General features: G+C 48.1%; 3 protein-coding genes across 3 annotated transcripts in view; 1 reads left to right on the top strand and 2 right to left on the bottom strand.

Annotated features, from left to right (window-relative positions):
- Positions 1-8,459, bottom strand: part of LOC144129998 (solute carrier organic anion transporter family member 4A1-like) — a 27,949-nt gene extending 19,490 nt beyond the window's left edge. Inside the window, exon 1 of the mRNA XM_077664047.1 lies at positions 8,374-8,459. The gene's annotated coding sequence lies outside the window, so the exon portion shown is untranslated. The remainder of the gene's footprint in view (positions 1-8,373) is intronic.
- Positions 8,460-79,493: 71,034 nt separating this feature from the next.
- Positions 79,494-137,378, bottom strand: LOC144129224 (uncharacterized). The gene is made up of 21 exons (XM_077663218.1): positions 135,646-137,378; positions 125,302-125,670; positions 124,437-124,679; positions 123,522-123,764; positions 121,948-122,254; positions 118,946-119,409; positions 117,405-117,530; positions 116,839-117,012; positions 114,096-114,245; positions 112,805-113,059; positions 109,590-109,862; positions 105,377-105,538; positions 103,153-103,542; positions 101,743-101,910; positions 99,390-99,656; positions 93,178-93,477; positions 90,004-90,089; positions 88,557-88,848; positions 84,775-84,913; positions 82,809-82,969; positions 79,494-80,290 (listed from the first exon to the last, which is right to left on the bottom strand). The coding sequence occupies exons 1-21, from the start codon at positions 137,215-137,217 to the stop codon at positions 80,114-80,116; spliced, it is 6,318 nt and encodes a 2,105-aa protein (XP_077519344.1). The 5' UTR covers positions 137,218-137,378; the 3' UTR covers positions 79,494-80,113.
- A 4,273-nt stretch (positions 137,379-141,651) lies between these two features.
- Positions 141,652-142,678, top strand: LOC144129223 (alpha-aspartyl dipeptidase). The gene has a single exon (XM_077663217.1). The coding sequence runs from the start codon at positions 141,843-141,845 to the stop codon at positions 142,599-142,601; it is 759 nt and encodes a 252-aa protein (XP_077519343.1). The 5' UTR covers positions 141,652-141,842; the 3' UTR covers positions 142,602-142,678.
- The last annotated feature ends 1,501 nt before the right edge of the window (positions 142,679-144,179 follow it).

Raw genomic sequence — 144,179 nt, 5'->3', positions numbered from 1 at the left:
GCCGTTACATCCGGATCAAGAATAAATCGGTCGAAACAATACATCGCTAAGTTATGCGCATTTCTCGAGGCCCGAGATTAATCGTTACGCGCGGTAAGCACTTTCGCTGCCTAAGGGCAAAGCTTGATAGATCAATTTCCTCTATTACTACGTGCCTGTCTTGGCGTGGAGGCGGCCAGAGGAATTGTCGGTGGCCACAATTTGCATGTAATGCGACGCCATCTCTGCGTGTCCCCTAAAAACCGACCGGCTACAAGGATAAAGAATAATTGCAGAAACGAAAGCAGTGACGGGTGAAGCGAATCGCGAGAATGAATAAAAATGCTCCAAATTACAATCTCTCGATCAACAGGGATTTCGGGCGAACACTGCAACGAAGGCAACGCAGATTCACGCTAGCTGTAGGCGTTAAGCCACAGAGTAAACGATGTAATGAAAGCCGCCCGCTCCGTTCGGCAGTAATCCATAGGATTTATCTTGCCGCGTCAGCGGAAGAGGAAAATGGGAAAAAAACTGCCGAGGGTAGTCACAGATAAAGTATATTTGCCCCCCCCCCCCTTCCCTCTTCCTCAGCGTGCCAGCCACAGCGCGGACGCCAAGAGAGATTGTTCCAGAGGATTACCAGCAACACAAAAAGATGGTGATATAAAAAAAAAGAAAATCAGTGCGCAGGGATGACACACTTGCCCCCTTCGCATGCCTTCGGCAAACTGTCTCCATGACAGCGATGTAGCGATGTAGAAGCTATGCGGACATGCACGCATCCACCGCCCCCCACCGCCGCTCCGCAAAACCTGTTTACACGTGACCAAGCCACAACGCGGGGGATTAACTCTGGCTTAAGCATGCCCCGTATAATAGATGTGGGACGCCTCGTGAAGATAAAAACACTGAACGGTAATGAACGATGTTTCCGTCAAGCACCCGCAGGTAGTATTTATCGTTCACGTCAAGTTCGCACCGGCCGCGAATATACTCAGGGCAACGAAGTAAGCTGCTCCGCTGCTCCGCGAGCTACTGAGGCAAAGCCTTCTTTAAAGGCAGACCCAAATTTTAAAGCATTTATTCTATAAGATCTCGCCTAGTCGCTCTTGGTCAGGGACATCTCCGTTTGAATGCTTGACGAAGAACATCGAATCAGACCGGAAATACGTCAAGCTTGGGCAGCAACAAAGACTAATAGCTGCTCCTGACGTCTGGAAGTTAAAGGTCAGCAAACTGAGGAGCGGAAACGGTTGTTGACAGAGCGCATCCGACAACCTATCCGGCCTTACACATTCCTCTCTTAAGAGGCGAGTTACCCTCACTACATCAATTTCAGAGAAACTTCAACAGCCGTCAAGCGGCACTCCTAACTTGCAGAGGTGGGCATTTGGCCTCAAAAATCTGGACCGCACCTCAACCTCGAAAAGAATTTGCCGACCTCACTCAACCTCAGTTGAGGTCTCCTTAGACGCCCTCACCACACTTTCCTGAGGCCACTGCTGTCCTCACTCACTCTCACCTCAACCTCAAATTGTGAAACGAAAAACAAAACAAAAAGCGATTAAGAAGTTTTTCAATTAAAAACACTTCTGAGCATCCTGTGAGACAGGAAAGCCAAAATGATGATTGTATTATTTAATAAGGTTTGTACAGAGACTATTGATGTTGCTCGCAATAGGAGAAGCTTATAATATGGGATGAACTCTCAGAGAGTATATGGCCTGCGGGAAGGGGTGTCCAATACGCGGTTACCACCAGTACGTCGGTAAGTACTTTAAATGTGTCAATATTTGGCCACCTGCTTCGTGCATAATTGTTCGTATTTGAAGCCTCCCGCTAATTCACGCACGAACCGGCAATTGACAAACACAGCCCTTCTACGCCATCTACCAGAAAATGGGAGGAGGGGGGAGGTATTCACGATGCTCTTTTCAGGCTTTAGAATAGTTACCGAATATAAAGAAACTGGTCGTCGATGTACTTCCCAATGCGACAGTTATGCAGACGCATATATTTCGATTTTCTAGGCCTATCCGTCATAGCGAGAATGCTCTTTTAAGTCCTCTGTATGTTGCCTTCGAAATCACTTAACAAGTTGCGACTGCAGTACACCAACAGAGGCACGTTGTATTTATGTCTGTGTAGACGCGAGCGGCTTCTTTTATTAATGCAAAAGCATTAGATGGCTCACTTTCAAGGTCATATCCGAAAAAGTGTCTGCAAGAAACGGTGCCATGTGACTTCACGAGCCGACGAGTCACGCGACGAAGATGATGACGTCACACAATCAATTAATGCTGATTAATATAATTAAGTAACGTTAAGACTAATCAGTATAATTAGCTATGGCACCATGTGAGTGTGACGTCATACCAGGTCACGTGACAGCGATGTATTGTGCCATCAAACCTAGTCACGTGACGACGCTGTAATATGACATCACACCCGCTCACGTGACAACGATTTAATTTCTCGTCATACCAAACCCCCATCCACCCCCTTCCACCCCCTTTCAAGATCCATACGGATCCCACAATACTACACATGTGCGCATGACGCATTACAAAGAGTGCCCACAGCCCGAACCACATTATGACATTTCGATTGTCCAGCATGTAAACGCACCAGATCTTATGTATGACATACTGCAATGATCACGCAATGACAGATGCCTTTGACTCTCGAGATGATGGCGATGATGACGATGCTAATAGTGTATCCTTATGAGCCTGGGGAAGTCTGATATACCACTACCAAATTAAAAGTTGCCAGAATATTGATTAAATATTGTACATTGCCCAGCAACCGAAGACAATTATTGTGCCGGAAAATAGGAATACCTGCAGCTAATAATTAAGGATGATGATGTTGATGTACCTGGGAGGTGTAGAGCTTCCCCCGTTTCCGCCACTTCCCTCCAGGTGGCGATGGTAATGGCTTCGAAATCCTGGGAATTCTCTGATGACTCGGAGAACCCGCGGCATTTTGAAAGAAAGGGCTAGATTACGTCTCCGAACACTGTGACAACTATTAAAATCACACGGGTCAGAACAACTGCCCTAGAGTGGGCAGCGTGAACGGCTATTTCTGTCAAGAGCACCATAACTCTCCGCTCAAATTTCCCCGCAGCGAAATCTTTTTCCGAGCCCACCACATCCCGGAGAAAAAATAAAAAAACCGCCTAAGTACTCATACGCCTCAACAGAATTCTGGGCACCATTTCGTCAACCAGCCTGAGACAAGCTGCTTGAAGTCAGTCACTTGTTTTCCTTCAAAACTGAACTAATCAATGGTACGCCAGCATTCTCGACGTTTTTTACCCACGAGCACCGCACGAGAATTCTGCGAAGCCGTTTAAGGTGAACGATGGGTCCCTGCAAAATAGTTAAAGGACAGATAACGTGTAGTGCCTGGTCGTCTGCAAGGCAGGCCGCCAACCTAACTGATCCCATACGAGAAAAGAAAAAAAAAACAGAGAATGATTAGAAACATGCAAACAAAAATCGCACACTAGAACAGAAGCGAACGAGAGTGTGCCGCATTAAACGTCATATTAGAAGGTTTGAAACAGCGACTCAATAGCACAGCGCGAGCACGCAATCAGTTGTGTTCACACATCTTCATTAAAAAAAAGGAAAACGAGTCAGCTACCACATCACCATACATTCATTATAGTTATGCATATTTTACCGCTGTAACACCGCTATGCTGGTGCTTTCGCCTCATGTTACGCGGTGTTTCGGCATAATAAGCGAATTCCCGAGAAGGAACAAGGAATCGGAGACCAAAAGAAAGGTTATTGGTAAGGATAAAGAAGTGAAATTATATTTGCATCTGCTTGCATTACGGAACGGGAATATGCAGAATTAGTGCGAGATTCGAAAGGGGAAGTCACCGATGAAAAATTTCGACGGTGTTATACAGGTTTTTCTGGCTTCGTGCTTTTTAATCAAATCACCAGGTGTCCTTGTAGGAACCACTTGAATCACATTCTGTCGCCTGTGTCGACTGCTCCAGTTTCTGTTAAGTCAGCTTGTAACGTACAGCAGGATCCCTTTTCTTCGACTGCAAGGCAAGAGCCATGACGTCAGCGCCGGCAACGAACACGAACACGAAGCACTCTTGCTTGGGGCCATCCGCGCTGCGACGAATTTATTGCGTGCTTGTTGGACTGAACTTATTTGTTTGCGGCATCAAACAAAGCTACCGCGGGTCAACGTGAGTTACGTGCTTCGCGCGCTCCCGGGAGTTTGAGCCGACCGGCAGGCAGCCGTGTGCTACGCCAGCGGGGCAAGGGGGAGGGAGAGTGGCGTGCTGTGACAGTAACACCATTTCCGGGAAGACCAGAGGGGGTGCGTCTTCCTGTAGGCTCGGACTTTAACGGACATTACGGCGCAGCACCGGAAGCTAAGAGGGAACTGTGGCATCCGGTTGTCCAAACAGGGGAAACCGAACACCAAGCGTCATTGCACGAACACTGCGGTGATGCGCTGCAACTCCGCTACGGAAGCGGCACTCGTCGGAGTAAGACGTGGAAACTGCAAAAAATCTCGACCTCAAAATTTCTACCTCACTGAATGACGACCGCACTCAACCTCAAACTCACGCGTGAGGTTGAGGTCTGATTTCCTGACCTCACTCACAAAATTTCGAGCCGTCGCCGACCTCACCTCAACCTCACCTTACGATGTGAGGTTGAGGTCATTTCGTGGTTGAGGTCGACCTCATGAGGTCGAAACCTCGTAAGGTAGCCCAGCTCTGCTCCTAAGTGCTCCACTCAAACGGCCAAAAACTTGCCTGGAAACAATTTCATTCTTCTTAAGACGCAGCATGCAAAACGCAGGAGAAAATGAACGAAACATACTTCAGTTAGCAACACAACGATATGAACGCAACAGATCGATTTCCAAGCGAAGCTCAGTGGCGAACAAAAAATCTTTGAAATGTGTTTACAGTCATGCTTCCGGCGACTAATGACGAACCGAAACATCCCGGGTTCGAAACCGACCGCGGCGGCTGCGTTTTTATGGAGGAAAAACGCTAAGGCGCCCGTGTGCTGTGCGATGTCAGTGCACGTGAAAGATCCCCAGATGGTCAAAATTATTCCGGAGCCCTCCACTACGGCACCTCTTTCTTCCTTTCTTCTTTCACTCCCTCCTTTATCCCTTCCCTTACGGCGCGGTTCAGGTGTCCAAAGATATATGAGACAGATACTGCGCCATTTCCTTTCCCCAAAAACCAATTATTATAAACATCTTACTAGTTTTTAAATGATGCGCTTCTCGCGCACCATTCCTGTCCTAATTTCAAGCGCTGTCAAACACACCCGACAAAGGGCAGTGACACGATGGGGCTTGCAGCTAACTGCCTAAGTCCAGCTGCCACCAAGCAACATCGCGGACCGTTGAAGCGTTCGCGAGTCGTCGATCTAACGGCAATCTATTATTTTATCTATAGCATCAAGGTTAACTCTAGAAGAATGACAGTATCGCTCTAGTCGTCAAACTTGAGGGCTGTGTTCTGCGATGATGGGTTGTTGATTGCCAGCGAAAGGCTCTCGGCCAGCGCCTTCATATATGGCCGCCCAGTCATTGCCGCTTTGTATAGCGGCTGCCACGTATGAGTTGCGCGCCACGTTTCTCCGAACAGCTGCGACGTGAGAAATCAACTGGGAAGAAGTCATAAGGCCGGACGCTTTTGTTCATTCCGCATCACTTGCTCTCTCACTTGCCCGAGAAACCAAGTGAAGCAAGCTTTTTTCTCTCTCTTTCTTACCCTCGCCCGTGTGCACGTGTGGGACCGTTTTCAATCGATTCGAGCCAGGGAGGGGAAAGTCTCTTTCTGGCAACAGTGAAGATGGGATATTGCATCCATTTATCAGCGCCACTGACTTTCCGCAGTCGCTAGCGCTGCAGAAAAAAAAAAGCTGGCAGGGTCGATAGCTTCCCATCTGTTGCCGCCGCCAGTTTTGTCTTAGGGCTTCTCTGAGAAACTGGGACGCCGTCAGAGTTTGTTCTGCTTTCAGGACTGTGTGTTTATGGCTGGATATTTTCCCGAAAGAAAGGTTGCCAGTGAAAAGACGCAGAAAGCTACCGCCGGGCAGGGCAAGCCAATGGTTCGATGCCAACCCGTCTTGGAAGCCACCGACCAGCCTGCGTGCCTACTTGCTCAGAGAACGGGGCATGAACAGTGGAGTTCTTTCAGGCCTCTGACCTCGTGAAAATAAACAAGCGCCCCGATAATTTTTTTTCCTGGAGTAAACAGCGCCATGTTGCACTAGCGCGACTTATGAACCTGCGAGACGAGAAAAAATAAACGAAAGTACATTGGAAGTTGAGAATCAACGTTAAAGCAAACCGAAGAGAATTTCATGTTCGCCAATTTAACCTTGTCAAAGAGAGTACCACTCAATGTTTTTTTTTTCTTCTTGATATAAAGCCAGTTAATTAGGCTGAGCCTCTCATAAGCCCTTTCGCCAAAAGTGCCTTTGTGTACAGTGCAGTTTGCCTGACAAGGAGCCACAGCAGCGCGACCGCACGCAATGGTTAGCAAGTAGCAAGTGCTGCTCGGTGAGTATGGTCAGCGGAAGACTACCCGTGCAGGAGATTCCCCCAAGGTCAGGACATACGAAAGTGAAGAATACTTGGAAAATAAAGCCGCATATGATTCATTAACGTAGCGAACAGCATAAGGTGCAGCCCTTTCACCTCGCTCAAAAATACATTTCGTAAACTGACTGCGCCGGAGGTCTTCCAGTGTCACACGATTGTCTTCAAGTAGTCCACTCTTTTCTTTTGAAGCGAAACGCTTCACTACGCTAGGTAAAGCAGTCATCGGATAGGCAGCACGAAGACTTTGAACAAACTTCAGCCCAACCAAGGATAGCCGTGTATGAACATATATGTTACAGTTATGGTGTCTAATCCCTGATCCTTGACCTTGACCCATGTCCTTTAGTTGACCTTTGAAATTCGGTGGAATCTTGGCTGACCTTTGACCTTAAAGCATCCGGTGGGGTGATGTGAAGCCAGGTGATGACATCCGATGGGGTTGTAAGACCATGTGATACCACGTCACAGCCACGTGGTCGTGTGGGTATATATAGAACGGCTGTCGCGAGCATGTAGCGGAGCTGCCATGGACGAGCCTCAGACGCCTAGCAATCGTGCGTGCTTTTCGCTCAATTCCAAGGTTGACCAAGTTAATCCACTGCCATTTTTTTTCTTAATAGAAAACCAGACTTGGCGTTACTAAAGACCTTTCTTCTCACTGCTTCCCAAGGCCGCCATTAAGGAAAGCTCTGTGAGGTGAGGTCATCCCACGGCCTGGGACAACAGATAGCGCCCTATACTCTCGCAGACACTACACCAGCGTCTGCAAGAAGAGGACCCAAAGGGGCCCGATTGGCCCCGACGGGTCTGTCAAGGATGCTCGGTCCGGATATACAGCAGCTCCAATAGCGAGCGACGAATGGGTTCCGCAGTCAGCAAGAATGTGGAGGACCCTTTCCTCCAGCCACGCTTTTGCAGTGAACTCTGGGGGAGGGGTAGCACGAAGCAGTCACAAGCTGGAAAAAAAAAAGCGATCGTCTATCTCCTTGCACTTTTCCGCACGTGCGTTCCTGCAGACAGAGCTTTCCCATCTTTCCTGCACGTGCGCCCATAAAAAAGCCCGTTAGCAGCCGCTGAAAGACGCTCGCTGAAAGATGCTCGCTGAAGGCGCTTCCTGCCAGGGGCGCCACTGTTATGTTTAGCAGTCGGCAGGAGGCAGACCCCAATTGGAGTGATAAAAATCGTGCTCGTGTCTAGAGCCAGTCGGGAAGGGAGTTGGTCTCTCAAACAGCACGCTAAAACGATCTGTACTCAAGCGCGTTTCTCTCTCCCTCTCTGTCTATCTAGCACGACGGACTTTACTTCGGCAACGTGATTTGATGACAGCATCTGGACAATGAGGGATGGAAAATCTGAAATATATTGCCTTACGGCGAGAGCTGTTAATGGGAGACCACGCTGAGTTGTGTAACTGAAGCCCGTCGTAGTAGTTCTCCCTTGGCTTGGCTTGGCGCCGAACCGCTTGGGCGCCAAGCCAAGGCAAGCCAAGAGAAAAGAACAGAAAGGCGAAGAAAAGAAGAACAGACAAAGAAAAACAGGATAAAATGGAAAGACACAGACTTTGCGAGACAAATGAAAACCATTAAGAGAAGAGAAAAAGAGAGAGAGGCATGGAATTACTGACTAAACAGCGTTAGGGCTTAGGCTGTCACTTGAGGTTCAAGCTAAGCCGAAGCCTAGTTTAAGTGTTTATTGTGGCGTTTTGCTCCTATGTTGCGAGGAATTTCTGACAGACGCTCAGGATATGATATCCTATTATTGCCGTACGAGCGATTACCTGGCATTCGAAGGCTAAAAAGCCCAAACCCCATACAGGCAGGTAATGAAAGCAGAGTAGGTGTTCTGGTCAAAGGTCCACCTTGAACTTGAAAAAAAAAATGATGAGGCGATCAGGTTCCTGGCGGTAAAATTAATGTAACCAAAATCAGGCGAACGGAACCACGAGGTTACACCTAGAGAATATAGTTAGAAACTCGAGAGAATGTTTCAAACGTTTAAACATAACGCGTAGAAGCAGTATCAGCGTAATGCACGCAACTTTTATCGAGACTATGAAGCGGCCATATCATGGCTCTATTGAGAAGCCCAGCCGTTGCACTGCGGCAAAAAAGTTCCTCTGCGCATTTGCGGCAGACCACTGACGTGAAAAAACCAGCCTGGCTTGGGCATGGTTCCAAACAACGATATGCTATAATCATGAAAAGACGACAAAGTCCCTGCTTTCATTTTTTTCCAGTCAATATTCCATCGCTATAGATACTTTTTAGGGGAAAGTCGGCCGTTCCTTCTGTGTGGGAATCAACGTCCGCTAGATCGATACAGAGCTGAATGTAGGTGATACACATTAAATGTCCATGGGAAAGGGTTCTCTGGAAGTGTAAACATGACCATCCAGTAATAATCACAATGAAAGGTAGTTTTTTCTTAATTTTATTCTGCTAGCAAGAAAAGAAGGTAAAAACAATAAATTTCCGCAAAAACTGCACGTTCCACAATTCTTTACAGATTCTTAAACGAAGAGCGAAGGAGACGGAGGAATAATTGAAAAGTTAAAAAAAAATACTTGAAATTTGATTCGGTTAGAGTTAGTTTCACGGCACTATTTTATTTGGCGAGGTAGACAATATCTCGAACGTAGCCTAGTCATAAGCACTGTGTTATGTCGCTGGTCATTTTGTACGCAAACACGCTCAGCAAACACGCTCAATGAAACGCTCAACATTCTTTGCGCTGTGAAGTGTAATTTTACGGTTTGAATGCAGCTACAGGAATAATACACTGGTGAACAATGAAGTGCGCTACGTAACAATACTTCCTACGCCACGCGATAAAGGAGGCAGATAAATGCAAGCATACTTCACGCCCTCGACACGTTCCGTCCGTTTTTACTGCCTCTCTCCCACAGGACTTCACATCACCTGATCCTTGCTTTCCCAATACAAAAAATGATTGCTTCTGTTTAGCCCAAGATTGCAGGAATTCCCCAGAACTTTTATCTCTAGTCGCTGGCAAGACAATACTGCCCCAAGGAATTGCAATGCCGACATGTAAGCGCCAGAAACGTAAACACACTCGAGATATCAACGCGGTACGATAAGCGCACGGCTGTTTGCGCGGCGGCGCCCTGCGCATGAACCCTTCGTTGTACCGTGTTGAAATGGCGGCGCACCTTTCCCTTATCGGCATTGTCCACGACTGATAAGATCGAAAACGGGCCACGGGGCCAAAAATTGGTCGAAATACCGTCATGATTAATTCCTCGAAAACTGACGAAGGTTACACTGCGGGATGAAATTATTGGAAAAGAGTCTAAATTCCAGTCACCCGCAAGCAGTGTCATAGTCTGAGTCGCTGACCCGAACAGACAATGAACGCCGTCGGAAGGCAAGGGTTAACATTAGATTGTGCATACTATCGTCGGCAGATCTCCAGCCAACGAACTTCTCAGATATACTAGAATGCGATAAGGTGAGCCGTGAGTCCGGCCGCTGTTTGGTATCTTCAACGCCCACTTCGGTAATAAAGTGGCTGTGAAATTTGGGAGATTTAACACACCTAACGCCTCCTGCGCACGCCTAGTGGCAGGACGACCAAGTGGGCGGTAATCTGAATTACCGTCAGGTCGTCTCCACTATGCTATAAATCTCTTTATTAATTGCGCAGCTGCACACGCTGTCACAGCTTCGATGGCCTACCGTAACGGCCAGATTTCCACGGAGGCAAAATATAATGGGCGATGTCAGTGCACGTTAAAGATCCCCAGGTGGTCGAAATTATTCCGGAGCCCTCCACTACGGCCCCTATCTCTTCCTTTCTTCTTTCACTCCCTCCTTTATCCCTTCCCTTACGGCGCGGTTCAGGTGTCCAAAGATATATGAGACAGATACTGCGCCATTTCCTTTCCCCCAAAAAGCCAATTATTATTATCAAAACATAATGGGGAAACACCCAACCACAGGGCGCACGTTAAGGAATATGGAGGCCTCCACCACGGTTTCCTTCATATTACAGACAGTGGTAGTTCGGGGGAATTACCATAGCTGTCCTTTTCTTTCTTTTTTTTTTGTTTTTCACCGTCTGGAAGGCAGGACGACAGGAATAATTTGCAATGCAATAGCAACAGTCTGAACTCTGAAGACCTAGTTTGTGGCGCCAAACCAGGCCTGGTAACTAAATTGTCAAAGAGGTTGTCAAGAGTGGACGGCACAACTTTTTTCTTCTCGCTAGATGAAAGATTTTCGCTATGGAATACGTACAGAATGATGTTGAGCTGTGCATTTCAGAAACGACAGCATCGATCTCCTTTGTTTCCGTGCCCGGTTCCAAAGGCAACCTGTTCATGCGCTAGCATCGCACACACAGGAGGCGCCACTGCTTTTTCTGCAACTTGCTTGAACGCGCCACTTCCTTCAGACCACCGGATGCTGAAGGAACGCCTCCCCGCACCACGTCAGAAACGAGGCGGGCGACAGAAGGTGAGGGCGGGGGTACAGGAGCCCGGTTAGTGCTGCCCCGGGAGCGCACGCGAACAATATCCCATCCAATCAACCTAAGCAATCTACGGGGGAACCATGTGGGCCCCGAGATCTCATTACGGTAAAATTGAAGGCGCTGGTCCACAGGGGGAAATATCCGCAGGGATGGAGCGAGAATGCGTGCCACGTAGATATCCGGCTATTTCCTATTTACGCGCGAAAGGTTGAGTAGATTTTGCGTTTTGCAAACGCAACGTCGTTTATGTATTTATTTTTTTCATGGCAAATTTCCTGCTTCGCAGTTGTCGATATTTGTATCAGGGGAAGAATGTCGTACAAAGCTTCAGTGATACCTCTGCGCGGAATTGCTGCCGGGCTTGAGGCGCAGATGGAATTTCTGCGAAACACGGCTTGTGTTATATAACATATGAGCCAGGCATTGTACTTACGCAATATAGCCAACCAATCTGCCCCACAACCCCCACCCCCCTCAAAAAAAAAAATAAAATAAAGGCAGGTGCTGATACGAGAGACGAAAAAAAAAGTTCAATACGGTTAGCTGCTTTTTGACGGCGACGACCTCATGCGAGCAAACTCATGGGACAACCGCGATGTGAGAGAAATTTCACTACGAAAGCAGCCCGGCCCACCACCCTGCCCTTTATTCGAGCCGCTGTCGGGATAGAGAGCTCAGCAGCTGTCTGCAGGGGACATATAATCACATCTCATAGCGACGATGTTTTTGCTGTTTTGTCAACAACGCTGTACAACCCGTTGCGAAGAGGTGTGCATGCGTATGACGCCACACCCCGCTGAGACAAAGCCATCAGTCCCTTCCACCCATTTGATATAGGATGTCGCCCCAGTGAAGCTTTCCGTCCCTGCCTCAGGACCACACAGCGATTATCCGGTACCGGTATTTTCTCGGAATCATCATCGGCCAGCAAAATAAAGCCGCACGCAAAGCGCTCCTGGTAGACACGCGTGCCTACAAACAGCGCTTGGAGATACAACAGATCACGGAGACTCCATCACATTCTCTTACCCTCACAACACGAGGCTTTGAATGGTAAAGAGGCGTCAGTGCGGAGAAGCAATCATATCCTTGGGTTTGATTAGACGCCGGGACGGTAGCGCCGGCAGCAGCTGGTTCAGGAGTTGGGAAGAAGACCGAACGGTGGGATGCACTGGTACACCCAAACAACCTCAAGTCGTCGGCCCCGGTCAGACTGGGTCAACAACCCCTCTTTTCTGGGCCCTTCCCCGCGACCGCCTACACTGCAGATATAAATTAACACGGGACACTCGGCGGCATCCGAACGCTACGACCCCACACCTTTCGCGTTATTCTCTCTCCAGGCAGCCGCTAATGCGGCTGCGAAAGACTAAAGAACACGAGCTCTGGCTCGTAAAATGAATACCACGGCAACAAAGTTTCCCGCCGTACCAATGTTTTACAATGCGACTCACGTAGAGACTATTAAGAGCTCTTCGATATTTTATCTCCTGTATAACGGCAGGTAAGGCGGAGCCGCTTTGTGCGACTTGGAACGTGCCGTAGAAATAAACCGAGGGCGTGTCACATGACTTTGCCTCGAGATAACGCAGTCACCGCCGAATTCTTGCTGCCGCATGGAGGCTAGACACAATTAATTACAGAGACACTTCTGAAACGAAGACGGGCGAGTTTGTAATGAAGGCTGATTTTTCCGCTGATAAGACATGCGACGATCGTAATGAGGTTGTCTAACCGGAGTGCTATATATCGCAACGAAAAAGAAAAAAAGACGGTAACTGAAGAACCCCCCAGAATGTGGCTTAAATGAGTCTTTGACGGGACACTGCAGCACATCTTTGTGATCAGCATGCACTGGACGCGACGCGGTATCTTATCTTTCAAACTTCGCCGCCACATTTCCGCAAACTCCGCTGCGTGACTTCCATATCTGGAATGGCGCTCTCCAACTCGTAGCGTGCGCCCGCTAGGATTGAAAGCCGGCCAAGATGCACTATATCTTCAGTGCCCGCTCAAAGCAAATGCACGGCGCAAGAAAGGCCCGAGCGCTTTCACTTAAATGGAACACCCCGTAGACCAACACCACCACTCAGACTGAAGGTCACGAACTTCCGTAAGCGACAAACCGGCTTCGCTATAAACCGGAATTGCTTCGGCGAGCCGATGCTCGCTTACGCCAATACCCCGCGACCGATGCCAGCTCCCTCCCGCAACGGCGCGTCGAGGTCTTTGTTCGCGAATGGAAAGTCGGGGAGGAATTCCTTTGGGACAACTAACACTGCGTGGCGGTCTGTTCGTGACAGCTGAAGGGACCAGCGGACCGCCTCTCACGGGTGCCCTCCCCGAAATACCGTGGAAAGTACTGAATAAGCAACAAAACCAACGGGATGAGATCGGTGAGGCTTTTTAAACATCCCATGTTGCGGGTGGTCACCTCCGCATAGACATTCTTACGCAGTTCTACTGCACGGTTTTGGTCAGAGCCTTCTCGCGGATTAAGTTGGATAAACCAGCACTGCGGACAAGCAAAACAGGAAAAATAGCCTTGAAAGTGCGCCGTAGCTTGTTAGTGTAGTTAGCGCATTTATGAAATAGTCCTCGGGAGGATAACGACAAGATCGTTTCAAGCCCATGCATCTGGAGCTCTGTGACTGTCTCACTGCGACGTGCAAAATACGCGCAGTATGTGCCAGAGTGCAGGAGTACTTCTATAGCACCGTTACGCTTGCTATTTTATTTCCGTATGCTAGCACATGCATTATGAATAGCGGGTTCAGGCTTGAACCAGGTCCAGACTTTCTGAACTCTGCGGAATGAGCATTTCTGTATACAAGGCACGTTTCAGTTTCGTTGAACCCTATATGATGCTTTCAAATTAAGCCAGAATAGCGAAAAGATCGCATTCGATAATAACACGCCAAGGCGTCTCCTGTGTCCGCGAGGATAGCAGATCGCATTCCCTGGCTTGAACGAAGAATAAAACGGCTCAGCTAGTGACAGGGCTACATACCTCGTGAATCCTCGGATAATACTGTGCACGCGTAGCAGTGGAGGTGCAACAGAGAACTAGATCATGCTTGCCTTCCAGAACCGGTTGCCTCCGTGGATATATTACTGCTTCGCGTGTTCCGAAAGCCCTCCACTACGGCACCTCTTTCTTCCTTTCTCCTTTCACTCCCTCCTTTATCCCTTCCCTTACGGCGCGGTTCAGGTGTCCAACGATATATGAGACAGATACTGCGCCATTTCCTTTCCCCAAAAAAACCAATTAATAATAAAAGTTCCGAAACCCTCCTGTGGCGGCGCCATGCAACATGCCAACGTCAAACTGTTCGCATTTGTTCGCGTTAATTTAAGCGCGCAAATTCCGTGTATACACGTACAAGACTGCGACCGATAACGGCCTGCGTTATACTGAGCCTAGAAATCGTTGATTTCTACGAACTCAGCCGATTTCGATCGCCGTGAGATCACTGCAAGCACTGCTGCATGAAGTATTTCGTGCTTGTACGATTATTCTGTTTGACAACTGTTTAGAATTCAGCCTCTCTTGTTCCTTCGACAGCCAACCTAAGTTGAGGCTTTTGCCATTTTCAAACAAGTGTAAATCGTTTCACACTGAGTCTATTTTTTACGCTTTTTGAAGCGCAGTAAGTTTCCGTCTCCTCCGAGTTCAATTAGCAATAAAACGATATAACATGTGCGAACACTCAGGGAGAGCAATATGGTTTATGGGGGTTTAACATTCCAATGCGACTCTGGCTATGAGGGACGCCGTAGTGAAGGGTTCTGGAAATTTCGACCACTTGTGGTTCTTTAGCGTGCACTGACATGACACAGTACACGGGCCTCTAGAATTTCGCCTCCATCGATATTCGACCGCCACGGCCGGGATCGAACCCGCGTCTTTCAGATTAGCAGCCCAGCGCCATAACCACTGAGCCACTGCGGCAGGAGAGAAAGAAAGAGGCAGTGATAAAATGCCTTATAATGCCACAATCAAGATTACGAGGTTAAAGGATCGACCAGCTCTCCCAGCGTAGAACACAGTTGTGGTGCGACGGCTCGCTTAGGCACCCCGATCCCGTTTAATTCACTCATTCCCTCATTTCGCACATAGCCTTAGAGCAGGAGTAGTGATGAAGTTATAGGAAGCAGTAATCAGTATTAAAAAAATACCAAGAGCAAAACACCGATCGTAACCAAGCTTGAACGACATACAGTAACAGTCTGGGTACGAGCACTCCATAATATACTGTTTGTCGCTTGAACCAACTCCACAACACATCTCAAAACTATGTGTTACAGGAGCTATAAATGAATGCCGTGAAGAAAAATCGTTTCAGTTAATCGCGGTGTGCGCAGCACAAAGGAATCAGTTTTAGAGATTCATGAAAATACAAACTTATTCGACATCAGACAACTGACGTCTGCGTGCCAAACAAAAAAAACAAACAAACTGATCATTGTTTAACATTTAATAACCAAAAATGACCACCCAACGTTACGCAGCTCGCGCTGCAGAGTTCAACGTACAGTTAGCCTTTTTCAAATTTCTTCCCCTATGTTATTACTAGATAGTACAATATTTTAGGCCATCTACACCATCGATAATATTTCCCATTTGTAAACATTCTGCACGAAACTTATTCTATACCTTTAGCCTGGCGCATGATGGCCTTAGCTGCCTATGTGCCATAAAACCCAACACAACACAACACAGCGCAGAGTTCAACGCGCTATAAATTAGAGGGTCGCACGCTGCACCTTGTTTTCGTAAAGTGTGTTAACCCGCTTTCCTTGCATTTTCTTTCCGCTCCTGTTTGACAGCTACCCCGCGCGCTCCTACCCCCGCTTCCAATAGTGTTACTTTTGCGCAGTCTCGGCACGTGCGGTGCGCCAACAGACGCAAAGTGGAGGGCGGGCAATAAAAATAATTTCCTCCTCCCGTCGCCGGAAGTCTCCTGCCGTATATAAAATAAATAGAGGAGAAGGGAGAGCACGTGGAAGAGAAACGCTTTCATTCTGAGCGCCCTACCGCGCGTAGCGCTGCTCAGAAGCCATCGGCCTAATGGACCGACCGCCCTGGCCCCCGGTTGACTCAGGCTATGTAGGCAAAGGCGGGGGGGGGGGGGGGGGGGACACTACCTCCCTCGCTCCCTGCCTTCCACTTCCCTCTCTACCAATCCGGAGACCGGAAGAAAAATAAAGCCGTGAGACACACGGTGACAATCTGGGTCTTTTCGCGCCACGATTCCGCTGTCGCCTGTAGCTCCCTGAGCGTCATGCGTATACGGTGGAAGGCTGCGCCATCCCCAATTCAGTTTCCAGTCGGTTGGTCCCGCCGCTCTCCCAGGGTTCTCGTAAACATTTGTCAAAAGCTCAGTATTTATGTTCTGTGCGCAGTGTTGAGGAAACGGTGAAACTACCCGTGTCGCCACCAGGTGGCTTTTCGGAAGCGTGGCTGAGTAAACGCTTACAGCATGAAGCAAAGAATGCGCAGTAAATAAGTAAAGGACGAGTATTACTTCCAGTGGAAGATGTACGTCATCAAAAGGAGATCTCAGACAGTTGGATATAAACGGGCATCTCCTATTTTTACGTATTTTGCACGTAACTTTCTAAGCCACAACCTGCAAAAGAAGGGTAAAACATAGCAGTCTAGAACGCTTATTTGTCTCAAAGGAACCCTATAATGATGTCTCCTGCGTAACGCAGACGGCATGGAATTATTTTGACTTACAGATGGTACACTGTGCTCAGGCTAAGGCGAAGTGTCAATGGCGGTGGTTATAGCGGAACATCCTAAGGACTGAGCGTGTTCATAAAAGCACTGATTTCACAACAGAACACCGGCAGGTCAAGCGAATTTTAATTTGAACGCACAGACCGATCAGCTAACGAAACATCTCCGATGGAAAGACTTGTAAATTTTGACCTGCGCCCAATGTACATTGTCGATGCGCCGTGTGACTGCACGGTTTTCCTGGTATGCTTGGTGTCACTTAGGTTTATGTTTTATAAGTTGTAAATGGCAGCCAAAGAAGAAACTAAAACGATCAAACCAAAGCGATACCATGATGGCTAACACGGCACTAGTCGCGCCGTATCGTCATACGTAAATAAGCTGTCAAGAAACCGATACCATGCGCTGAGGCAAAGGGTCAACATTTCAGATCACTAGGCTTCAGGTTGCATACGCCGAATTGGCTTCGTACAGTCAGTGCTATAGGACACATCTACAGAAACCCTTTGCCATGAATAATTGAGATTTCTTGTAACACTGCAGTTGTGAGCAATAAAAAAAGGGAACAAAGCTTGGACATTCAATTATTGATTACTCCAGAATTATGTGTGAAAAGCACAGTTTCTTTGTTTAGAGATATTTTTCCGTTTGTTGCATAATATACAAAAGGTATTCTCAGATTCAGTCGAGTGAGAAGCAGAAAATTCGCAATTTTGTGAAAAACGTTTCTTCCTTCTCATATTGCTCAAGACTGTATCACAGTGTACTCTAACGCAAACGCAGGTTTAGCAAGAGCTACGCAAGCTTCTAGCCGAGTACATAGTCGGAGACCTCCCTTCCATTTTTACACTCGTCTGATATTTTTACTGAATGAATGAAAAAAAATATTTTAGAGGAGAATAGACCGTGTCGGGTTTATGAAAAGCAGTGGGTTAGGGACTCGGGAGGAGGATCCTTGTTTGCACCTCCTCACAGACGCGATCAGCAAGAAGAGGTTGAACGCAAGCAATGTTTTGATTGATGCACTCGAATTTGCTCGCATCGGTCGCAGAAGAATCGCGTGCACGAGATTGGTTACGAGACTTTCTTGCGCATGACGTCAGCTATGATGAGCAGCTTGATTTCTTTCTTTTATGGTAACGGTAGTGAACGAGCATGCCAAGCTTATATATAAAGGCAAAAGAACTGCTGAGATGGAGCTCAGTTGGCGCAAGCGTAGCTCTTTTCATTGCTGTCTACAGTGCACGCAGCAACCGGTGCCGCCACCGTAGCCCGGCCTACATTTATTGAACAATTATTACAGCAGGTTAAAATGCAAGCCGGTAATATAAATAGAGTGTACGCACTGAAAGAAAAAAGTACGATTTTATCAGCTAACCAAAAAAAAAAAAGAATTCCGCACAATACATTTCGTCCACTAGGGCAAAACTCAAGACATACATACAGTACAAGTAACCAGGAATATGCCAAGCTGCCAAAGAATCATTACGTGGCTACGAAAAGGGACAGGAAACTCTTCATTCCGAGGTACCACACAAGGGAGGACACAAATGACCAAAACCTGAACAGTACGGAGCAGCAGTTGACGCGCGTTCCACCAGGACCCACGCGCTCCCGACCAATATTTCGCCACTATCATCGGTCACGACGCCACCGCGTCAGCGCAGCTTTCGAGTTTAGCGTCTCTCCGGATTTTTGAGCCAATAGGAGATCGCCCGCTGTCACTGTTGATAAACGAAAGTAAATAAAGCACCGCCTCCCACTCTGCCACTCACTTTGATGACCAAAAAAGGAAGCGAAGGTGAAAGGCGCACGCGGCAAACTTCAACCCTCCCTCCATCCCTCTCCTAACTGGGGGAGTTAAAAGAAGCTAGACACTATATACCTGAACACTACAGCCATATACTGCTCTCTCTCTCTCTCTGTCGTGCATGCAGGCGGGCTGCGTAGAGAATGAAAAAAGTGAGAATGAAAAGAAAAGGCAACGAAATTGAATGGAGGAGGAGGAGGAGGAGGAGGAGGAGGAAGGGACAGTGATGGATCAGCCGGGCTCCCGCGCAACCGAGTCATCCCGCCGCGAACGGTCCCGCAGGAATTCAGAGCGCGTACCGTCGGAAATAAACAAACGGAGGCTACCAAGGGTGAGAGGGAGGCATCGGGGAGGGGGTGGAGGGGAGGGGGCCGCCTCAAGGTGTCGGCGGCGATGCCAAGCGCGCGCCAGCATCGGTTTCATTGCCCGGATACGGCGCTGCTACCGCTCCTGGTTGCTACTGGTGGAAGCAGAGTAGTACATGCCCAGCATCCGACCCAAAGAATTAGAGGAAAGAAAAAAAATAGGAGGGAAATAAAAGGACAGCAGGATACGCACCGTGTATGCGCGCGTCCAGTCGTGGATACCCGCTGTTACGACCGCGAGAGATTGAAAGATAAGAAAGGGAAGTCGGCTACCGTGAAGGAGGAGCGTGTAAGATGTGGGAGGGCGGTCAGAAGTGTACCGCATTTGACGGCGCATAACTTGCATGCAGGGCAAAGTGACACGACGGTTTACGAGTTCGCGTTCTTTTTTTTTCTTTAACGCGAGAAAATATTGAGGATTCAGAAGTATCCTCGAGGAAACACCTGTCCCCAAGCAATAACACTGACAACGTCGTTTCCATTGGATGATGCAGGGTTTTCACACCCAGTGTTAGCAGTCATCAGGGAACAAACAGCCGAAGGCTTTAGCTTACTTAGGACCTGACCTTCACTTACTCTATCGTGGTGTTACTGTGAGGCGATGACGAAGATGCATCCAAGCAGAAAAAAAGAGAATTCATTGACGTCATCACATGTCATTACTTTCGCTTCACATTCCAGTCATTATATTCCTTTCAGAGAACGTCACAGAGATACGCTTATCGGCCACAAGACAAAGGCACGCAGCTGATTGAGACGAACACACAGAGCCAACGGTTGTTGTCACCGCACTCGGCCGCTGGATCACGCCGGTCATGATAAAAAAAATCTGTCAGCCAACGGCTTCGAAACACTAGTCCACGCTGGGGAGGAATAAGCGATCAAGAACAGAACATGAAAGCTGCGCAGCTTAAACCGCGGAGATTACGGTACAGACACCGGAGGGTCCACATCGCTCACCCTCCGTGGTCGGTTTCGGTGCCATAGGAGACACTCACGCACACACACATTGACGTTGGCATTTATTTGCGCCGGAACCCATGGCGTGGAATCCCGGAGCAACAACAGATGCGAGGAGATATATATCTGGCAGAGAGTCCCGCAACGATGTACGTGACTTCCGAAAAGATAGCAAGGACAGCACGAAGAGCGAGAAAAGAAAAAAAAGAAATAAAACTAAAGAATAAGCGCAAGAAGAAGGAACAAACCCGGACAGGGGAAACGGAGCTGCCGCGGTCACGTAAGGGCGTATCCGGACGATTTAGCGGCGGTTTCCGAGACAACGACACGCCGTGCGAAGGAAGGCGCGGGAGAACACCGACCAGCCTGAGGAGTGCTGCTATGCGAGTGCTTCAGCGCGAATCACGGAGGCTACACTGTACACATGGGGTGTCCCCACACGCTGGCTGCCCAATGGAAAGAGCGGTTTCCTCGTGTCACTTCGCCCGGACCAAAATAACGTCTGCGAAGACGTACGCGACTTTTCCTGGAGTTCTTCGTCTGCAATTGATCATTGCATGTACATACTCGTGCACGTCACGTAATACAAGCAAAAAAGTGGTAGGCTTTTGAGGTAGTTAACCCGAGTACACGTGTGAAAGCGAGGGACACTTAAGCTTTACTGGGTTAATGCCCATATATGCGGGACTGGTCATTATCGACTTAATATTCACAGATCGCGCGAAGTCCTCGTACCGCTACCAGCGCAGTGGCGCAACGGTTAAGCGATGCGCCAATGCAAAGGCAGGTGGCTGTTTCTATCACTGCCACTGGTAGGGATTGTGCCACCCATGTTGTTCTTCCTGAGAAACTTCTTGCGACCAAACATTAATTTAACTGCCGACTGCCACCTGCTTCGCATTGGCTGCAGCTGGCGCGACGCTCCTCCGAACTCACCGAGCTTACCCGAGTAACTTGGGTAAGCTGGGGTTAGTTCGGAGCACAAGGCAAGATTCATGCCCGGGATTAGTACGTCTGCAATTGTGCTCTCGTCCTAAAACTCAGAAGTTGTTCGATACGAAAAGAGAGGGAGTAAACGATGCCTTCCACGCGTGATTCACCTGCTTCTTTCGAAGGTTCGTCGTTTGAGAGAATTGTTGCGACAAGGCAAGGAGAGCCACACGGCGTTTGGCGCGTTTGGCAGCCTTAACTGTCCGAGTTCAGGTCCTTCCAGGTTAGAACCACGGAATCGACGGCAATGAAAAATATTTAAAAATTGACGGGATATGATTCAAATTGATGCGACCAAGCTGCGTTAGAAGTAGGGTAGAGGTGGGTGGCGCTTCTGAGGGTGGACGGTGGAGGGTTCCAACGACTGCACCGACGTTTCGGCAGAATAACGCGATACTACTGCTGTTTCAGCGAAATAATTTTAACACAACTACCAAGTTTAGAGCGAGACGCAATAGCAGGGATACCCAGGTTCGGCTTGCGGCACTTTGGGAGCGACCAATTAGCGCCCTTATTGGAGAGGATTACATAAACTGGGACCAGGGTTGCTTGGGTTTCTTCCTTGCAACACGGTTCTCGCACGAAAATAACCTGTCTTCGAAGCTCCTGCTTGGATGTATAGTTTGTTGTGCGGTTTCAAGAACACAGCTGTGTTTTACTGCGTTTTTAAAAGTAACAGGAAAGCTTATAGCAACGTTATTCAGAGCCGAAAAAATTTAAACAGCACAAAAAATAATTATTAGGTGCGAAGACAAAGATGCGCCTTCCCCACTGAGCATCCACTTGAAATGAAATTGAAGTGCCTCGCAGACGATGTCAGGTAGCATAATATCATAATAAAGTAACAGCCGAAAGTAATGAAGCTTAAAAGCAGCGCAGTACGGCAACACTAAAAAAAAGGTAAACGTAGTCCCGCCTAACTCTCTGCTGGATGTTAATGATAACGCCTTCCTGGTTTGCATTACATTAAAAACCGACGTTAGATAGCGGGCGCGTGCAAGATTTAGGCGCTCAAAAATCAGCTGACGATGTTTCGCTTGCCGCGCCCACGGCCCAGATAAAGCCACAAGTCTCTAGAGGCGCTATCATGATCTCGCACTAACCACAGCTGAACCGAAAACTGCCGTCGAGTGTCGTTAAGCGCCATTTCGAAACAGAAAGCACCGCGACAAACTGAGCCGAAAAATGAATAAGCGATCGACACACACAGCGCTGAAAGCGTGCAGCTAACAGCTCCGCGTTTCGTATTTTTGCGCTGCTAATTCGAAATAGACCAAAACAAAATAGCTCAACCCTCCATCCTGTTAATATCCGCAATGCTATCATATTCATTTAAACCTGTCTGCTTAAGACAAGCATTGCCTTCTCACCCGTGAAAATCATTAGGGCTCATTCGCCTCTACAGCGAGCGAGTCTAGCATTCCTGTCAGTCTCAGAGCTATGCCTACGGGTACTGATACTGCTACCGATGTGGATTAAGCCCATACCAGTGCAAAAAAAACAAAAAAAAGCTAGACTCTGCGTACAGTTGCAATCCACACTTGGCACCTTAGCTTTTCGCACCACTCGCCTGAGAAAAGGTGAATTTTCACGGGCGGTTCCTGGCTCTTCGCGAATTTCGCAAACAGTTGTAGCACTCCACAACACAACAGTAATAAGACAAATTCGAGGACCTCAGGCCCATCTCGCTTACTAACTGCGTAGGCAAACTGTTCGAACACATCGTGCTCCACCACCAGCAACCGCACCTCGAGTCTGCGGGGTTTTTCACACCCCGACCCATTTCGGCTTCCGACCGCACCTCTCGGCGCAGGACGTCCTCCACACGCACAAACCCACGACCAACACCCAGCTATGCTTGCACTGTACGAGCACAACGCCAGGCACGGTCACATCTTCCGCACACTCGCCAGCTCCGGATGTGGAACGCTGATCTGGAACTATGCGAAAGCTCTTCTCACAGACAGTCGTCGGAGCGGTGTCCACCCCGATGTTCTCACTTGCAAACAGAGGGATCTCGCATGGAGGTGTACTGTCTCGTTCACTCTTCAGCGTAGCCATATATGCGCTGGCCGGAATTTCTGACCAGCATCATAAAGTGTACACGGAAGATATTACAGTATGGACCACAAGAGGGTCTATCGGGCCGGCACAGGACACTCTTAGAATCGCGGTGAAGAAGGTCGAGGGGCTCACGGGCGAGATAAACCTCGCTTGCCCGCCCCAACAAATCAGAACTCCTCGAGATCCAGCTGCGAGGACACGATCACCGCGTCGACGTCACTGTCAACGGCCAACGTTCCCGTGCCCTCGGTACAACGCCTCCGCGTGCTTGGCCTCCACATACTGGGCGTTTACATGAGCTCGACAAAGTCGGGTCGAGTAGGCCTGTCGGGCTGAAAACCGTATGGCTTACGTTTAATTAGTTAGAGGGTCGGCTGAGTCTGCCCGACTGCTAAGGATAGGCTGACTCGGATAAAGCCGTTTGGAAGGAACATGTATACGCGCTGCCGCGTCAATCCGGAACCTCCTCTCTTGCCTCTTCTGGTCGAGCTGGTGCTGCTCAGGCAACCGAGAACTGTTCGTCTGGGCGTTTTTCCATCTCCTCTTCTAGCGTCTGCGTGTGGCTTCCTTGAGCGACACTATATAGCGGCGATCTCGGCCCGACTAAGGTGCCTGGATGCCCGCTTGATCATAGGCTATGAGGGGCGCCGTTGTGGAGGGCTCCGGATTAATTTAGACTACAGAGGCTCCTTTAAAGTGAGCTGACGTCGAGCAGCACACAGGCGTTTTCGTATTTCGCCTCCATCGAAAACAGCCGCTGCAGCAAGGATCGAAACGCGACCTTAGAATCAGCAGCCGAACGCCGGAGCCACTTAGCCACCGCGGCGGATACACTAGGGAATCAGCTATTCCATTAACTGACATCGAGATGTCGCCATGCTGGACTTAGGACTTGACCACATGGATTCCTTTAGCTACCATAAAAATGTCAGCGACAAAATTTTTATTTCCGCCTGCATCTACATGCGATTCAGAAGGCCGCAGCGGAGCCTCCGGAGTGGCTCTCAAGACTAGAGCCACTCTGTACACTGCGTGAATTTTAAGGTGACGAAGCCAGACTCATGCTGGCTGACTTCGAGTCGGGTGTACATAGCGTTTGTCTTTTGTTGATTGTTTGTTATGTGCAATTTTCTGTGTCAAAGCCAGGCAATAAAGAAAAAAAAATCGCCGCAGGCGCGTGGGGTCCTCGTGTTTAGCCCCATGCAGAACGCCATGGTTGCTAAACCACTGAGGCAAATAAAAGTTTCCACAAAAATATTGCATTCTTCAGTTTATATCCCAACCGGCGCGCCTCTACGGTTTAGGCCTAAGGCTGGCCCCAGCGGCTCCCAAAGTGTCCGCATTTCTTCTTTTCACTTCGAAAGTAACTACCGGAAGCCAAGGCGTGCTTTGCAACCCGTCCTGAAAGCCCGTCAGCCAAGCTTACGGCGGTCAAGTTGCGTGCAAATTGATGGAGCAGCCGTCCCCACTTACGGGACTCGCCTCTGACGGCCGATGAATGGCCGACAGGCAAAAGCCAAGGCAGGCAGGGAACGAACGCCAGAGCGGTTTCTCAATTTCAACGTCAGCGGTGCGTGCAGAAAGCGAGAACTTCATGAGCGCCGCACTTTGCGCGCTTGGCGTGGCATTTGCAATTCAAAGCAGCCCCTGATAAATCGCAGGGATCAGATGGAGGGTCTTGGAATATATCACCCCGGAAACCGCGTCACAGCCCGGGCACCGCCACGAGTAAACAACGGAGGAAGCTTACAGCAGAGGCACCGAGTTTTAAAACGACTTTAGCCTTAACAATCATCTGGCTCAGTTTATTATAGCGTGCGGTAAAGGCCGCTTATAAGTGACTCGTTGAGGTAAAGGCCGTACATTACGCTATGAAGTGGCTGCAAAGCGTCAAATGTCCCTTAAAAGGGTTCAGCAATAAGATAAGAGATGCGTAAGATAGGAAGAAAAAGACTTTGTAAAGAAGACAACCAATGGTGTTAAACCTTGGCCATTCACCCTTCGTGAGTATGCGTAATTTCAACACACGCAAACAACAAATTATATACCGTGCCGCTGGCGGGTTTTTCAATTCGACTGTAGAACAGCTGCAAAAAAAAAAAGAAACTAGAATATTAACAAGCAATGAAAAAGGGCACACATCATTGCAGTGAAGCTTGACGGCAAACTGCAGACCATTCGCGGTGGTCGTTGGATGAGTATTAAATTAGTTTGTAATGAAACTCCCAGTAGGGTCATCTCTGCGTTCCCCGCACATCTAGCCCGCACTCCTCCACCCCAACGTTAGCAGAGGAATTGCAGCAAGGAAGGCACTTGCTATATTGCTCCGGTGGCGTGATCGATTAAGCTATCATTTATCATCTCTGTCAAGCCATTTAATAAATTAACGGCGACTAAGGTATGGCTTGAAATTTATTCGGTGAAAAACTGCCTCCAAGATTTCCAATAAAGAGCACTTCTGTCAAAAAGGGCATGGTCCACAAGAAAACCGCGAAAATATACTAGCTAGCTAAGCACAGCGCCTTTCCTGTTAATCATAAGCTGGTAGAGGTATCGGAAAGCCAAGCATGCGATTTTTTTTTTTTTTGCACAGATGAAAATACGGACAGCTTGACTGAGTGGGTATGCGACATTGTGGACCTTCTTCGCTCGCAAGATACGTTGAGGCACCGAATTCAGACTCCTCGTAAAGATTTTGTAGACTGGTTTGCCCTCCTGCCCCATAGAGGGTTTGACTAATATAACACGATAAAAGCGGGGTGATAGTCTTCACGATAGTGCTTGTATGTCACTGAACAAGCTGAACAACAGCGTTTGACTGGCTGTCTCATTGCCAAGGACGGACTACTTAATTCGGAGCACGGTCACACGAAAAAAGCCTACATGGGACGCGCGCAGGGAAGAAAAAGCATAACCCTAATTAATTTTTCTTAAGTCCCTCGGCTGTGCAGCCACATAAAAGCCCACATATGCATCGCCAGCGCTGCTACATTCGTCAAGAAAACCAACAGACGTGAGCGGTGCGTGTAGCGTGATGGCGTGAACGAACATGAGACAGCCGCGCAGCTGCACAGAGGAAGGTGGTTCGTGGGGCGGCGTCTCCTTTGGTGTATACGACGCTTTACTCAGAGAAGCGCACGTCGGATGCATTCCGTGGCCGCACAAGTTTCCTTAATGGTGGAACCAGCGAGACAGACGCAGGGTCAGAACAAAGAGGCGCACACACAACACCGCTGTTTCCACCATTGCGCATTATGAACCAACTATCTCAGCAATTTACTCTATTGAAATCCCCCCATATTTTACTCCTGCACTGCGCGCCGCGAAGCAAAGGCCGCAAAAAGCGGCGAGGATATAACGACACCTCGTACAGTATATAATAATAATAATAATAATAATAATAATAATAATAATAATAATAATAATAATAATAATAATAATAATAATAATAATAATAATAATAATAATAATAATAATAATAATAATAATAATAATAATATTAATAATAATAATAATAATAATAATAATAATAATTGGTTTTGGAGGGAAAGGAAATGGCGCAGTATCTGTCTCATATCGTTGGACACCTGAACCACGCCGTAAGGGAAGGGTAAAGGAGGGAGTGAAAGAAGAAAGGAAGAGAGAGATGCCGTAGTGGAGGGCTCCGGAATAATTTCGACCACCTGGGGATCTTTAATGTGCACTGACATCGCACAGCACACGGGCGCCTTAGCGTTTTTCCTCCATAAAAACAGTATATACAGTATATAGGAATGATGTGTGCGAGACACGTACTACTGTATTAAGAAACATGGCCCGCAGGCACTACTCTGCGAGATGTCCGGAAAATGAAATCTAAAAAATAAATGCGCATGTCCTCAGCTGAGCGAATTTATTGTAGGCGTTGTCGTAAGAATAAATTCAGCGGGAAAATTTTCCGCACTCGTACACTTAGTGGGGAGAGAGGATGGCTAAGCGTTGGTTGCCTGTTGTCCGCCTAGCGGAGGAACATCATTCGATTCTTGACTTCCCCATCGGTAAAGTCTCCTTTTTCTCACTCCCGAGGTTACAATCAGAAAGCATTGAGGACAAAGAAAAATCACTTACTTCGTGTCGTGTCAACTGCATATGATTGGCAACTAACAATTAGCGCATGAGCGACCGGCAGGCACAAATGAGCTATTCTGTGCCAGCTGCCAATGGGAGACACACACAATATAACTTGTGAGAACTACAACAACAGCGTTGACGACAAAGAGGCCACATTCGCATAAAGGCATTCGAAACACACGGCAGCGAAGTAGCTCCTAGGAGCTGTTTCATTTCGTTTTTATTCTTCTCCAGAAGCGTTCCTTGCAGAAGGATCAGGAAAAGCAATCGCAAAATAAAGGCATAGAGGCTCACTCCTTGCTGTCACCTTTATCTTTTCTGAGATACCGTTTCCAACTCTCTCGAACGCGAGAAGAGGGAGCGCTGACGGGTGCGCGTTTATAAATATTAGACGTCCCCGGGCAGCTGTTGCAAAGGAAATTCCGGCAGACGGGCACACACAAAATGAACTGAAGCTAGGGGGACCTCGAGAGAAGGGTGGCACGAGTGGCTACACACTCAAGGGTGGGGCTGTAGGGAGAACGAACCCTTCCGACGTTGTCGGCACCCCGAGCGAATTGCGCGGGAGAGCTTTCTCGGCTTTCAGCGGCGCGCACTAGCCAATGACGAAGGCTTCTTCCCGTCTTCCACTTTTACTTGGGTACAGTGCTGCACAACCTGGATGAGACGTGAAAGAAAGCCATGCACGTGCACAAGAGAGAACAAATTTGTTACGCGTGTGTATGTGCATGATGGACATTTGCAAAGGCTAACTGATGTGCATCTTGCGTTGATCGTCGCTTCCTATAATCATCTTGCTCCCTCTACCCCCTCCCCCTCCCTCGCAATGTGGAGTGTAGAAGGCTATAGGAAAATGCTGCGCCGACTAACCTCGTCAACTTTTTCGATATTAAAGATTTCTGCGCCCTGTTTTTGCGAAGGATTCATTATTTTTGCCTCCATCAACACTCTTGGGCTTAATTACATGGCGGTACTAATTCTTTCGTATCGTTGTTGTGCACTAATCGCACTATGGCACAGTGTCGCGAGCGTCATTCGGGTGACACGAGCCACTCAATCAAAGTCCTCCAGATATTTACGATGTGAAGTTTTGCTCAGTTTCAGAAATCCTGCGCCCTGTTTCTGCCCCAGTGCTCGCATCAATCGATTCAGGTACAAAGGCGCTTCACCATACGCGTTTGCTTCGACGGTGCAGTGTATAAAGCATGCGAAACAGTACGCTGCCTCAGCTAACAGTCGTGGTCCACAGACTGGTTTGATTTCCCCTTCGAAGGGCACCAGACAGGTACGCGTAATGGAAACGTGGACTCAGTTAACGATTCCTTCCTAACGCCACAACAAATACGAAGGTACAGATACAAAGAACATTCTTGACAGAGATCCAGAAGTTAGCAGTTCGGAATCTTCTTTCGACTTTATTGTTGGGGTTGAAACCGCTAAGTTTGGAGACAGGATACGTGAGGCTTATGGTATACTGCTTGTAGGCATTTCTCGCGTTCAGTGACCTTTCGAACAGCCGCACGGCTAACGCTGTTCGCTTTCTTCGGGGCCCGACACCAAGCTCTCGTGGCGCTGCACCAAAACACCAGGACGAAATACGCAGAGAGGGGGTGAGTGCATGAGGGTTGAAGCAGTTGGTGCACTCAGAGCGGCGCACCATTCAAACCGCGTGCACTCAAGGTACCCCGACGACCACGTCTTCTAAGCGTGCTCGAGAAGCAACAGGGATTTAAAAGCTCGAGTGCCTCAAGAAGAAGGGTCTGGGCAACCGCCCGTTCTTGTGCAAAGATCCGAGAGACCTCTTCGCGCTTGGTCCTTCAGTCACCGTCAGTGAGCGGGGTGCGCTTTCTTTTTGTTCCTCGCACCAGACAGGCGACGCATTGCCAGCTCTATATAGCGCTTAAACGCCCTTCTCCACTTTGCAGGGCCCGCTGTGCTGTGTCTCTATTGCTGCGCGTGCGCAACACAGCCCGACACTTAAGAGCTGCGCAAATAGAGTGACGCGGAAGGAGTGCTTGGACCTCCCCTACCTTTGCTTTTTGAAGAAGCCGGCGGCACTGTCTGTTTGCTTTTCTTTACTCCGAAAACAATCAGAAAAGGAACTATTTTTCACTCTTTCCAAGGACCCGGCCATTCTGCTTTTCAGTTGCTACAAAAAAAAAAAAACATCGTACAGTACGGGCAAAAAGAGGAAAGAACGAATTGCAAGGACCCGCTTAATAGCATAGCTATGTTTGCAGTCAACTTGGCGCGAGCAAAACGTTTTTCACGTCATAAGAATAGCTTAAGGCTGTGAGCAGGAAATACCCTGCAAGCAGACAATGCAAGACGTCTCGGAACACCTTAGCACAGCCAAGTGACAAAACATAGTGCGCTTCGGAGATTTTACAATTTACCGCAGGCCTCGGCGATCTTATGTGCCTACATCCGATAGGCATCGAGAAACCGATAACATGGCGAAAAACAATCTTGGAGATGACGGTATGTCCTCGGAACGTCCAATCGCTGCTCGCTACATGAAAGCGACCGGTCTTGACAGCCGTGTCAGTGCTGCGAGAGGCTTGTCCACTCCCTTCAGGTTGGCAAACGTGACATGAAGTGCTCGCTCAATGCCAGCCCGCACGAGCACATACAGAATGCGGCGAGGGAAAGGACTGCTTGAACATGTATGCTGTTCTCAGGCAAAAAAAAATACAAAACAAGGAAGCGACTATCATTGGAGAGCAGGCCAAAGGTCTTGGAGAGGCAACCCGACCTTCCATACAAGGATGCAGCGGGACTTGTGTCTGCAAACTCGACTAAGCGTTTTCGAACGAGCACTCAACCCGATAAACACATGTACACAAGCCGAGAACAGGAGCAGACACGCCGTATTTGCGCGGCGAGCCCAAATCAGTAGGGTTTATCTTGTACTGTCATGAAGTCGTGAAGATATGGGGCACAGCAGCAGCTCCGCGGGAGGCAGTACACACGACTGGCTCTTGTTTGGCTTGTAATGCTTAAAGACATTTGGTTTTGGTTTACGTTTTGTCAGACGGATATATCTAGCGCAGTATCTATATATGTATCTAGCAGATATATCTACGTGAGTAAAGCAGCCTAGGGCAGTATGAGGCCAGGCTTTTTACATTTGGACATAAGCCACCAACCACATAAAACTACAAATATATGTCCGTTACTCGATCTCTTCATCAAGTTTCCAACAACAAGCTAAGCAAGAGAATACCAAAAAGACGACCCCACATGACCATCACTGAAATTTGTTTGTTTTGACAAATTGTTTTATCCGCACTTTTTTTTTTCCTTTCACGTAGACATGCTCTTCTATTGCAGCTCACAAAAACTACATCGTGCACAGAACGCCTACAGCACGACGAAACAAATATGCAATGAGCGGAAGCTCGCATTTGCTTGAACCTATACCATTGCTTCAAAACCGTCCGCGACTCTCGGTGGCCGCTTCCCTGCCAGCGCCATAGCTCTGCGTTAACGACCCGGCTTAGAAATGCAGTGAGGAAGCAAACAGGCTTACGAAAGTACTTCTTCCGCGAGTGCACATTATGCGGTTCACTGCCCCAGAAAATTTTTTTGACCGTGGCCGCCATTCCAGTTGGTGTCTTCCTTTTACTCCCGGCAAGGTCACAAGTCAGCATTTTCTGCGTGCGCAAAACTTACAACAGGAGAATACCCTGAAGCGTGAGCCTCACGTTCGAACTTGGCTTCTGCAACAAGTGCAGCACGCATGATGCAATAGGTGAAGCCTTAACAAGCGCGGCGTTTGCATAGCGATAATAAGACATCACTTGAATTCTACATGCGAACCTGTAGAGGCCTCTGTAACTTACACAAGCGCACTTGGTCGTCACTTGCTCTCTCAGCGTAGATAGCGATTCGTTCAGCGATAGCTTCAAGTGGAATACTACGACAATTGCGGACGTAGCTTCGAGAGGCGTGAGAGTACTGGGTTCGTGTAGCTTGTCTGCAAACGCACGCTCGATGCATATAAGGAACGCGAGCGCACTACACCTGATAAAAAGAGCGAGAAGTTGATTCTGCCTTGCGAAGAAAGCGACCGCACAAGAGGACGGAAACTGCTCGGAGTAGATGGCCGTAGTTTATGACGCAATGCGACCGAACCTAGTAATGTACGACAATACCTCACTGCCGGGCAAGGTCATCTACGTAGAATTCAGCTCATGGTTACAAACGGCAGACGCCCACGTTCGGCCGCGAAATCCGTTATCAGCCTGTCGACTAAAGCTTAATGGAGCAGCCTTGCATTGACTTCAGGAGAAAATCAACTTGGTCGTCTCTACTAGGAGCTCATTAAATATGAAGCCTTCTGGCATGCTCAAGTTTAGCCTTCTCGGGCAAAAAAAAAATTGAAAAATTAGAAAACTGTAAGACATTGTTATGAAAATATTGAAGGTAATGGTGAATTATTCTGATATGTTGCAAACTCTTTCTTTTCAAGTGTTTACAGCGATCACATCGAACAGTTGAGACTGCCATAGAAAACCAATGGGGAACTCTTTTGACGATAGTAAAAACGTGAATAGAAAAAAAATACCAGACTGCCATCGGGTGATCTGCGAATATATTGAATGTTATAGTGACATCTTACATTACGAGAAGAAATTGCATTCATAAACGGTTTCATGCTCAAATATGCTTTTGTCCAGATTTGCTGGGTATGTTCAATCCTCCAGAAAAATAGCTTTTACGAAAATGCAACAACCCACATGCAAGACACCCCCATTCACTGCGTGCACTGAGTGCTATTTGCGTAGCGGAAAGTCGTGTGCAATGAGAGAGAAAACAACTCGTAGATGACGTTTTAAGGCCACCTAACGGACATACACTGTATAGAGTTTTTACTTGTTCGTTTGGCAAAACACCCAAGCGACAGGGGCGAATAGTAACCAAACTACTGTTACTGCCTACCTCTAAAAAGTAAGAGTAGTTTATGTCGGCTTAAATAAGCCAACAAAAAAGCACAGGCCTTTTTAAACAACTAAATAATAAGAGACAGCAGGTGCAGTTGTTTAAGTAGGTGGTTTTGAAGCGAAAATCTTCCCTACGCTAGGTAAAGCAGTCGTCGCGTAGGCCGGAGAATGACCTTGAACGACCTTCAGCCCAACCACGTTAGGAGTGTATGACCATATGTTGTACAGCTATGGTGTCGAACCCTTGACTCCTAACCTTTACCCATGACCTTTAGTTGACCTTTAACCTTTTGACATTGGGTGGCCTTTGCGTTGACCTTTGACCCTAAGAACCACCGATGAGGTGATGTGAAGCCACGCGATGACATCCGATGGGGGTGTTGTAAGATCATGTGATACCGCGTCATAGCAACGTGGCCATGTGGGTATATATCGAACGGCTGTCGCAAGCGTGTAGCAGAGCTGCCATGGACGAGCCTCAGACGCTTAGCAAACGTCCTTGTCTTTCTCTGAATTCTAGGGTTAGCCAAGTTAAGCCACTGCCAATCTAATTCATTTTTCTTTCAGCAACACAAAACACGTTGAATATATGTCCATTTTAATTGTCTTCCAGCATGCTTAAATCTGCTCTGCGCTGTGTCTCCCTCTCTCTTTTCTCCCTAGGAAAAAAAAGCGTGTGCGAATTAGCGGGAAACGGGCAGCACTGATAAGTGGGAGCAGTGAGGGCCAGCTGCGGGCAAATGGAAAGGGGTTTGTCCGACAGTGCAATGACCGCGCGGGCAAAGTTGACACCGCCGCAGGCTTCCCGGTCAGAGATTAGATGTTGCAGTCGTGCCAGTGAAGCGGGGTTCCTCCGTACACACGCGCTCACGTTGCGCAAGCCAAGCATAAATCGCGCGTACGCACCAGGCCGGGAGAAAAACAGACACGATATCCGGCTCCCACTTGGCGCGAAACTATGGACGATAGCGTTGCTTCGGCCGTCGTACCGCATTCTAAGGGGGCAACCAACCTCTCCCTCAGAGCTTCGTAATCGGAACACATTCACGCCTGACTTTGTATGGAAGGAGTGACGGAGGCTGTGTAGGCGCGCACACTTTGTCATCGTTAGGAAGAGACGAGGCGATGAAAGCAGAGCTCCGAACGTTGAGAAAGGACACAGACTGCGTGGCTGTGAGCTGTCTAGAGAAGTGTCTGCCACGGTCACTGAGCTAAGGTTCAATGCTTTAAAGAAGAGGGAGCCAAGGCTTATACAATTGCAGCGGATGGTTCTTATACAATGCCTCATGCAATATATCTCATGCGTGGCGTTGAAACTTGTTTTCAAATAAGTGATATACTAAGGAATCATTGAAAGCGTCTACACAAGCGCCTATCAATGACATTAAAAAACCACAAAAGCTGCTTAAAATTGCCGCTTTCGGTTGAGGAACTTGCCTGATATCGAAATTGACTGTCGTGAGCATTATTTTTGCACCAAGGTACGGAAGCAAGCCCTGTGACTTTCGAAACTTGCCATGAAGGCGAAGCGGCAGCTCGTGAGGATTATTTCCCCCAAGCTCCACCATGAATGGCCACGCTCAACGATCGTCTCCAAGAAACAACATACAAGAGTGCCGCCAAGAAAGGTATTCTCACAGCCCTTTCCCTTAAGCTCCATCTCTGGGCAGTCGCAGAAGCGCACGCGGAAGACAGGTCTTTCAGGGCCCACGCGCGCCGGTGCGGAAGTGAATGACGTGTTGAGCGCTTCGAGAGATTGCTCCCAGAAGCAGCAGCTGCTAGGAGGAGAACGCACGCGGAGCAATCACGGCGTTCCGCTACGCGCCAAAGAGAAAGAGATAGCTTGTCCCGCGGGCGGCTTCTCAGGCCAGACACACACACGCGGGGCGGACGCGTGCGTGGCCCCCTTTGCCGAGTCATTCATTAGCGCCGCGTCCTTTCTTCGCCCAAAGCCAGCGTGCGAGCCATCACACCGAAAGTGAGCGGCTCCTCACGGGCAGCAGAGGTGAACGAACTCGGCACCGACCGAGGGCCACGCGAGGATTCCTTCCGACGCCCGCTCTTCCCCGCGTGACAGGCAGCCGGAACGGTACGTGTCTCGGCGCGTGCGACTCGCGGGGCTTCCTGACGGTAAAAGGGATCCACCCGCTAACGGAGGCCGCGACAGCAGAAGCTCCAGCTCGCGTTCCAAGCTTCACGAAGCCCGCAGAGACGACCCTTGCCCGCGCGCCGGATAAGCCCGCGCGAGAATGAATGGCCCTATCAGGCGGCGCGGCGGGGGATTTGTTCCACGCAGGGATCACGGAACACTGCACCGCGCGAAACAGTACGGGGAGAGGAGGGTCTCTGTTGCAGCGTATGAGTTTCGCGCCACAGCTGAAGGTGGATTTAGAGGGTGTACCACGTCGTCCATCTTCTTTCTTTTGCCCCCCGCTCCCCCTTCTCTTCATGGCTTCCGTGAGTTCGGACCAGTGTGCGTCAGTTGAAGCATTGCTAAGCCCTCTCGGGTTCCGTGAGCTGTAAGGAGTGTACGGACGAAAGCACGCCGGAAGTGAACAAGGCCTGGATGAAAGAAGGTCGGTGGTGAAGCGAACAGAAGCGCCGGGATTCCGGTCCAGTTTTGATCCCTGCCGTTATAAAGGGAAGCTTACGCTATTTCTTTTTTGCGCACCGATAGAATGGCATAAACGTCTTCGCTGGCCGTATTCTAAGACGGCTGGAAAGACAGTTCTCTGTGCACGTTAAGCCACAGGTGCCCGCGACAAGGGATTTAAACCTAACGCCCTTTTGATTAACGGCGTACCGAAGGCTTAAAGCTCGGCAGCGCGACACTGCGCAGTGTGGGAGTTGGAGCTAACGTCGTCATTGTACTTTTTCCAAGAAGAAGCAACACGGCGAAATAAGGAACGCACCATAGCTAGCCTTAAGCTTTTCAGCATCAAAAGAAGAAAGAAAGTACTGAGCTAAGCACTTGAGCGTTAGAAGGAGAGGGAAAAACAGTGAGAAGAAAACCAAGAAACTCCTGCTGAAAACGGACACAGCGACTAACAAATGTTAGGTACAGTCGGCGTAACTAATAACCGACGACTCATACCAACTATTGCTGCCAGATGATGATAGCGTCTGTGCAGCCCTTTTCACTGTGCGCAATTTCAGAGCTATTCTGCTCGCAACGAGAAAAGAATAAGCGGTTGGGAAAACCCTTCAGGAGCTAAATCTTGGTAACCGATTGGGGGTGGCGAGGTTTGAACGAGTTCTTTTAACGGGTCCAGGGTCATGTAAACGAACCTTTGGTGTAGGTGCACTGATTATTTTGCGAAAAATATTGTTTTGTAGTATAACGACATTGGTTCTCACGAAAGCTGCCACTGTTTCAGTGTTTGGTTTTATGAAAATTAACGTCTCAAAGCGACTCAGGCTATGACGGACGCCGTATAGGAGAGTTCCGGAAAATTTCGACCACCTGGCGCTCTTTAACGTGCACTGACATCGCACAGTACTCTGGCCTCTAGCATTTCGCCTCCATCAAAATTTGACCGCCGCGGCCGGGATTGAACTGTTTCAATGTTGTGTTTTGTGCCGACGCAGAGGCTAGAACAAAGCGTAACAATGATACCTTGCTAATTCCACCTTTCCGAATCGCCAACTTTCTAAACAATGTTGCCAAATCCCATGGCCAGAAGTAGCTAGACTGCAAAGAAAAAGGCGCTAAACTGTAGCTAAAACGGCAAGAAAGTTTGTATCGATATGCAGCAGTAGTGTTGAGGTTTGATTAGTGATGACGCGTTGGGCCTCAGGAACGGCAGAAATGAAGATGTGCGTCAATCCGCTTTAAATATTTTATCGCAGCACTGCCTCTCCGTCTGCGGCGTAAGAAGATAGTACACAAAATGTCCATGTCGCTTTTGTGCACGGAACGCGGCCGCTTTCACGGCTCCGTCGTCTGCTGCGAGCGCATGCGACCTAACAGTAGGCGAGAAATAAGGCTGTAATAAATAAATTATCATTCAAACCCACTACAACACATCGCCTCCAGTGCTGTCGTTTCTAAGTGTACGTAATGATGAAAAAGAGAAACGCTCCCGACGTCTAGGAATACTGCGAAGATGCGTGTGGTCAAGCTGCCACCTGTATGGTGGTTGATTCCAGCGTCTCCGCTGTCTGGACCCAGCACCTGCAACAGAGGTCTTCCGTACACTTTAAGTTGTTCAAGAACTGGTTTTGCAGTTAGGGACATACCCACCGCGGTGGCTCAGTGGTTAGGCCGCTCGGCTACTGATCCGGAGATCCCGGGTTCGAACCCGACCGCGGCGGCTGCGTTTTTTTGGAGGCAAAACGCTAAGGCGCTCGTGTGCTGTGCGATGTCAGTGCACGTAAAAGATCCCCAGGTGGTCGAAATTATTCCGGAGACCTCCACTACGGCACCTCTTTCTTCCTTTCTTATTTCACTCCCTCCTTTATCCATTCCCTTACGGCGCGGTTCAGGTGTCCAACGGTATATGAGACAGATACTGCGCAATTTCCATTCCCCAAAAACCAATTATAGTTATGTATAGTTAGGGACAGGAAGGTGGATTTCAGCGCTGACCGACGAACGCATGCTAGCGACCGACGGCTCCAAAACGGGGACGTTATGTTTCTGCGGCTTCCAAAGTAACAATAATCATGAAAGAACGAAGCTGATAAAGAAACTTGAGAAGACAAACTAGAATAAACAAGACTAGCTAAATCTGCAGCTAGATTTTGGCAGAAAGAATCAAATTATCCCTTCGGAGCTAAAGGAAATTTTTGATAGCTAATTTCTTCCAAAAGTAGCTAGATTTAGCTGTCAAAATACCTAAAGTGGTCGGCTACTGATCCAGAGTTCCCGGGTTCGAACCCGACCGCGGCTGCTGCGTTTTTGTGGAGGCAAAACGCTAAGGCGCCCGTGTGCTGTGCGATGTCAGTGCCCGTTAAAGATCCCCAGGTGGTCGAAATTATTCCGGAGACCTCCACTACGGCACCTCTTTCTTCCTTTCTTATTTCACTCCCTCCTTTATCCATTCCCTTACGGCGCGGTTCAGGTGTCCAACGGTATATGAGACAGATACTGCGCAATTTCCATTCCCCAAAAACCAATTATAGTTATGTATAGTTAGGGACAGGAAGGTGGATTTCAGCGCTGACCGACGAACGCATGCTAGCGACCGACGGCTCCAAAACGGGGACGTTATGTTTCTGCGGCTTCCAAAGTAACAATAATCATGAAAGAACGAAGCTGATAAAGAAACTTGAGAAGACAAACTAGAATAAACAAGACTAGCTAAATCTGCAGCTAGATTTTGGCAGAAAGAATCAAATTATCCCTTCGGAGCTAAAGGAAATTTTTGATAGCTAATTTCTTCCAAAAGTAGCTAGATTTAGCTGTCAAAGTACCTAAAGTGGTCGGCTACTGATCCAGAGTTCCCGGGTTCGAACCCGACCGCGGCTGCTGCGTTTTTGTGGAGGCAAAACGCTAAGGCGCCCGTGTGCTGTGCGATGTCAGTGCCCGTTAAAGATCCCCAGGTGGTCGAAATTATTCCGGAGCCCTCCACTACGGCACCCCCAGTTTGTTCCTTTCTTCTCTTAGTCCGCCCCGCCGCGGTGGCTCAGTGGTTAGGGCGCTCGACTACTGATCCGGAGTTCCCGGGTTCGAACCCGACCGCGGCGGCTGCGTTTTTATGGAGGAAAAACGCTAAGGCGCCCGTGTGCTGTGCGATGTCAGTGCACGTTAAAGATCCCCAGGTGGTCGAAATTATTCCGGAGCCCTCCACTGCGGCACCTCTCTCTTCCTTTCTTCTTTCACTCCCTCCTTTATCCCTTCCCTTACGGCGCGGTTCAGGTGTCCAAAGATATATGAGACAGATACTGCGCCATTTCCTTTCCCCAAAAAAACCAATTATTATTATTATTATTATTCTCTTAGTCCGCCCTTTATCCCTTCCCTTACTGTCCGGTTCAGGTGTCCGCCGGTATGTGAGAGAGATACTGCGCCATTTCCTTTCCCCCAAAACAAATTTTCAATTTCATTTCAAATCTGCTTCTGAACATTGTTTTCCAGAACATGATTTCGGCTTCGCTCGAGAACATTCCGATACGATAAAGGAAAAGTAACACAAACAAGTAAAAGTCCAAATTTGGAGCCGTATGTTCACAGCGAGAAACACATTTTTACCTCAGCGTACGCTTAATTCGAACAAAGCTTGCACCACCGCTTGTGCCATAGAAATCAAGGAAAGAGGAAGCCATAAACAGACAGAACAAAAATGAATGCGGCGTTGCAGACAACGCCGAAACAGGTGCAGCCGGCAACGCATATAGTTTCGCCAAGCTTCACGCACGGGCGTCAACTCTGATAAGCGCAAAAGCGGTCGTCTTACGCGCAGAGCTGTAAGGTCCGCTATGTATAGCACTACACGGGATCATTTCTCGCCGGCGGCGTTTGTGGTGAGACAACTGGAAAAGCGCATAGCTCGCGCAGGCTTGCGTGGCGGCAGCAGCAAGCTGCCAGAATCCTGGCCAGATAGCGCGCCGAACTCGTGGCGGCGGGCACTACGCCAGCACAATGGGTCCGCATCTGCAGCCGGCGGTCAACGAACCTCTTGTCTCGCAGCCACCACCGCCACGCAGGGCGAGCGATAAATGCAAGCTTGTTCGGTTGTTTTCATTTCCTCTGGCGCCGTAAAATGAAAGAAGCGAGCGCGAAGGGAAGAAGAAAGACTCGAGCCCCTCGGCGACGAGACCTCGCTAAGTTCTTTCGATTAAGCTAACGAGGCGGGCGGCTCCCTTGCGCGCAAACAACCGCCACCGCGTTCTCCTGGGATGCGTGTAAGGCTTAATGCATACCTGGCTTGCGCGTGCCCGTTGCGCACGGGTCCCGAGAAGCGAGGCGGCGGGCGAGCTTCGTACGCGCATTTAAATCTCGGGGCCCGCGATTTTAGCGTTTAGGTTGTTTGATCTCGCAGCGGCGCGGTTGCGATGCGGTGGTATAAAGATAACAGCGGATTACCCGGCTGTTATCAGCTGGAACAAGACTCGAAGAGTTCTGGAGGTAGAAGTTGCGGCGATGGGCGCTCATTTATTGTTGCCTGTATACACGAGTGGTGCATTCCCCTGCAGTAGCTGCGGGCGGTCTTTTATTGGCACGGCCAATCTAACACTAGTAGCGTTTCTGCTTTGATTCAATTTAGCCTTTGGGATTCACCGCTTGGACTCCAGTATATTTCAGGGAATCCCATTCGACTAAATTACACGGGGTTCCGCGGACGTTATACCCAGTTCTGCCTGACGAGCAATTCCGCCTGAGCGACAGAAGTACTGTGGGAAAGATAAAAGAAAGGCTTGTACTTCTAACATATTCTAACACATTAGCATACAGGCGCCCGCGGACTACCTTCGCAGTCGCGAAAGACCAAAACAGTAACGACAGAATCTCCGCAACGCCCTGTGGAAGTTCCTGTTTGTTTTTTCTTGTTTCTACGAGCTGCAGTAAGCGCAGAAGAAGGCTTCCCTTCAAGACCACCAGGCATACAAGGAGCATTCTAAGTCTTCACGGTCCCGGCTTGAGGCGTAAAAACAGAAGGCGGTTTCCAAATGAGTACGGAGGAAGCCAAACCGACGTTACAATCTTACTTTCTTGGTGCTGCCACTACACTTTGAACATGCAACTTACGAAAAAAAATTTTTCTCTCTCTGATGATTTGTCATCCGCAAGCGGTAAGACATCCATCAGACCTTAAGCTAGGGAAAGGTCGAGCACAACATCAGCAAGAAAGCAACGCACTCCGCGGCTCGTCAACGCCCTGCTACAAGGCGGCGGCAAAAGCAACGACAGCCCAGGCAGTGTGGAAGCAGAAACAAGAGCGATTTCCGGTGGCAGCAAAGCGACCGCCAGCGCTGCCTGAGAAGTGCCGATAGCGAGCGTGTAGCAGCAGGTTTAGCATCGGCTCATTAGCCTCGGTCGTCCGTGTCGCCTCCGGCACGCCGGTCACGCTTTTAGCATGCGGCCGAGTAACAGTTGGGCTGCGGTGGGCCTCTGTTGCCTGTTATGCATGTGCGACGCCATCTTTTTACTCGCTCCACGCGTTAACCCCCCCCCCCCCCCTTTTCTCCTGGTTCTTTTCATTCCCGTATGGCGTCAGCTGCGTAAGGCAAATTTAGAGGGGGAGTCTACTATACACAGCTGGACGGGACTGATAGCTAAGCATCTTGCTGCTTACTACTTGTTTTTTTTTATTTCTCAACATAGCAATATGCCCCCCCCCCCCCCCCCCCCGCTAAGGAACATCGGAAGTGTTCAACATAAATATGCTGTAACACTAAAGAAAACTAAAAAAGTAAACTAAACCCTAGCCTGCACATAAATTGCCTCGCTAACTTTCTTTGTAATCAAAAAGGAGATTGCTCTCGGTGCTTAGGTGTGCCTCAATGAATCGTGAGGTCGACAAGAAGGGCTCGACAGCATTTAAACAGTCACCCGGGAGACAGAGCTCAGAAAAGATTATTACGCATAGCGGCTGCCCACGGAAGTCAGACATAGAACATGTACCAGAAGAGTCTGCACGAGACTGTTTGAAACTGCGAACAAAGCCACTGTAGGATTTGTAATGATGCACTGGAGAATGTAAAATATCTTGTGTGAAGGCCCCTGTAGAGGAGAATGTCGCTCTTCTCTTCAAGGCTGAACAAAAATCGCAAACGAGAAAGCAACAAAGATACGAAGCTGCTCGAATTAAGCCTGCGTTTAGAGTTTCTTTGCCTGTAACTGTAGCCCCAAGGCCGCAGACAGTAAAAAAAAAAACAAGTTTCCGTCTATGAAAACATTCAGTTTCAGTGTACAGTAGCGTATACGACACCTTACAGATCAAGGAGCGTATGACACCTGATATATCAGACACAACACTGCATTTATTATATTAACAGTAGCATATGCCTAAAACACTGCACTCTGCATTGTTTTGCCAACCAAAGACGTCACGATCGCTTAGCTCGCCGTGGAGACAGGGTCTCGGGGCCGTCGCAACTCAAGCCTACACCAACAGTGCCTAGCGCGCCTCTGATCCCAAAGAAAAATACTGCCCAGATGGCTCTGCACCCCTGCAGCGACGACGCCGGGACGGGCGCCCGGCAGACGCGACAAAACGTCTGCGCATTCGTATATATATAAAGGCAAAAATAAGAAAGCCGCAGACTCCGCTCCGCAGCAAGGGAGACCGCCGGAAACACGATCGCTCAACGGGTTCGCCTTCAGGCGGCCGTTGAAGCCCATCCAAAGGACGGGCCCGCGCAAGGACTTCAGGACACGCCGCCTCTCAGATTGAGGCAAAGATTAGCAGCTTGTTCCTACGTACCAACGCACCGCTCTCGCGTGCGCCACGGGAGATGAAGCCATGGATGCCCCGCCTGTCATTCTTGGGTGTATGCTTCTCAGGAGTATATATAAGGGCTGTCAGTCATTCGCCGCGAGAGCATGTAAACGCTGCCTTCTTGGGGAAAGAGCCAACGATATAGACCTGCAGTCACCGCGAGTTTTGCACCCTTGTCATTGGTCGCCCAATGAGCGCACGTGCTCGTTCTCTCTGTCTCTCTTTAGCGTGCAGGGCATGGCAACTGCGCTTTACAGCCCTTTATCAACAGCTTCTTCACCGCCTTCCTTTAACCTCATTTGCGGACAAAAATAAAAACGAATCAACTCAACGAGATACAGACAGAGGTGCACGTTAGCGCCTGCTCGTACCTATAATTAGGCTATGTGGCAGTAGGCAGCGAGAGATGTACAGGAATTTCGCGCTGTTTCCTGCAGGTTGGCACAGCCGAAGAGCTTCCTTCCTATCTGAATCCAGGTACGTATGCGAACCTACACATAATTAGCAAGATTCACGCCCGAAGTACAACGTATCTGTTACATGATATCACACGGGCGTGCCAACAAACAGTGGTAGCGCCAAAGATGGACAACCCAGTAAAGAGCTGCGGGATGCTGCGATGTCAAGGACAAGCCTGGAAGACCAACTCAAGCTGATCAACCGCCCCCGTCGCGGTGGCTCAGTGGTTAGGGCGCTCGACTACTGATCCGGAGTTCCCGGGTTCGAACCCGACCGCGGCGGCTGCGTTTTTATGGAGGAAAAACGCTAAGGCGCCCGTGTGCTGTGCGATGTCAGTGCACGTTAAAGATCTCCAGGTGGTCGAAATTATTCCGGAGCCCTCCACTACGGCACCTATTCTTCCTTTCTTCTTTCACTCCCTCCTTTATCCCTTCCCTTAAGGCGCGGTTCAGGTGACCAAAGATATATGAGACAGATACTGCGCCATTTCCTTTCCCCCAAAACCAATTATTATTATTATTATGATCAACCGGGCTCCCTGGACAGCTGAGACCTCTGGAGCACTGGACCAGAGGCCCCAACCCACTAGACCTCGAGATGTAGCACTCCGAAGTTTTTCTTTACTTATCTCCCCTCTCCCCCCTCACCCGTTCTCTAAGTCGGTGACTGGAGCATTCTCAGATATTGCTAACTATAGCCTTAACTTCGCAAGGCGGCTCTAGACACTTGAATCTGGCAAACGATAACGATGAAAGAAATGTAAAAATGTGCACACACAAACGCTGAAAGTTCGGATCTCCCTTGTGTGAATATCATGTAGAGAAGCCAGACAGTCCGTACAATATGCAGAACAATATTAAAGAAAAATGGCAATCTAACTTTTAGAACACTTAAATTTAAATGTCGCTGCCTAGCAAGCATCTACGTAGTTTACTTGAACATGGATGACGGGAACTGAAAATTACCAACGCAGGAGTCTTCAGAAATTGTTTAATCTTTTTGTTTTGCATTAATCGCAGAGACAACCATTTTTCTTTTTTCTTTTCTTCTCGGTGTTAATCTGCTCAAGCAGGCGGATGACACCACTGTTATCATTATCATATCTTGTAGCGCTTTTTTGTACTTTCTTCACCATGTATGCTCACTCCTGCCAAAGGCCTTCTGCGAAGGCTGGCAGTACCTCTGAAATAAAAAAATAAATAAATTAGTGGTGAATAAAGTTATGGCCAGACAGTTCGTATAAGATGCCGAGCAATATTACAGAAAAATTGGAATATAACTTTTAGAGCACTTAAATTTCAATGTCACTGCCTAGCAAGCATCTACGTAGTTTACTTGAACATGGATGACGGGAACTGAAAATTACCAACGCACGAGTCCGTGAAACTGTTTATTTTTTATTTGTTTTGCATTAATTAAAAAGTGACTACCACTCGTGGTGAATAAAGTTAACACTTCGAAATTAAAGGTTAATTGGTATCCGTCATATTTCGGCGAAGACCAATGCTTATTGCAAGGATTCGGACCATTGTAAAATATGCTTTTTTTTACACTCCATTATCGTAAAATGGTTCCTAACCGCAGTTATGTTACCGGGAGTGAGCGTTAAATGGATTCAGTAAGTTTCAGGCGTTAAAAGGAAGACATAGCACGGGAAGGTTTAGCAAGTCTCAGGCGTTAAAAGGAAGGCATAGCATGGGCGCTAAATGGGTTCATCAAGTTTCAGGCGTTAGAAGGAAGGCATAGGATGGGTCCTAAATGGGTTCAGAAAGTTTCAGGCGTTAAAAGGAAGGCATAGGATGGGTGCTAAATGGTCTCAAGTTTCAGGCGTTAAAAGGAAGGCATAGCATAGGCGCAAAATGGGTTCATCAAGTTTTAGGCGTTAAAAGGAAGGCTAAGCATGGACGCTAAATAGGTTCATCAAGTTTCAGGCGTTAAAAGGAAGTCATATGATGGGTCCTAAATGGGTTCAGAAAGTTTCAGGCGTTAAAAGGAAGGCATAGGATGGGTGCTAAATAGGTTCATCAAGTTTCAGGCGTTAAAAATAAGGCATAGGATCGGTGCTAAATGGGTTCAGAAAGTTCAGGCGTTAAAAGGAAGACATAGCATGGCAAGGTTTAGAAAGTCTCGGGCGTTAAAAGGAAGGCAAAGCATGGTTGTCGACACGATTTAAAGCGAAGATACCCGCAGGGCGCGCGACTGTATTGTGCGGCCTAAGCTGGAAGACAGACGGCAACTGCGGGGTCACTGAGTAGCGGAGCGTTTCGCAAGGCAACTTCTACATCGCGAAACATGACCAGATGGCGCGGTTTCGAGTTACCCTTCTCAAAACAAATCTGGGCGACAGCCGCGACTGCAATAAGCGCGCTTTCGCCCCCGAGTCTCGCGAGGCACGAGACAGCCAATGTTTTTGCAGCCTTTACACATGAACCCTTAGGTGCAGATGTGCATTACTTTGCCCTCAAGAAGCAACGGTAACGAAGACGGGTAGCAGACGACGCACAGTGGGAAGCGAAAGTTTACGGGCCCGGGTCGCATGTGCCCCGGAACAAATCTGCTGTAAAGGTGTCTCGTGACCCCTCTGTCGCATTGTAGTGATAGCACTGGATGCAGCACGCATATGTTCCGTAATGCTAGGGGTACTTCAAGGAACTGGCCTGAGTAAAGAGCATCCCGAAAACAATTTTTTTTCTGCATGCCCCCCCCCCCCTTTTTTTTTCAATTTTTGATGACCTTATTTTTTTACCCGTGGAAAAAATCATTCATACCTAGATCCGTTTGTGTCCTGGGAAACGCAAAAAAAAGAAAACTTTCAGATCATTTGCTGCCATGGTGTGCAGTTTGTCGCGAATGTCAAGGGCAAAAATATACATCTATTCAGTAACTTTCGTTTGCTACAGTGTTCTTTTTACTTGGATGAGACGCATCTTACTCCATGCGGAAACTTGCGATGCAGTTGTCATTAATACATAAATGACGCTTGCATTTCGCAAAAAAAAAAATGAGTCCTGCATGAACTTCGCATCGTGTCATCTTGAAGCCCTGCCTTTACTCATTTATGGACGGCTAGTGGCCACTATCCTTGCTATGTGTTCCTCAGCACTGAAGGCCTGGGCAAAGTGCCCGAGCAGCCTTCGGCAACTTTTCTCCACCTCTCAACAATTGATTTGGTTTATGGCGGTTTAGCGTCCCACAACGACTTTTGGGGCCCGTCTGGAAACCTAAACAAATTGCTTGTTGCTAATATAGAGCGATTTTTTGGTGAATGATAAATCAGACAGGAAAAAAAAAGAAAACTGCCTCTAAAGGATTCTTTGTAACCTGTTAATGCGAAAACACGAGATGCCGTTTGCAACTTAACTTAGCGGCGGGTGATACAAGAGCGTTTTCTTTTCCAAACGGAGCTGTTACATATACACGAATGAACTGAAACTTTTTTTTTTTTGCAACTCATCAGCATCTCCTCGATGACGATGAGAGTGATGAAAAACAAGCGGGGCTCCTGTAGTGTTTCTTCCTTGCAAACAGCGGCGTATAGACCTTAGTCTATGAGGCGTCAGATGAAGGTTCACTGTTTTATGGTGGCCGGACAGCTTCAAGCATTGTCTGGTACCGAAGTATTGTTCGACAATTCCAGCTGAACTCAGGAGCTCAAAACGGTTTGTCGCGAGTTCGCGACGCTGGACCACGAGAGGGTAAATATTTGTTGGCGATTGTGCGTGAGACATATTAACGCCAAAAAATGAAACATCAGAATTTTCGCGTGCGTATTAGAAATACATGAAATGATAAACAAGGCGTTGAGACCAGAAACTTCCTTTATGAAATGTGAACAATTTGAATACTTTTGACCAGAAGATACTAAACAAGCGCTTGTTGCAGTCTTTCTTGAGCCAGTATACCGCACTAAGGCAGTTACAAGACAGGTTCTTGCTTATAAAGTGAAATAACGGGCCTACTCAAATTAAGACATTTTGTTTAGGCAATGCTGACAACTGGGCGAGTTGGTACTAGCATAGTCGTACTAGTTACTACCCACAGCGGAAAAGCGCGAAAGGAACGCTGACACAATACAAGTATTTTGTTTTCTTTCGCTGCAGCCATAACTACTAAGCAAAAACGTGTAGCAACGGCGCTCCTGCACAGCTGATGCCAGCGACACAGGTCCCCGGCAACCCTTCGTTCCTTAAATACAATTTACTTGTTCTTCGCGACATGAGTTGCTAATATTGCTCGCGACAGCGAGCACGTGCTACGTCAGCAGTGACTCAGCGTTTACGCTACCGCTTCTTTACTTTCAGCCGCGATCTTCCCCCGAAGCAGCAGCATTCCGTCATGGCCTCTGCCCCGATTTACGGCTTGCCGAGGGGCAAACAGAGCGACCACCCAGGAACGCGCGCGTGCACGGGGGGAGGAGGGCGGGGTCATTTGCGTTTCCTCCTCGCCTTTCTTGCCGCACGAGAAAAAAACGCCAGTTCACAAAGGGAAACTAAAATGCAGTGCACGTGCGCGCATCTTCCATGGAGAGCTACTCCCTCCATGGGGGGGGCAGTGAGCCCTGCCTGCACTGTCCCACCCGGGGAAGCCGGGACCCCATGGAGAGAAGGTGTGGGGGGAGGGAGGTGGAAAGAGCGGGAAGGTAAACAGCGAGGCGTGCTATCGACACCTGTCTCCAGGCGCCCAGAAATGTGCTGCTGCTGCCGCCCTAAGAAAAGACAGCAAACAGGCCCGACGCGGTACCCCGGCGGCGTGACCGAACACTGCCCGCGGGGGGACTCGCCCGGCCAGGAATGCGACCCTCGCACACTCTCGGCGTTCGGCGCGGGACACCCCGGCTCCGCTGCGCACAATGCGATAAGGAGATCCCGCTGGAAACGTGGGCAGTCAGCGACGCTCCCCGTAGGACCGGTATCGGGAGACAAGCGGGCAGTCTCTTGTCTTCCGGAAAATAGCTGATCGCTTGCACGTACCGTTGCACGTTCAGAATTGCAATATGGCTGTCTAGCGGAACTGCGATGGGTTTTACACCAGTTGCGTTTACATGAATGCGACAGAAGTCGATTACAGTCCCCTTTTTGAGGGAAAGAGCATGTTTTGAGAAGGAAAGGCTTGACTCGTCCTCTACTCTCTTGCTCGACGTTTTCGCCCTTTCCCTCAAAAAGGGGCCTGGAGTCGACTTCTGTCGCACTCATGTAAACGCGGCTAGCGATGCGACGACGCACGGACAGAAATGGACAAACAAGGCGCTGGTCACTGATTATTCGTCTATTTATGTTCGACCGTCGTCTCAGCGCTGTTCAAACTACACATTCAGGATATTCCTTGTAAGTACAGTACGTCTCACTGGGACCTACTGGACAGAGATATTGGAGGGAAAAGGTCGGAGGCATCTGGTAGCAATATGGAATGAAAATACACAACCCCGGGAGGAAAGTTAAAAGCGCGAGTCGAGTTCGGTTGAAGGGCATTCTGGCAATGCGAAACTCTGATTCAGCGTGCTACGCTTTCTTTACGTACAGTAAATAACTACTTACACACTACAGCCGACACGCGGTCCAGCATGTGTGGAAGACAGCTTGCTGCGCCTTCCACGCGAGTTGCTGAGCGGCGAAATGTTGGTACTACCGGCAAGAGCTTGACGGCGAAAATGGACGCTATTATTTATTCGGCCTGTAAGTTAGCCCTAACTCATGAGCTCAAGGGCAAAATTTGCCAGTCCTCGTTTTTCTTACTGCCACATCAAACTTGCGAAACTAATCGAGGGGCAAGTTGTGGTAACTCTTACCACCGCGTCAATCATGTATTAGAGAGACCGCAAACAAAATAAGAAAGGAACGAGAACCTATTTCAAATCGCTGCGTCACCAGAGTGCGTTTACGTCACCCCCAGTTCTTGGTAAGCGTGGAAGGGAGCGCCAGGCACTAGTGTGGGCGGACGATCGTTGAGGTAGGCGAAGAAATGAGTCGGCAGGGTTGGCAGCCTGCTCACCGTCACTCACTCTAACCACGACCGACCTTACTGCGTCTGAAAGACCCGTGAAGACATTTCCTTGAGGCCATGCATACGAGAGCACACAGACGAGGACAGGTAAAGACGTACTATCGTGTGCACAGAAGTTAGCGGGGCGTGAGTCCTTGGAAAAAACGTTTATTGTAGCTCCACCTCGCTATATACCCAATCGCCTGATATTGTATGAAGGCATTGAAGGCCTAGATGCTCCTTCCTCTCTTCACAATATCAAGCGACTGGGCCGCGAGGTGGAGCTTCAAATAAACGTTTTCTTCCTAGAACTCGCGTCCCGCAAACTTCTGCGTACACGATAGTACGACACAAGCGTCGTCACATGTTTGCACGTGGGTGGGAGCACACCTTCCGGAGAAAGTATACGCGTTCTTCGTTGTAAGCCGGTATAAAATCAACACTCAAAATCCCAAATACCGAGGAATGAAGTTTACCGTAAGCTGCTAATGACGGCATCAAAACAACCACACTGCTACCATACAACAGCCAGGAAATCTTGCGCGAATGCATCAGCGTCCAGTAGCACAAACCAACAAGAACGGTTTGAACGGTCTCGCACAGTTAACAGATATTCGTGGGTAAGTCTGCTAATGGGCTTAGTTGGTTTCCCGTGCCTGACTTCGTTATTGCGTTACTCTGGGCACGAAACAGCAGGGGACAAAAGAAAGCGCAGACAGACACATTGCCAAACACGCAGACTGTGTTTTTCCTCCCTCGTGCACAGTGTAGCAGAGTAACAAAGTCAAGGTATTCGCGATAAAATTAACTGACTAAAATGTTTGAACCATCTTCACCGGTATAGTTTTCTTGAAATATTTTTGCTTGCAGCTAGTCGCAACGGCTACTGTCCACCTTGCTGTACTTTGTACAACGCGGAACGGGCTGTGTTATTCGGATCCCTCAAGAAGGCAGGAGTTCCTCACAGTTCTCTTCAGGACATTGTTTTCCCGCGCGGGAGCCAGTCGAGTAGAAGGGATGCTTCTCGCCTTCTTCTACTTTACCTGCAGGACACGGATTTGGCCTCCACATGGTGACCTCAGGAGTGTCTATTTGGGTTTTTGCGGACAGTGTTTCTGTGATTTGTATTTAAGTGTCGCTACGGTGGAGCAATTGCCGGCAGCAACTGCAAGGCTAATCCCACCGGTAGTTTACAACCACTCCACTCAACTCAACTTGGGATCGGGCAGGAAACCTGGGGCAAGCAGCCCTGTGTAGACGCCAGTGATTTACTCAAGAAAGAACCGGAGATCTATCAACTGTACCAACCATTCGAGACTCCCAGAAAACCAGTTTCTCACCGAACGGCACGATAGTGGAAAACAGGGAACGAAACGGCGCCGGCTATATTATTATTATGAGTTCAACTGGCCAGGGTAGTCGGCTATATGATGGGACTCGTAACGAGTGAAGATACCCGTGGCCAAGGGAGCACGGTTATTTCTGCAGGGCTATGCCCCACGGCTACCACACTTGGACAGAGCAAATTCACGGTTCGGGGGTGCCGAGACCGGAACCACGCCGAGTGCCCGCTCCACTGCGATTTCCTGCGCTCTGTAGCCGCCCCGTCCAAAGTCACGTCTTCGTGAACACCGCCGGCCAAGCGTTCAGGGGAAGAGCTCAGCCCTATAGCGCTGAACAGCACCGGAATCCTTCCTTCCACGACGGAGGCTGGGCGACGGCGGAGCTGGCCCAACAGTTTTAACGACGTGTCGGCCTTTCCAAAGTGTGCTGCTAACCGCAACATGAGATAAAAGAACCAAGTTTACGTCTACCGATGCATTTAACTTGAAAAAGTTAGTAAAGTGATCGTGCGCAAAGTAAAAGAAAAACTGCCGGAAAAAAGAAAAACGCTTCTCACTCAGGAGGAAGAAGTAATGTTACGAGAACTACAAACTAATACATACCCACACCTCAGCCTTCTGCATAGGATACATCCCACACTATATACAGATAAATGTCCATTTTGTGAGGAATACTCGAATATATTTCATACGGTGTGGGCATGCCAAAAAAAAAACAAAAAAAAAACCAGGAGCTAGCGGTCATCAGAAACCCCACAATTGAGCAATTGGAGGGGATGCTGACCAGCTCACGCCTGGAGGACCAGAAAGCACTGGTGCAAAGGGCGAAACAGGCGGCCATTTCCAATGGGGTTCTCACTCACTATTTTTTTTCCTGATAAATAGATTTTTATTCACTCATTCATTCTCACTCAGCTTCGGGGTAATCGTCAACTGCATAATAATAAGAAGTTCCCACTGGTACTGGCTGTGATTGTACTTATTTCCTTGATGTCTCCACGAAGACAGGTATGAACGCGCAGGAATGCTGGGATTTGTGTAGAAGCGAAGTTGAAGCGTATTCTTAGCGCTCCTAACAAGCAATTGCAGAGAAAAAAAAAATGGATGCATGACTGCCTACTCAGCTCCCAAAGCTATGTGATTTACTTCCTTGCCTTTACTGAGAATGTAAATTAAGTGGTCAGTTTTCTGTAGCACACGTACAGTCGTTAGGGCGGACAACAAAAAAAAGGAAAAAAAATGAAGAGTCTACTGGTATATTGTCGCCGCACAAAGTGGATTTTAAACCAAGTCTTACCAGAAAACGAACAAGGAGGAAAAAAAGAATGTTTTTAGTTCAACGTGTGCTTCGGGAAGCCTGCCGAAAACGAGTGCCGAGCTAAAGAAAGGGAACTGACCGCAAAAAGTCGCAAGAAAAAAACCGCAAGTACCTCTACATAACGTTAATGACCCGATGCGTATACAGCGGCTCACACGCAGGCCCCAAGCAGGAACTAACCGCGTGGTGTCGTTCCTTTAGTTACATTAACTTTCTAATAAGGGCTGCACGTAACGTGCCAATGGCACCGAGTGCTATAAGCGCGAACACGTTTGTACATACGCGCCATCACAAACGTTGGTAGGCCGATCGAAGGAGTTAGAAATACGCTCTTCAGGCTAGGGCAACCTCCAGGCTAAACGATGCAGTGCGTGTGTTTCCTATGAAAAACGTACTCTAAGCGCTGCTGCCCTTCCCGTTAATAAAGAAAGGAAAAAAAAAAACCAGCACAGACCCGGCTATACGCTTAACGAGGTTCATGATTTTCGTCCTCCTTTCTTCAGCGGCAAGCTGCAAAGAAAGCATTAAGTTCTGCAAACGTGTGTTCCGACCTACAGCGTGTACTAGACGTAACCCGATTAACCTTCAAGCCTAAGCTGTCCTTGTTTTCGCAACAATCGACATTCAGGGAGCAACAATGTCTCAAAGTATGCGTCGCGAACAGATGCTAGAGTAGAGGGGCAGACTGAAATTCACTAATCTGTGGACCTTGAAGCTTACGCGTCTGCCCTGCATGGAGATATTTAGGGGCTCGCACGAAAGGAGCTCTCTGCGCTGGAGTTGCTCCTCTCAGCGCGCCCGGAATGCGGACGCCGAGGGTGAGGGCAGGGGATCGAACCCACGGCCTTGTGATCTGTAGCTTCCGGGGACCGTTCGACGCACTGCCGGTCGGGAGGTCAAGGCCAGGTCGGCGGAAAGGCACGATGGCGCTGCCAAAGAGGCGTCGCGCGAAGCGCACAGCCATATACTCAGGATGCGCCTGAAACGAGCCTCTCCTCGCGTTGCTCAAGAGAAGGGCGCAGCATTCCCTCCCAGTCTGTTGCTTCCGGTTGCACAACCACACAGCCCGAAGAATGAAGAGGAGAGAGGAAAAATATATGGCCTGATTATACGTTATTCGCTGCAGTTAAAAAAAAAAAGCGGAAGTTGCTGCGCGCTCGGAATGTTTTCTCTCCATTGAAAGCGCCGTCCTTCTTTCCTCATTCACAAACAAGCGAAAGAAACTGTCGTAGTTGGCCAAGGCTGTAAACCGACAGGCCTAAAGATAAGTTTCACGCATTTGGATGCAGATAACGAGCGTCCAAGCGAGAACCTTTGCTCGGATTGTCCAGATTTCAAATGCGAATGACGATAATAGCGCCGGTCTGTTGTGTGACAAGAATACACAAACGGATAAAACTGAAAACAGTCATTAGAATTACATGCATCTTCTTCCCTCCTTACTGTTCTTGAACTTTCAACACATCAGCAACACGGGTATTATGTATCAATGTGACAAGAACCTATAAAAACGTGCTCATTATACTATATGCCGTGTGCGTTATTCAGCTCTTCTTATTCAGCTCTTGTTCAGTTATTCAGAAGCATGAGGTCTTGTTACCTCGTTTTCGTGTGTACTGTATCTCTAAAAATGGTACAATCTGTTCCGCATCTCCCTTTTTGGTATGGAAATAAATTAGCCAGTCGAGTCAGCTTTCACTTGCAAAGTGTGCCCTTAACTTGTTAACCTCCCTCCCTTTCCTTCCCTTCATTACGTTTCTCTCACATGTGCACCAATGTATAAACAACGCGCTGGTTACCACTAGTCAAAAAAAAAAAAACTGCCGCACGAAATTAACCCGCCTGGATAGGGCATGCGTAGAGCAGTGAAGCAAAGAGAGCCGTCGTTAACGCTGACGAGATTAATCACACGCAAACCGCACAGGCACGCTAATGGCACTGCAGACAAAAAAAGCACAGTTGCAAGAAAAAAAAAAAGACGAGAAGGTACGAGCGAAACCTAAGGGAACAACAACAACAAAATTCTAATGACCTGAAGAAGCCGAGAGGTGTGCGGAGTAGGCCGTGAGTATATTCTCTGAATAACCCAGGCCCCTTCATAAAGCCGTTCCCGAAGACACGATCAACTTACAAAGCTTAAAAGAGGGCGCTCAGGGTGCGCGAAACTCTGCGTCGTTGCAGCGATAAATAAAGAAAAAGAAAGGAGTCCACCAAACAAAAGCCAGTCGGTTAGCGCACGGGCTGTACACGCAGAGGACGCCAACCACAGGCCGGCCAGACCGCGGCACAGGCGTGCTTTAATAAACGTGCGCAGAATACGCTACGCTTCTCGGCACCACGGTGCACGCGTGCATCTTGTCCGCAGGGATCCGGCGTGCTACAGGAAACAGAACTGCACCCCCCTCTGACTTCGCTAATGACGTACCTGGCCAGCAACGCTACACGGGTGAAAGCGCGCGCAAGAGAAACCGGTTTTCTTTTGTGAAGGCAAAAAGAAAAACAGAAAAGGAAGCGGCGAGACAAGTTGCGCAAAGCTGCTATAGCGAGCGGCGTGGAACGACAACGCTAAAAGTACGGCGATAAAAACGAGCAAAAAGTAGCGACAAGAGGCGGAGGAGTACGGCGCTCTGTGTTTTACGATCTTTTCGCTGCATAATCATTTATTGCGGACGCCAAGGGAAGTAAAACAAACGAGGAAATCAAGGAAGAAAGCGCAGAGACGTATAGGGGGAATGCGACGACAGGATGTTTGCTCGAGGAGTAACCGAGGGAAGAAATATGGCTGTTTTTCGCACCCGAATACTTACGGCGACCTTCGTTGCAAATTGCTGCTTCTATCGAGCAAGCAGAGGATTAACGACACCCCACCCAGTAAAGCTGACGGTTTAATGAAAACTGAATATGCTAAACACTTTGCCCTTCATGCATCCTGCCGTACGTAACGAAATTGATCTATTCTATAAAATTAAACAAAAGAGGCTGCTTCATACTTACACATTTCAAGCCGTCTGTCTTACATACCATGCGACCAGTTACGCTTCACATTAATAACAGAACTCTTTGCCTCATTGTAGAGACACGACAATCGTCACACATGCATGGACTTGTTTGTTTATGGGGTTTAACCAACACCCTCTTGGTTTAACGTCTATGAGGGAGGCCGTAGTGGAGGGCTCCGGATACTTCCGACCACCTGAGGTTCTTTAACGCGCACCGGCATCGCACAATGCACGAACCTCTAGAATTTTGCCTCCACCGAAACGCGACCGCAGGGGTCGGAATAGAACGCGCGTCTTTCGGTTTAGTAGCCAAGCACCATAACTACTGAGCCACCGACGCGGCTTCTGTGTGGACTTCTTAGTGCAATTGGCGTTAAATTGAATTTAATTGAAAGAGATCCTTAATTTATCTAGCAGCATACGTTCTTGAGCGGAGACACCGAAATATGCTGCGGTACGCAGCTTGGATGCCCGTAATTGTGCCCACAGTTCCCACAGAACACAAGAACGAGGCACACACACAAGATTCAACAGTGAGAACAAATTAAACAAGCAGTACGTATGATCATGATGTCACAGTTGATTTGATTGTTGAAGAAAATTAACAAATGAAATTAGGGATTTCCTGGAAGTGTTTTCGAGCATAAAATTTTTCTCCTCGAGGGCATTAGGAGTACTGTTAATTTACAGGATATTGATTATTTTAATTAGTGAAAAAAATGGTAACGACGAAGAAGTGTGCTGCTGTACGTAAAAAGAAAGAATACAGATGATAACGTGAAGCATTTGAAGAACAATAGCGTTTGTACGAGAGCTTTTTCATGCATGCATAATAGTCGAAATGCGTACAATGGCATAGGCTTCATAACACCAAAACTGAAAAAAGATTATGTGTGAGTACCATGCCCCATTCATTAGCTAGTAGTCTTATTGCCTGCTTTTGCGCGACTTTTTTTTTTTACAATATTGGTTATAGTACCACAAATAATAAAACAATATGGGATAGGTGGAAGTACAGAAAGGCGTCGTATATTAGGAGCTTACGATGTTTCGTCAATTCAGCTTACTGCCACATATGAAGCCATTTAATTTGTTGATTTTGTTTCTAACACTATTAGTCTACGGATCCCAATTTAAAGAGTCGGAGAAAATAACGCCCCAGACACTTTATAGTGGAGACGACTTCAATTTTGCTTACATCAAGTAATTGATCTTCATCACGTTAAATATGCTTATTTTTAGCGTCGCAAGGTGGGGTCCGAAGCCCATTTCCCAAGCATTTGACCCCAGATAAGCCGAGCACCAGGCTAGGTGAAAGCTTGCACCCTTTGTATCACTCGTGGGCACCCGGCGACACTGGGGATCGAACACAGCCCCTTCGTAAACTGCGTCTAATGACAGTTTACGAAAGTGCTGAAAATTCTGCAAGTCTGTAGCCCTTCAATGTCATTTGTCGCTATCGCTTCTACCTGTACTTCCTCTACCTATCATCTCACTGTCCCTTTAATTTCCGCCGGCAGCAGCCCAGGTGGTTAAGGCACCATCTTTTCCTTTCGGTTTTATTTTTAATTTGCTGTAAACTACTACTAATAATAATGCTACAACACAGCTTGGTTTCATTGGGGACGTAAGCAGATCAACTTTTTAACGCAAACCATGCCACAGTAACACCGTAATTGCCAGGATTTTTTTTTTTTATCGGAGGGAGGCGGCAAGGTAATATTTTGCATCGGCAGCAACGGAGGGGGAGGAGGGGTCGGTACAAGTCCAACATGTCCAAACCTTGAATACGCGCTTTAGTAGACTTCGTGCAAGTGCCATCTTGACAGCAGTTATGTACACGTGAGCGCCTAGAATTCGCGTGCTGGCGGCGCATTCTAACACGGACGCCACAAACCAATTGACTATCGGGGACACAAGTCTCCAGACCGCTGGAATAGCAGTGTAGGCGTATTGGTGAAATGTTTGCCGACGATCTCCTAATTTCCCTAGCACACTTAAGGGAAGCCAATTCAAACTTAAATCCCCACAAGTGTAGTCTCAAACAACCGGCAGGTAACAGATATGTCCATTGGTCGCCGCTGACTCGTCCCGGAGACTTTTGTCCCTGACAGTACATCCGCATGTGCAATGCGTGTCAGGCATGCAATGCGCATGTGCTCTGGTCTTTTGCGGTTCGTTAGGGAGCACTGATAGTAGTAGTGACAAAGATAGTACGAGCACAGCGTCCTTTCCGTAGGACACACAGCTGCTCGCCCGTCCAACCTGACGTGGCTGCATGCGCCACGTCATCGCCGCTCCCTCTTCTTTCCGTGTTGCGCGCAGAACCTCACGCGACGCGTCGCGAGACAGCATCGCGGGCAAGGACAATCGTCCTCGAACGTCCGAGGCTTTCCTAAAAACAGCCGCAGGCAGAGAAAGAAAGGGAAAGGCAGAGAGAGGGCCTCTCTTCGCGGTGTATCAGATTGCGCGCGGCGCGTCTGCCGTTACGGAAGCTGTTCGGCAGAGCTCGCCTTCGGCCGTGCTCCCAACGCGAGGCGTGATTTATTGCGACGCGGCAAGTGGCGCTGTTGCCGAGGTCGTTCGCTGCTTCTGAATGACCGCGGCTGCTGCTGCCATCCGACCCTCGGCGTACCCCAAGACAGGAGTCCCAAACTTCGGACGCCTTTGGTTCATTCAGCCGCATGCAGCCCGCTAGCCCTAAACATTTCAGTCTTTGGCCCTGAAGCGCGCTGTCAGAGACATCTAAACTTGTTTTATGTGCGCGCAGCATCCCTTCATCTCTGTCAACGGGTCGACTCTAGCCGGTTCCTCATCATGTCTCACTTCTATAGAAGTTTTTTGTGGTGACCGGGTGTATTCACAATTCAATAAGTTTCGCTATGGCCAAGGCGGCAAATATTTCAAGTTTTCAGAAGCAGCATAAGCAGCAGTGCTTTACCCCTTTTCTCCCCCTTCCCTTTAAACGGTTACTGACCCGCGGGAGACAAAAGTTTGCCAATGCTGCCCTTTTGGATATATGTGTCAGACATATGCATGTGCTCTGTTGAATAGCATGTGCTAACAGGACGAACACAATAAACTTGGAGAAGACGACACCGTCTTCTCCATGGAGTGCAAAGCAAAACAGCACTGCGCCCGCCACACACATGTAGGCACAAAAACAAAGCATTGACTGATTCTTACGCGCCAAAGCAACGTTGCAGGCAGTTACAGCAGTTAAAGGACCTACAGTGGGTTCTTTACGTGCTTTGGTACCGCACATGCGTATTTTGCGTTACGCCTTCATCGCAATACAGCCGCCACGACAGTGGTTCGATACCGCCACCATTGGGTCGGTCGAACGCCACAGTCAGTGCTGTGGGTGGAAGATAAAAAAGGTCAACAGTTACGGACCCAGAACAAAGATCGTGCTACACATTGGAGGTGCACAGCGCTTAACACACTGTCGTATTTCCGGCGACGGCGAGAGCTGCAGCGGCCAAGAAGAAAGACCGAAGGGCACTAGCGGCTCGAAAGCGGACTTCTGGTGACCTCACAGTGAAACTACAGAGGTGAAACGACGCAACTGTCAAGCTGCAGATCGACATATAATTTAGCGACGTCTGCAGTGCGCGCATGCAAATACATCTCCAATGCGCCGGCAGCTTCAATGCGTTGTTATCGTTGTCTCCTGGTGCGTATCGTCATTTAAACCACAGAGTAAGCGTGCCTTACCTCAACGGAGGTACACTACAAGCGAAATATGCTGTCGTTTCCGGCGATGTCCCGCGTACAGACGTACTCGGCAGTGCTTTAAAAACAATCTCTCGAGACATTTCACCTCCATGGCACCCGCAGACCAATTTCTTGCACCAAAGAGTTTTACAGCAGCTATAAGGAGGAACCAACACGATCCGTCGATAGAACTGGATTTCATGCGGCTTGTGATGAATATAGGTACCCTTGTACAATGCCCGCTTACATAGCAGTAACTGGTTTGCAGAACGAGGCGTGTGTTATGCTAAATGCTTCGAAATACGTTGGGTTAAAAGCGGAACTCTTTGTGTACTTGCCTCGATCGAACCAAAATATCGCTGCGAAAACGGTCGTAGTTACGTTAAGCCTCATTACAAGGCGGCGGCCCGAAATCTTTTCCCTTGATAGCGGCTCGTCTATGGAGACCAACTGTTAGTAGCTTCTTACTGTGCGTCATCGCCACTAAAAGGGATTGCCCGCTCGAAAAAAAAAAAAAACCTATGAAGCTCGTCTTCCAGTATTCCATCTGTGCAAAACCGACAATGCTCAGTGCAAACATCATTAATGATGACAGAAGGGCAGCACCGCGGATGTAGCGTGTCAGGTCAGAAGCCGTGCGGCAGACGGCGCCTATTGATCAAAGAAGAACGAAAGACAGAAAACAAGAGAGGAATGATTCACAGATCCACGAAATGGACACGCCGATTGACCTCACGACCTATGATGGCACTCGCTCATTTGGTGCGTCACACGGCAAACCATCACGAATGCGCGTTCACGAACGAAGCCGCAAAGCGCGCGAGAACAATCAACACGACGAACACGTTGCGCCGCGATTACGTCACGCGAATCGAAGACGCGCGGTCCGTCACTGGACGCTGGGAAACCCGCGCGTATACGTTACGCTGGCGAACTCGCCGCGGCTCGCTCACGTGGCACGGTGTGAATGCGCAACACGGCGCTGGCGAAGCAGGTCGTCGTCAGCGTGGAGAGGAATAATCAATGCCGCGGTCGCCAGGCCCGGGGTCCCCTTGCCGGGCCACACCCCTCATCGACCCCCCACCGCCCCACTCAGGCGGCCGTCCCGCGTGACTCGGCGGCGGGGTTGCACAGACACGCGTACGTAAGTGCCGCGCGTTTGTTTCCGGTCGCTGAAGCGTGCGGCTTCAACGCTTGTCTTTCTGACGAGGCTGAGAGAAGACGAAGCTTTGTCTCCAGTACCGTCTATCTCTCTTTCTGGACATCGCCATCATCATCAGCCTGACTGCACCCACAGCAGGGCAAATGCCTCTCCCATGTCTGTCCAATTAACGCTGTCCTCTTCCTTTCTATGTCCTTTCTGGACAGTGGGACGCTAACGATAAACCAGGAAAATAAGTGCTCGTTTTTTTTTTTTTTGCATCCGTGAAAATTTAGGTGACAGCTGTTAGGACTTTCATTCAGCTGTAGTACATATACGGTCTCTGTAAGCATAAAACGGAGGGCCGGGCGACTTAGCAATTGTTGTAGGCAAAAGCGTCTTACTGAAATGAACGCTGAAGAAACAATTATCGTTATTAGTGAAAATCCATTTTATGGCTCTTGCAGGATAAGTTGATGTTCGTCCATCAGACAACGATGCATTTATTGCTGGGAAAAATTAGATTTAAAATGCTTCCCATCGCTTTATTCAGACTCCTGACGTCAGTAGAGAATAGGACTCCGTGATCCCAAAAGGAATGTGAATGGCGGAGTTGCATAGCCTCAGTGATCAGGGCCACAAAGGATTTGAGAGGCATTGGTATGGTTTATGGGGGTTTAACGTCCCAAAGCGACTCAGGCTATGAGAGACGTCGTAGTGAAGGCCTCCGCGAATTTCGACCACCCGGGGTTCTTTAACGTGCCCTGACATCGCACAGTACACGGGGCCGGCCTCTAGAATTTCGCCTCCATCGAAATTCGACCGCCGCGGCCGGAATCGAACCCGCATCTTTCGGGCGAGCAGCCGAGCGCCATAACCACTCAGCCACCGCGGCGGCTCATGAGAGGCATTACAGCTTGCTTGAAAAACAGCCGGTGAAGTTGACAGCTGTATTTCATTTCTTGGTGCCTTCCAGCTTAAGACAGCTCCCGTTTTCAACTAAACAAGCCTCTTTGTCATTAGAAGGCGGAAAACAATGGATACAGGCCAAATTAAACTCGTCCTGTGTATCCCTTTAAGGCAGCAGCAAATCCACGACTGCTAACCGCTCTCACAACGACTTGGCCGCATCGGCGTAACTGCTTGTGAACGCAAAACAACGTGATTATATATATATATATATATATATATATATATATATATATATATATATATATATATATATATATATATATATATATATATATATATATATATATATATATATATGCACAAACAACAGGACTGGCGCTGACTAACGACTTTGTGTCCTCCTCTTCTGTCCCTGTTTTTTTTTGCGCTGCGCTACTCTTACTTAAGGTAACTGATGGCAGTGAAGAGAAAATGAATTAGAGCGGCGAGGACGTCAGGAACTGCCTCGTCTACGAAAAAAATCAAGAGCGGAGGCAATAGCCTGTGCCCGGCTGGAAGTCATCTTCCTCGCCAGACCGTAAGAACCGTAGAAAAGAGAACGATGTTCAGGTGCATAAACCAATGTCGCAGGAGGCATACCAACAAGCCGGACTGTTCCACAAAACATCGAGAGCACGCCTCAGAAAGAGGGGAAGGAAGAAGAAAAGGGAAAGGAGCATGGAAGAAGAGAGTAAGAAAGGCAGGAAACAAATAAAATAAAGAAGAAAACTAGACCGACGGCACCAGCGCACTGCGCCGCTTCCAGTTAGCTCAAAAAAGGTGGAGCCAAAAGGTCCGGTTCGTTCCCCTCTGAATCGCACGGAACTACCGACCCCTCCGGGTCTCCTCACCAGAGGAATAGTAAAAGCAGGACAAAGTGCCAGCACGTCTACCGCTGTGCACTAAGGCACCTCCGGCGCATAACATTAAAATAAAAGAAAAGGGTTGCGGATTCTCAACAATATATCTCAAGGGCTCTGCAGAACGGGCTGCAATCGGTTCAGCAAGTGGCTGCCTGACGCCGCCAGGTTGCTATCGCTAGCGGGTTATCGTTAGGACGAGACAAAGTCCTGTTGAGATCATATCAGCTCACTTTGTCCGCGAGAGTGGCCACAATGCCAAGATACTTATTCCAAGGAAAGCGACGTCTTTTGAACAAGCTGTAGTCCGGTAACACCTAGGTAGGAAGATTTTGGGTGGCGCTCCTTTAATACGCAATGCGAACTTAAGACAAGCCCAAAGTGAACTCAAAGAAGCGTTCGTTATTCTATGCGCGCAACAGGTGAACAATATAAAATTTGACTATGCAGACATGCAGTTTTTGTTAAATTTTAACCACATCAGTAAAAGGAACTTGTTTCTTTCGGTGTGACTGAAAAGACATGGCGGACAGAAGTCAACACGCAAGCTCCCCCCCCCCCCCCTTTCTCCCCTCGAGCGTTCGAGAAACTGCTCCTCACGGCAGTCACGCGACTCGTGAAAAGCGCTGCCACCGACCAACGAAACATATTTACACTAGCAGAGAGGTGTTCAGCAGGTACCTTCGGACAGTGACGTATCTTCTCACAGTGTGCAAGATGCGCTAGGCCCTTTCCTCCTGATAGAAATAATTTTGATTTTGCACCTATTTAAATTTATTTTTCCTTCATTTTGTTCTACAGTGGATCGCATTCGCTTTGTGTCTCGGGGCAATGGGTCATTTTTAGCGAAATAAACATTTTCCCATCCCACTAAGCGTCAAAATACAACTTCACAGCAGTGCTTGGTGAATGAGCACGAAAATCGACGTAATTTATTCCAGGAAGTTCCCAAAAATCTGGTACGTACACTAAACAAGAAAATGCGCCAGGGTCAGAACTGGCGCGTTTAAGATGTTTACAAATTTGTATTTTTTCCTCGATTTCAACCCACCAGAGCTGCCTACAGCATTCAAAAGATAATGGTTGCGTAAATGTCAGCCTAAAAAAAATACAGTGCTGCACTCCTTCATTTATTTAGAGTTTACATTTACTTTTAAGAGAATTTATCATTTAAGGACGCTGCTGCTATAATACTATGCCTCCTGGCATCGCAAGCATTTCTAAGGCATTACGAAAAACACCTCCAAGAAAGAGATCTCCAGCTGTAGAAAGAAGCCCAGTATCTCACAAAATATGCGAGGCCGATAGGCGAACACGCAGACGTCTTGACCTGAAATCATTACCGCGTGTTGCAGAACACTCAGCGTCTCGAGAAAGTGGCGCCTATCGAGGAGAATTCAACTGTGCTTGCAGGTCGTATCTTTCAGCCCGAGATAAGACGAGAAAGGCAGCGTATTGAGTACTGCTCTCCAAGATCCGCTGCCACACCCTCCCTCCTCCCCTTATTCTACCCCCTCCCAGGCACACGTGGCGTCGGAATTTACGAGATGGGCCTTGAGAAGATTTCGGCTGTAATAGAGAATCGTGCGTTAAGAAACGGCATCCCGGCGCGCACTAAGACCCAGAATCACGTATGTCGCGGAGATGTTTCTAGGATAAGACCTTTGCACATCCGACGCTACCCGACAGTAAAACACAGGAGGCACAATTTCCCCTCGTCTTAAATTGGGTTGTACGCTCTGAATGATTTCAGCCAGTGGTGTACTGCTACGGGAAAGGGTCGCTAGACGCCCACTGACACTGACCAGCTCACAGCAAGATGTAAATCTGAGTAGGTGTAAGGAGGGAAAATTTAAGAAGCCAAAATATTTGTTTCAGAAACACACAAACGGCTTAACTTGTTTGCGCGCAAAAAAGCCTGTTTTCGTACCAACCAAACACATAGATCCCTCCTCCACAGCAGTGTAGCGGTATAGGAAAAATAACGGGGCAGCATACGATATACAAGTCCCAACTTTTATGGGCACACAGGAAACCTACATGTCTTCCATACACGCAGCGGTCACGTGTTTTCTCCGACATTATGTAGAAAAAACGGAAGTTATGTAGCTACCAGCGCTGCGAGATTAAAACACTCAGGAGTGGACGTCTGTAAGCCAGTAGGTAAGACACCCAAAAATTCTCCCCAACAATGCAGGACGAGCAAAGGGGACAACAATATCGTACGAACAAGAAAACATTTATTCAACACCGAAGGGGCTTTTATAAATCCCGTGCACGTGGGTACTCGAAGTTAATCACGAGGCGAGGTTTTCATGCCTGCAGGAAGACGCAGTGTAAAGGCACAACAGTGAGGTACAGAGTTGGTAAAAAGTTTCTAGACCAAAGGGCCTGCTATTGTTAGGTATATCCTGTAACTTCAGATGCCGATAAAGCTATCAAGATTGTAAGGGGTTAGAACGGTGGTTCTTTTACCCTCTACTTGCATTTTGAACTCCCTGAGCATACTGCCCAAAAACAGACCCTACGGCCTAGGAACTTTTGAGCGACACTGTATCTCGTCGTTGCGTCTACTCTCATCACTTGTTGCGGTTCGTCGGGTCGTTAAATCCTTCGTCGTCACTTTACCTACACTAAGTTCGCCAGCACGGCATTCGTCATGCTGTCACTGTTTATCACAACATTAATTCAGGACACTCGCACACTTCGACAACTGCGAGAACACCAGCGACATCACTGTGTAGTGTATATAGCATGCTTCCTATTAACCGCTTTAGTTCTCGACGTACAGTGACCATCTCATTGTATACTACTCACCTATCGCGACATGGCTTCCCCGATAGTACTATTCTGTTACAATGCGCAACTTTGAAACTTCGCGATATCAAGGGGGGGGGGGGGGGGATTTCCCTCATTCTGGCTGGAACTAGGCGATAGTATGGAGATAAAACTTAGTTGCAGCGCTTCTGCAGGCCAGAAGAAAACGGGGACCATTATAGCCTATACTTAACGTTACTGGCATTATGCCCCCGTCGCGAATAAGAGGGAACAATGGGCTACATGAACAATAAGCTACGTTACATGCATACCAGAAACGCGAGACCCAAAGAATTCAGGTTACAAGGACAATGCATTTCCGTGGACCAAAGACGCCGCACAGAGTTGTGTCATGTTTCGCTACGGCATGCACCTGTTACACAGTATTCCCGCTGACGTGCGCTGATGCTGCATGCCTTCGATGTGAAAGCAAGCGACAAGACACTGCTGCGGAATAACAATCGCTTCAGCGCCCTCTTTTACAAGGACACTAACGCCGGTAATAATTTTTTCCCGCGACCTTAGGATGAGCAGGAGAATGCCGAAGCCACTGAGTCACCGTGGCGGGAAATAGATAACGATGGACAGTTAGATCAAAACGCGTATAAATGAAAGCCCGAAAGCAGAGGTTAGTTTCGTGTTTGAATAAAGCTAGGAATGAAAACTGCAAGACATAAGACATCTTTGGCTACCTTGTACTGTCTTAGACAAGCTAATCTGAGATGACGGAAGGACCGTAAACTAACGACGGTAACATGCGGCTATCGAGAACACTAACCTCTAACCAGATGAACAATGGCGCGAAAGTGTACACAACCGCGGCTGAAGCAGTATAATCGGCGCTCGACGACTCCGCGAGGTGTGTCTAGCACGCGCCTTATTATATAACTTTTTACGCTATGACTGAGAACATTCTCCTATCGCATTTTTTTTAAATTTTGTTTCGCCTCTGTTGCCTAGTTTCACAAATGTGCTTTCAGAGGCCCAACACCTAAGGATTATTCCATTCGAAATTAGAAGTTGGCACTACTATCACGCCTTTGCTTATCTGGTTGTTAATTTATGGTTTAGGTTTAGGTTTATAGGGGTTTAACGTCCCAAAGCAACTCAGGCTATGAGAGACGCCGTAGTGAAGGGCTCCGGAAATTTCGACTACCTGGCGTTCTTTAACGTGCACTGACATCGCACAGTACACGGGTCGCTAGAATTTCGCCTCCATCGAAATTCGACCGCCGCGGCCGGGATCGAACCCGCGTCCTTCTGGCCGGCAGCCCAGCGCCATAGCCACTCAGCCACCGCGGCGGCTAGGTTGTTAATTTATGCTCGCGTGATTGCACACCTAACAAACATTTCGTTAGACTGCAGTCTGTAGTCAGTCCATAGACTTCTCTCTAAAATTTATGGACTCTATATATACAAACCCTAGAGAACAATCCATAGGAAATACTAATCTTATAGACAGTCTACCGACATATCTATAAATTTATGGCCATACAATTTTAGTAGACTTTTGTCTACAGACAGTCTATAGACTGAACAAACAAAAAGAAATATCTATAGGAAGACAATAAAGTCTATAAGAAGTATATAGACCATTTTTGTAAGGGATGTACGGAGCCGCCGGTCGTATTTCGTCCTCACCGCGTCATTTCAAGATATTGTTTTTTAACGACTATATATACATTTCATCCTCACAGCTCCCACGAAGAACTATTTGGTCACCTTACATACCACACAACAGAATGGAGAGAGTAAGACCTCCAGGCGATGACATCGACTACGCAAGACCACTTCGCCATTGTGGAAGCCGAGACTCAGCGATCGGAAACTCACCGCCATGCCACGCCCGACGGGAAGCGGCTCACTTCCTTTTCCCGTTCTTGCTCACGCGATCCTATCTAGGGTGACGTCGTCCTTTACGCGATCAGTTCGGCTGCTAGTGCACCACTTTATACAAACGGACAATGGGGCGCTCTACTATAAGGAGTAGAAAACGCATGTTTGTTTTTCCATGGGCGCCTCCATTCGCTTGCTTCCGGTTCAGTGACGGTACTCGGAAGGGAATTGCTTTTCCAAACGCTTTCGCGTTTACACAAGTACCTCACGGTGCCTCTTCTGTGAAGTCAACGCGAAGACAGAAGCGCACAAGGCCAGCAAAAGACAGGCCAGTAGAAGCAAGGTCAGAGGTTAGACTGTGTTGCCTTTTCTTTTGTACCATTTCTTGCGTTCTGCTTCCCGGAAGTGCAACGATCATCCACTGTTGGCTCTCAGTGGGCACTCAGACCACGTCCAAATCAACTGGACACTTAATGATGACCACAACAGGGATGGTATCGCCCAGGGTTTTTTGGAAGCACTTCGACAAGGCAACGGATTGTGTACGCACAAATATGCACAGAACGCGTTACGGAAACGCGTCAGAATGGCTGTGTGCAATCGCGCGTGCTCTATGTGCGTGCTGTGCGTCAGTTCATTCGCTGTTTAGAACGGTGCTATCATTTTCGGACGCGGAAAATATTATGGCAACCTCTTTAGCTTTTTGCTGATATCTGCGTCGCTGGCTGCCCAGCCGTCGCCTATCGGACAGTGAACTCTTTCATACAATAGTGACGGAAATTCGCAGATACGCCATTTCCCTTACCTAGAACAGACGGTCGGAATAGCTGGTATAATGGTATGCAGTTGAACCTCGTTATAACGAAGCTTAAGGGGTCCGGCAATTCCTTCGCTATAACCGCAGCTTCGCGTTGACCGTGCTTCCAAGGGAAATCGTCAAAACTTCGTTATATCCATTATTGCGTTATAGACCGTTTCGTTATAACGAGGTTCGACTCTACCACGAGTTACCCGGCAGCCCACATCACCGTAGCACTAGCCAATGAGCGCTCGCTTTTTCTGTCACTGCATTCTCGAGGCGTTTTTGCGAATTTACGCGCGTGTGGCTCGTGCGAGCTGCCAATGTGGCGACCTCTTGTCGAGACATCTGTAAAACCCTATCTCACACACAATGGCCTCTTCGGCGTTTGAACGAAGGACATGCAGAACAGCGGCTATGCCCAGCAGCTGGACACTCGACGCACAACAGACGAGCACTGTATACGCCTGCGCTCGAAGCCGATGAGTTTGTCTGTAGAATTCTGCTATACACGCAAAAGGTTGTCCTGTAACATTTAATTTTTATTAGAATCTCAGTTCACTTTTAACGCATCTCCGTAACATTTTGGTGCAGACTGGGCCAGATGAATAACAATTGCGAAATTTGGAATGCCTCCAACATCAAAGTATATGTGCCAGACGTCGCAAAGTAATGTCCGCAGTGTACAAAGAACCTTGCAACGCGACCGAAAGATTCCGCGAAGAACGAGGCGGATATAAAACGAAGAAAAAGCGGTAAAGCAGTCGCTGCCACAGGTGAAAGCAAGGTAGCGACGACGCAGGTAATGGCATACGTATGATAGAGTTTGCACATCGCTGGCTGCGCAAACTCCACCGCCACTGCCATCAAACACGAGGCTCTGTGCCCTTCACTTCGCCATCAAGGCAGGCAGTTTGCAAGCAAGAACGTCGAGGTTCCATAGCATAAGGGCTGCTTGCCCACTGTCCTTGTAGCCGTTGGCCAAGTGCGCGAGCGCTCTGAGGCCCCTTACTAGCGCGAACTTGGAGTGATATACGATAGACAGCGATAATTTCTCCGGCGTAGTTTACAGGCTGTTTATTCTCACTTTATGATATACACTGGCAAGGCCCTTACAAAGACGTTCGTTGGCATTTCAAGCGTGCACTTCTAGCTCGAACTGACTTTTTCTGCGAGCGCCGACTGCCCATCAACATAAAGTATACTGCATAGGAAAAAGGTTTCTGTGGAAAAGGTTAATCAGCACAAACGCTGCACTGTCGTGAAATTGGGAGTGTAACCGATTCCTGTCTGGCCGTGGGGGCACATTTGAAACAAAAACAGAGACGCCGACCAGTGATAAATATCTTTGATGTTCCGGCTTCAGGCTGGATGCCTTCTTCACAATGAAAGCATCACCACAAGAGGGTCGGTTTTAAATAGGCTTTAATATTCGCCGCAATGAGCGTCGGTGTATATCGGGTTTACGTTTCCCGCGTTTCGGTTCAACGTGTTTGAAGTGGTCTGCATGATTTGAGATCCCAGGTGCAGCCGTGGTTCTGTCAAATTTTTGGTTGCGAAAAATTGTCGTCCATTGTTATCCGTGTTCAATCACAAAGCGCACTTCCAGGACACGCCTGTGAGCAATTAGTAACGCTCACACCATAAGTGGAACAACGTTCTTATCATGTAGGGGAATAAAGGATCCTATCATATCGCCTTCTCCTCCCAACCCTAGTTCTCAAGACGGCGGTGTCATTAACAATGCAAATGAGAACAAAATTTACGACCGATAACTTCTTAAATTGTGAAGATGTGAAGGAACGACATCTTTGCATCCGGTTCGGCATGAGCAAGGTGCCTGTAACAGCTCCGAAACGTATTTCTAACATTATTTTACTCGATCCATGACGTAAACTTCACTTGACTAAAGACGACCAAGCCAATGCATTGCGTTAAGCAATTTCTGCCCGCTTGACGAACCCGACACTGCTACGCCCAGATGTCCTATCGGCTAAGAATGGGGTCGATTCCCTCTCAGAGAGCGCACAGCTACACGCCCCTATCGCGCTTTTCGCACTTGGCCACTCGGGAGACTGTCGCTTATCGCGAGAGGCACAGTCACTTTATCTCTGAGAGTTTTGTTACGCAGACAATCTTTCCGAGTACCTCCTTTATGTGAGCCGGATGCGTACACAAACCGCCAGCGGGAAAGCCATTGCACTGACGGCCCCAGCTTTCGTGTCACACTGACGGTCGTTTGTTCGGGAAATATAACCCCGACTTGCGAGCGTAAGCTCTGCAGAATAACTTTTAGTTAATAGAGTCCACAGGCGTTTACTCAGTGCCATGTAGGGCACCAAACTTTATTTTTTGCGCCGATACCAGCGTCCTGAGTGACGGAAAATAATTGTGCCCCTGACAATGAACATCGCAATAATGAGTGGAGGAGAAAAAATTCGCCCACCCAGCCGCATCCACTGCAGGAAAAATTCAATTAACCCCGTACCGCACTATCTGCTGTTACTTTATACACTCGCTAACTTCCAATACTCATCCGCCCGCCCAACTCGCATCGTCTCTTACGCTAGGAAAATCTTGTAGGCTTAAAAAGTGGAGCACGAAGCAATGTGACAGTATGCATACCGCTGCACGCAGAAAATTAAGCGCTTCCTAGCGGCGTAAGGCATTCCTAGGACGCATACACTTCGAAGGTGACGTTGCCGATCGCCAGAGCGTCGTGCGGTCGCGGACATCTGCCTGTTACAATAGGCTCGCTCTGCTGATGGCGCGTCGCGACATCACGTGACTCGTATACCGCCCGGAAAGCATCGAACATTCTTCTGAGGTCATTTCGCTTTGCTGGAAGGATGTCCGTATGCATACTGGAGCGAACTTTTTCTGCTTGCAAAAGGGCAGTGACCATTCAAAAGAAGGCACTCTTGTAAGGAATCGAGACAGATCGCAAGTGCCTTCTCTAATTCTTAAATTGCCGTCTTTAAATGCTGTAACGCGCAGATTTCGCTCCCTGATTTCGGTGCCGCGTTTCAGAGAATCTACGTCAGTCAGCCTTGAATTAGACGCAAATTCTGCTGTCATGTTGTTTCCTGGAAGGAATGCAAACAAGCGCCAGATGCTCGACGGGCATGATTTTATCTGCACGCGTTGCCTTCTATACACCACGATGCTGCTGAGATTGTGTCGACATCACTGGGGAGCGGTAAAAAGACAGCCGGTGACGACAGTATAATAAATGTTCTTAGGAGGCACACTAATGAGTCTCTGAATATTCTCAGAATATCGAGTCATTAAAGCAGAGTAAGTGTTGTGGACGGCGGGCGCGAAATTACTCCGACACGCCTGCACGTTGGAGTAGTTAGGCGCTGACTTAACGCCCACTCAACTATAGGAGCACCTGTTTGCGGGATGCGTTTGCATTCGTAGAGCATGCATGGCTGCGCAATCGCGTTGGTATCGCTGTATCGGAAATTGCAAGGACAAGAATTATCGCCCAGCAGATTGCAAACTTGGTCGAAACTATAATTTGAAATGTTAGTTAAAGGATCAACTAAGAAACAGAGGGGACAGAAAAATGAACGGAAAAGATGATTTATCTGGCAGTAGCAAGAGGACGAATTATTCAGACCGTTCGGGTTTAAGTGCATCTTGGCTACGGCAGAAAAGTGCGATCCTTGAAATGCATCCACATACTGTTTGTGGGCATGCGAACAATCTTGGACTGTGTCGCGTAACGCTAAAACAAGGTTAACTGACATTCGACTGACCGATCATTTCAGACTGATTTCTGCGCGGCGTAGGACGAAGGATCCCGAGACGCATACGAACTTGCCTTCTTTCGAGAATACGCAACGGGCTAGTGCTGCTGAGATTATTACAGCTATCGTGCAGGTTAACGCAAATATCAGACGGTAAGAACTGGTCACAGCTGATGAAGCTTCTCCGAGTAGTTGCACATACTGCCAATTTATGACTCTAAATGGCGGATGCCGGAATGCCCAGCCGACAAACAAGTCACACCGCTGCTTTCGAAAGCGCAGAACGCCGCGCGAGGATTGATTGCTCTCCCAGCGAGAAACGTTTGACGTAGCCTACGCTAAAAAATGCAAGAAGAAAGGGAAAACCATCGTTAACACCTTCCTCAAAGTTGTACGGGCGGTTCATTTTCCTCCGGGGTGAGCTAAACACAGAAGGGGCCATCAGCATTTTGTCTACGATGTCAATTCTAAACGAAGGCGACGAAACTGTCAATATCGTCGCCACACAGCAGTGTCAGTTTGGCAGAACTTGAAGACATTTGTCGCTCCCATTCTGTTCCCGAATAAAATATTAAAAAAAAGGAAGGCGAAAGTAATCCTCAAGTGACGCGCAACTACAGAGAGCGCGTAGTGACAGCCCATTGAAGAGCGAAGCTTAGGCGCGCGCTGTAGGACGTGACTCTCGTCACACGGCAAAAGCGAGTGTAGAAAATGAAGTCCGCCGACACCACTCACATGATCGGCTGCCAGAGGCTGTTGTTACTGGAACGTCTCCCCTATCCAGGTCAGTCCGCGGCCGCCGTTGTTGCATCGCCGCAGACGCCGGCGAAGACCGTCAGTTTCGCCGGCCGGCTTTTTCCTCCTGCGCCGCGAACACGTGGCTCGCCGCGCTACGTCGACGGCGGGGATCACGCGGGCGCTCACGAGACGCTTGCGAATTAATTTCACTATCAAAAATCGATGACAAGAAGCAGAAAAAAAGGAGAATAACGAGCGATTAAACGCTCGCTGATAGCACTTCGCTGGGGTGCAGCAACCGGTGTTTGTTTTTCCTGTTTTCCTCGTCACACGAGGGCGCCGAACTCGGCAGGCAGCGCTCCACAAACTCGCTCGCTTTGCAAGCTTCTCGGTGCACAGATGTCTCCGGGAGTAGGCGCTATTGTAGCGCTTTCCTGGGCTCCACTCGTCGCCGCTGCGTCGGCGCCCGGTTTCACCTGTTGCCTCCGCTAACGTCGCCGCGGTCACTGGAGAAGTTGGAAAGGCGGGGATGCGTCAGCTAGGATTGCCGTTTCTCGGCACGGTAGATGTCCTTCGGTGGTCCTGTGGCCTCGGTGATGACGAAGAGAGTCAGTCTTGGTGCAACAAGGCACCGCCGCCACCAACACCTACAACACCGCAGCGGCCGCGCCGCACTAACCCACGCGAGGAAAAAAGCGATTCTGAAGTTGGCTCCGTCCGCGTGCGCGGCTTGGCGGAGAGGGTGAATGTGGGGAGAGCGTATACGTCGACGACGCAGCCGCCGCCGCCCGATCGGATTGAGAGCGGCGCTGAAGCACGGCTTCGGTCGGGACGGCTGGGAAGAGAAAAAGAGAGGAGGTGTGCACCTCCTCTCCGCGTGTTTCTTCGCGTGCGCTCGCGTTTTCTCCTGCTGTCTGCTTCATATTTTTCGTCATAGCCCAGCTCCTCCCTCTCTCCCGCCGCGTTTTCCTTTGATAATCTGTGCAACGCCGGGCAGGTCTTTCCCGGCACCCCACGACGTCGCCGTTCTCCGACGTACCGAAAAAAGAAGCAGAGAAGAGTGGAGCTCACGGGGCGCAAGAGAACGAAAGCCGGGAGCGGAAAGCTGCACGGGGCGTTTTGTTTAGAACAGGGCCCGACGGTCGGAGAGGTGTATCTCGTCGTCGTTGCAATGACGTCGCCTGTCACGTGGCGCGAGGCTATTCTCAAGAGGCGGCGGGGTGAGCTACGATCTGGCAGTGAGGGGGAGCGGCCTTTTGGGCTGGGACGCGTCCCGCAAGGCTCTCACGCTGGCAGACAGGCGACATTGGAGAGTGCGGCGGAGAGAGAGAGAGGAAAAAATATGTCACGATTTGGAACCTGTCCCATAACTTCCGCGTGTGGGCTGCTTGGTGGTGTGATTCAGTCTGCCGAGATTGCTTAAGCTTGAGGCCTGAAGAGTGGAACCGACAGAGCGGGGTCTGTTCCTGCTCATCCGATGCCTCTTTGGCTCACAAATCGCTGGCACGGATAACCGAGCTCTGGAGTAGTATCGATAATCATGAAGGGCATTGGCTTCGGCTCGTTATGCATGCAATGTCATTATCGACGGCATCGGAATGGCAAATTCATTGTAGTAGCCGTGTTAGTTTCACAAGGAACCAATTCTTGTCGCAGATGTCGCAGACAGAAAAAAAAAAAAAGCCACGCTAGGTTGTATGCAGTTTTGTTAGCCATTTACACTTCCCCTCGTCTCTGCGAAGGTCAAACCAATGCTTGCGTATCATCAGCCGCATATGACCGAGCATCTAACCGAGGCATTCACATTGGCGCTTAGAACGTGCAGACACTGTGTGACGTGCATTGATATTATACTGTTCGGATCTTAGGATGAAAACATGCTTTTGTTTTTTTGCTGACGAAGGCAGTAATAAAGCCTTTACTGATATTCGCGTCTGCCTGGTATGTAGCCATACCTATGTATAATGTGGAATCTGTTCGTTTGTCGCAACGGTGCCAGATGAGCTGAAAAACGTGGGCTGGTGATCGATCCTAACGCGGCGACTCTTTAAGGGTCAAAGACAGCCTTCGGCCAACTCACTAGCAGTGTTGTCAAGCAGGCACAAATTTATGCAACCCAACACACGACGAGGGCCGCAGCCCTAAACTCAACCCGCTTATTGGGGACGGTGTATAAAAAAAAATAGAAAAACCCCAAACTCAGCACACAACTATTCAAAAGACCTTCGCCCTACTTCCATGACCGGCATCACCCCGCCAACCTGCCCTGAAAAAAAGAAGAGAACAGTGCGCCTGCGTGTGAGGACGTGGAGGGAGACGGTTGGTGACAAAAGCAGGGGTGCTTACCGCTGCTTTAATACGCTATTTAGAAGCGAAAAGCTTCACTGCACTAGGAAAACCAGTCGTCGTGTAGGCCGGAGAATGACCTTGAACGACTTTCAGCCAAACCACATTAGCCGTGTATGACTAAATGTGGTACAGTTATGGTGTCGAACCCTTGGCCCATGACCTTTAGTTGACCTCTGAGCCTTTGCCTCGGATCTTTGACATTGGGTGACCTTTGGGTTGACGTTAGACCTTAAGAAGATCCGATGGGGTGATGTGAAGCCACGCCATATCCGACGAAGGTGTTGTAAGACAATGTGATGCACTTCATCAGGCCCTCATCAGGCGTACTTAACACCCTAGAAGCTACTCAGAACCGCGCAGCACGTTACATAACCTCAAATTATGACAGATACTACAGCATCACCAGGATTAAATCAACACTCAATCTGCTACCACTTGAGAACCGTCGAAAAATCTCACGACTTTGCCTTCTTCATAAATTGTATTACAACTTTCCTTACCTCCGTGACTCATTACTCCTACTTCCCATCCGAACATCGCGTCGCCTCTTCAATTCCCTGAGTGTTCAGCGTTTACATGGTTCTACAATATCCTTCAATAAATCATTTCTACCTACAGCAATAGAAAATTGGAACCAGTTACCTGATCACATCGTAAACAAGCGTGACGCTAGTAAATTTAGAGACGCACTAATCGAACATTACATCAAATGAAAAAAACAACCTCATGCTTTGATTTTTACCATTTATTTTTTCTTGTGACTATTCCCTATTTAGCCTATCCGCCACCATGTATTGATTAGAACTGCATTTTAACATTTCACAGTGTATTCCAGATCCTTTTTGCATTGTGTTGTATTTTACTGTATTAACATTGTTATTCTCGTTACTTTGTATTTCAACTGTCCCCCCCCCCCCCCCCTTATGTAATGCCCGAAAAGGGCCTTTAAGGGTACAATGAATGAATGAATGAATGAATGAATGAATGAATGAATGAATGAATGAATGAATGAATGAATGAATGAATAGCCACATGATCGTGTGGGTATACCACATAGAACGGCTGTCGCGAGCGTGTAGCGGAGCTGCCATGGACGAGCCTCAGACGCTTAGCAAGCGTGCTTGCTTTTCGCTGAATTCCAGGGTTAGCCTAGCTAAGCCACTGCCAATATTTTTGGTTTCCTGATGCGGGAAAAAATAAAAAAGAATAATTAAAATTAAATATTTAACACATGGTTAGGTTCGCGTTAACATGGCATGTTTTCCAACAAGCCGCTGTGAGGAACGAGGCTGGCAGTATGAGCCAGCAAAGTCAGCCAGAAATAATACGCACTATATGCAGGACAGGCTGCAGGTGGCATCGCTGGCGTGCAGCAGTTTTCGCTCATAGAGATGAAACGAAGTCACAAACAGCACGTGTACAACGAAGGCCTTCAAAATAAAGCAAAAAAGTTGCTATGCCGCCTGCCTAATTATCAACGTCGTACCGCGGTGGGCAGCAATATAGAAACGTTGATTGACAACTGGATCGCTCCACAAGGAGTGAAACAAAACACGACACGAAAGTTCTATACTCCGTTAAGAGGGCGTCTTTCCAGCTCGCAATCAGGTAACGGCATTGACTGATATTAAATGTCCGAGTCGAGCACGAAATGTGGTACGTGTGCATGCGTGGAAGGATCACTAAGAAATATAAAATAATGATTGCAAAACCGTGCCGCTTATAAATTTATAACAAGCTATTTCGTTTCTTATTTTCCTTTTTTTTGTCGGTTTTTTTTTTATATGGGGCGCGCAATTCTCTGTATTGCTATGTCAGGTGTACGTGAATCCAAGCCACCTAAAAGCGAACAGCAGGCACTGCATACGCGGTGGCATAGATAGAGTATCTAATGCCAATTTAAAAACAATAAATACAGATCTTAAAAGTTTTATTGGCAGTAAGGAAATACACGTATGTGTATCCTGCATATGCCACTGCAATTCCCGAAAACTAAGCGCTGCTCTTCGCAACTGTAGACTGCTTAGGCAAACAAGATAAGTGCAGAAAAAGACAATGCGCTCAAAACAACCGCCTTCTACTCGCGTACATGGTTACTTTCATTTCTGCTGTAAAGGCGAGTTTAGTCCTTGAATAATATATAGCGTCTTTGTGTAAAAACCGAGCGCATATGCCTACCGAGTACATGTCGTTGGGGTGTGCTCTTTGCGCACGTGATGGAGTAATTAAGAACGTCAGGAAAAGGGCGAACATTTCCAGGTAGAAACTCAAACGGCGAAAGCTGCAGATAAAGAGTTTTTCGGATGTTCTCACATGGCCTTTGATTTTGCCTAGCGTCCTGCGGTGCATGCACTTCGTTTACTACCTCCCAACGAATACGAAGGCGGCGCTGATTTTACTGACAAATCTGCTCTCGCGCGTTGAACCGCAAGAAAGAAATGAGAAATGGCACACACACACATTTTCCGGCCGATAACGACTCTTTCATAGCAGACAGGACGATACCACCTTTTAAACGAATGAAATCATGTGTGTTTCCATTCATTCACTCGCGTTCTTTTACTCAATAGACCCGTTCGACTACGACTGCGCGATATCAAACGCACCACAAAGAGGTGCCAACCGTTCTCGCATTCCGCGCACGAAGCGAAGGGACAGCTACAGCTGTCTGCTTCCAGGGGAAGGGGGAGGGGGGGGCGATAAGCAAGCGTGCATTGAAGCTGTAACACAGTGTGAGGCATCACAGCCTGCTCAACGCCTCGGATTCCTTGATCACACTTGACCAAGAAAACAAAGTATATACATCCACCGAAACGGGAGAGACCGAAGCGAGCAGTATAGACGGCGGCGGAAGGCGGCGACAAACGTGGGGAGAAAGCGCATTCAGAAATCTTTAAACGAGTGTTCGTGCCGGGAATAAACGGAGCTAGCGGGCGGCCTGGCGTCTCCTAGTCCTTTAAATGAAGAAGAAAAGAAGGGGAAAAGAATGAAGGGGGAAGGAAGAGGGGTGAAACTGATTTGACACTGGCCTTTCATTGTGAGGACAGGAAACTCAATTCCGGGCACATCGCACCCAGCGCCAACACTCCTCTTCTTCTGTGGCCTTTCGCGGCCTCTGCCTTCGCTGTGGCCTCCGTTCTCATTTATACCGGCTGGGCGAAGGAGGACTCTCTGCTCCGCCGTTGCAGTGAAGGGAGAAAAACCATTACACCTTTATTTATAAGACCACGCACGATTGGGCAGGGAAAAAGAAAGAGGGATGTCCGGAAACAGCGGGGAAATTTCCTTTCACTTTCCTCTCTTTTTTTCCCTAGCTTCCCGCAACTGGAGTCGCGGCTGTGGAGGGAGGGCGGTAAGGCGTGTGAAGGTGGGGGAAGAACGGCTTGACACGAAGCGGGTGAACATATAGTGGGAAGGGGGGGGGGGGGGGGGGGGGGCACACGTTTACCCCGGCGCACCCAGGCAGCCGGCCGGCCTACGCGGAGGTCACGTAATCGCCTCCGAAGTGCGAGGAAATGGGATGAACTGGGAGAAGCCGAAATTAAATCTCGACCGAACCATTTGCGAGGAGATTCGCACCGATGCTTTCACGCGCGCTTTCCTGTCCCTTTTTACCGCGTCGTGTAAAGACCTTAAGTCAGGGAATGGAAAAACAGGAATGCAGAGAGGAAGATGGAGCGCATAGGGCCAGAGTGAAGAGACAAAGTGGTGCATGCGCAGTTGCGCCTTCACGCTGAAAGGAATAAGAAATCAAGATCGCTTGAGTTGCGCAGCTCAACCGGGGAAGTAAACAAGACGTTTCCTGCACGGACTGCGGTGAAATATTGAAGCTGCTTGCACAAGGACTCACGCGCAAAGGCGCTTGTCCGCGTAGCAGCGGAAAACCGATAACAGATACGATAAACAAAGAGAGGCCCTTTCCTTTATCTTCCTCCTTCGATGACAAGTGCCTTCGCTGTCGCCCCCCCCCCCCTTTTTTTTTGCCGGGTTTCTCATTTGGTCAACAGACCCATCATGTGGCCATCGTTCGATGAAGCTTCCACTCAGAGACGTGCGGAATGCACAAGCCACGGACCCTATACACGAACGGCGATTGTAGAATATAGCTAAAAGCTGTTGAAAGTTTTTGTTTTTAATACCATTTTAGCCAGTCCAGCAAAAAAAAAAAGCTCGTCGCCTGCTCGTTTGTAGCAGCGAGCATTTTTTTCGAATATATGACGCAGCACTCTGCCCACCGAGACGGTACGCTTGGTGGAACAAGGAAAACATGGCACGGAGCTGATGGAGGTTGCATCAAATATGGACATTGGACCATGCCATTCGAAGACGCCCATTTACAGTCGAAGTCCCAGTGCCCATTGCTGGAAGACCCAAAAGTGAAGAATGGAATTGTGTCACAGGAGAGTACAGGACAAATGAAAAGGAGGGAAGCAGAAGAAGATATCAGTGGCGCCACCTGTCTTTTGGCCGGAAAGGTTCTGATGGCAGCATTGTTTCGACTTTTTTTCAAGCGCCAGTGCGGTCGTAAGAGAGAGCACGTCCATTTTCGATCGCAGCATGCTTGCATGAAGGAAGCCAGTTTCATAGAGGCGCGCTGACAAGGTCATAACCAGTTTAACGTCATGCTATAAGTCCAGTTTGTCTTCGGATGTGAGTGAAATTACGCAGACATCTTAATTTTAATTGTGACTGGCCTGGTCACTATAGCCGGATACGACTATATGTAGTCGGGTATAGTCGAATACAGTGGCGTCGACTGACCCTCATGACCTCGCGGTAACCCTCACTTCAAGGAGGCACACGCCAGTCGTCTGCAATGTGACGCTAGGGGATTAACAGCGACGTCATGGCGATCGGTCGACGACTTTGGCAGGGTGGCCTCCTTTAAAGGGAATTCGCCACTGAGTTCTTGAGTTGAATCCGACTATAGTTGAGCATGCGGGAATACGAAATAGCCAAAGTACTTGATTTAGGTCAGCTGAATTCGTATTGCTGAACTAACTAAATTCGGGCTTTACTATTACGGAACTGAACTGCTTAACAATTGGGTTGAGAACACACTGAAGTGGCAACAGGTGTTAAAAATTATTCCTGCTTTATGGCCTACTCGTAGACTGTGTACTCGGCGCATAATTTTCTCACGCCTTTGATCGCACACTTTAGCTGAATTTATTTTGTTATGCAATTCGAACACACACGTCTTTAGTGCAACTAACGAGCCAGGCAAAGTCCACTGTAAATTATTTTGTTCTTCATATTTCTCTGAAAACTGCAAGGCCAAACAGAAAACCACATGCATTGAGAACGTCGAGAGTTCCTCTTCCCGTTACAATTCAATTTAGTCCAACTAGAGCCCCATAAGTGTCCTAATTCACTACATGCATTCGGCAGCGCACATTGTGTTTCGAGGCAGACGACCAGCTGAAACCGAAAAAATGCAGCGCACCTCGGTTTTCAATGAACATTGGGGTTTAAGTCTGAGTCATCAGCAGGGTACGTACGAGAGCGTAAAAGAAAAAAAAAGTACAAGGGGGGAGATAGAGAGTACGGCACCGCTGGGACGCCCTGATCGATATGACGAGCGCGAAAGCCAGGGAAAGCGGAAAAACAACTCGCTCACGCGACTAACTTTAGCAACTCACAGCTGCGACGAAGCGCGGCTCGCGACGTCAGCGAGGCTCGCACGGAACAGGTTTGCATGCAGGAGTGTAGCGGGTGCACTTTCAGAAGAATACAGTTAGTAGTTGCAGGCGGCTAGTGCTGTACACAAGGCCTACGGGGGGAAGGGTCTCATTCTTGGTGGTCACCTGAACCGCGCCGTGAAGGAAGGAAGGACTTGAAAGAAGGGAGCACTTAGAAAGAAGTGCAGGTAAGGGTTGCGCAAGGTGTAGGGCGTGCTTCGCGCGAAGTTAGTTGCTGTTCCGAATCGAATAAGCTGAGTCTATTGCTTCCAGCAGTAGCCACTGCTCGAAGCACTCGGCAGCAGTTAGAAACGTAAATAAATGACAACAGGAAGCTCGGTGACTTACGCTAGAGCTGGAAGGCAGGGTGATGTAAGTACAGTCCTGTTCCTGTGTGTTCATTATGACGTGTACTAGTAAGGCGCACTACCACTGCATAGACTAGGTCTTATACTCCTGATGTTTTCGCTGTGCACGTGTAGAACCGTGGTTTGTAGCGTATAGGGGGGATAGACTGTATACGACTCGAGATAAACACGATAGATACATTTAGTATAGGGGGACCCTATGGCTCAGGGGGACAGGTAACATCGGTGCACCAGTGCGCAGGCGCAGGACAATAATTCCACATGGGTTATTGTTTTGCGCGTGCTCACTGTCGCCCTGTTATTCCCCTATCGCCCTAATCGCTAGGGTCCGCCTATCCCAAAGCCTTTGTTATAGCGTGCAGCACTGTTTGTTATGGTACTGGCCACGAGTTCGACTTTTACTTCGGTATCAATATTTCGCCGCACACTTTGTTTGCCTGAAAAGAAATATTCTATTATGCGCGGATGAAGCCACGTGCGGCGACCAAATTGAGGCAGCGAGCGGGGAGGCTTATATAAGCTTGTTTTGCGGCCAGCATGAGAGCGGATTATGCAAGGAAGACTCGAACGTGGGCATGCAAGTCCGATAAAGAGGTTTTAAGGTGTGCACTTACTCTGGTCATGAAGTCCACGTTTATTTCATCAGTTGCTACAAATTAATGTTAGGATTCAAATTCCCCGCTGAACACCATCGATAAAATCAGTTGCTTTATTCGACACGTAACTAACATGAGGGATGAGCCAAAAACGAGAGACCAGAACTACTAAAGAAAACGCACTGTGTTTCACCACAAATGCAGCCAGGCAAAAAGCACCTTCTGAGCCTATACAAGCCGATGAATGCCTTTCATACGTTGCATAAAGTAACACCGCCCCTTTTTTCTCGCTAAACTACGAATCCATAGATAAAAAAATAGGAATGAAATAGAAACTTCGAGGGGTTCAACATCAGTGAGGAGCTCCGATAGACACGGCGGAGCCGCCCCTAACCGACACCAGGTGGCGGTGAAGGTCAGAGCTAAAGAGCCTCATGGCATGACGCCACTTAGTTTGACACCCGGCCTACATACTAAGACGAAATCAGAGGCTAACGGCTCCGCATAGCATCATTCGCCTTTAGATCAGACTCAAGTCTTAAACTTGCCGTTCCCGTATCCCACAAAAAATGTGCAAGCAAAAGGCAAAGCTCAGTAAGAAGAAATGAAACAAAACAACAAGGAACCAAAGGCTCTATTTCACCCCGAATCAAGCACACTTTCATCTTTCTTGCAGCATTTGCCCCAGCAACCAAGAACAAACAGAACGAAGGAAACGAGGAAGGACAATGGGTCATAAGGAACACCACAATGAGTGACACATATGAGAGATTCGGAAATGTATAAACATGCCAACGTCTTTCTTTCTTCCTTTTCCTCTTCTTTTTTTACACACACACACACAAATAGGAAAGATTCGTTACAGGGCTGAGAATGTGGAAAACGGGTTTTGTTTTTGTTCGTTAGTTGACGTTGCAGCGACGCTGCGGGAACAGCGGTAGTGTCATCAAACGGGCGTCTCGTTCGGGAAGGAGCCCTTGCGGCCTTTGACCGGCGTGGCGGGCGGTTTGGAGTTTGGTGATTCCGGGGGCGTGGTCTTGGCCGGGCTCTCCTTGGAGGTGAAGCGTCCCAGGAGTGACTTCTTGCTTCCTTTGTCCTTCTTGGCCGACAGGGAGTTCGAACGCTACGTTTGAGAAGAGCGCGTCACATTTTATGCAGTTATTCTTATGGCGTTGTGTTTTATTTTTGCAGACAACACTTGGCACAAAGGACATGTTGCCAGAATGTGCATGCCTCCAGCCGATATTTTACGAGCACGCCAGATTCCGCCACTGAGAGTTATGTACGTCGGATTAAGTTAGCGCTACTCAAGGCAAACACAAGAAAGGATCACAGAACAAATAGCTGGCTTTTCTGATGTTTGTCATTTTGTGCTAACTTCATCATACTGAGAAGCGCACCTACTAGCGCTGCAGGAAGGCCTACCGATTATTTACATCTGTTTGAACTGGGGATAGTTGCTAGACAACATGCCTTCAATTATAACACCCCATCTTACTGGCCCTCGCTTACCGGTTCATAGTGTCCGCTTGAGAAACGACCAGTTGCGAATACAAGAACGTGCTCTTTAGCACAATCGCCGGTGATCACTGCCCACCCGCTGTGACAAAAAGTAGTGTGTTGGTGCCCCTAAATAATTCGCAGGACCAATGCATGTCCCCACGTTTACAACACTAATGTTACGTCCGTGACCGAAATTGTCCGGAAGCTTTCAGCTTCAAGCAAGGAATTACAACTCCCGTAGAAATCCGGCTACACAAAAACAGCTGTGTCATTGCTTGTTCGCGCAACAGCTCATACAAAATAAAAAGCAAATCCTAACGTTTTCTGGCTCTGTCGTAAGTTCAAAATAAAGATACAGATTGCCAGTTATTTTAACAGCTTGCATACCTCAGAAGTGCGACACCTACCCACGCGGTAAGTGCTGCGAATGAACACGTATCGCTGTGACGCATCTTGAGTAAGTACAGAACCGGAGAGTCTCGGAAACAAAGCAAATGTTAGGCATCTTGATAGTTGTACCCCACATTACTTTAAGCATAAACTGTAAATAAATTTGTCGTTCTGAATAACACATTGAAACGTGAAACTCAGAATCTTGAGCGTTTGTAAACTATAAACAAGCGCGATAGCGGCCACATCAACGCTAAACGATGAAAGAGAGAAGATGAGAGTGCTTGTCGTCTTGCACTTCTTAGTTTTTGTCTTTTCGCACTTCTGTTTGCAATGTAGCCAACTTTTGAAAACTAGCCTGCGTTTCCTTTTAGCTGAGGCGACCATACCGGCACTGCTCGGCACCAAATATTTATCCAGAAAATGATTACATAACCAGTTAACGCTAACAAGAGCGTCTTTCCTTCGCCACCCACACCGTCTTCTTTTTTTAGTTTTTTAATTAATTTGATAGCATTAGAGTTGCCATCACACCAAATACCATGGATGTCCGAGACGAAATTCGCTGATCAGTCAAGAGAGATCATGTCCCCTTGTGGCGCCATCACAGCTTGCCCACAGCGGCAGGTGGCAATTGATGATTAGTCTAGAGGGGTCTCGTGAACGTGTGACGTCATCACGATGAGGCTGTGAGCAAACTAGTTTCTATACAGCAACCCAGATAGAGAATCAAATTTAAAAAAAAATGCAGGAAAAAAATGGGATGCATGCAAATGTGACCAGGTTCACAGCATAGCAGTCCGAATATGACGGTTGATGGACCGACGATTACAAAGAAACTAACACAAAAACACACAGATGTTGCAACAGACACTGCGACAAATGTGAAACATAACGTTATATCGCATTCCACTCTTAAGGCAACTTAAAGGGCGATGGCATAGGTTTTAGAACTCTACGAGCTTAAAGGAGTCGAATGCGTGCAACTTGCAGGTAAAGCATGCGTATCCTTTCGGGCTGGCATTTGATATGGTGACGTAATCGCCGACTGAAATCGAGACGGCCATCAAGCTTCTCCGCAGCGCATAGCTCCAGAATTGGGGCGCATCATGACGTCATCCAAGGTACCAGTACATTTCCAACGCCTAAACGCTTCCTTTCAAGGGGAAAAAAAAAGCAACGCCATCGAAGGCAAATGCTTCCGAGCGTTGTTTGACAGCATCCAACTAGACATGGCAGGGTGTGGTTGGCGACTGCAGAAATTTGGAGTCTTACCTTAGCGTTTTTCCTCCATAAAAACGCGGCGGCTGCGTTTTTATGGAGGAAAAACGCTAAGGCGCCCGTGTGCTGTGCGATGTCAGTGCACGTTAAGATCCCCAGGTGGTCGAAATTATTCCGGAGCCCTCCACTACGGCACCTTTCTTCTTTCACTCCCTCCCTTATCCCTTCCCATACAGCGCGGTTCAGGTGTCCAGCGATATATGAGACAGATACTGTGCCATTTCCTTTCCCCCCAAAACCAATTATATACCTTCCGTCATTTCACACAGAGTTTTCCGCACTCTTCCGTTGCTGTGAGCAGAAGCCTAAAATCTAATCGCCGATTACGTCACTATTTTAAATGCTAGCGCAAAAACACTTGGCATGCTTTACCTGTAGCCTATTTAGATTTGAATCCTTCAAAAGCGCGGAATTCTCAAAAAGTGGTGCAGTTGCCTTTTAAAAGCGTCCCCGCAGTTTTCGCTCACCTCGACGCGCGCCCGTTCCTGGACTGGCTCCAGCTTCTGCTGCGCCAGCACGGGCCTCCTTTCAGACGCACTCGGCGATGGGGTGTCGATTTTCTCCTTGCTGCTGGAGCGGAACGCCTTCGACAGCTTGGATCTGAGAGTTCCAGACTTTTCTTCTTTGTCTGGGAAAGGAAACGAGGAGCGTGCACTCGCACTGGAGAACGCAGATGTCGCGCTTATTTCCTCTGTGAACTGCTGCAGTGTGGTCGGAGGCACAAGGCCTCTGATTTACGCGGAATAAAGCTTCTTTACTTTTACCCGGGACATCACAATATTAGCGGGTGATAAGTAATGTAGCGCCATTACCTACACGTTGTGCTTGGTCTGGCGCGGTAACGCAGTAATGTTTATCGAAGTTTACATTTTATAGCGAGGCGAAAAAAGTCAAATCAGAAAGGGTTTTTATTGAATAACGAATAACAGCGTTAAATAACTTTGAACTGCCATTGCGCCTGCTACAGTTTCCGGAGGACCTTCTTTGTATCTCTCTCCGAATATCTAGTGGCCCTGAATGTAATAAAAATGCTTGCAGTAACCGCTCTTAAGTAATGTACAGTTTTGTCGTGCTGAGACAGCAGCAGCCTTTCAGAGGTTTCCCGTTGTTTGAGACAACCGTGTTTCAATTTGTAGTGTAATGCTTTGGTTTCACAACAAGCAACCTTAGCTAAAGGTTGTTCCTTAGATCAGTAACGTCTACAGAATGCATTGTCCCAATACGAATACTAAAAAAGTGTTCTCCGCGCGAGACTACTGCCGGCAACAGCCTTGATGTTTTGGCCCCCAACCCGCCACCAATTCATTTTTCATTTCAAATTTGACACCTGTTGTCTAGAACATGTCGCATATATATTATGTTACAAACCCTGTTTTTTTTCCTCAGTTTTCATCCTAAATGACCTGTGCAGCGCTTGTAGAGGCTTCACTGTAAGTGTCCTATCCTTGAAATCAGAATTGCATACGGAAAAGTCAGTGCAGTTGGCGGGCTACAGCCAGGAGGATGGCTGGGGAGCAACGGTGCGGTTTCCCATCTAGGCGCGACGAATGACTTTTGTATCATTTCTGCGGAGGTCGCACCCGTCCATAAGCAACAACCAATACGACTTCATTCTCATGCAGTGCCTTTGTTTCTTTTTAATTGCGACAGCGTGCTGCAGGCAAAACGTGCCAGCGCCCTGCCGCCTTCGCATACATGTAGGCGATTGACTGTAGCCCCTTCCTCTCTATCCCGTTATCCCGTTCTTAATTAATTAAATTTTTTTGCCCTGCAGACTTTTCCTTCATTATTTTGTGCACTGAGGGATAAAAGTACTTCACGTGTTCAGCCTTCGAGCGCCATCACAGCTTCGCCGTAGAGACGCCACGCTTTTATATCGACTTTGGTTGGGTGTTGCCTTTACTAAAGCCTATGCCTTCCGCATAGGGATGACCGACACCCCAACCTGTGACCACTGCGGCCATGAAGAATCAATTGGCCATATATTGTGCTCCTGCCCGCAGTACAGTCCACAGAGGGCATGCCTTAGCCACGAACTTGACCCACTGGACGACCAACCACTATCCGAAAAAAGAATTCTACAACATCGAAAGGACCTACCGTCGCAGAAGAAGGCCGTGCAAGCGCTTTTGCGCTTCTTACAATCTACCGGCCTGTGTGAAAGACTTTAACTGGAACGCCTTGTGTGTGTGTGTGTGTGTCTCCATGTGTGCACGTTCCTTTTTTTTGCGTTTTCCTCTCTGTCATCTTTCTAACCCCTATCCCCCATCCCCAGTGTAGGGTAGCAAACCGGAGACTCACATCTGGTTAACCACCCTGCGTTTCCTTTACACTCTCTCTCTCTCTCACGTGTTCAGCAGTTTCGGCGGGAATTCACCCAGAAAAAAAAAAAAGAAAACGGCGTATCATGCCAATAAAGAAAAGATATCCTACCTGAATCATGCTTTGGTTCTGGGGTTGACGGCTTCTTGAGCAGCTTTAGGCGCTCCTTGAGAGTCTTGCGGTGCTTCGTCGTCTTGGTGACGTCTTCGGTGCTTCCCGGATTGCTGGAGTCGTTCTCTGAGTCAACCCGCTGCAACGAGAATTTCAAATCGTGACGTTTTGCTGCGACCAAGTGGCGTAAGCGGATTTGATGATCAACAGCAGCAGAGCAAAGGGTGGTCAACAAACGCTTTTCTTGTCTTCGCACTTCTGATCACAGAATTTTGCCACGATGAAGAAACTAATTACAGCGATTCCTACAAGGTTATGATTCGAGGAGGCAGCGCTGACAAAGAGCTTGTAATCAGCCTTAGAAAGGAAGTACTGATTTTAATTTCTTGTTTCCTTATCAGGATAGTGTCACGTGTATCGGGCGGCAGCCCGTCACGGGCATAGCTTAAAGACGGCAGACAGAGGACTGGTGAGGAGCCGAAAACTGCTTATTGGGCGATATTGTTCCCGGAAAATTTAAAAAAAGGCATCGGCGAGGGTGATAGCAGCAAGCGCGCCCACATGGTCGTCGGGTCAGGAGGTGTCGTTGTTATCGGTCACACTCAATTTAAAGCTAAGGATGAACTTTGAGATAAGGCGCCTGTAACACATATGAAAATTTGGAAAAATGTAAACACCTATGCGCCACTACAGTCATTCCCGGGAAATTGTGTCGCCTCTGACATGGCAGACGAAATGATAAGGCCGTGTGCGAACGGCTTTGAACAAAGAACATGAAAAAACAAAGGTTACAAAGCTCTGCAATCACAGTGTGGAATGCAGTCTATTTTTTAGAAGCACTCACGCAGTACGGGTTAAAATTATTTTGGTATGTCCAATCTAGACAATTGTGGTGACTCGAGCAAGGACATTGCCCTACACGCTCAGTTATGCTCCTGCAGCACAAAGCAACTTCATTTGCGATTTGATATGCAGGAATTGTCTATTCATTTGGGAGTGATACCCAATAACACAGACTCTTTTCTCTTAAACAAGCTCTTATTGTTGGAGACAAAATAAATTACATGAAGTATGAATGTTTCAAGCCCAACGGCCTCCACATCTTACTATGCAGTTCAACTGAGCTCCTATTTAGGAAACGCCGATTAAAAAACTGGCGGTGGCTTAGCTCTGGTTAAACCTGGAGTGACGCAACAGCTACAGCTGGTCGAGTGGAACTTGCTCAGTTGAATTGCAAAGTCAGTCTTTCGCCACTTAATTTCGCTGGGCGTTCCTTCATCTTCGTCCCACTTGACACGGCGCATGCGCACAGCTGTGGCAGCTCGGTTTCGCTAGCGGGCCGCGCCACCGGCAGCAGCAGCTGCTCCGCACCACGTGACAAACCACGTGACAGCGTGGCGGCGCCGCCACCGCCACGGCGCCGCCATGCTGAAGGCTCGAAATGCTACCGTAATGAAGCTATCGCTACAAAACAGTTGAAGAAAACTATAAAGCCTCCGAACTCTAAAACTCCAAAGAGTTGAAAACTGCAGGTCTCAGGTTTAATTGCCTACGCATCGCATAAATATCCTAGTAGGCACATTAAATGCCTCAATTTCTCATATTTTCTGGTGTAGTCTGTTCGATAAAGAGGACGAAGGCTGTCCTTCACGGCTTTTAGTGCGGTGGCACTACTTCGCTAGCAATCCTGCAAAAAGAGATGTTTGTCTGAAGCTTCTCAGATACCTGCATAAATGAAATAAATATTGCCGCGACTGGGTTTCGAACCCGCGGCGCCACGAACAGATCAGCTTCGCGGGCCACTGCACGAGAGCATCTATGCTATCACCGCAGCAGATCACGCCTCGTGTTGTTGTTGGCACATACCAACGGTGGGGGGATTGGCAAGGGTTTGGTGCAGATCCAAACACAAGAAAAAGTCATCCAGACTTATATCAAGCGGCTTATAAATAAAAATTCAGGATTCTGGGATAACAAATAACGAATTTTTATGATTTTGAGAAAATTGGAGTGAAATTCGAGGAAACGAAGATGTGATGGTTAAAATAAATAAATTAAAAAGTAGTAATCATAAATAAATAAATTTTGAGTGAAAAGCAAAGGGAAAGAAGATTTCACGACAAAATCTCCCGGTCTCGATAATATACCTGTGATTAAGCTCACACACCAACTTAAGGGCATGTCACATTCATTAACTATACGTACATTGCAGTTGACACCTTGACAGCGCATATTCACCACCTCACATGGGTCCCCTGACATCATCTCGCAATTTTTCGGGTAATCAGACCACCTATACTACATTTCGCGAAAGTTACTGATGCTCATCGCACATATCTGCCCTCGCAATTTACTTCCAGCCTCAAGACCACCTTCCCTTTTATGGAGTGTGCATTAACCTCGAGCGCCACTTTTTATACCCGGCATTACGAAGAAATCCGGTGTATCATCGGCTACTCTCGAGCACGTCACGACTGCACATTTGCATTCTATCGACAGTACTATAGCACATACGTCTAACCGACGGCTGAGTTGACTCCGCCTGTTCTACTGGAACGGTGGTCATCCCGACAATGTCCATCTTGATTAAGGTGAAGACATTTCCACGATGAGTGCGGAACTATCTGCCCTGCGGCCGCCATTGAGTTCACCAGCCAAGGAAAACCACAATAATGGTTTGTTTTTTTTCTTATACAAAAAGCCCTTCAAAGTCTGCAAGCCGCACTATGCCAGCGCGCAGAGCATGAATAACTTTTTCAGAATCCACGAAGTTTGGCACGTTGCAATAACCAAGGGTGACGATACACTGTTCCAGTGACTGCTTCGACACTGCGGCATCCCACAAAACCACCGTACGGGCGAAGCCGCCCGATTTGCCTATAGATAAACAACGACGGACTTCATGTGACTATTCCTGTATCAAAAGTTGACGCAGCAGGTAGGCTTTGCAGGTTGGTGTAGGAGCTCACACTAGCCACATGAAAAACAGGTTAGTTTTTCAACCATAGTCTTAGTATATTGGAACCTGGATTACGCCTTCGTCTTCCGCATAACTTACCGCGACCTGAAGCAACATTCCTGCTCAGTCTATGGCTCGATCTTGCTTTTACAAAACAATACGAATTCCGCATTCCCTAGGCTGTCAGCTCTGCTTGTGACAAATATGGCTTTGAGAAGACAATCTAACGACTACTGTGTGACTGCACTCTTTTTAGCACTGAAATACATGCACTGTGCTGTGCCCTGGTCCGCTTCGATCCTCGCCCTCCGGCGGAGGGTAAGGTCCTCGACCTGTGGCCACAGAAACTGACGGCCCTTAATGCCTATAAAAGACTTTTTCATTACCAAACGTTGTCGTGCTTGTGTGAGAGATTGTGATTGTGCTCCTCACCGATATCCATTTCCCTTTTACAAACCCTCGTTCCTCTTCGCCAGTGCAGGGTAGCCAACCGGAACATCTCGCTCTGGTTAACCTCCCTGCATTCTCCCTTTCTCTCTCTCCTTCTGTCGGGGCTGCTTCTCTGCTGCCTCTTCCTATTCTAAGCTCTCTTGGATAACACGGGAATATATGCAGTGTACGTTATATGTAGCCATATTAGGGTATACATATTAGGGCATTGTTGTCCACGTGTTATCTACGAGGATTGTTATTCCAGTCCGCTTTGCTGTGCGGACATCTCATTTGGCTGAACAAAAACCTGCCGTCCAAGTCCTAGAATGCATGTGCGACTTTAAAACAAGCCAGAAGTGACCCCGAGTTTGCAAAATACTCGTGTCCTCACCACTCCGGGCCTGCTGTAGCCCCAGTTCCTGGGCGGCTCGGAGACCGCCGACGCGTCCGAGTCGTAGCCCGTGCGTCCTCCCCGGAGGCTGCTCTGCGATCCGTACGGGGTGTACACCAGGCTGTCGCCGGAGCCCCAGATCCTGAGATCGGCGGCCGCCATGCCCTGGCCCAGCGACAGGGTCTTCCCGTGCATGGAGCCCCGCGTGCGAGGGGGAGCCCGGATGACGGGTGGAACGCCGGGCATCAGGCCTCCGGCCGCCTGGTTCGCCATATCCGTCGCCGACAGAGCTCTGCACGCACAAGGAGAGAGACAGAGAGAGAGAGACTTTAATGAATACAGGAGAGGTCTGCCTGGTTGTTGGCCTAGAATTATACTCCAGGTGATGCCCGAAGAAGGATGCACGAACAGACGCAAAGTGACGAGTAATGGCATTCGAAACTGCACCATATCTGTCAGGCTATCAGGCTACACGACTCGGTCCCTTCGTCTGTGTGTACATTGTTTCGTTTTTCTGCCCGCTAAAATACGCTCCAATACATGCCTCATATGTTGGGGCGTCGTACTTACAGTGTTGCGGTTACTGCCGCATGTACTCGTTACAAGATAGGACGATAGGTGGGTACAAGCTACACAGCGATGTTCTATGCTGTGTTGTACCTCAAGTTTGCATCTTAAAGCATGGAACACTTTATGCAGGCACCATATGGCGTTGTGAGTTAGAAACTACTGCTGAGCTTGAAGTCAAAAACACTGATGAGCATTCTACCAGTCGTTAAAGAGGCAAGTAATAGCGATGCATTGTGCAACATTTTCAATTTTCAGGATCAGTTGCATTTTGGACCGCCGTCACAGGAGTTCGCAGCATTGGCGCCAACTGTCGAGGATGCGCAACTTTTAGTAATGACAGTGTGCCCTCCCACACAATTTGCGCTAATTTATGGACGTTCCAGATAGTGTACGGAGTGTAGCGGTCGACGAAAAGTGAGAACAGCGTCGTATTGCTCAAGAAGAAGCAGCCAGTGAAATGGCCGCTCATCGAAACGTAACCGAAGTGGTCAAAAAACAAGCGAACCACCCTATCGGCTAGAATACAGACGAGCCACCGCCCGATTTATCAGCACACTTTACAAGGATGGGTTCACCTCCCTTGCTACGAAGCAATTTAGGGCCTTTTGTCCTAGCGTAGGCGTTGAAAAAGGGTTGAAACTATTAATGAGGTGCTCATAGGCTCGCATCCGCCAGGAATGAAAGATGGGCGCGCCACAGGGGCCACTTATATTCTCTCCTATACGGGAATAATGATATTATTTTGCTGTTCGGACGTTCCTCAGCAAACTGTAATTTGTGGATTCCATGGTATTCAGTCCACACATAAAACCACACAGCTGATCTACATAAGAAGTATGCATGTCATGTTTACATTAATGATCCTATGCGCACATACCTTCGGAATGATGTGGTTCGCCTGATCATGTCTTCGTCCCTGACAGGCTTGGAAACTTCTCTTAGACGCTCCGTTCTTTGAGAAACCTGAAAGGACAGCATTTTTCGCAGTAGGATGAAGGTAACCTACAAGAACCCTATTGATTTGGGGCAGTTAGCCTAAATTAGGACGCTCTAGTGCAATGTTAAAACGTACTGTTGTCCCGAACTCTAGTTTCTCTTCTATCCTACTTCCTGCACTGTTTCCCGTGAAGTATAATTACAGAGCTTTATTAATGTGCTTCAAAGGGCTAAAACTCGCTAGCTCGCATTTAAGCGTGACTGACACTTGAGGCCAGTGATTTTCCTTCAGATTTAAGAACTACGACACATTCTTGCAGCAACAAATAACGGTAGATATTGGCGAACCTCACAACAAGCAAGCAGCTCGCAACAAACTGAAAAGATAAAGGATCTAATATCACATGCCAGTACGCGTTAAATGATCGGCGCTTAGTGTCACAGAAAGTTCGGCAGACGCAAAAAGAGGAGACAGAAAAGGAAAAATAAAAAACAACAACATAGGAGTTCTCGCTCATAACGGCAAGGGCAGACATGCACTAGCGATAATATGTATAATTATCTTCTCTTTGAGATGCACGTACCACTGTATACAGGACGGCGTTGTATAAACTGTTATTCACAATACGAACTGCCTTTTAAATACGTTTTGAACAATTTCGTTGGGAATGAAGCCCCAGAAACATTCCAACAGGCCACTTAGTCCGAGTACGATGCACAAGAGAGTGTTCTTTAATTGCTTGGCAACTAAGTATTTCATAAAATGAAATATTTTACTGTTGATCTAGTTGAGATACATGTATCTTTGTAGTCAAGAGATAGAGAACCCTAAGAAGAAATAGCGCCCCCCCCCCCCCCCCTTCATTGCCATCCTCCCTTTCCTCCATTGCCTTCCAAGCGCGCTAAACTCACTAGACGTGAGATACCCGCTCCAGCAAAACGGTATGATGACTGTGGCTGTGCCAGCTTAGCCGCCATGAGGAGCTGGGCTATATGAATGAAAGCGCACTTTTGATGGTGACACTTTGTTTTAGCGCCCATTACTAGGAAGCGTCCACTTGTGCTCTCTAAACAAAGGTGCCGTTACAAAAAGACGCTGTACACTTCGCTATTTGAAGTTTGCATGTATTCTTTTTGGGTTGAAATCTAATTACTATTATTGAATATCTATTTTGTTTATTGCATAACATACTGTTACACAAGTCTGCTAAACAGTAAATAAGATGCTCATAAATGCTCTCGGCAGGCGCGAATTAAAATTGCGGGATGAAATCCCGTCCATGGTGGCTGCATCTCGATGGAGGCGAAATGCAAAAAGACGTTTGTGCGCTGTGTGATGTCAGCGCTCATCAAATAAGCTCAATGGGCCTAAATTAATTCGGGAACACTCCCCTACGGCGTTAGTCGTAGCAGGCTAGGGACATTAAACCGCTTATACCATATATTTTCAAAAATGTCATTAGTGTACAATGTGCCGCCCTTCATTAAAATCTTGGTTCAACGTATCGTATACACACGTGTGTATGCAGACATTAAATACCTCGAATGAAGTGTTCCGCACGCGAGCCCTCTTCTCAAGGGCACTGACTCAAAACTATGCACGGCGTGCACAGAGATAGAGGTCTGCATATGCGACAACAAGATCCGCAGGTCTCGCGTGACATCAGCAGCTCCGTAGACAGATGCACGTCATACACGAGAGGTCAACCGTGCTGCGGCCCCAACGCGCAACAAGACGCGGAGGTGGCCTCGACACGACAAGGGCGACCCGTTGTGGAACGGCGCGGCGCTATGCGTTCACTGCGGGGCCCGACGGCTGCCGCGTAATGAACTGCCGTGGGCTCGGTTCCAGCGATTCAGATCTGGGCGGCGAGGTTCCTTTCATAACAGCCGACTTGGAGGCACTCCAAAGAGCTCCCGAAAGGTGTGTGGCCACAGCGAAGAGTGGAGGGACTATGAGCGAAGACTTCGGCGCCGACGACGAAAACAACTTTGGCCTGCTCGTCTCATTTGGCTACCTTTGCACCAGCGGCGGTGATTTAAAGCGACTGATAGTGATGGAGTGAAATGTGTTGCAAATCGTCGTGGACAATAATGTTCAGGGCCACTGCAGCACGCGCAATTTTTTTAATGAGTGCTCAGAGGTATGCATTTAATGACCATAGTGGTTTCAGTATTGTAGTCCGTACACTTACTGAGATCCAAAACCACCTGTGAAGTCAGCTGTGACAGGGTAAGCTGTTGAGCCAGTCGGCGCATCGCCAAAGAAAGAAACTGCACAACTTGCATGGGACGAGAACAAAGAAAATGGCAGACATGTTGTTGACTCTCGGGAGGTTTTCCTTATTAGAGTTACGCAGCTAGGAGCGCGAGGAGCAGGCTTACAGACTTGCGACTGCGTGAGAGCAGCGTCCTAATGGAAGCCGGCGCTCCACGCTCCGAGCTCAGTAGAGCCACGGGAAGTTGTTCCCTTGTGTAACCACTTAGCAAGACTCCCAAATAAATATTTCGTATGTAACGTACTGCTCCTATTATTGCACTTGCCACACTGCCTTATACACAGACGGAGGAAAGAGTACACACGGCCAAAATACGTCCTCTTCATTCTTGAAGAGAGGCGTAACGGGATTGCTGAGCGTTCTACCTGCAACTGCAGATTAGTAGCAATGCCCAGCAATGCCAGAGTATTACAAACGTTCCAGAGGTACAGTCTTTGCCAAAAATATAGAGCCCAAGGGGCTTGTTTCCAAGCCGCATAGCAGTGCTCTTCAGCACATTAGACAAGCTTGGCAGGGTTGAGAACTTGACTTCCTCCCACCTTTGTGAGATTAGGGTCCCTAAATATGCAAGAGGAGCCGCGTTGCAGGGCTCAGAAGCAGACCCCTTGGGCTGTGTACTTTTGGCAAAGACTGTACATTGCTTTGAGCGGCAGGGTAGTCTAAAGTGACGTGGGAGAGAAACTGCTGCTTATTTGGAGTGACGTTAGGCCGCAGATGAAGACGGGTGCAACTACGTTTTAAAGCTGCCTACTGAATAATTTATTACACATGTAATAAAATACTATTGGAATGACTCGGCAGAGTAAATGCTCTTCTGGACACGCTGCACCGCTCACCTTCTGGAGCAAGGCCACGAGATCGTCCTTGGGCGTGGAGCCCGTGCGCAGTGGCCTCTGCGCAGCCTTTGCTTTTCCCTGGTCGGTGGCGAAGATGCCCTCGAGGCGCACCAGGTCGTTCACCTTCTTCACGTCCTCCACCAGGTCAGTGACCAGCGCCTGCACATCCATGGTCGCCGCGGCCCGGTGCCTGAGGTCCTCGCGCTCCCTGTCCAGACGGTCCTTCTCTCGGCGAAGCCGATCGAACTGGGTCTTCAGCCTGCCGTGCGTGTCCTTCAGCTCCTCAAGCTCCGTCTGAAGCTGCACAGAGCGAAGGAATCGCCGAGGTGCCAGGTATTCGGAGTATTTTTTATTACTATTGCGACAATGTGCCTGCTGACATAAGACATTTACAAATATAGGTACACACTGGACTCTCAAAGAAAGTCTGGTAACATCCGGTGGTGCGGCCCAAAAATACACTTTTCTATATCTGGTGGACAGCCTGGGGCGGTCCGCATTGGAGCAGGTGTTTCTGCCGGATAGCACGCAAAGGGGGCCGGGTACAAAATATTCGGAGTTGAAAAATATCGATAAAGTACGTCCTATAAAGCGACAAAATATTTCTGTCGTTCTCTCACATCGGCACCTCTTCGTATCGACAGTATTTTCTCTGCTAATGCCAGCCAGTCTACTGCCCGTCGAAGTCAGATACGCTTCTGTCATGGCACATAGAGCCATTATCACACTACAGAAAGTTATATCAGTGAAACGAGAATTTCACTTGTTACAACAAATGCGTCCCGCAAAATAACCGACAAACAATTTGGCTTGCCTTTTCAACACTGTTGTGGAGCTTTCGCAAGAAATGGGCATTGCTTGTCATGCATAGCTAGGTGAAATGGCTCTGCAAGCACTGAACTTTGTTAGTGGCGCTGCCAAAGTGAAGGGTGTTCATACATGCACTGAAATGACACAACCAGAAATAGGCAGCCATCGCACACTTTTTGTGCTTTATTCCTCTCCTGTAGCCGGATACAACTGAAGAGCAAAGCGGGAGATGACCCTCAAAGTAGGGCGCCTCCAGATAATGGCTCCAACCGATTTTTATCGCGCTGTGGTTAATCCAGTTAAGCCAGTGTTATTCCCCATTAATCTGTCACCCAATGCGATTTCACATTAAAGCAGGCCCAACGGGATGGGTCAAAGGGGAGAGGGGGAGAATTGGTCGACGCCATTGGCTGGAGGGCCTCCTTTGAGGGGCATTTGCCTCTTCGTTCTTGAGTTGTATTCTACTATAGCTTGCACCATAATCGTGTAGATTGTGCGAGCAGTGATTCCGTGCCGCCGTTCGGAGTTTCACTTTCTTTCATTCATTCATATTTTTATTCATACACCGGAGCGTACAGAAGGCGAAAGTAAAAGCCGTTCTACGACTTAACAGCTTGGAACGTGAACATTCCGGCTGATGATGATCCATAACAGCGCGAGAGACGGGACAAAGAAGAGGAGACACAACACACAGCGCTTTCATCTGTGATAAAGATGAAGTGTGGCAAGTGCGCTGCTCGCACTGGAGTAGGAGAATACAGATCGGCTCGACCGTATGCTACATGTACTGTTTCATTGCTAATTATAATTACTACGATACAACATATTTTGGCGACGAGGATGCTGTTTTGATTCGGGACCTTCACGTGGCCTGCTCACCATCCGTCATGAGATTTTCTGGGCTTCAGCCACCACCACCCTTCCTGCCGACTCCTGGTCGTCCTGCTCTTCCATGGGAGCAATGGGAGCTGGCGTTCCGGAAGTACATGCTGGCCTCTGGTGCCTCTACTCTGGGCGCGGACAGGCGGAAGGCCATCCTGCTGAATTGCCTCGGACTGGAAGGTCAGCGCATTTTTTATACATTGGCGCCGCCGTCGTCTACTCCAGCGCCTACAGCTGCGGCTTCGCACTCCGGTGACGAGGCGCCCCGCCTTGACGAATTTGATGCGGCGATATCCATCCTGTCGGAGCATTACAAATCGTCCGTGAATGTAATCGCCGCACGTCATCGCTTTCGCCGTCGAGTTCAGGCTCCAGGAGAGACAACCGATGAGTACGTCGCTGTCCTTCGCAGCCTTGTCGGCGACTGCGGGTTTGGGACCATGGCGGACGATATGACCAGGAACCAGCTGGTGGAGAAGACCTCGAGTTGCCATCTGCGTGAGCGCCTACTCATGGAAGGCTCCTCCTTGACTCTGTCGCGCGCCATGCTCCTTGCTCGACAGTGTGAGCAAGCTTCCCGGGAAGCCAGGGAATTGGCTGAGGAGGACGCTCCAGTACATCGTGTGAGATGCGAGCGCGGATCGAGACAAACACCACCTCAGGCTCATTGCTGCAAGTGCCAAAGTCAACCATCACAACCTGCTGCTGCAATACCAGAGCGCATGTGCTACCGCTGCGGTTCTACAACTCACCTAGCGAACAACCGTGCATGCCGAGCCCGCAACCGCAAGTGTCGTCGGTGCGGCAAGGTGGGCCATTTCGACTCTCTCTGCAAGTCGTCCGACCGTCCTGTTCAAGTTCAGCAAGTTGCAGATACTGCTGACACATCGTCGATGCCGGATGGCTCCAGCAGTGCGTCTATTCTCAATGTTGAAAGTAAAAAAAACGGAATTTTCGCCTCAGTCCTGATTGAAGGCAAGTTCATCCGCTTCCTGATTGACACCGGCTCATCTGTGCCAATTATTTCTGAAGATCTATACCACCGATTCTTCGCTAAATGTTTCCCGCTTAAATCAACTGCAGTTCAACTATTGGACTATTCTAAGTCTCGGATTATAGTACAAGGGTGTTTTGTTGCCACAGCAAAGTTCCACGACCGTACCGCCTGCATCCTGTTGTACCTTGTCTCGGGAGGCACAACGCTGCTGGGCCTGGATTCCATTGCCGCTCTACAAATGAAGATCAAAGGTGCATCGTTGGAATGTCTTTCCATGACACCTGATACGCCTCTGTTACCTCCTGAGCTACGTCCACACTTCGAACATCTCTTCTCCAAGGAACTCGGAGTTGCTCGTGGCTACGTGCACAAAGTCAGAGTGCAGGATTCCGTTTCTCCTGTTGCTTGCAAGCTCCGACGGCTGCCGTTTGCCATTCGTTAGCAGGTGTCAGAGGAACTCCAGAAGCTTGAAGCTCAAGACATCATTGAACGGGTCGACGCTTCCAAGTGGATTTCACCCAGAGTCGTGGCTCGGAAAAAAGATGGCTCCATCCGAATGTGCGTCGATTTGCGTGAGCCGAACAAGGCTATTGCGGTCGACAGTTTTCCTTTGCCTCAAACGGAAGAACTTCTACATAGCTTGGCCGGGTCACAGCGTTTTTCGAAGTTGGACCTTGCCTCGGCTTACCATCAAGTACCACTTAGCCCTGAGAGTCGGGAATTGACCACATTCATTACCCATGATGGCCTCTTCCGCTTCAAACGAGTGTGTTTCGGCCTTGCTTCGGCGCCTTCGGCTTTTCAGAAGATGATGCACTTAATTTTAAAAGGGTGCAAAGGTGTCCTCTTCTACATCGACGACATCATAGTCCATGGCACCTCCCGACAGGAGCACCTGACCAACCTTCGTGCTGTTCTCGAGCGCCTGTCCCAAGCCGGACTCAAGCTCAACCACAAATGTGTCTTCGATGTTCCGAAGCTCACTTTCTTGGGGCATGTTGTCAGCGGTGAAGGACTGTTTCCGCTTTCTTCTGCCATCGAGGCGATTACGAAGGCTCCGACTCCATCTAACATCAGCGAGCTTCGCTCCCTCCTTGGACTTGCGGGTTTCTACTCCAAGTTTATCCCGCATTACTCCGACGTCGTTGAGCCTATGCGCGCCCTAGTTCGAGGCAGCGACTCCGCCTTCACTTGGACAGCTGCTGCGGATTCAAGCTTCAAACTACTGAAGTCCATGTCGACGTCATGTGACGTGTTGCATTTTTTTGATCCTGCCCTTCCCGTGGTCGTAACGACTGACGCTTCCGGATATGGCCTTGGGGCAGTGCTTCAGCAAGACAACGGCCATTCCCTGCAAACTGTTGCGTTTGCCTCCCGTACCTTGACACCCCAAGAAAGAAAGTACTCTGTTGGTGAACGTGAGGCCCTAGCTTGCGTTTGGGCGTGCGAACGGTGGCACGTGTATTTGTGGGGCCGGCCTTTTCTTCTACGCACCGACCACAGTGCACTTGTCATTTTACTGTCGACGAAAGGAACGGGCCATCGGCCGTTGCGAATTTCACGTTGGTCGGCTCGCCTGTTGTGCTACAACTACACTGTAGAGTACCGCAAAGGCAATGACAACTCTGTTGCGGATGCTCTGTCTCGCCTTCCCTTACCGACCACATCGTGCAGTGAGCCCAGTGAGTTCGACGCCAGTGACGACGACTTCGTCTGCCTGCTAGCGCCAGCCGTGACTCTACAAGAGCTTCAAGAGGCAACCATCAGCGACGCGGCAGTTGCTCAAGCCATTCAGTTTACAACGGCGACATGGCCGGACAAGAAATTCCTACCGGCGAACCTTAGGCCATACTATCTCCTGCGCTCGGAGCTGTCCGTCGTGCAAGGCGTCTTGTACCGAGGTGACAGGCTCGTCGTTCCCGAAAGTTTGCGACGACGCCTCATGGACATCGCGCACGAGTCACACCCCGGGATCAGCCGCACGAAAAGTCGACTGCGAGAGCTCTACTGGTGGCCGCGAATGGACGAGCACGTCGAACAAATGGTACGGACATGCGTCGTGTGCCAGTCCTGTGACAAATCGGCTCGTCCGGTGGCAGCTCCTCTGCAACCTGTCGCCTTCCCAGAGAAACCTTGGGATAAGGTTGCCATTGATATCGTGGGGCCTCTCGACCAAGCTCCCAGTGGCTGCCGTTTCGCGATTACTCTCATGGATTATTACAGTAAGTGGCCAGAAGTTGTCTTCGCTGATGCCATCACAACTCAAACCGTTCAAGAATTCCTGCTTGGCCTCTTCGCTCGTGAGGGTTACCCTCAAGAGATTGTCTCTGACCACGGACCTCAATTTTCATCGATGGCCATGCAAACTTTCCTCCGCGAACGGGGGATACGCCATTGCTACTCTTCAGTGTACCATCCCCAAGCTAATGGACTCGTTGAACGATTCAATCGAGTGCTTAAGTCCTACATTCAGCTAGCTCTGTGCGAGCGACGCGACCTACGTACAGCGATTGTGGACTACCTCGGTGTCTACCGCTGTACGCCCCATGCCACGACAGGAATTGCGCCAGCTGTCCTACTTCATGGCCGGTTGCCCCGCACAAGACTTAACGTCGTAGGACTGCCGGATCAGTCCTTCTCAATGGATCCGACAAAAGCGCTTAAGCTTTTGCGGCAGAGGCTTGACGAGAAACAAGCGCAATACAAGCTTTATGCGGACCAGCGGAGTGGCGCCCAGTGTCGTGACTTTCAGATTGGCCAGTACGTGCGTGTCCGCAAACCAAATGTGCGAGGCAAACTGTCAGCTCGGTTTTCGGAGCCTCGGAAGGTTGTGGAGCAGTGTGGACCTGCATCTTATCTGCTGGATGATGGGCGAGTGTGGCACTCGTCCAAGTTTTCTGCGGTTCGCCCAGAAGTAGTTCAGCAGCAACTGTCCTCCTCAGCTCCAGCGACCCTTTTCGCTGATATTTCGCCGCCTATCGACGGCAACCGAATGCCGCCGCCCAGTCCACAGTCCGGAACCGTGGTCCAGGGTCCTTTTTCGGACGCGCCTTCAATCCATATGATGCCAGCCGTTCCGCCCGCTCCGGAATCGGCAGCCGCTTCTCAACCCTTGTGTAGTAAATCCACAGCGGCAACTGCGGCTTCACCTCCTGCGCCGCCTCGCCGAAGTACTCGCAAAAAGAAGCGGCCCGCATGGTTCAAAGAATATGACATCCGCTAGACATTTTGTTTTTTTTAAGTGCGGCGGAAATGTGAATGTGATAAAGATGAAGTGTGGCAAGTGCGCTGCACGCACTCGCGCGCATGGGGGGAGAGAAGACGACGAAGTAGGAGAATACAGATCGGCTCGACCGTATGCTACGTGTACTGTTTCATTGCTAATTATAATTACTACGATACAACATCATCGCCAGATCATCGTCAGCACCAACACGCCCAACAACTGGTATTGTCAAATTCCGGCTGAGCTGTTCCATTTCAAGGGCCCTCAGAACTTCTTCAACACTGTGGTTCCACCCACCTCGAGGATGTCCTTGGTGACGTCGTCCTGGCCGCCCTCGACCTGCTTGCGCAGCTCCTGGATGGTCTTGGCCGCGGCCTCCCGCTCCGCCTCACGCTGCGCCTCGGAGCTCAGGAAGCGTTGCCTGAGGTCGGCCAGCGCCGCCTGGGTGTCCCCGAGCACCTTCTGCAGGTCTGTGCGCTCCTTCTCCCAGGCGAGCTCCAGCCTCGTCTTGGCGTACAGCTTGGCCGAACCCCTGCTGGCCTCCAGGATATTGCGCTCCTCGTACTGCGATAAATAAAAAAGAGAAGAGGCAAATCAAGACAATGTTGAGCAAACATAAAACAGGGAAGTAGGTGGAGGGATGTGACCAGAACACTAGCGGTAAATGGATTTATGTAGATGATGTGGACCAGTAGCAACTACAGCAGATTTTCAGAGCCCCACATGTCCGAACGTAGAGTTTCTTACTATTAACTAGAGGAAAAGCTGGCTACCCGCCTATGGCAGTTTGCATGGAGGTTGCTCGTGGCCACCTCAGCCACCATGGGCGCCCTAATCATCATGGGGCGGAGAGCTACCGACTGCAGAACCACAAGGTTTGGCCAAAAAATAATGAAAAAAACAAACGTTGTTCGATAATCAAGAGTGCCCTAGCGTTTATTACCCTGCCTATAAATTGCAACAAACGAGCAGAAAAACATGTTAATGTAAAGTTTGCCCAAAATAAGCGATGGTTTGCTCTCTTATTGGCCAAGTATTGCAGACCACAAAAGCCAATATTTCGTGCTTAACAGGCGCACTTTTAAAAAGAAACATGTTTGCAAAAAAATGTTGTTGCATGAACACTTTAAGAGTGTTTTTACAGCATTTCGGAAAAACGAGACCTTTTATTGGCATCGTGTGCTGTTGCGTTTTCGCTACCATGGGTTTTTCCCACTGCGTTCGCGCCAAAGTCGTCTGCGCCGTGGACAGAAAGGGACATCTCAGTAACGCCACTCTGTGGTCTTGAAAAAGAAAACCGATTGTCCCGCACCGAGTAGCTCATCGCCCCATGACGCTTTGAGCGCCCGTGGTGGCTGAGGTGCAGCGCCACCAGCTTTCCCTCTAGTTAATAGTAAGCAACTCTATGTGTCCGAAAAACAGGAGCTAGCCGTCAGTGATGGCGATAGAAGCGGATGTGTGTCGAGGCTGCCCTTAGCCTCATTGCGGTTAAGATGTATTAGCTCATGGATAGTGCTGAACTGCTAGTTGAATTTTCGTATCTGTTCATCTGCCGTAGCTCTCTGTACCCTTGCACTGTGATTACCCGGAAACAGAATCCCATACGCAAGAGCCACGTGTGAATGATGGTCATGCAAACACGAATGAACACATCTGAATCGTGAAGAACTGAACCAAGGAGCTGAGCATGATACACGTCCCACCGTAGCCGATCGGATGAATTTTTACGGCATATCTTTTTAAGTGGTACCTGGATAGGAGCCAGACAACCGCGACATGCAATGAGCGTAATTAAGCTATCTCCCTGATGTTTGCATTTGCTAGCTCGCAGGCAGCAGCACGCAGAGCGGTGCAGACACAGAGTAGCCTGCCGCTTCATAAACAGGCCGAGCTTCCACGTGCGTTGTGTGTTGATTTATCAGTAAAGACTGGAAGGCCACATCTTTTTACTTCTGGCACGAGCAGGACTGGGACCATTAAAGAAAGTGAAGCTTTCTTCTTTGTTGAAAAAAAAAATATTGAATAAACTTTGTTCTCTGTTCAAAAGTTCAGCTAAATAACGGCATGTCTGGTACCTCGTAAATTTTGTAGCATAAGTTAGCGCTGCGATACTGTACACCCCAATCGGAAACAAATATTGGTCACAGCGGAAAACAGTAAATTTGCGGTAAACATTCACGCTTTATTCTTTTACAGCGATAACCATATCGGGATAATATTGGGGTGAACGCAGCTGGCATGACCAATAGGAATGTTCTCCAGGTGAGTACAATATTGGGCTCAGTGAAGTCGTGTGGGACGTGCATGTATGACTCATCTGAGCCTTGAAGTGCACGCTCCCAAAAAGGAAGGGCAGAAGTAACAACCGTCACTGTCAGTTCAACCCCCACTCTCTCTCTTTGAAGAAGAAGGGGAAGTGGGGTAGTAGTTATCTTGAAATAATTTTTTAAGTGCAGAAGGCAGGTAGCACAAAAAATGTACCATTGACATACCAACCCCATAACTTTGACCAAAGTGATAAGCTGCTTTTAGTGAAGCTCTAGGCACTGCTCTGCATTTTCAATCATTTAATTTTTTCAGTATGATTCGGTTATGAGTTTAACGTCACATGTAGTATATGCTGTGTTCAGCCCGAAAAAATCAATCTCACCTGGTTAAGTTTTGATTTTAGGTTGGAGAGCTGTATCTCCCAGGAACTCTTGTCGGCTTCCATCTGAATGCGGAGCTTGCGGTTGTCCGTCAAAGACTCTTCCAACTGGTTCTTTAGGTCATCGGCATACGCGCGAAGTTCTTCGGCCTTCTTTTGCATCGCGTCGAACTGAAACGAGAGGAAGCGCGCAGGAGAGCGTATAATCTCGCTTGTGACACATTAAACTACGGGCGGACGCGCAAGCTGAATGTCAGGTTTCAACAAGGATGTATTATGATCTCGTGCGACACTTAATATATACCACAATGGCCACAAAACTGAGTGCCCAACTCTACACGCACATTCTTAAGCTCACTGATAGGTCGGCGCTGTTAATAGACACCTTGGCAACTAAACTGAACCTTGCATGCTGGCGGCTTAAAACATTGTCTGCATGTGAAGTGTCCTCATACCCTGTAGAGAAGATCGACAGCGCGACAGCTTCATTACGCCGTTTACACCTACCCCATGGACATACTGACAGCTAGACACCTCTCATGCGGCAGCTTGGCAACATGATCCATTGGATTGCAAATTGAGGTCTTCTCTTGCAATTGTGCAGCTGAAGCGGGACTCATCACCGACCTGCAGCGCCTAGCGCCGACATAGGCTCATTGCTCTCCTCTCCTTGCCCAACGGCTATGATGGTGTTACTTAAAGCGGCGCAGCCATCATCATCATCATCATCATCATCATCATCATCATCATCATCATCATCATCATCATCATCAACATCAACAACAGCAGCGCCACTCCAACTATGTCCACATCAGGAGAAAGGCCTCTCCTACATCCTTCTAATTAAAATTGTCATGTGCCCGACCTGCAGCGCCAAGCGCCGACATCGGCTAATTGTTCTCCCCTCCTTGCCCAAAGGCTATGAAGGTGTTATTTAAAGTGGACGCAGCCATCATCATCATCACCATCAACAGCAGCCCAACTATGTTCACACCAGGAGAAAAGCCACTCCTACATCACTCCAAATAAAATTGTCCTGTGCCAAATGCGGCCACCCTACTACCGCAGAGTTCCTTATTTGCCCAGCACACTACCTGACACCCCTTGTATGTTTGCCTTCTCTTGTAGTTCATTCCGTTACCCTAAGGGATCATTGGTTATCTTGCATTCGCATTGCATGCCCTGCCCATGCCCGTCTCTTCTTCTTACTGTCAGCTAGGACATCGCTAACTCGTGTTTATTCCCAAACTCCTTCTACTCTCTTCGTGTGTCTAAACGTTAGACCTATCGTTATCGTTTCCACGGCCCGCTGTTCTGTCCTCAATTTAAATGTAAGACTTTTCTTTGGCCTTTGAATTTCTGCCGTATAGGCACAGTCGACATAGGACACAAACACAAACAAGGTCCGCGTACCGCCTCTTTTCCCCTGGAGCGCTCCTTGCGCGCCGAGCTGGCCCGCAGCTGCTCGATCTCGCGCGCGGCCTCGTCCAGCTTATCGCGGCACTGGTCCCTCTCGCGGGCCAGCGAGGCCATCTGAGCCTGCAGGGCCTGCATCTCGGCGCTCATGTAGCTCACACGTCCCTCGTAGTCTGCCCGGAGTGCCGCCTGCTCTGCCTTGTGCACGTGGCCCGAGTGCTCCAGCCGGGCTCGTAGTTCGTGCTGCTGCTGGTTCAGCTGCTGGTTCTGCGGGTTCGGCTGGTTCTGCTGCTGCTGCTGCTCCGGCTTGGCGCCGCCCACAGTCAGGGTGCGGAGGTGACGCTCGGAACGCTCCAGCTCAGCCACCCTTTTCATCAACTCTTCGTTCTGGACAGATGAAAAACAACAACGAAAAAGGCATTTTGGGAGTTCTACGTGCTGAGGACACCGTGCTGAAACACCAGCGCGAAGACAATGCGGAAGACGTCACCAGCAACTTGGCGCTCGCTTTGAACCCAACCGTCTGGAAACTCTACCCCGCCCAGCCGCCGCGGTGGCTGAGTGGTTACGGCGCTCGGCTGCCGGCCCGAAAGACGCGGGTTCGATCCCGGCCGCGGCGGTCGAATTTCGATGGAGGCGAAATTCTAGAGGCCCGTGTACTGTGCGATGTCAGTGCACGTTAAAGAACCCCAGGTGGTCGAAATTTCCGGAGCCCTTCACTACGGCGTCTCTCATAGCCTGAGTCGCTTTGGCACGTTAAACCCCCATAAACCAAAGTAAACCAATCTACCCCGCCCTTCTGCAGGCCTTTTCAACTAAGCATAATCGTATCAGTTGAAACGTAGTGAACTTGTACGAATATGTCGGGTAATATACTTAGTGTTCCATGCTTAAAGACAACGCAGCTCAAAGTTACGTAAGCTCTCTTCCCTTACCCGTGCATAGTGTCCTTCTCCAAGGGAGCGAGAGCCATAACATCGGTAGCTAGAATTTTCACATTAAATGTCAGTAAAATAAGAGTTAGAAAGTGAGTCACGCTTAGGAAAACATAAAGGCAGTTGCGGGCACGCTAGAGCCTAAATATGTGCTGCAGTTTAGAGCATTGGAGGCCTGAAGAAGGCTTGTAACGTTCGCAGTTCGTCATGCTATGCCCCTCATAATGTTAGGCGAGACGAGGTGAGGAAAAAGTGTTTGTGTGAAGGAAACATTGTTTTTGCTGCGCTAGGTCATTGAGATTTTTGTTGCTTTCAGCTTTCATTACCGTTCTTGAGATTCATGGAAGCGGAGCGCGTGTGCTTTTTCCAAAGACGCAGTCTTCACTGCAGTAAGATGCATTGCGCGGTGAAGCAGCCTTGCGAAGCTGAGCGCGAAGGACTCAGCTCATTGCATTTAGGCGTTCCGAAGATTCAGAGCAACTGCTCCGTCAGATTGCTGCTGCAGCTGTTGGCGCAGCTTCAATATCACTACGAACAACAGCATGTTTGCACGAATATAAATCTTGCATATAAAAATGTCAAGGCACCATTCTGTTTTCGGTCTGAAAGGTGGTGCAACATCCAGGTATTTCTGTTTGGTATGATTTCACTCCTGTAATGTAACTAACTACACGCGCGCGTACAGGCTGACGCAGCACCACTTTGGCGGTTAGATCCTAATTTTATGCCCAGAATTTTTTGGTTTACATGCAGGTCATGCAGTACAAGATGCAACATGCTTTTTTTTTTTTAACCGGCAAGCGTATTGAATGAAGTGAGCGAGATGTCCTTAAAGAGCAGTATTTTGTTTTTAATACTGTTGCATTAGAATTAAGCCTCCTCGGTGAAAAAACGGCGTCACGTAGTTTCCATGTGCAAGGTGGCATCACCTGCCACTTCCCAACCGTTGCGGGTGGTGTACGGGAAGAGCTCGGAAAGTGCATCACGGGGGAATAGCAGACTGGGTCTCTCACAAACCCCACAAGTCATGTGCGGCAAAGGCATCAAAAGCTTCGAATGCTATCATAATTGCCAAAATGAAATGTAATTAGGGGTCCCTATGTATTTTTCCTTCAGCATACCCTAACTATAGGAGTATCTGAAAAGCACGATCTTGTGTGTGCTCCTCTCACATATAGATCATGCGCTCGTTTCTTATTCATTTTCGGCGGTAAAGAAAAGCGCTATGATGCTAGTGTAGCTGTGAAAGAAACGTCGAAATTGGTCGCATCTTGGCTAGTGGTTACCTTTCTCCGAAGCTTTTCTTTTTCTTCGCGGAAACATTTCTCCGTCTTCTTGAGCTCTTCGATGATGGCATCTCTCTCGTTCAAATTAGAACGCATCCGGTTCTTTTCGGACTCGATGTCTTTCAGACGAGTCACTCTTGTCTCCAGCTCTCGTACTAAGTTCTGCGTGGGAAAGAAAAAGGAACAAAAATTTAATTAATATTTGTTAATCAATCTCTGGGTTATACGTTCGTTCGCTTTCTGGTTATTGATGGTGGGAATTGATGGTTATCATTCGCAAATCACGTGTGTAAAGTAGTGCTCTTTTTATTACAGCTCAACAATTCCGTATTCTTCTGTTGTTATTTTTTTAACAAAGAGAAACAAGCATGAGCACTTGTTTTGTAGCGTAGCACAAAATGATTTCGTTTTACAACAACAACAACAAAAAAGGTCAGAACCCAGCTGGTACAACCTTACACGTTCTCTTTTTCTGTTCTTATTTCCAAGACAGTTGTGTTACGTTGGGTTTGGTTTTATGACGCATAAGCGATTAAGGCTGTCATGCGCTAAGTAGAAGGTTGAATTTGTCTGCTTTGTAGGAAAGGGCTAAAATGTTTTAAAAGCATCACAACTTCTTAATATTTTTTGCTTGATTCAAAAAAGTGAAAATGCAAGACACTCCTACCCGTGCATTTTCTCAGAGGTATAAGCTAGGCTGAAAAGAAATGCAGTCAGAATCTTCAGAAATGTTTATTCCGTGGTTTCCCGAGCTTTGTGCATGAACATAAAGTGGGGTTTATAGTAATAATTTCTCCGCACAGCTCACACGTTGGCTTCTCTTCTGTAAGGATAAAGCCACTAAAAATGTGGGTGCCCAATGCGAAGGTGACATACAACCTTTGTCCGTTAAGTTTCGAGAGCGATTTATTTTCTTCTCTAGAAATGATTCCCCAAAACAAATGTTTGTGCATATGTGTAGCGCCATATTTTCGGGTTAACCTGAGCTATTTATGTTAATTGCTGTGGTAGCCGCTAGATGGCACTACATGTAGAAATATACGTTGTCACTAGTCGTCTGCGCATTCTACTGTGAGTGAATGAGGAGAGACGGACGTCCACCTCGAACAGCGTGTAAACATAAAATTCTGTGTGAAGCTTGGAAAGACAGCCACAAAGACGTATGAGCTCCTTCGTGACGCTTACGGCAACGAGACATTATCGCGGGCGCAAGTTTTCGAGTGGCACAAGAGGTCTGTTTCGGGGAGAACGTCGGTGGAAGACGACACAAGGCAGGCGCGCCCTTCAACCTCACGGAAAGAAAATAACGTAGCTCGGATCAGCGAAATCGTACAGCAAGACCGCAACATTACAGTCCGCATGCTACCAGATGCTCTCGACATTAGTTAGACAACGTGCCACCAAATTTTGCGTGAGAACTTGGGGAAACGAAAGCTGAATGCCAGACTTGTGCAGCACTCCCTCCCACAAGACCAGAAGGAGATTCGGGCATCAGTGAGCGCTGATTTACTCTCCGAGGCCGAGAGGGATGCTGCATTCGTCGCCAGCATCATTGCTGAAGAAGAAACATGGTGTTTTCAATACGATCCTCAAAAAAGAGGCAGAGCGCCGAATGGCGGTCCACAATCACTCCGGCGTCGAGAAAGGTGCGGTGACAGAAGACCAAAACAAAGACGATGCTGATAGTTTTTTCTCGATGCCAGAGGTGCCATACACCACGTGTTCGTCCCACAAGTGCAGAAGGTGAATCAGGAGTTTTACATCCGCGTGCTCCAATGCATGCGTGATGCACTGCGATGCCGTCGCCCTGACTTATGGGCATCTGGACAGTGGAGCTTTCTCCTCGATAACGTAAGGCCGCACACTGCTCTCAACGTGACAAAATTTATCACCAAGCAGAGCCTTACTGTACTTCCCCATCTGCCATACTCGCCTGACTTCTCCCCATGCGATTTTTTCCTGTTTTCTCGTGTGCAGAGAGTCATAAAAGGTTGCTGGATGTGGAGCGTGGACGTTATTCAAGACGCCACGACAAATGAGCTGACAGCCCTACCAGTAGAAGCGTTTTACAACTGTTTCCAAGACCTCAAGAAGCGTTGAAAGCTGTGTATAGACTGCAAGAGAGACTATATTGAAGGGGTGCAGCACAAATGATTTCAATGTTAAACGCATTTTTTTAATGAACTCAGTCTCGGAACTTTACGGACAAAGGTTGTAAAATGACTTCAATCAAACGCTCTTCGAGCGAGCATTACTTCCATTCCCCTACGATGGGCATTACTAGTTGTAGATTATTATGTAGTTGATTATTCTATTTATATCGCTATTCATCTCGCCACGTATAGTGAACTCACTTCATGCAATTTTTCTAGAACTGTTTGCTTCTTGACTTACTTGTGCCGAGCTTGAACAGCATATATATCTGCTTTCAAGAGCGGTTTTTGAGTTTCTTTATCAGCTGAATTTGTATATTTGTTGTACGCATTGTGAATTTTCCGTACTTCTGCATGTACCCTAGCTACGACTGACATTTTTCAGCTTATATATATCTACTATTTGGCATGCATGTCAGCGTTCGCCAGCGAGATGTAGCATTTGCTACAGTAAGGTCAAGCTCTGGGATCTAGTTTTGAACAGGTATTGCTCGAGTCGTGCTTCGAAGTGACAGGGATAAAAATGGATTGAAGAGGGACGATAGTTAGACCTGCAACAGTTAACGGTGGAGACGTCGCTGAATTGGTTGTACAAAAGCTGCTAGTTTTCGTTCATTAGTTTTAGCAGTTCGCAGTGGCAATATAGATTTCAGAATGGCAATTCTGCGACGAAATTCTTATTCGACCTGATTTTCTAAAACTCCCCGGGGGTTCTGAAATTGAAAGAAAAAGAAATTTGATCCAAAAACGAGAGGCTTTATTTATACGAACAGCTACATCCAATAAACTTAATATTTAAGGAGACGAGAGTTGAACGAAAACTCGTCTGGTCGGAGACAATCATAATAAAACTTAAAAGGAGAACGCCGACCAAAAGTAAAAAAACAAAAAACAACAAAATGACGTTTCGGCTCCCGTACTGGACCTTGTTCACAAAGCCGAAACGTCATTTTGTTTTTTGTTTTTTACTTTTGGTCGGCGTCCTCGTTTTAAGTTTTACTTAATATTTAAATAGCGTGAGAATGCTTGAGCATGACTTAGGGTATCTTTGCTCAGGGCGAGGTTGCGAGGAGGTCTCCCTAGTGTGTGAGAGAGGAGGGAGACCAGAAAGAAGGACATTTTGATCTCAACAGCTGGACGATGACCTTCAGATGCATTTTTTTCTTCTTGCTTGCACAATGGGCAAAGACGCTTTAACTGCCTCATATAAGCCTATTGCTGGAAATTTGTCGTACTGATGTGACTGGTACACGCTAAAGGGAATGACTGGAAAAAATAACACGTAGATCAAGGCTCAGCTGTCGATTATTTAAGATGACGATTGAAAGCCTGCGATCACCAGCGCCATAAAGGAAGCATAGTAATATTAGAGAATAAAAAAAAACGCGTCACGATCGTCGGCGATGGCAACCACTACTTCGATATTGTACAGAATGCGCTTATAACTATTTAGGCGTCCAGCCTGCGCACTCAAGTGGCATGAACTAAACAACACACTTCTGATTATTCCTGTTTGTGGCAAGAGTTCTAGGATTAACGTTCCCAGTTTACTTGTTTCACGGACAAGCTAACCATAGTACATTTTTACCGATTCGAGGCAGAGTTACATAAAAAAAGGCACAGTAATTTCTGTCATCCACCCATTGCCCTCATCCGGGACCCCTGAACATCGAAGCATGTGAGCTTTAGAACTGGGCATGCACGTGTATTTTATCGCACTTATCTCAGTTTGCTCAGCCCAACAAATGAAGGACATAAATCTGTTCGAGTGAGCTTCAAATATGGTTTCGGAACTTCAGGCGAGGCTATGAATTCTCGTTTGTGACTTAGTTTAAGCCCAACGCTCAGTCGTACAGTGTTCGAAAAAATGAAACTCGCTCTCTCAGTCGGGTTTTCACGAGGAACTTTCGTTTCCCAAATCGACCACAATGACCAACGACAGAGAGAAAGGAGTGCTTCTTTCAGCACTGCTACACATGTGAGCAAAAATCTACAGTGTTACACCCCTGGCGACAGCCACGTGAAACTTAGAGAAGCATCCTCCGGAGCTCCGGCCTCACCTGGAACTCGGTCTTCTCCCGCGTGTACAGTTCCTGGCGGGCGTTGAGCGTCTCCTTGACGGAACGCAGCTCGGCGCTGATTCGCTCGTGCTCCTTGCGCAGCTGCTTGAGCGCCGCGTCCAGCTGGTCCTTCTCGAGCGTGAGGTTGTTCTTCATGGAGAGGAACTCTTCCTCGAGCAGCTCGTAGCGTGTCGTCAGGTCGTCGTACTCTTCGCGCTCCTTAGCCGCATCCTTCTCCATCTGCTTGCGCTGCTCCGCACTCTCCTCCTCCATCTGAAAGAGAGAGAGAGTGAGAGAAAAAAGACTATAATTACTCAGTATTCTCTTTGGTGACGACTAGAAGTCCCAATGATGCCCGCAATGATCTCCCCACAGCTACTTGGATCTTTGTAACGTTTACTGTCGACTTATTCTAATCTCTATGATCCACGTTAAACTAGATCACAAGTGTGGCCATTTCATGCGAGCAGTGGTTTTGAATCAAAGTCGAATTTTAAGTACTGATGAGGAAAGTATAGGCGAGGAATTAGATTAAAAGAACTGAAAATGCGTCTGGTGCACAATAAAATGCACGAACGCCGTGCAATGCGTCACTGAAAAGAACGTCACTGTTGTCATAGGCTACGAAAGCTAGTGAGAGATGCGTCGAGACGAAATCAGCAAGGAAAGTACGATACGGGATCTGACAATTCGTCAGTTTGTAAGTTCGCTTCGCGTATGGCACTTCTGTTTCGATGTCTGCTGCAAAAGGCCAGCGAAGTGGCACCAGCTAAATAGATAGCCATTTCAAATTCTTTACATTTGCACCCAGTTGTACCCAAAGTACTTCATATTTGCAGATACTATGGCTCGAAAATTCCATGGCGTTACACGTGCTCAGTTCGAGTTGCGGTGTGTAACGCATCTGGAGCAGTTTCCGGACGAGGCATGAGCGAGCAGCTGCAAAGCCGTTGTGCTGCGAGCACGTGACGCTGAGTGCCGCAAGTCAGAGACCACCTCACGGTTTTCCTTCCTGCGCGCCAAGCGGAAGCACGTCGACGCCGTATCTGGCTTGCGAGCACAGCTGGCGTTGTCAGTGACATCCTGGCTGGAGCGAAGTCGGTGCGTATGCGTGAACGGATCCATATCGTCGGCTGCCTCTGGAGCGACCCTACGGAACTGCAGCCCATTCCAAGCTAATAAGGGGACAACTAAGCGGCTAAGGCATATGCAGGTGTCCTTCTGACATCGAAATGCTAGTTTACTTTGGACATCGCGGTATTCTGATGGGTGACGATTACTTTCGCAAACGGCAACAGTTTTTTCTTGCTGGAAAATGCAAGCGGTCTTGGTAGATCTCGAGAAATGAAACGGAACTAAGCAACTGCAACCAACGACATATCATAGCATGGTATGGCATTGTATAGCGTGATATGATGTGCTATGGTATTATATGTCATGATATGACATAGTACGGAATGATACGCTATAGTAGGACAAGGTATGGTATGGCATGCAGTGACATGGCATGACATGGCATTGTATAGAGTGATATGACGTGCTATGGTATTATATGTGACGATATGACATAGTACGGAATTATGCTATAGTAGGACAAGGTAGGGTATGGCATGCAGTGACATGGCATGGCATGGCATGCTATGTTTTGGTACAGTATGGTATAGTATGGTATGGTATGGTACGGTACGGTATGGTATGGTATGGCATGGTATGGTTTGGTATGGTATGGCATGGTATGATATGGTGTGGTATGGTATGGTATGGTACGGTACGGTATGGTATGGTATGGTATGGCATGGTATGGTATGGTATGGCATGGCATGATATGGTGTGGTATGGTAATGTAAGACATGATAAGATATGACATAATGGCACTGCAACTTCAGGTATTGTACGGTATGATAGGATATGGTGTGGTATATGGGATTTAATTTTCCAAAGCTGCACACCGGCGGTGAGAGGTGCCGTAGTTAGTCGAAGGTCTCAAATTAATTTCGACCACCCGGGGTGCCTTAGTGTGCGCTGACATCGCGCAGCACACGGGCGTTTTTGCAAACGGCCTCCACAGAAATGCGGCCGCCGCGACCGGGATCCCAACCCGCGCCGTTAAGCGCAGCAGCTGAACGCGATAGTTGCTGTGCACCGCGGCGTGTGCAACTGCACTCTAAACACGAGATGAGCAAAAAGGGAGTAAGCTGTCCTGTAGCGCCTTCTTTTTACGGGGCAGGGTGTTCTGTCCAATGCCTGGGGTAGATTTGCATCGCTAAAAAAGTAACGAAAACGAATTCACTCTTCATAACCTGTATGCGAAGCTCTAGCAGTTACAAAGGTATTAACCGAGGTTGCAACCTCCTCGATTTGCTAACCTCAAGACCTCTGATTACACGTTTTAAAGCCTCTTTCTATTGCTAACTGCACCAAGTTACCATGGTTTGTAGTGCGAATATACCTCCGTTCCTTATAATAAGCCCTCCTCAAATTACTGACCGATACCTACTCCAGAACTTGGGCAGCATGGTCTTCCCCTAAAAGGGAGTGTGGTAGAGAACAGCTCAATTCCTTTTTAACTCTACTACTGCCTTATTCGTGTTTAGAGTGTATCGATAGAATTTCATTGTGAAATTCAAGTAAATTCACTTAAAAATTTTAGAGCAGACATTGAAACCTCCTAACATCTTGGCAAACGTGGCGTAGGTTGAACACCTTTCTGACACCTTCATATTTTATTTTTATTGCAGCATTGACTTCTAGGGCATGCACGTGACGTTATCGGACTCAATTTCGCTTTTGCGCTTCACGGCAATGCTCCTGCGTCCGCACAGCCAAGATCACTCGGATAACAGTCTAGTTTTCAGCTCACCTCGATAACAATAAGAGCCAGCAATATCTTTATGAGCGCGCTCTGTGCACAAGGACACGCACATCATACACTGAATACTAGTCTTAGTAGATAAGATGTTGTAGCTAGGCTATCGATGCTATCCAAGTGGAGCTCCAGATAATAGGAAGATGAAGAAGAGGAACAAGCGATCGATGAGTAAGTAGAGAAAGACCGCCTCGATATAACACATAAGCCCTTATAGACGGTCAATAGAAATGCATAACCACAGCGGTCACACACAGCGTTTCGCTTGAGGGCCTAACATTTCCTTGCACTTTGAGGGCTCCGTGATGGCCTCAGTGCTCCCAACCCGCCCCTTCGGACGAAGTCTAACCTCTTTCAGCCTGGCGACGAGGCGCCGGTGCTCCCTCTCCAGCTGGACGACCCTGTTCTGCGCCACGAGCACGTCCTCAGCCTTGGACTTGGACTCGAGCTCGTGCTCGCGCTCCATCCGCTCGCGCTTGCGCAGCTCGGCACGCAACTTCTCTTCGAGGTCCTCGATCTTGAGATGCCAGTCTTCCTTCTCGCGCCGCTGGGAGTTGCTCAGCTGGCGGAGCTTGTCGGAGACCGCCTTCAACTCGTGCTCTTTCTGCGGGCGAAAAGACGAAGGAAGGCTATACGTGAGAATGTTCTGCCGTCCATCAGAGTCCGGAAGCCGTGCTCGTAACACTGTAAGGAATAGGACTTCAAAATCTCGCAAGGAAGCCAGCAGGGCCAGCGCGAAAAATATATTTAGGGGTTATTAAATCTTGGCTGCAGGGCGTTGCAGTGTCATGATTTTACTAACGGTTCTGGTAGGAAACCTTAATGCGTAGGTTTAGTTAATGTTTTCAGGGATTAATATTTAGCCGTAACGATGTCTCCTGGACATCAGTGCCTTCGTTATGAGGGGTTACCAGTACGGCTAATTTATTCGTCGTTTTTTATTTTTACTGTATTGTGCATTACGTCTTGTAACAATGACGTGCTGTGCAGTATGAAGTCAGTCTCTCTGCATCGAGAAGCATCTGTCGTTCCTGTCGATCAGGCATCAACTCTTACATGTTCGTGAAAATGCTTTTTTTTTCAGACATTTGGCTATTCCAGGCTTTTTTAATAGCCAAAAACTTCGCAATATAATTTTTTGCCCACTTTCAGCACAGCTTAAAAGCAGAATATTGCTAAGCCTTTATAGTAGCATGGCGCAAAAAAACATTTCTGCTGGCATTAGACGACCGACAAGCAATACTGTTTCGCCTTCACACCCCTAGAACGAACGATCACCCCCTTCCCCTTCTTTTTTTTTGCCTAACTTACAATATGTGGAAAAATGTTTCCCTAGAGCGAGACGACTGGCAATACTAGGATGTAGGAATGGAGCACTAATTGCTCTTCTGCTATACACTAATGCGTATTTGTCGACTAATATGTAGCACCTCATGTGCCTCAAGTAATAAAGAGAGCAACTGCAACAAGGAAAGCATTATGAGCATAAACATCTAAAAAGCGTTACCACTTTGATTGTTTGATGTTCCTCTTGCATATCAACTTGGTCAATGCATTAAATTTTGGCAGTACAAGAATGACTCCCGCCGGTGGTTCTTATTAACGAGGCAATAAGAAAAAATGAGTTTTGGGGCGGGCACCTTTTCAAACTTGTCGATGGTTTCGTTTAGACGGTTCTTCATGGATGTGTGTTCCTCTTGGAGTGTCTTGATTTCTGCCTGCAGAAACTCACGCACGTCCTTTAGCTTCTTATCGAGGTTTTTTTGGTGCTCTTGCTTGAGCCTGTTTTCCTGACGAAAAAGAATGATGGGGAAGCAAATATTAAAAAAAGCGACGTGTAAATGCATAGAAGCAAAAAAATATGGAGGAAAACGCAAAAAAAAACAGGAACGCGTCCATAGCTGCTCCTCTATGAATGGATGTTAGAACAATAATTTCCCGCTGCCTCCTGCAGAGCTTGTCGTCCGCATGAGGAAAGCTGAGTCGGTGAGCACTGTATAATTATGCAAGACAGACTACTCGCTCTCGGAGAAGTAATGAGGTAATTATTCATCCCGACCGAAATTAAAATGAGGCTTCCGAAATGCTGGTATGCGCGAGGTAATCGCTATGCGCGAAAAAAATAACTAGAAAGTGAAGAGAGGAAAAAGAAAATGACAAATTATGTTTGCCTCTCAAGCGCAGCTCTAGAAAGAAGATATGAAGGAAAATCTGCTTAAAGCCTAGAGGTAGGCCACATCCAGAAGATAATATATCAATGTCTACATTCCCGAGCTTTTGTCTTGGAGACCTTGACTGACCAAGACTACACGCAGCCCTTATACTTTAATGTGTAGTCCCCATAGAATAAATATCTCCTGAGTTATCATTTAACCCTATAATCTGAATTTGAGTAGGAGGCTCCCTATTGGCTTCGCAATGAAAACAGCGAGTCCATGGGGCGTACACTTTGTAAGAAAGGTTCTTACGCGTGCAGCGGCATTATTATGCACGTCGATACCTTACGACATAACAAAGCGAAAAATATAGGCATTGTTATGGCCGTCGAGAAGTGACAGGGCACCGCTTTTGCTCTAACGGTACGGAAATATCTCTGCCACTCGTATCTCTTTTATTTTCACTTGTTTGTCGGCACTGGGTGCCTTACGGTGCTCACGCTTTCTTAAATATTGAATTTTTCATACATAGTACGACGAGCTGGCCGAATCGGTTCTGCTATTTTGCTCAGAATACTGTGGAAAAACCGAGGTGCTACAGACTTCGGGAATTTTAATATAGCAGTTGAGTACTTACTGAATAACCGACCAGTTAGCAATATTCACCGCAGTAAAAATAATACCGCAGGTAACATTTGTCCCTAGTTTTCCTAAAGCAGTTATTTGGTGCGAGGTAAGTAGGAAAAAAAAAACGACTTGAGACGCGAACCGAGTTGCGCAGCGACAACACCTGCATGTGACTCCGTGTGTGTACAGAGACCTAACCCTATGCAAACAGGCAGTCAGTACTCATGACGACACACCTATAATCAGACACCCTAACTCTCGGGTGGCCACAGCCTAACGTAGAAGTCGCAGAGATGCCTGCTGTCACCACTTTCACATTGCGGCAGGCCGCACTTGTAACACGCTCTAAGGTGGCTTATGGTGACATCCAAAGAGCCCCTTCGCGTTCCCAGTGGTTTGTTAATGACCATAGACAACTTTCCGTTTCTCGCATGGGTTGCGAAAGCACCAATGTACTTTGGAGGTATGTCAGGTCAAAAGACATAGGTATGTATAAAAACAAAGAAATGTTCAAAGCAAAACAAAAAAAAATAGATGGACTTCAGCTCTCCACTCGGTGCGGCTGCGGCATGGCGTGCAAGGTTCTCAGAGGTGCATCGTTCTGGGAAGGAGTGCGCCTTCGACAGCACGCGTGATGTCCTCTTCGGTGTGCCCATAGCTGCTTTCGTTAAGCTGAAAGGCACGCACGCCTGAGCATGCCAGACTCGCATAACAGAGCAGCTCTAAGCTTTTGGAAATAAATTTTTATTTCTTGTATTTACTGTTAAACAGAACGTTTAACGAACCAATCATTCCTGAGAACAATATTCTAGGTTTTTACTGGGCTTAGCCCAAAACAAACAAACAAACAAACAAACAAACAAACAAACAAACAAACAAACAAAGAGCATAACAACCAAACGAAGGAACGGCAGGACCAGTTGCATCTTTCCTTTTTTTTTCCCTCTCATACTTGCTTCCAGGTTCTTCTTTCGTGTTCAACCCCTTCCCTTTCCGCCGGTAAGTAGTGATATGTGGAGAAGGGGAAGGTGCAGCCAGGCTAACCGCATATAGACCACATAAGTTCGCTCGTAGCCATTTTTGCCGCCAACTTTAAGGTTCGGACGCACCATAACCCTATTTCCCGACGAAAAAAAGCTTTCTCTAATATCAGCTGCTTCGCAGAGCTCCATGTTCTGGACATAGCTCTGTCCCATGCTTCGAGCGCTAGAATTTGCCCAGTGCTCCCGACGTTAGAAAGCACGTACCTAGCAGGCAGATTTCCAGCACGCGTCTGCTTCTTGCGTGCCTAATCAGAGTTTCGTAAAAGCCGCTAAGCTCCTCTTTATGCACAGCCAAGATCTGCGCCCAAAATGGCGACAAAGGCCACCATGGTGGGAATGTACGTGGTGCATCACAAACACACGTAGTGGGCACAGGTCTGCGACGGAGCATCACAAGAGCAAGCTTTTGTGATTTTCCCGAAAAAACTTATGACCTGCCAGGGCGCGGGCGCTAAGGAACTGTTTCCGGTCTAAACAGACGAATATTGTTGCACCATCAGTTAGTTTTAAGCCAAAAAGAACAGCTGCAAAAAAAAGCCTTATTTCAGGAGGCTTACTTTTTCTTGGAATTGCTTTTCCTTCTCGACCTCCTTCCGAGTCATAACGTCCAGCGTTTGCCTCATTTCTTCCAGCCTTCGCCTCAACTCCTCTCGTTCCTTGGTCCACGTGACTCCGGCCTGAGCCGGCGATGCGGCAGGTGCGCTCGGGTCTTTAGATTTGGCCTCCTGCAGCTGCGGAGGCAAATTTAAAGGGCACACAAGTGGATCAATGATGTGGGCTGCTGGAATTGCACGAACGAGTGTTTGGCGGATCATTAAATATATGCGCTTATTACGGAGCACAAATTTTTTGAATATATTACATGTAAAACTGTAACAACGTTTTTTTAGATGTCTCTGTGCATTTATACGTTTATATATAAGTTATTTATAAAATACAAAAAAACAGACAAGCACATAACACTGAAAACTTGTCAGTGTCTAAAAATGAAGATGGCTGCAGAGTTATTACTTCTCAAGGATTCCCGCCCAACGCGCCTGCCAATGAAATAGGGTGAGTACTGGCATGAAAATAAAGCACAATCTTGTCAGAAGCTGGTGATGCGTGTTGGAAATACACATACCTCGGCACGAAGTTGGCTGCATTCTTTCTTTAGCTGCGTGTAGCCGCTTTCTGTAGATTCTAGTTTGCCTTTGAACAGCTTCGCCTGGGTCTCGGCGCTTTGCAAAGCTTTCTTGCGCTGCTGAACCTGGACAGAGGAATGTGTCATAAGAAATTGGCTATGCGCCCCTAAAACGCTAGATCGTCTGTACTTAAGCCTTCATTTGAACACAATTTACTTACGCTATCTCGCTTGAAGTGAGGTAATGATTGATCAAGAGGGTTAATGAAAAATGAAATACGGAGGCTGCTGCATTGTGAACTTCCTTCGAATTTCTTCCATGCAATTTTTTTTGCAGTTGCTTCCGTGCACTGAACCAAATGTAGAGGCCTCCTGCAGCTTACTGGGTAAGCCAGCACAGGCCACTTGAACGAGGATTACAAAAGCAACACTTGTTTAAGTGGCAACAAATGCCTCGTATTTTAACTTTCTTTCGCTATTCCGATAAGAACGAAGTAATATAGTAATCAACCAGAGCAAAAATATTCCAGCAGAGTTCTTACCACTTGCTCTGGCACTATAAACTGATATGTCTTTTTTAAAAAGAAAAGTCAGGATCTGCGTGACTGCACTCTACTGCCGTTAGATGTCTAATTGTTCAATCATTGTAAAGCGTAGGAGAGATGTCAGGAGACAGGACATGACATCTTGATTTTTTTTTCTATATGGCCTCGAAACAACCTGCACTCATTTTGGCCAGAGATTTGTAAAAAGTTCCTGGGATAACGATACGTAACCACACTCAGTACTTTTTCGGACGCAACCAGCTCTCTGAGGTCAATTATCACGTTCATTGTCAAGATACCAGCGCTTAGCTCTTGAAAACACTGAATAGTACAAGAATAAAATAAGCTGCGGTTTAACTATTGCTGAACCTGGTTAGAGAGCGAAAGCTGTGGTGTATCGGGCAACTTGACTCGGCTTGGCCTCTGTAACGTTGAGTGCGTTCCGCAGTCCACCATTGTGGCAGCTGGCAGTTAAATTAGTGGTTGATCGCGAGTGGTTGGTCACCCAAAGAACGCTGCGGCCTATAGCTGCTGTTTAACCACTGCTGAACCTGGTTGGAGAGCGAACGCTTTGGTGTACCGGGCAACTAGACACGGCTTGGCGTCTGTAACATTGAGTGAGTTCCGCACACTGCCATTCTGGCAGGTGGCAGTTAAGTTAATGGTTGATTACGAGAGGTTGGTCACCCAAAAGAACGCTGCGGCCTATATATTCCCCCCAGAATGACTTCACAACGGCAGTTTCCTTCGGGCGACATCACGCGAATGTCACGTGACTATTCTACCTCCCTCTACCGACGAATTGAAAGGTCAAAGGTCAAGTGGTGCGAGACCATGGTGGACCACATATGGTAAGGCCTATAGCCACACTTGACCTCTGACTTACTTGACGGTCAACCGGCAACGCACGGTGAAATCGGCTTTACCTAGCGTAGTGAAGCTTTCGCTTCAAAATACGTTTGCTTATTGTTTCTGCGGTCATTTCGCCTATCCTACCTCTTCCTCGAGTTCCTTTCCCTTAGCCTCGAGCATCTTGACGCTCGCCGCGAGGCTTTCGTTCAGCTTAGACATGACGCCCATCCGCTGCTCCAGCTCCTTGAACTTGTTCTGCTCCTGCGCCAGCTTCTCTTCGAGTTCCTTCTGCTTCTTGGCGGCGTTCTCTTCGATGAGCTGCAGCGAGGCGACCTTCTCGATGACGTCGGCGGTAGCGCCGTTCCCGGAGCCTTTCATCATGGTCTCAAGCTGCTTTTTGAGCGCATCTGCCTTCTTCCGTTCCTTCTGCAGCTCCTCCTGCTGCTTCTCCATCTTCTGCTTGAGGCACTCGAGCTCTGACGTCAGCTTGGTCTCCTGCTGCTTGGCCTTGAGTTGCGCCTCTTCGAGGGTCTTCTTGGCCGCCTCCACCTCTTCAGCCATGCCCTCCTGCGTCACCTCGCGACTTCTCAACGTCACCTGCAGTTCACCTGCGTAGAAAAGGCAAAGCGTCCATTACCTCTATTATGCCGCCATCGCAACTATTCATGGCGAGAAGCAAATTTTTATGCTGTGTGGCAAAAGCTTGTCTAACTTAATTGTTGCGTTAGATGCGATTCCCTGAGCGAAGGAAGGTGCTACTTGTTAGGGGAGTTTGGCTCTTGTTAAAAGAGCACGCGTCCAAGACTTTTTCGAAATTCATTTCTTTTGCTTTTGCTTCCATCCTTCGCTGCCATCTCCATTCCCGTCGCTAATTCGAGGGAAATAGAGCAGTTGAGCTGAGAGATTACGTTAACGGTTCTCCGGTTGGAATTTTTTCATCACCGCTTTCTTTAAGAAAGTCGAGAGTGCTCATTGAAGCGGTGATGACACCGTGACCAAGGTGTGAGGCACTCGGAATGTTGTACTGGAGAAAAGCAGTGCCAAAAACGCGTCGGACAACCAAGGAGGTCCAGGAAGGAGTACAGTGCGAAAAAAAAGCACTTTGTGTACCAATATCACTATGTGTACTTGCTCTAGCTTTTTTACTATTCCAGCTAACACAACCCCAACAACTGGCTACTTTACGCTTCTGGATCAAAGTGCTGCTGTCTCTGATGGAGATTTAGAGCGATTTAAAAATTCTGTTTGGTTTAGAAAACTCATACCAGATAACTTGCAAATCTGCAACACTCCTCTGTAATCGTGCAATAAATTTTCTACTCGCTTTTATTCTAGTCTAGTTTTGACTGGCAAAGAGAGAGGAAAAAAATGATTGAGCTTGAACAGAAGTTAATATTTATTCACTTCTTTCCAAACTTCAGAGCGCTGAGCTTCTGCCCATTTTCCTTCCTTCTCTTTTTCATGAGATAAAAAACTGGCTCGGCCTGTCATTTAATTGCGCTCCTGGCTAGACCTAAACGCAAACATAAAATTCGCTCCGCATCATAGTTATTAGGCAGCATAAAATTAACAAGCAAAAGAGCCACTTTGCGCACCGGCACTATCTGACCCCACATCTCGTCCTCACTTGTCACTCCTGTTTATCTTTATTTTTGTTTCTAAATTAGAACTCGTATGAAGTGAAATCTTGAGATGCTGTTTTCATTTAAGCTGAAAGCACATCTTTAGTAAAGTGCCTCGCCATCTTCCTTAATGAAGCATCCGACTTTCACTGTTTCAGAGACTTTTAAAGTTTTTGTTTCCGGACTTCACCACCCAGTAGCTTTTCTGTTCTTACGCTCACTTCAAAGGATCAACGCAGTATTCGTGGCTTCATCCTTTTTTCTGAAATTACCTCACGCTCCCTTCAACGCATGTCGGCCGGAAAAAATTACCCCCCGGAACACCCCTTTCTTTTACTTACTTCCTGTCACCCGCCATTCCACTATCTAGTCATTAAACGCTCGTAATGAAATTTTGGGGAAAATAAGTTAGGCTGCAGTGATCGATAGCCTCGAAAAGCGAGAAGTTTAAATGAAATTCTCAGGGGGCATTCCACTCTTAAGAATTTCGGTAATCTTGTTCAGCAGTAAAAGCTTTCTTTGCTTTGCGTGTTTAAATTTATTTTCTCGAGGCTTTGAACAGGAGGAGTTCACACGGGCAAGTGCATCTGACATGTAGTGAAATGTCACGGGACAGACTGAAAGGTTAATGGAGGGTTTTTAGATTAGAATAATTGAAATTGCGTTGAAACGCGGCCACGTGGCGGTGCAAGACTTTCTTGTCATTTAATTGGTTGTAAGCTCGATAGAAAAAACTGCTGATTTTGAGTCTTTCATTTGGTGGGGGTTCCGGCTGAAATAAGATTTGTCGGACAAGTCGGACAAGGGTAAACTTCGCTAAAGGGTTAAGACAAAGAGAAAGGAACGCGCACAATACGTACTAACGCAGCAGTAAGTGTTGTTTGTGTTCCTTTCTCTTTGTCTTAATCCTTTCGTTCGCGCAGATTACCCTTTTCATACAGTTGAACACCAATACCTTTTTCTAGTGGCGAAATATACATGCAATGAACCTCCTTTTATAACAGACGCGCGTGGTCTCATCAAGTGCATGTCGTAATTAAATTTCCATCTAAATCTCCCCTTTTCCTATTCGTATGTTGGGAGTACGCAACTACAGCATAAGCTAACTTTTTGAAACTGTTTCCTGCTGAGTCGGCTATACTGACATTTTGCATCTGAACACACATATCGCGGAAACAAGTTTTACGCGGGCAGTCTCAGTAACCGTCGGCAGACACCATTTTCAGACTTCTTGAGTTCCATGCACGCTTAATAAAAGCCAACTTATGCTGCTAAAAGTAATTTTATGGTTCGTCGGCAGCTCATTTAGTAGAAATGACTTTTAACTCGGCGGTGACGCTCAACTTCCAAAAGGGCACCAAAGTGAAACCAGTCACCAGCACTGATGCATGTACGTGTGATCTTGTCAAGCATGCTTAGGGGCGTGTGGTGCAACCACTGTTGATTTAGACACTAGCCGTGGCTGAATAGCGTATGCGCCCTGCACACAAAGCGTGCTGCGGCACAAGGGTAGGGGAGGCTCACTGATCTCGTCTTCCAGGTCCCTGATGATGTCTTTGAGCTCCCCCCTGGTCGCGGTCTCTCTGACAGCGCGTGGCGCCCTCTTCTTGAAGTTGAGCGCATCCTTGAGCTTCTTGTACTCGCGGTTCATCCGGCTGTTCTCGACCTCCAGTTGGACGATCTTGGTCTGCAGGGCAGCGGTCTCCTCTTCCTTGGCGCGCACTTTCTTTTTGAGGCCGGCGATGAGGTCGTTCTCGATGTCGCTTGGCTTCTCCTTCTTGGGCGCGTACTCCTGGATTACCACTGCTGACGGGGCTGCCCCGGCGGCCACCTACGACGAAGTAAGAAGGAAAAGAAATACCTGCGTTTAACTATTTCTGCTTTTGGAAGAAAAAGGCTGGTCCTGTTGCTCTATGAACCACAGACAACTTAGTGGCATGACATCAGAACGCTGCAAACACGCATCCAATGGTTGGAGTTCCAAGACTTGAATGACTTGCTATTTAAAAAAGGGCACACTGCGCTGATTCTTGCATGCGCAAATTTTTTATACCCCCCCCCCCTCCTTCTTTTCTTAATATTATCTCCACCTCAGCATGTAGGACATTGAGCCGGGCGTAGACTTAGTCCACATCTACTGCTTTTTTTAGCCCTGTCTCCAAACCGTCTTTTGTGCGTAAAAAGACAGGTTATGCACCCTTAACGCTTCGTTCAAACACATGCGTTCAAACACCTGTGTTCAAACGCCGGCGTTTCGATGGAGGCGAAACACAAATATGCCCATCTGTTGTGCGATGTGGGCGCGCAATAAAGATCTCCACGTGATCGAAATTAATCCGGATCTCTCCAATATGGCGTCCTCCATATGCCATGTATCGCTTCTGCACTTAACGCCATAATTTATTGTTCCTTTGAGCTGCAACCTCCACCTGGCATCTCCCGCTGTGATGTACCTTCACTGAAGAATATGAGGCTGGGGCGGCCTTCAGGAATACCTAGTAATTTTAGGTCGACGGGACATACAGTCAGTGGCTGCAGCTGAAGCTTTGAAAAGACGTTCAAGCGTCATTACTTGTCTCTGCTCGGACATCCAACCGCTCTCTCTCCAGACCGCGTTAGCCTACTTGGGACATAGTTGGCTCTCGGAGACCGGTATGCGACAGACCCAAGCACATCCTCGCAAAAACTCCTTCGAGTGCTACTGCAATGCTGGCACTCGGCAGGCCGGCGTGACTCTCACGATCCCACTTACCAACCATGCACTTCCACGCATCCGCATCTGTCGTCGTAATCTACCATCTTCATGTGCAGGACAGACAATTCCGGGGCAGCAGTCGCCGTCACTGATTCTTTTACATTTTCTCTCTCTTTATGTAAACGCATAAATAACTCCAGCACGATGGCTTGAGCTGTATGAAACGTGGAGTGGCGCAGGTCGTATTGCATTACGTTATTAGACCTGATTATGCGCCGTTTATACGCCTTCATCTACAAGGGGGAGAAGTCGGACTTTGTTAGAGGACCGTAAAAGAAGGCGGCGTGCTTTTTCAATATATCTGGCTGCGGCCCGCGTCGGAGCAGTTCCTGCACGTTCCCACCTTCTCGAGTTCCTCCTTCAGCACGTTGAGCTTGCGCTCAGAGTCGGCGAGCTTTTCCTTGAGTTCCATGTTGTCCAGCTGGAGCAGCTCCTGGGGTCCTGGCGGCGGTTTCCGGCTGAGCCGTAGCTGACAGCGTTTGTTCTCGGCCATGAGCCGGTCATTCTCGGTCTCCAGGTCCTGGGCCTTCTGGCGAAGGATGCTGGCTTCCTGTTCCACCAGCTGCAGCTGTCGCTTCAGGTCCACCTGCAAGCAAAATGCGTATTTTGCATGGTAATTATTCCTAAACTTAATGTAAGTACTGCACAATAGTAAGTGAGGCACTGAAAACACATTATTAGATACTAAACGTCATGAAACCGCGACTAAGGCACCACTCTTGGCTTTGTTGGCTGGGGTAAAGTACGTTATGAAAAAGTAGTTTCTTTACAGACAATGCCGATACACATGGTCGACCGAAGCCCAACCCTTACAAAAATTGCCTATAGACAGTCTATAGATATCTTATAGACTCTATTGCCTTCCTAGAGATATTTCTTTGTCTATTCATAGTCTATAGACTGTCTACAGACAAACGACTACTAAAAGTGTATGGCATAAATTTATAGAGATTGTCTATAGACTGTCCATAGAATTTGTACTGCCTATAGACTGTTTTCTAGAGTTTTTATATAGAGATTCTGTAGTATTTATAGACAGAAGTCTATGGACAGTCTATAGATGGTCTAAAGAAATTTTTGTAAGACAAGTGTGCAGTATGGTTGCAATAAGTGCCATTCTCTGCTAAGACAGCAGCCCTAACATGATGTAGTTCTACGGAGCTAAACCAACTTCGGTGAAAATACTATTTTTTGCATTTTACGACCGGCTATCTCGTTATGCAGCAAACACTAATCCCCGACTGCGTTGAAAGCCTACCTGAAGCTCGCTGTCCAGTGACCGACTACGTACGATGACCTTGGAGGCCTTGCGCCGATGCACCTCGATCTCAGTCTGGAGCCTCTCGTTCTCGCGCTCTTTCTCGATTAACTTCTGCCGCAGCTCACGGGCCTCGTACTCGAGGAGCTTAGCTTTCTGCCGATGGTACACGTCCACGTCCGCTTCGCTCTTGGGTGGCGCTGGCAACTCGATCTTGGTGAATGGTTGGCTTACCAGTTTCTCCTGTGGGAAGAAGCGGGAAGGTCTATGACTAGGGGGGCCATAACACTCTTCTCGCCCTATGTAAAAGCGACAATACCTTAGGATATCTCCTCAAAGCCCATAATTTTGGGGGTCAAAGGGGTTTCCTTCATTATATCACAATTGCAAACACATGTACTTTAATAAATCTGCAGTTTTTAACTAATGAGAGCCAAGTGCGAGAGATAAATCTTCTTTGATCTCAGTTTGGTTCCAGAGTATTATTGTACGATTGGACAATTTTGCAGGACAATTCAGGAATTTTCATCCTCGAGCCGCCCAGCAATGTGCAAACTGAGGACATCCTCAGGAGGACATTTAGCCACCGAGGCACTCAAAACGTACTCACAATGTCCTGCTCGGGATGAGGACGTTGTGGTCATTTCAGGACGTCCTCAGGACGTTTGATGTTGTCTGGGATTAGACAGTTCACATAGGCCAAATCAGGTCGATGCTTAGAAGAAGATAAGTTTTTTTTTGTTTGCGACAAGTTTCGATCGCATCTTGTTCGGATGATAATTTCTGCACCCCAGCTCAGGAATAAAGACTCGTCATCCAGTACACTTAGCGTGCGTGGAAACTGTCACGATGGCACGAGCCTTACCTGGAGGTACTTGACTTCCTTCTCGAGACTCTCGATCTGCTGCTCCTTCTCCTCTACTTTGCGCCTGAGGACGCTAGTCTCCTGCTCCTGGAGTTCGAACTGCATACGCAGTTCCTCCACGGAGACCTCTTCGTCGCTGTCGCTGTTGTCTGGCGCACTGTCGCGCTTGCCGCTCAGCTTGCGGATCTGCAGCATCAGCGTCTCATTTTCCTGTTCGATGTTGTTCAGCTTGCGTCGCATTGTCTTGTTTTCTTCTTCCGCGAACCGCAGCTGCTCCCTGAGGTCTGTCTCGCGCTCCATCGAGTCGTACAGGTCCTTGCACATGGTCTCGTAGTCCTTCCCCATCACGGCCTCCTTGCTTTTTGATGACTTTGACAAAAAGAGCAGGAATCGCACAAAGAGGTTGAATTTGCCAGCCAGTTCCGAAACCCAACAATGATCGATTGTATTCAGCAGCATAACAATGCAACACTGATAATAGTACACGCAAGGACGCGTAATCGGACCCAATAACGTCATGCCACACCTTGTGATGCCTAAAGAAACACTGTTGATAGGTTACGTTTTTATAATGACAAAGACGCAACCTTTACTGAAAACTGAGATTTTATAGGCTAGGAAAACTAAAAAATATAGTTGGCGCAACTCCCGGCCATTTCTGTCGTGAAACTGCGGTGTGACAGAATTTTTTAACGCGCATCTCTGAGGCTAGGGCAACAAACACTCCACTTGAGACGGTGGTCACAGAGTCCTGACCGGTCTTTGCGTCAAAAGTTTCAGTTTTAGTGGCGGGAAAATTTAAAATTCAATTTTCTTGGTTAAATGAATCGTTTCTTGCCAGACAGATATCAACAGAGCCATATAAAGAGCCACAAAAGCGATATTTATGAAAAAATCTTGATGGAGTTGTCCTCAGTGTACTTAGAATTTCCAACTTTCACAATAGGTAAGTGGAACAAACAAACAAACAAACAATGAATGAATGAGACACTTAAGCTCCGCATTAAGGGTACATCGCCTTAATTACCTATACATGCATAAAGTCATACTCTACATTGCATCCATAGATCGCTGGGAGTCCTCGTACTCGTTAAGCGATGCGCCACTACCCTGCGATGGCAGGTGCTCCCAGCGATGGGCCTTGTGCGAGCTAGGTTTCTCTTCCCGAGCGACCAATCATTAATGTAACTGCCATCTGCCACAGTGGGTTTGCTCACTATCTGGATGGCGGCCAGGTTTTTATGACGCCGCAAGGTCACGTGACCTAGGTGGCCCACCTGCCTCCTAGGTTGCTCTCTGGGCACCACCTGCCAGAGTCAAGGTCGTGATTTTTCACTCACAACGCCGACACCGGATTTTCTGGACAACAGGGCCTTAACGTTGTCCCGTTAAAGTTGCGACAAGGCCTGGGAACCTGAACGAAATGTTATCGTGAGACCGACAATCGCACTTGACCTTTTGTGCAGGAAGGTGACCTGTAGCTTCCCAAATGCTTACCTGTCTCTGTACGCAAAACTTATAGGAGTGCAGGTTAACTTTATCAACATCTACAATTTTCTTCATGGCAACACTAATTTGTTGTGTTTTTTTGTATTTCCAGACGTTCAGAAGAAAAAGAAGAAAAAGATTGGACGTGCTGAACACAACAATTGTCAATGGTGTTCATTTCTTTTTTGCCTTCACTTGTCTTTTAATGTTTCTCCTCTTGACTGTTGTTTCTTGCCACTCTTTCTGAATCAATATGCAGTTAAAATTAGCCTCTGACATCAGCCAAATATACCACAATATTCCATAAAAAAAGCCGTGCTTGGCCCCCGAAAAAAAAAAGCAGGATCTAGAATAGAAGGCAATACTTCATGCATATGAATGAATTGACCAGCATAACTTCTTGCCGCAGTCCTTTGAAGTACAACTTGATTATCGTAAAAATTGTTGGCTACAGCAATAAGTCAAATAGAGGTCCAGAATAAATTAAGGAACAGTATAAATAGGCCACTCAAGACGTGCGGGCAAGTGTGGAGAGACATCACGAATTGTGGCGGTTGCAGTCTTTCAGTATAAAAAGGCCTCCCCGACGGAAGTGCGCGGCCAGCATATTATGAAGGGCACTTTATGCATATCTCGAAAACAGGCGTCGGATCGTCACGCAACGCTGGCATGCAATTAGGCCAGTTCGCATGGTATTTCCCCTTTTTGTCAAGTCTGTACCTAGTAATTATGCTTGCCATCGAGCAGAAATGTGGCGTCATTTGCACATGAGATCGTTATACGCTTGCATTTTCAGGAGCCATGTTATAACTTCATGACTTTATACCATGGGGTGAATTTAATGTTGTTCACTTTGAGCGGAAATGCGCTACGTCACTACCGAACAATTGCTACAGTTCTTAACTCCCAGATAGGGAAGAGAACTAAATTGCTTCACCTCGCCCGGTTGTAAGGAGAGATGAATTGATGACATAGCGCCTTGCGTTCACTTTAATGAACTGCAAAAGTTAATACAATACTCGGTGCAAAACGACATTCTTATTCGTTTTACTTATAAGGTACCAATTACGAGGAACCAAGTACTGCAACAGCAACTACCATCATTGCGCCAGCCGTTTCGGTCACACGAATCACAATTCGCACATAAGGAAGCTTTAAGAGTGAGCACACTGTGACCGATTTTGTGGGCAAAGACTCTCCACACGCTAAGCACGGAAACGAACATTCAATACCGCCTCAGGTTTCTGGATGTCGGCATTAATAGTTGCTATTTTACGCTTTCTGTACATGACGTGAACCGCCTAAGTGTGTCCACTCACAAGATCTTTCATTACTTCACGTTTTAATGCGAAAGCATCATATGTCCTGTTAGCAAAAAAGCCGGCGTCTGTCGCCGTCCATGGCACGAAATTCCGATAATGTCAGAAGGCCTGTGTACGAGGTCACAATACATGTAAGCGAACATGTGTTGTCATGAATGACGGAATGTAACGTACGAAAGTCACGACTCAGTCATTCTGCAACATAGCATGACTCAGAACTTTCCGAGTAACGTAATGTAAGGTGTATCGAGTTTGTACAAAATATGCACAATCATGACTCATAGTCGTTCTGCAACATATCATTACTCAGCACTTTATGTTTTATTATTACCAAACCTAAAGAACCTTAATTGTCTCTGCCAGACTTTATTATTCAGGTCACGAAGAGCGATATAAAAACCCCGCATTTCAGGGCATATGTAGCGACTAGAGACGGAGTCGCAGAGTGATTGAGGAGATTTAGTGCAATATACTCTGCATGACAATGCTGTCAGGTGCACAAAATATTCTTGGTGGTGCACGCCGTAGCAATATGCTTGAGATCAGTTTGAGAGCGAACTGATACTGTTTCACATGATCTCCTAATTTTTAAACTTAGCATGCTTAACATTGATACAAATGTTCTAAACTGGATTAAAAGCTTTCTCTCAAATAGAACTCAGTACGTTTCTGCTAACGACTGTTCATCTTCTCACATTTCCGTAACATCGGGCTACCCCAGGGATCGGTACTGGGACCTCTTCTCTTCCTTATCTACATTTACGACCTTCCTAAATGCATTTCCTATTAGTCTATCAGGCTTTTCGCAGATGACTGCGTCGTTTATCGCAAAATAACTGACCACACTGATTCTATTAAGCTTCAAGAAGATCTTAACAGCATATCTAACTGGTGCGATAAATGGCTCATGCGACTAAATGCTAACAAATGTAAAACAATGCATGTGTCGCGTCGCAATAACATCCCTGACAACACGCGAACTTACTTTCTTCGCGACACTTCCTTTCAATCCGTCAACTCATACAGATACCCAGGTGTTCATATTTCACGTAACCTATCATGGCATATGCACGTCGAACACGTCACTAATAACGCTAACCGGGTTCTTGGGTACTTACGTCGAAATTTTTTTGCTGCGCCTCTGCCGATAAAACTAACACTCCACAAAACATTAGTGCGGCCAAAGCCAGAATATGCATGCGCAGTATGGGATCCCAGTCAAATCACACTAATAAACACACTTGAATTCGTTCAAAATCGCGCAGCACGTTTCATCTTATCTAACTATTCCCGTCACGCCAGCATTACCTTCATGAAAAGTACCCTTGCCCTGCCGGGCCTTTCTTCGCGCCGCAAATGTTTTTGACTTTGTCTTTTCCGTAGAATGTATCATCACAGCCCTGTATTAAAGGATCATCTTTTTGCTCGCCCATCATACATATCCTCCCGTTCTGACCACATGTTTAAAGTTGCTGTTCCATTTTTCAGAACAAAAGTGTGTCATAATTCATTTATCTCCAAAACTAGCGCAGACTGGAACGACATTCCTCCCTTCATCGCTGCCATTTCTGACATTAACAATTTCAAGACCACTGTATTTTCTGCCGCTGTGTAAAATAATATTTTATAATATGCACTGTTTATGTTATGTACCATTACCACTCCTTTCTGTAATGCCTTCGGGCCTAGAAAGTATTTGAAATAAATAAATAAATAAATAAATAAATAAATACTGAAATTCAATAACCCATGGATCAACTGAGGACCGGGAGGCGGCGCTGTCCAGCTCACATTCGGACGACTAGCTTTCGCTAGTGAACCGGGCATGAGCGGCGGCAAAAGCCAATGGACTCCTGGAATAAGGGCCCCCACCCAAACATTCTATCCATTAAACGTTTCTCTCTCTCCCCACTGCGGCACCTCTTTCTTCCTTTCATCTTTCACTCCCTCCTTTATCCGTTCCCGTACGGCGCGGTTCAGGTGTCCACGGAGATAAGTGAGACAGTTAAGTTACTGCATCATTTCCTTTAAAAAAAATTACAAGTTTATAGCTATTCCTTTGAATATACAGCGGTAAGAACAATAAACCAAAAAGAAAATCAATAAAATTTTGTTGCCCTTCGAACCTTGAACATTCCAGCTAGCGTCATTTCGAGCAAAATGTGCGAAAAAACAGTAATAACTATCACAGCAGTGCGTAAGTGCACGACTTGACAACAGGGCAGCTTACATTTCCACACACACACACGCACGCACGCACGCACGCACACGCACACGCGCGCGCACGCACACACACACACACACACACACACACACACACACACACACACACACACACACACACACACACACACACACACACACACACACACACACGCACACGCACACGCACACGCACACGCACACGCGCACGCACGCACACACACACACACACACACACACACACACACACACACACACACACACACACACACACACACACGCACGCACGCACGCACGCACGCACGCACCCACACACACACACACAGAGAGAGAGAGACAGACAGACAGACAGACAGACAGACAGACAGACAGACAGACAGACGGACGGACGGACGGACGGACGGACAGACAGACAGACAGACAGACAGACAGACAGACAGACAGACAGACAGACAGACAGACAGACAGACAGACAGACAGACAGACAGACAGACAGACAGACAGACAGAGGCTTTCAACGATAAAAAAGGCCTGGAATGTTTCAACTGTACAGTACTCACGGATTGAAATAGGACATTCGGAGCGCTAGCCTTGCAGTGCCACGCAGGCATGTGGTAAACCACAGGCCGGCTCATTGGCTACTGGAAGGAACAATTCTGCTTTGTAGATGTTCTCCCTCTCGCGCCATACCACAATGCACCACCTTGGTTCCATGAGCGTCTACGGGCGGCGCTCCATGAAGCGACGGCCACGCGCTCCGAATGTCCTATTTCAATCCGTGAGTACTGTACATGTTCAGAACGCAAATTTTAAGACGTCGCCAATATAACAAGAGGAGACATGGAAGCTTTTAGAGTTGGCTGTCAGTTTATCGACGGTCGACCATGCACTGAGACCAAAGAGACACTGTAGGTACTGCTCAGATATTTTCATTTCGACTTGAGATATCAATATACGCATTCGCAGCTTCGGTGAATGAGAGATGCGAAAAAACAAAACAAGGAGCTATCAAAATACGTTTCCTGGTGCGTTTTTTTGTGCGCCTTCGTGAATGTTGCACAGTTTAATATGTGGAGAACCTGTTTCCCCCTCCATTTCGATGCAGCCCATCTTCATCGTCGGCCGTTGGGACGGACAGCCCCCGGCTGGGCGAGGAGGGAAGTCTCCCTCATGGGGGAAAGGGAACGGCGACGGGAGCGCCACCTCGTAGGTTACGCGGAATTCTGCGGAACCGGAGAGAGGCCCTTCGGGATCCGGCCAGCGTCGTGAGCGGTTGGAGCCGCACGCTCCCGTCACCTTCCGCGGCAGGCGCACGGGGATCCGTTGTGCCTTGCCGCTGGACTTCTGGTTCCAGGCAGCGAAGCGAGCGCAGCAAACGCGCGCTCTGACCGCCTTCCCCAGCAAATGCTAGGGAATGGCTTTGCCCCAAGAATGCAGCGCGCACGGAAAAACCCGGCCGCCATTATCGGCGCATACAAACGTTCGCCGCCGATACCTCCGAAGTCGCGCCCCTGCCCCAGCCGGTAAGTCGGAAGTCCTTCTTACGTAGCCTTCTATTTCCGAGGAATGCCTCGTTGATGTTTTGTAGCTAGCTGGCCCACTCTGTGTATTAATTGCAAGTGTAATAAATAGCATATGAGTGTTCACGCTGTGTCGTCCCTTCCCTTTGTCCCTCGAGCACGAACCCCTCCGCGGTTAGCGAGCGGGAACGCTGCATCCGCGGAGTGGGAGTGCGGGCGGGGCGAAAGGCTTTGTTTCCCCCGTATTTCCACAAATACAATGATGCCTGTGTTAATGCCATTTCTGCGCACCCCCAAAACATACCTCGTACAACGCAATTCGTTTGGTATCCAGCCTGTGAGAACGCGCGCATAATGTTTTAACTACGTGGATACAGGGTACATCCCTTTCTACCCTGTATTAACGCAGGAGATTTGTTCAATAAGGTCACGCCTATGCAACGATCATTTTCAGAACAAGAGTAATCTAGTTCTGCAGAAACAGCGCAGCAGCACACTTCGGTCTCTGTATTGAAGCCTTCGCAATCGTTTTGTTTGGGTCCAACAACATGCCATTAGTGTGCTTAGCTCGATAATGTCACTGCCAGCGCACATTTTAGAACCGCGACGCAGAAGCACTCCGAGAATGAAGTGCGCATCTTCTTTAGGCTTCCGAAAATGCTCTCTCGAAGCATTGTCTGGCAACAAAACGAGTTGGCGGTGCTCCAAGCATATGCGTTGTTTCTCCGCTTTGCATATGCTGCTGCAGAAACCAATCCTGTTCTGGTAGCACCCAAACAAACAGCGTATGATTTATGGGGACTTGCGACGTGGTGAGACACGTGAAGAAAAGCTTCGTTGCCGAAGCTATCACGTAGTGCACGGTGCTTTGGTGTTCTGTAGTAAGCACTACCAGCGATTCATCTGCAGTACTGTTAGCGAATTGATGCTAATGCCTCCCTTGAAAGGGGAGCAGGTTCATGCCCCTTAGACGCAGTCGTACGACAAGTGAGAAGAGCTGTACGGTGTTTTCTTTTTCCTTTCAAACCATAGCAGCGGAAAAAACAACGCTTTCGTTCAAGGCTCGAACCGAAGAACACTGCCTCACCTTGCAGTCGTCCTGCCAGCGGAGGTTAGCAGACAGCATAGTAGATGGCAGGGCAACGCATAACTGATCGACAACACGAAGTGTGGCAACGGTGGCTATATATACCAGGTTTCCCAGCTTAAGAAGCTTTTAAAAAAAGAAGTGCTCTAGCCCACTGAAACCAATTGAGGACCGTTGAGAGTCGCGTGGACTTGTCTGCAGCATTTTCTCGTTCTTAAAAGTAATTATTAGCAAAGACTAATAGCAATTTTTTAAAATATTGGCTCCAGGAATGAACTGTCCATTCAGAAGTTGCAGATCGTCTTGAAGAACAGCTGGCTGAAATACCTGCATCAGTGTACTATATACGCAGGTTTACTTACCGGCCTTAAACGAAGGCTACCAGGTGACATCTTCTGGAGCATGTCCCTCACCCATTGCACACGCAAAGCCCCGTCGGGGACAACGCTCCGGAGGAAAGTGAATTTCGTTCTGTCTTGTAACACTGCGCAGCAGCACCACTGTCACAAGGAAGCTTTTGGAAGCTTTTTTATTTATTCACGTAAATGGTACCTCGATGAAAACATTTCCGCCGGCTGTTTTTCAAGGCGCACGAGAACTTTCGCATTCACACTTTATTCCTGACTCTATTATTAAGAAAGTTCGCTAATTTCTTGTTAATAATTAAGTTCTCAGAACGAAAAAGTGCTGCTCACTAGGCGGTTTGATTTGCAACCGAACTCAATTGTTTCAATTACCTAGAACATTCCGTATTTATAAAAATATATATTTATTATACTAACACGATAGCGTTAAGTGCCCCGTTCCCCAGAACATCTGGTGTCGGCGTTGTCGGCGTCGGCATTGTGAGCGAAAGGTCAGGTGCATGGCCCTGGCAGGTGGTCCCCAGAGAGCAACCTAGGAGGTAGGTGGGCCACCTAGGTCACGTGACCTTGCAGCGTCATCACAACCTGCCCAACGGATAGCGAGCAAACTGCCCACCGTGGCAGGTGGCAGTTAAATTAATGATTGGTCGCTCAGTAAGAGCAACCTGGACCGCACAAGGACCGCCACTGGAAGCATATACCATCGCAGGGCAGTGGCACATCGCTTAACCGCTACACCACTGCGCCAGGAGAGGTACGAGGACTCCTAGAGGTCTCTGAATGAAAAGCACATGACTTTCCGCATATGCAGGCATTAGCCCATTAGCTCTATCGCGCCATACCATTAAGGCCGAGCTTAAATGTCCCCTCTAAATTGCTAGCTGGCACACCTGGTATGTATACATTTAGGGAAACCATATCAAGGCTGAGTACATTTCAGACAAGCAATTCATTACTAATAACATCCATTTGAACAAAACCACGTACCAAAACAAGCTAATTTTCACCTACGAAGATCTGAGAAAAAATACCTTTTCTTCCCAGCTGTACGGCTGGGAACATGTTGGCAGCAATAACTTTTTCTTTCAAATTTATTTGAGCTGGAGGATTCCTCCCAGCACATTGGACACTTCTCGTCCGATTCGAATTCTTGATATTTTCGGCCTCGTCCTGTAATGTGCTAGTTTGATTGTTTACCTCGGACAGCCTAGCTCCAATAAGAGAGCGAAATTCTCGCTGAGGCAGGTCCAAACCAGGAGCATTGATCAATTTCTGAATTTTGACGTGCTCAAGCTACACTGTTGCCTTTGATTCACGTGCAAGTGGAGGCCTCCGGATTTTCATTGACCACCTGCGGTTTTTTATTGGTCTCTAAAATCGGGACACGTGCGTTCTTGCACTTTTCCTTTTTGCAACTTGGCCGCCCTGCCATAGTCGCTCAGTCACGGTGGCAGGTAAACCCGAAAAAACTTTCCTTTAACTACAAAGAGCTAAGTAAGGTTTTCCCTTCCTTTCGTAATCATATATATAGTACCGTCGCTTAGGTGCATGCTAACTGTAATTATTCAGCGTTTAGATTTAGACTGTTTTCGTGCAGTGCCATTAATCCTTCGTTAAATGCCTCTTTTACTTAAATTAAACTGTCTTTGTTTTATATTCAAAGAATATGCAATAGTGTGCTAGTCATTCATGAAGCTCCATACAGGAACCTTTAATATGCTTCCATCTTTCAAAGCTCAAATGGCCAACTTGGCCGCTCAGAGCACTGCTCATTTTGTTTGTATGAATATTATCCGGAGATCAAGCTAGGGCAAGCTGGATTACGCTGATTTCACAAATGTTTTAGCATGTAAATTATCGCTCCTGTATACATGGGATGATGCACTCTTATGCTTTTTTTCTCTCTATTACGCAGATCCAAAAAAGTTAGACAGGAAGTAGCTCTGCAGGTTGCATCAGCCAGGTGCGAGCAAATGCCTCGCTCTTTTTATTGAGGGTGGTGTTTTCGGCCTCTAACCTTTATGCCTGTGCCAACACGTTTGCTGCAAGCGCCCTTTTGTTTATGCGACGTACTAGATGCCGCAATATGTGGATATTCGCAGTTCTTACTTTTTAATTGAGTGGGCCTGCAACGCACCTGCTAGGCTTAAAGCGACACCTATCCATCAAGCTGGCGCACAGGACGGTTCTTGCTCCATTTTAGTTGCAGAGAAACATGCCTTGGCACCTTTTCAAGCACCAACGAATATTTCCAGTTGGAAAAGCGCGTCCAGGTTACTGTGCAAAGTATGCGGCTGCATTTGTGTACCTTGATGCGGCAGGAAGGAATGTAAGCAAAGACAAGCACATGGAAAACTTACTTGGCTCACAGTTACGCCTTTGGCCCCACTGCTTGTTTGCTTCTTTAGAGAAGCATTGTCCATTTCCAGCTTAGTTTTGGCGTCCTTTAGCACTTCCAGCTCAGTAGCGAGCTTTACAGACAGCTCGTTTGCCACATGGAGCTCATCTTCAAGTACTTTCATCCTCGTTTTGTCCACTTCGATTTGCGTTGTTCTCTGCAACTCCGCCACTTTGTCGTCTAATTGTCCCTTCTCAAGTTCTAATTGTTCACAGCGCCTCTCGGCCTTGCGCAGCTTGAACTGCAACACGCGACAGTTTTTCGATGTGGATTCTAGTTCTTTCTTGAGGTCTTGGTACTCGGACTGCTGGTCCTCGCGGTACGAATCCTGCAGCTCCTCTAGCTGTTCTTCCAGGTCTTGAACTTCCTTCTTGTATTCCTCGTTCTCTTCCATCAGCTCCTCACACAGGGTCTCGGCTTGCTGAAGTTTCACTTTCAAAGCCTCGGCTTCCTTCTTGATGTCCTCATTTAAGTCCCTCTTGTCCAGTTCCTGCTGCAGTTCCTTCACTTCAAGCTTGAGGCACTTGTTGTCGTCTCTGAGCTCCTCGGTGATGGCCTCAAGCTCGTTGTTCTTGGATCTCAGCTTGAGTATCTCAGACGCCGTCTTTTCCAAAGACTTCTTGTCGGCGTCAGTCACCTGTGACCTCCTCTTCTGCATTTCCGCTTTCTCTTTCTCGAGTCTCTGGATCTTGTCCTCGGCTGCAGCCAGTTGGCTCTTGAGTTTGGCCATGCTGTTCTGCAAGTCTTCGTAGCCGTCGTAGTACGCCAACGTGGTGTCCGTCGTTTCCGTCGTCTCTGTGAGCGCCACGCTCCCATCGTCGTCCTCGTCGTCATCGCGGTCCTCCTTGTTCTGGCTGGCGGTCGTCTTCACCTTCAGAATGAACTCCACGTCGGCAGACGGCGACGTGACCGCCGCCGTGTCTGTGGGCAACGCGGGAGACGGGCCCTTTTCCACCTCTTGCGCCTCCACGATCTTGATGCGCTGGCTCCTCCTGCGCTCTTTCACGTTGGCCGCCGAGGGGGGCTGCTCGGCGTCGCTACTCTGCGATTCGGAGTCGCTTTTGTTCACTTGCAGCCGCGACGAGTCTGCCGAGTTCCGGGACGCACTGCTCGCCACTTCCTCGCTACTTCCGGCTGAAAGCGGCCGGCGTCGCCTGAGCTTGACGCTGGTGGTATCCTCCTGTCGGGCGTCGCCTTCATCCACGGTCCGCCTGCGCCTCACGGTCGCCTTGGCCTCTTCCTCCGCGGTGCTTCCCGCGGCCGACGTCGTCGCCTTGGCGGCCTTCGGCGGTCCAGCTGTTGCCGTGAGGTTTTCGGTCGACGCGGTGGCAGCACGTGTATTTTGGGAGCTTGGACAGCTGTCCCTGCGACTCTGGGCAGGCCTCTTGTCGGGCTGACGTTCGTTCGTCGTTTTGGCGGCCGCCGCCGGAGCCGCGCTTGGCTTGCTGTGCTCGGAGACATCGCGGAAGCAGCGCTTGCACCTCGAGGCCTTGGCGAAGTGGGGCACAAATCCGGGACACTCCCCGGCACTCATTGTTCCGGCGCGTCACGTTCACATCATACTGGCGGCGATCGATGATCACGTGCTTGCACTGCGCCGTAGCCCATTTGCAAAGCCGGGACCATGCCGCCGCTCCGCAGAGGCCAGCCACATTTCGCGTGCAGCATGGGAAAGCGAGGCCCGGGGCTGCGCTCAGAACGCCTTCGCAGAAGGGATCCATAAATACCAGCCCTAGGACCGACCGAGGCGGCGAGGTATTTTTGGATTCAGACATGCCGGCGGTGGCAGCCCAGTGCTGCATCAGTTCCCCGCGGTCCTGCCGCCTTGCTGAATGGCGGGAAGTACACTGGGACGTAGCTAGCGCCCTCTAAACACCGGCGCAACGGGCACGCTCCACTTACCTCTCCTCAGCGGTTGGCCGTCGCGACAACGAGGGGCGCCGTCGCGTCATTCTGCGCTGCGGTACACGGCCGCCGCCGCCTGTCTCCCGGCTTGTTCACGCATCGACGGCCATCATTGATGTGTGGCGTAATGGGCGAACGTTTGAACAGAAGCGAATTAGGAGTGCCGCCGAGGGAAAGGGCGCAGAACGATCGAGTATAGCGCCAACGTGACGCGCCGCTTCTATATCCTGCCCTGCCTGTCTTTCCACTGCCAAAGTGGCGGCGAGTCTCACCTTCAGTGCTCCCCGTCCCGAACTCCGCAGCGGGTTGCACTAGGTTTCCACACCTTCTGCAGGGGGTAAGGGAAAGCGTGCGTCATTGCTGAACATCGGGCGTTCTTCTACTACGGCAGCACGCATCCAATCCGTGCGCCGGAGGAAGTTATCGTATGCGCTATACCATGCACATGTAGACATGCTGCCGCGCACTCTGCTCAACGAGCGATCACTTATAACTCAGATTCACTTGTAATACGTCCTGCAAGCACCGCACGTAGTCTCTTACGCTATGGCTTCTGCGATTGTACGCGGTCCTTTAGTCGCGAATAACGCTGTTAGCACAACGGCGAGGTGATTTTACATTTAGCAATGTCCAAGGTTAGATGCTTCATTAGGCGTTCCTATATTGATCTTTCTCGGCTGGACGCATTAGAATACCTGTCAGGAAACTCTACAGTGGAAGACGATACCTTCAACGAGCTAATGACTGTTTTTGGCGCGTGTCGTTTTTCCATAGTCTTATACTGCAGCAAGTATCTTCCCTTTCCATACCCGTGGTCTTTCCACTGTGTATATTTGCGTGAAGCTTCAGTTTCGATTGGTCCGTATTTAACATTTGAATTTTGGGGTAAATTGCTAGTCCATTCATTCCTTGTATATAGTAACTTAGTATGGGGCACTTGTAACGTAACGAACTTAGCCAGATTATTTTCACTTAAAAAAAGAACCCTACGCGCATGTTCTGAAGATCCTGGCCTGCATAACAGTCTAAGACTTTTTTCTCAGTGTGCTACAAGTACATGTAGCAGTTCTCATACGTATATATCAGTTTTAAACAGAACATCGCCTTATTCAATAGCGCATCTCAGTAGATATCTATCGAACAATTTACGTGTCACCTCTCTCGTTTCCATTTTCGTCCTTACGAACTATCGCAACCAGCACATACATATTTGGATAGCTCCAATATGCAATACATATCCACGAATAATTGAGAATGTCATAAACTACAAGGGTATTTATCAGTCCAAAAATAAAATAAGAATCTTTTTCGCACTTTGTAGTGACGACCCAAATACTTTTGAAATCTTCGTTGTTTCGTGCTTTGAAAACGGAGTAATAGCCTTCCCAATGTCTTGGCCTTGTGCTCTTGCATTCGGACACACGATATGATGCGCATTACATTGTTCTCTTTTCGAAGCCATTTTACACCATTATATAGTGACAATTGTTCTATTGTGCTTGCTCTTTCTAATTACAGTGTTTCTGCTGCTTTTATTATGTTATGACAGATTTCCTACTGACTACTTGCTTCTTGTTGCCAGTGGTATACCTGTAACCAGGGCTGAAGCCTCGTCAGGAAGTACTCTCTGCCTTTTCCTTTTGCCTCACCCAGTGAGCATGCTGTATGTATACATGTACATGTCCGAAATAAAGATTTCCTTTGATGCCTTTTTGTTATAGAATTCTAGTATTTAATGTTAAAGATGGTGTGATGGGTTTAACGACCGATGGAGACATGACATTGGCAATCAGACGCTGTAGCGCAGGGCGCCAGATTAATGCAGACCACATAGCGTTCTTTAACGTGCGCTAACATCACACAGCACGCAGACGTTTCTGCATTTCGCCTCCACCGAAATACGACCTTAGGCTGATGATGATGATGACTCTGGTGGCTATTCCTTTGGATTGGGAGATGAACGGCACGAAACCGGATCAAGCCAGAAAAGTTACTAAAAAATTAAAAACTACTACGCTTCCATGACATGTTTTGGGCCCCCTGAACCCTGAAAGAGGGGGTCCATGTCATGTGCGCCACCAGTGTTCAAGACGCCGCTTGGTTGTTTCAACCAGCTTCCACTGCGGTAGCTAGTCGGGTTGGCGAAAGCAGCCGAACGTCAAAACTACTAAGCCACCGCGGCGGGTCTTCAAGTGGTAAAAAGACCAATGTCTCTGCGTAAAACCAATTGTTATTCTTTTCGCAGATTCAGTCGGTATCTACGCCGAATTCCATTGTTTCCACTGGCGTTGATTACCAATGCCAATATATCTCACGTCAGTGACGAGCATAAATACATACAGTAGATGGAAGAGCTGTTGACGCTGCTTAGTTGGTAGTTAACAGTGCGTGACATTTAAGGTCCTCTTCCTTGTCTCAAAGATTGCCTTTTTTTTCTTTTGCTTTATCATGTCTTATCTGCGACACAGATAATTTCTGCTTAACCTGGAAAACTGCTCGACACAGCCCTGTTATTTGCATGCGTCCACATTTCCTTTAACATATATCATTTGACGCGTCGTTTTGGGCCTTGATGGGAAATTGTAGCGTTTCTGCATTTCGTTTATCAGTTTTAATTTTCAGTTTGCCTGTCTGCTGGTAACATCAAACTCAGGGTGATTTATTAGGAGCCCTGGCCTCCACAGGCACTCCTAAAGGCCCTTTATATTGTGTACCTTGGCGACTGTACACTCTTATTAGCCTTTTTCTCTTCAACGCGCACAGCTGCCCTGACATAATATAACAAAACAAACACTACTCGCCTTAATCGCTGTCTACCTTTCTTCATCAATTCACCTTCATTCATCCTCGCATCACATCACACGTTTGTCTCAGCTTATATTTATGCTACTCAGCTTGCTTATGCGTCCAGTAGTTTCGTTATGGGCTGCTAGGGGAATCTAGTGGCGCGTACTCACACTAGGGGATCCGCCTAGAATCAAGGATCACGAGGGCTAATCAGCAGGGCATGATTCTGAAAAGGATGACGACTACACGCGTGGCTTACCATCACTCGCTGGGCCTATTGAAAGCACCGGGGCGCATTGAATTCTCCAAAGGCAGAAACTACAATAAAGAAAGTATTCGTGTGACACCCGATCTGATCCTAATATAAAATCTTGATTGCCGGAACAGATACTCCTATTGCCACTGCCGAGCAAGGTGGCGCCAAATGATAGCAAATATATTTAACAGAAAATCTTTGGAAATAATAGGAAAACCACGCTGAACCTCACGTTTTGATTAAAAATGTTTTGACGAAATAGAGCCCCTCCTACAAATGAGTAACCCATAATGCGGCCCTGGTGGCAAGGCGCATTATTCATTTGTACTCATGCGGCGACTAGCCATCGCCGGGTGATAACGTTAATTCCACTTCCTCCTTTCCCGAGCTAAGATGAAGCATCCCTCCCCCTTTCCCTTCCTTTGTTTTCCAGAGCTACGGTCTGGACCCATCCAATGTTCGCTGTGCTTCCATACTTGCCTTAAAACGAAAATAATTAGGCTAGGTGATAAATGGCGGCGAACTATGTGCCGCGTTTGTTTAGTGATAAAAGATTGACTCGCGTGATCTTGCAGATTGCGTGACGCGACGCTCGGTATATTTCGCGCCATGTTGAACCTTACTTGCTTCGGGAGGTGTGCATAGCCACGCGAGTGTAACACGCACCCTGGGATTCTTATTTGAAATCGTCCTTTATTGAGTGAAGCCTTCTAGCATGCCAGCCGCTCAGCACGGCATTCGGCAAAGTACATAAACACGAAGACACGAACAGTGAGGTTACGACACAAATGCACTAAGTTTCAAAGAGGTCGCAGACAGCGCAGCGGTTACGCCGTCTTCCAATGCCCGCGTATTCGCTTTCGCGCGCTCCGATACTGACGCCACCCAACGCTGAAAGCGCGAACCAGCTCTCTCCCTAGATCCTGCGCTCACCACCAGCCGGCGGCTAAAATGCGAGACGGAGCTGCCATCTCTGGGAAAAGAGTAGGGGTACTGGCTAACGCTTCGCGGCCGTCGCGGCTCGGTTTTATCACCTTTCAGCAGCGTGTGCGCGGAGGCGTTGGGGGGCGGATCCACGCTCGTTGTCGCGGCGATATCGCGAACCTGCCGGTTCGAAGGCGCGATTCAGCGATCTGAGTCATTGCTATCAGTGGCTCTAGTTGCTACCGAACGCCCATCGCAAAGGTCGCCATCGCCCGCGCTGCTGTGAGATGTCATCTTCGTCATCCTCCTCGATGGGTTCCCCGCGGCGACTCCTCCTGCTCTCCAATTCTACCATGCATAACGGCGAATTCCTCGAGTTCGCGGCCGATGCCGTCAAAGATTTCTTCAAAAAGTCTTCCACCAAGCGCATCCTGTTCGTGCCCTACGCGCACAAGGACTACGCCAGCTACGCAAACAAGGTGAGATCGCGGCTCGGCGAGATGGGTTTCGAGGTGGACAGCATCCACGAAGCATCGGACCCGGTGAGTGCTGTGAAAGCGGCCCAGGGCATCTTCATTGGCGGCGGAAACACGTTTAGGCTCCTGAGGACCCTGTACGAATCCAACACGGCCGAAGCGATCCGTATCCGCTGTCTGGAAGACGGCATGCCTTACATGGGTGCCAGTGCAGGAACGAATGTTGCCACTGCCAACATATGCACCACCAACGACATGCCCATCCTGTACCCGTCGACGTTTGTGGCACTTCGTCTAGTGCCGTTCAACATCAACCCGCACTACATCGAAACTGACCCCGACAGCAAGCACATGGGTGAGACGAGGGATCAGAGGATCTACGAGTACCTGGAGGTGGGCAACCACTTGCCTGTCTTGGGGATGAAAGAAGGCTCCATCCTGAAAGTCGAAGGCAACCACGCTGTGCTGCTGGGGAATGAGGCGAAATTGTTCACTGAAGATGCGGACCCTGTGTACTACAAGCCTGGCTCAGACATGAGTTTTCTCCTAACGGACAAGAAAGCGAAGTGATCGATTTACTGGGTGCCGTGTATTCGCCGCCGTTGCAAGATTCTATTTTTTTTTTAATAAACGGGGTCTGAGTGGTGCGCACTGCGATATTTTCGTGAGTGAGAAAAAAAATTCGCGTAGCATGTGCATGCAGTTGTCGCAAACAGCATGCAAACCGTTCATTAGCTGTTGACGCAATCTTATGTCCTTGTTACATTATTACGTTACGATAGGTGAACATTACATGACTGTGATATTAGGAAGACCGCCCTACAAATTGTGCCTGCCATCTCTGTCCCTTCCTACAGAAAAAAAAAGTAGCCAGCAGCGGCGTTTCACGACAGCCTGCCGCCGGAGACGAAGTTATTGTCCCCACTCACCTTCATCGAAATCTTGTAATAGGAAGTAGAGACGCTGCCTTGCAAGGCGACATTAGCAATTCGAGTAGAAAAGCAGCTGCTTAGGTTTCCTTCTTCCGCGTTGTTTCTAGTTGGGTAAATGATCAATGAATAGGAATGGACAGAAATGCACGAACAGCTGCCGTAGTCAAGCAGTGAAGGCCAGCTCTTTACTAAAGTAAAAAAAAAAACGAAAATGGAGTCCGGCGGTCAGGAAATGTAAGCATGCGAGCAGACGAGGCAAAAAAAAAAAAAAAGAGGCGTAACGTACTCCAGGTGATGAATAGTCAGGGACAAGGCAACCTGAAGTGACGAAGAGGAGACAAAACTGCAGGTAGCTACTGAAACCACGAGAACACAAACCAGAACTGAACACCAGCACGAAAGAGCAGACAACCACGTCTGCACTTCACTGCCGGTGTTTCATGTCGTTTTTGGTTCATGTTCTTTTGGCTGCATGATGTCAAGAGTTGTTTTTAGGCGTTACTACATCTTTAAGATTTGCTTCCATAATTACAGCAACGAACGGGACGCAGAAGGACACAGGCAGGGACACAACACTTTGCTTAGCGTCTCTAAGACTGCACATCAACGACTGACGATGAAAACACCGCGCAGTCACAAAGCAGGAGAGAGGATCACAGGAGGGTGTAGAAATGAAAATCTGAAGATGGGCAAGCGTTTAAGTACCGTTAATCCAGTGGTTATTATGAATATTTACCTGATACCAGCAGCAGTACACGTTAAAAGGCTGGCAGAAAAAAAAAAATGTCAACGCGACCGAGGAACTTCAAAGTAATTGAACACAACGGAAGTTACATTTCAAAAACAAGGTGCGTGTGTATGGAGCAATCTTGTAGAAAAGAGTATGCATACAAAATAATCTAAAGTCCTGGGAACCGAGGAAAGTGTACTGGTATTTTTGATTACTACAGACTCACAGAACAGTTGAAGTCTTTTGGTTATTGATAGCCCGTGCACAAAGTATTAGGAATGCCAACACGCTACCGCTGGGAACAAACACAGGTCGCCGGGTTATTGAGACGGGGACTACAGAATGCGCGATTGAAAATGCTTTTCAACATGCTTTGTCAGTTATTACCCGCAAGAAACCTTAGACATCCCTGTGCGGTGCCCTACCAGCTGATCCACGCAGGGTTTGGTTTCTTCCTTGCCCGACTTGTATCTCAGTGCGTACACG

This window comes from Amblyomma americanum, chromosome 4 (genome assembly GCF_052857255.1).
Source record: "Amblyomma americanum isolate KBUSLIRL-KWMA chromosome 4, ASM5285725v1, whole genome shotgun sequence".
NCBI classification, from domain to species: domain Eukaryota; kingdom Metazoa; phylum Arthropoda; class Arachnida; order Ixodida; family Ixodidae; genus Amblyomma; species Amblyomma americanum.
This window is presented reverse-complemented; position numbering and strand designations above follow the sequence as displayed.

What these genes read in the sequence shown, in the direction of transcription:
- LOC144129224 (XM_077663218.1), bottom strand. Translation starts at nt 137,217, where the DNA reads ATGAGTGCCGGGGAGTGTCCCGGATTTGTGCCCCACTTCGCCAAGGCC. An exon ending in AAGAAAAGCTTCGGAGAAAG is followed by an intron (nt 103,543 to 105,376) that starts GTAACCACTAGC and finishes TCATCTGTCCAG; the next exon opens with AACGAAGAGTTGATGAAAAG. An exon ending in AGAACCAAAGCATGATTCAG is followed by an intron (nt 82,970 to 84,774) that starts GTAGGATATCTT and finishes TTCCTTTCCCAG; the next exon opens with ACAAAGAAGAAAAGTCTGGA.
- LOC144129223 (XM_077663217.1), top strand. Translation starts at nt 141,843, where the DNA reads ATGTCATCTTCGTCATCCTCCTCGATGGGTTCCCCGCGGCGACTCCTC.